At 51.3% G+C, this 144,179-nt stretch overlaps 3 protein-coding genes and 1 long non-coding RNA gene across 10 annotated transcripts; 1 reads left to right on the top strand and 3 right to left on the bottom strand.

The window, feature by feature from the left end:
* Positions 1-1,229: 1,229 nt before the first annotated feature.
* Positions 1,230-12,483, bottom strand: LOC122372896. The gene is made up of 3 exons (XR_006254942.1): positions 12,369-12,483; positions 9,364-9,429; positions 1,230-1,335 (listed from the first exon to the last, which is right to left on the bottom strand). It is a non-coding gene; the product is annotated as an uncharacterized LOC122372896 (long non-coding RNA).
* A 1,210-nt stretch (positions 12,484-13,693) lies between these two features.
* Positions 13,694-22,094, bottom strand: LOC122372895 (tetratricopeptide repeat protein 29-like). 7 transcript variants are annotated; one of them, XM_043350567.1, is made up of 10 exons: positions 22,059-22,094; positions 19,037-19,356; positions 18,396-18,649; positions 17,671-17,832; positions 17,146-17,354; positions 16,312-16,500; positions 15,810-16,019; positions 15,300-15,477; positions 14,812-14,935; positions 13,694-14,427 (listed from the first exon to the last, which is right to left on the bottom strand). In XM_043350567.1, exons 1-10 carry the CDS (start codon positions 22,063-22,065, stop codon positions 14,170-14,172), a joined length of 1,911 nt encoding a protein of 636 aa, XP_043206502.1. In that variant the 5' UTR covers positions 22,066-22,094; the 3' UTR covers positions 13,694-14,169. The 7 variants fall into 7 exon arrangements, with proteins under 7 accessions (XP_043206502.1, XP_043206500.1, XP_043206503.1 ...); XM_043350565.1 differs by having other exon boundaries at positions 21,816-22,087; XM_043350568.1 differs by having other exon boundaries at positions 19,037-19,353; positions 22,059-22,083.
* Positions 22,095-22,492: 398 nt separating this feature from the next.
* On the top strand, positions 22,493-50,881 carry LOC122372892 (bromodomain-containing protein 4-like). The gene is made up of 11 exons (XM_043350558.1): positions 22,493-22,681; positions 30,200-30,288; positions 37,645-37,797; positions 38,117-38,251; positions 38,430-38,525; positions 41,325-41,513; positions 41,772-42,631; positions 42,938-43,606; positions 44,207-44,469; positions 45,304-46,490; positions 47,036-50,881. Exons 1-11 carry the CDS (start codon positions 22,675-22,677, stop codon positions 49,922-49,924), a joined length of 6,537 nt encoding a protein of 2,178 aa, XP_043206493.1. The 5' UTR covers positions 22,493-22,674; the 3' UTR covers positions 49,925-50,881.
* On the bottom strand, positions 50,796-110,934 carry LOC122372893 (protein O-mannosyl-transferase TMTC2-like). The gene is made up of 11 exons (XM_043350559.1): positions 110,675-110,934; positions 79,603-80,248; positions 75,427-76,195; positions 72,564-72,678; positions 71,500-71,585; positions 71,005-71,249; positions 70,196-70,336; positions 69,259-69,340; positions 52,106-52,284; positions 51,575-51,682; positions 50,796-51,299 (listed from the first exon to the last, which is right to left on the bottom strand). Exons 1-11 carry the CDS (start codon positions 110,860-110,862, stop codon positions 51,228-51,230), a joined length of 2,631 nt encoding a protein of 876 aa, XP_043206494.1. The 5' UTR covers positions 110,863-110,934; the 3' UTR covers positions 50,796-51,227.
* Between the last annotated feature and the right edge of the window lie 33,245 nt (positions 110,935-144,179).

Genomic DNA, 144,179 nt, shown 5'->3' on the forward strand with positions numbered 1-144,179 from the left:
CGGTGACAGCAAACAACGCTGCCTGGTACGGCGTTCTGTCACACACATCGCTATCTGAAATGCATGCTCAGTTAAAAAACATTCAATATTCTGCCCTGCTCACAATCACGAGATTTACCTAACCCAGAATACATTGTCCACAAGGGCAACAGTTCACCAGTTACCAATCAGGCCTCGCACAGCTTGAAAACTTCATCCATCCGCCAAACAGCACTCAACTATGTACACACAGAAGAGCAGCATATCGCAACTACAGCCGGCTACTCACCCTTCCGAGTGTGAAATAGTAGCGGAACGAGCCGGCGCGCACTATAGGGATCTCGACGAAGATGCTCTGTCGTCGATGATCTTGCTGTCCGACTTCCAGGGCATCGGCTACTTGTCGCGGCAAAACTCCTCGTCGGCTGACGCCGGGTGGTTGCTGTACACGGATACGATGCGCCCAAACAGCGACGGCCCAGGCGAAAGTGGAGTACAAAACCTGCGGCGAGCCAACAAAGACACAATTACAGTGATATGAGTGTGGCACAGCGACGTGGTGGCTGCTCTTGGTGGCCGCCTTCAGGCCCTCCAGAGCCGATAGGCTACACTACGATTGCAGCCGGAGAGACATCAAAACGACAAGCACAGTAAAATGACGGCATGGAGCGAGATCGAAGGGGAACAAAGGTCAAAGAACGAGGACGAAACGAATGACGGTAATGTGAAGGTTAAGAATCGCGATATTTTCCCTGAAGGATTAAGTTAGGGTAACATCGTGTTACTAAAAGACTTTCGAAAGGCGCTACGGCGCTTTGGCCCATGAGAGTAAGTGTTGCGGACCGACAAATACTCGACACACCATCAGATAATGCACTGAACCGGGTATCGAGTGGCAACATTACACCAGAACAACAAACTCAATCGGGCGCGACTGTAACGCAGCGCTGATGGCGGACGTGCCAATATGCCCGCCCGGTGTACGGTTACGACTCATTTCAAGAGCTGCACAATACAAAGGTCTTGTTTAACACGACCACGGCTCAACACGACAAGAAATGAGCGCACCGCCGCTAAAAACATACATGAAATGGTGCTAATGCAAACTATCATTACCCTACCATCCTGGTATTTTTAAGTCCTTAGCCAAGCTACCCATAGCTTCCACTGTGCGACGGATTTCGGTCCGACCGCCGGCGACCACCCACCTTTGGTCAGCCGGTAGAGGGTGGTGTCCTGGTGGTCGTTGTCGTGAAGTTTGAGCACGCGGACCTCGGATCATCGCCGGAGCCATGGCACGCCATTCCCGGTAAAAACTGCGGGTAGCTGCACGAGAATTTGTAGCGGTCCAAAGCCCTGCGAAGTGCCGGAAGGGAGGGTCAGAGCGGGCTCAGGGAGGGAGGGTCGAAGACGGCCGCTCGCCCTGGAAGATAGGAGTCTCTCTTGACGGTATGAATGTCGACAGGTCCCCAAGGCCGGCACGTGTCAAATGCCATGACTTGCCCCTATTCGTCACGTCAAGTAAAGCATCACGTACCACGCAAAATGAGCGGATTTATCCAGTAGAATGAGAGGTGGGAACACCCAACCCCTGGATGGAATGAGAAGTGAAAAGGTTGTTAGCATCAGCGTCAGAGTGTGCTGTTGGTCGTCTTTGCTTATCGACACAGGAGTTGCGCACAAAGTTAGGTAGCTTAGTCATGTGAGAAACGCAAACAAACCTAGGCTGCGCGATATAGACAGAATGTGAAGTGTTGAGTCATTGAGAGTTGAGACAGGTTGTTATTGAGACATGTTCAACAACATTGCAATTCGGTTTAAGGAAGTAGAGAAGACTTAAATGCAAGAGATGGTCAGTGGGGTTCTCACCGAGACAAGTGTGACGTGACATCCAATCAAAACCCGCCCTTACATGCAGAAGCGATCATGCAGGCCAGCCATACGTTCCGACAAGACAGCGTGCAAAGGAAGGACAAGCGAGGTCGAAGCCCAAAGGCCTAACGGTCGCGTTCGGCGTCGCCGGCCGATTTTTTAACGTCTCCTTGACCTAACTTGGATGCTGCATCGTTAACACTAATAACATTAATAGATAACCATCAGTCTATATTATGGTTATAAAAACACGTGTTGGAACTACGCGACTTGCGAAACCTGTCTATGGCAGGCAATACGCTCAACTTAACAAACTTAAGCAGGCAGTCTACCTTCCGCGTACCAGTCCAGTGCCAGGCCACCGAAGTGGTGCAGGCGATAAACAAATTACTGGACGGACATCAGCTCTGCAGCGCGTCGGCGAAACCGCGGTACCGCAATGGTGGCGAACCGAAATTATAATCGTAATGTAGCGAGACACAAAAAAGAGGTTTGTTAGTTACACAAGGTAGACAACGCGGTATATCACACCATATTAAAAAAAAATCTAAAGAAAAAGCCACTGGAGCCAGCTAGGTCTCGCTGTGGCCATGCTATGGTCCACGCTACGTCGTTACTACAACCTCGAATGAAAGGGACACCTGTTACCAGAGAACCTCCCGCCGCATGCACATACAGCACCTCGGCATTGCGCAATGTTATTGGTTGCTGGGTGGCCGATCACAGTAAGTCATCACAGAAGGCCTGACGATGAACTGTTGGCCATTGTATGACCAATGACCATGGCACCCGTTACTGCGCGCGCAACGATAACTGCCTCCGTGTTCGCACCACATCCGGATTACCGGCTAACGAGCAATTAGCTGAAAGTAAGCCATTCTGGTAATGGTGACCGCCTTTGCACGAAACAAGGCCTTTATGTTGGTTGCAAAGGGGCTAAGAATACGATTATAAATGAGAGACGCGACACCAACGATACACGCGAGGCCTGTAGTGTAATCCAAGCTATTGTTGCTATTGATCAATCAATAACGATTGTCTGTTTCCTTCCTGTCGATTAAATATACCACCGTGAGCGAAACAGCGTGGCATTGTGCAGCGGGTTAAGGGTAAGTGAAGCATTGTTGACGCTAGTGTCTATCGGTAACGCATGGAGATGTGAAGCACAGTCCTTCAGCTAAACAGAATGAGTGACAGCCTGCTGACTGCCCCGTGAACCACCCAGTCACCGCGAGATGTCAGGGGAACAATGTCGCCGTTTTGCATCTCTCCGGCGGCATATCGGCCGTTTATTTGATCAGTCCCGACTCAGCGCGGCGCCTGTCGACCCGCGTGGGAGACCTATAACATACACACGCCCCCGACGACAGACGGCAGACGCTCGTTCAGCCCCCGACTTCCACCCCCCATCGTAACACCGGCGCTACCTGGCGATCCCAGACATCAAAGACGAGCACGTGTATCGGATGTAACACGAGAGTCAGCGGGCCACAGACATGGTTCCGGCACCAGTCCAGCGCCGGGTGACGGGCAGAACACAGGTGTTGGGACATGTCCACATCGGCAGTTGCTATCCACAACATCCGGCGCGATCCGGTCCGTGGCGAGTGACCATGAGTTCGTCGGTGGGGAGGCTGCAGGCTAACCCGTGCACTGAGCCGACGATTCAGTCAATGAGCTCACAACTGCCGCCACAATGGCGAGAGCTGATCGGGAGATGGTTCGGCCGATTGACCAGACGTGACCGTGACCGTGACCGAGAGCCGAGAGCCGGTCGGTCGAACACCGGACCAACAGTGCGCAGTGTGAATAGCAATGGCACGGGGAAGATCAGGGGTCACGGCTGCACCTGGGAGCTCAGGACAAACACGCAGGATTGACGCACCCCTCACAGTGAAGGACTCGACGTGGGCTGAATGGGGAGATAATGCTGACACGCAGTAACCGAAACTGAGCTGCGGTCGTTTGTTTATGGGACTCTTGGCGTTATCTTGTTCGCAACATACCTAATACGCTCCGAGCGAAGAAGCCACAAAATTGCGTCTGCAGAGGTGAGTACGAGCTAATCGGTAGTGGCACAATCGACTACGACTCAATGATCGGTTGATCGGTAGTGACACGAAATTGGTGTATTTCCGACCAGTTTTACTATCGGCTACGGCAAAACGGGAAGACGACATCGCTGGCCGCACATAAACAAACACCAGCGTCTGCAGGGACTATGGACACCAGCTTATCGGTCGGCGTGGGCGAACCATACATTCCAGACATACAGTCAGCGCCATCCTGTAAGAAATAAACGGTACAGCAATACCGACTAGCATGTGCTCAGTGCGTGCTGTATGAAACATGTCGGAGTTAAACTGCTGATTCTTGATTTTTGTATACGCTCAACTTGATTATGAACAGCACGCATGCACTGCATGAAAGCTAACAGCCCATTTTAACGCGAAAATTTTAGCTCACTTTGGGAATGATTTTTATGTTAGGTTCAGCAATATGAGCTCTTGTCGTCGACGATCTTTCTGCCATAACGCAATGTCTTTCCCACATGTCTATGTTAATTCAGATAGCATTGACTCGGAGAGGCGGCCGGTTAGCGTAGGAATTTGTTAACCCGCGCCCTGCTGGGGGTCCTGGATTTCCACGCCCTGCTGGGGGGGGGGTGTTTGAACACCCCCCTTGTAACTCGGCTCCTGGGCCACGTAGCGATACGCGGAAGGCGGCGTTCGAAAGAGCGTAAAAAATAATGACGAAATCACTTCGGTCAATTTTTTGGTCAGGTTAAAGGTCAGGTCACCAGAGGTCATTGAAGGCAAAATTTCGCCGATTTCCAGGTCGAATGTCGAAAATTTCCAAGAAGCCAACGCATAACTCGGGAACCAATAGAGCTACAGCGCCGCGGAAAAGCGCATTCGATAGCCCTATTAACGCCCTTTCTGAGTAATTCTCTCAGATTTGACCTAACGTCAACGGTTTTGCCTGCAGGGGGCAAAAACTGCAAAAAGCCGATTTTTTCGAAAACAGTTTTTCTGCAATAACTTTTGACCCAAGCCTTGTACGAGCTTACTTTTACCGGCATCGTGTTCCTCTCGTCAAGACGCATCGAATGAACTATAACTTGACCTTGAAAGGTCAACTTGAAAATTTGACCTCAGGTCAAGGTCATGACCTGACCGGAAAGGGTCATGTTGCATATCAGTCGATCCGTATCGTCGAGCTGAACACATCTAAGGCGTTTTCATCGCTCTAGCATGCCTCTATCAAAAGTTATTTGCGAAAAACTGATAGATACCATTCGTGACCTAAGATGACCTCAGGGCATAAACAAGGGTCACGGACACCATTTTCAAGTTCAGTGTGTCTAAACCACTTGTAATTCGGTGTTTGGGAGTGTTTATAATGTCTTTCATCCAAAAGAGGCGCATTTCAATTTTCTCCCATTGAATGGGGAGGTCGCAAAATTGACCTGACCTTAGGTCATCGATATCAAAATTCTGAGATATACATTTTGTACATGCTATTGCTCTTAGCAATCGCTGAAAGTTTCAAAGCGATCGGTCACTCGGTGTAGCTATGACAGACATTGAAACTTTTTATGAGGTGAGGTCACTTCAAGTGACCTGGTGACCTGACCTTGAATGACCTTGGTCTGAAATTTTCACAACATGTGTAGAATTGATGTATGATAAGGTATACTAAAAACGGCGGCGCTCCGCGCCGCCGTTTTTGAGATATTCGCGAAAAACCACAAGGGGGGGTGTTCAAACACCCCCCAGCAGGGCGCGGGTTAATTTAAGGACACCACGAAAGTGTAGGGAAACGACCTTCTTCCTACGAAAATGTGATTCAAGCGTGATGGTGTGATGGTGCACTTCGGTCATGTTTGTCAGAATCGACATCATCAAAACATGACAAAATGGCAATCCAAAACACAAAAACAGGATCGATGCCTAAACATAAAACATGAACTGCAACAGGTGCCAACCACCACACCAGCAGCGGGGCCGGACGTGACGAGACAGACGGACACCCGACCCCCTCCTACTCACGGGAACACATCCTTGGGCTCCTGTATGTCGGGCGGCGGGCACAGAATCACCTCAATCACCTCGTCGACGCGTTCGACCACCGTGTTGCGGCCCATGGCTGCAGCTCGGCCGTAGTCGCCGCGGCACTGGCCGGCGCTCACCGCCAACTGCAGACTGCCGAGCGGGCCGGGCCGGGCCCGTCGGGACCTTGAGGCGGTCATTTCGCCACCGTCGGGCCGCGCCTCCGCCGCCGAGCGGTTGTACACACCGGCGACCAGTCAGCCGGCGGCCGCGCGCGATCGGCCGATATGCAGCGGGCGCGCTCCTTACCACCGACGCAGCGAGGACGCCCCCCCCCCCCCCCCATCGGTGTGTGTATGGAAATGGGCACACAGCGCCGGTCTGCGCTGGGTCAACAGACGTCCGCAGCTTCTCACGGGGACAGGCTGACACAGCCGCGAGGCACAGCACACAGACAGGCCACCGGGCAGACAGACGTCAGGTCGGGTCGGGGTCGCCGCGGCGGTGGGCCGCCCTCGACCCAGATTGCGATAGTCCGCCGGCGGCAGTCGGCAGACCTGCCCCCCTCCCCCGGTGTGCTGACCACTGCAGCGCGCACCAACAGACGCCGTCACCAATGTCAGGCACAGACGCAGCCTTACGCAGGTGCGTGGTTAAAGCGGCCACATCGAGACAGGTTGGTATGCGAGCCGCGCGTGGTGACGTATGGGTTGGGCCTTCAGTGAGCGAGACGAAGCGACGTTAGAACAAACTACGAAACGGGGGATGGTCCCGTCGGTATGAACCTCACATACTACGGCGCCCCACGCATCGAGTTCAAGGTTTCCGATACGACGAGAATGGATAACAATGGGTGTTTTGCTTCTTGATAAACGGCATTTCCGAGAGTTACGAAAGACTGCTGTGCGTAATACAGGAACCAAAATAAGATTCAAAGAACAGCAATAAAACTTACTTCAAATATTTCTTCCACATCTATGTTGAATAATTGAAAAAGGATTGTTAAATATGTGTCTTGTTGTGAATCTTACGTCATCCTTAAACATCCACTAACAAAGTCCAAAAAACGTTTCTTAATTGCTATTTTTCCTAGCTAATTGATCGCCATAGCATATTGCGACAATAGTTTACCTTTTAGATCGGGACAATAAGTTACGCAATGCACGACTTTACTCAATCAATAATTAGATGGAATTGAGTTGCAGTTCATAATCTTCATCACCTGATCAATGGCCATGACTATTGACTACGATTATGCACGCATAAATCCACGCTAAAAATGTGCTGCATAAATGCCTAACGCAGATTTGCAAGACAAACATGAAATGGCACCCACAGTCGTCACGATTACGTCCGAAGATAAATTCAAAAAATTAAACGAAAAGTTAAATTGACGTCCGATGACCCAGGAACACCAGTCAACATGCGGCTAAAAGCCTCGAAATTCTATGTCTCGAGATGAGTTAAAAGATCTTTTTCGTGAAATTTTCACTCAGGTATAGACAATTGGAAAGGCCGAGAGGCATATGTAGACATTTTTTACGATAGGCGAAAAACCGGTAGGTCTGCCGAGTCTAACGGACCCGGTAACACCGCCAACAAAAGATGTTTACGTCGTCAGCGTCAAATGTTAGGGCAGAGGGCTTGTGCCACCGAATATAAACAATTACTGGCTCCTATCAGAAACTCAATATTAACAGCTCCGCAGAGATCGACTTATCAAATCGGGGCTTATCGTACTGCTATAATACAAACCGATATATTGCCGAAAGCCGCCAATCATTGCAAACTTGCAGACGTTAGCTACCGTGTACATAAGCAATGACCTAGCACACAGAAAACTAGTCTTAAAATTAAAACTTCATTATAAAGCTCCTTCATTATCAGAAGAGCTGGTAAGTAGCAACGTCCAAATATTCACAAGTTCATGGACAAAATCACCAGAGGACAAAACCCAAAGCGTTACCAAGAGAAACAAACGCCATACCTTGGAAGAAGCGATTATCACGCAAAGGTTAGTAAAGCCACCATCATTCATGTGCCACTGCTGAAAGCATGAACTCTCTCAAGGTTAGTATCGTAAGTAATCCAAAGATGTAGACCGTCACCAGTCCCTGAAAAAGCACCAGTAGGCACCACCCAGCTCCACTGTCATGCAAGGGTTAGTAGATCCAGCGAGTGCCACCACCACCATCCTGGAAGCACATGTCAAAGCGGCTGTCATGCACGGGTCAGTGGAAGCCCAGCACCCGGCAATCGCCGAAGCCAAGCCACCGGCGTCGGCAACATCGTCGTCACTCACGTCATGCCTTCCTCTTCAGGCAGGTCCTCCCCCATGGCGGCGGCTGGCGCACGGCGGGCGCTCGCTCCTGGCTGAAACACGACCGTCACGTCACCTCTGCCGCTTCGGTCACCTCTGGTCCTCCACTCCGCCGCCGGAGGAGGAACGGACACGGTTATCTGCGACCACTGCCGGGACGGACGTGCGGTGTGCGCCCGGCGCCGATAGCGCGCCCACTGCGACAGCTCTCTGTACCGTCCAGACCCGTTCACTGGCCGTCACTGCTGACACAGGCCCGGCGAGCCGACACAGAAAAACAGCGGCCGTCACGGCGCGTGGCAACAGGCCGCCGGCGGTGGCGAGCTCGGCCCGTGTTTGGTTTCCATGGCGTGAGAGCGGGGCGTGCTCGGGCCGTGCCGGAGTCGTGCAAAGGAACGGCGGCGGACGCGCCCGAGCGCCCCGCCCGAGATACGACACCGGACGGAGGGAAACGCCGCACGGTCAGTCGGGAAACCGGACACCAATCGCGTGAACGACAGACTCGCGGTGCGGCGGAGGCGGAAGAGGAGGAGGATACACGACGACTTGGTAGCGCTGTGAACAATATCGGTCACCGACCTCTCATAGGTATCTTTGTTTCATCGAATAATACCGATACATACCAAAAGGCATGAAATAGGGCTTAACATTTGAGGGTGACATAACTCAGTTGATAGATGTTTCAGCGGGCACCTCGGTCCATTAGGCACCGGCTGCAGTGCGTCTTCATAAACAGAACTGTTCACGCTGTTCAGCGGTATGCACGCTGCACGCTGTTACTACAAACAGAAACAGCCAGTCGCACCGCCAGTGTCCATCTCAGCCGCCCAGTTATCGGCCGGCCAGAGCACCAGCGAAGCGCGCTCAGATAGATCACTAACTGTCGCTCGCTGGTAAATTCCTTCACGTGCTCTCAGTCCGTCGGGAATGGGCTACGTCGAATTCATGGAAACATCGATAACAGCATGCAGCTAGCGGTACTCGTATTTCACACCGATAACGTGCGAGTCGCAAGTCATACACTAGATGCCAAAACTCATCGATGTTTAGCAATTATGAGCAAGTCAACAGAAAAAGTAACAAGATAATAGCGTGCAGATGATTGACCGAAATGATACGTTCAAAAACGTCGGTACTTACTGGTAAGTAGTTGATGCGTATAATTTGCTCCTGCGAGAATTTGGAGACCCGGAAGTTTATTGGGTCCTGTCAACAGTAAGGAACGAGTGTTAAAGGTAGGCCGAAGAATCACTTCACAGCAGTGATAAGATACGAGGGCACAAAGACCTCCCAGTCGATGCATCCCACCTCAAAACACCTCAGCTAACAGACAACAAAGCGATTCCAGGTTGACATAGGACATAAGAAAACGATCCGGCCGTCGGAGGTAGATCGCGTCTTCGGTGTCCGAATTCGGGGTGGATAGCACACAGGTCTCGTAACTCACGCATCCACCAGCATTCACCCCGCTTCTGTACACAAGGTCAATCATTAGTCGCATGTCTACTGTCCCGCGACGAACTGAGCTGGCCATCGTGTCATTAAAGGGCACGATGCATGTCGTTTCGGGAGTCCATTTGGCTTCTGAATTTGAAACCGTCGGCGCCTCACATCCCTCTTTGACGGTCACTGCTGGCCCACGGACTGCGACCAGACGCATCACCCCACCGGAGGTCGAGTCACCCGTCATACTGCGGTCACGCATCACGGATAGTCCCGCAGAGTCCAGGGTCCCTCCAGCCCTCCCCTTCAACACGCAGTAAGATGGGCTCCAGATGGCCACGTGGCATAAAAGAGAAGACAGCCATGCAGTGAAAATATGGATAGGTATAATGCCCCTATCATGAACTTCTTGAGGCATACAAAACCTTCATTCATACCATTCAAAGTATTTTAACTTTTTCTTCTCAAAGGTAAAAAAGACAATGACCTTAGTCTTACACATTTTCCCTTTCATGGAACTGGATGGATATGAGCACATAGTGACAATAGCTTTTAGATTGACAAAACGTCTTGGGCTGGGCTTGAATTTAGCATGAACTTCTAGTTCAATACATGCATCTGCAGGCAGAATCCAGCCTGTCAAGATAACCCTAAAGCAGCAGTGTATCATGCATTAGGTAATCAATAGGTATTCATGGGTTGATGGTTCCACCCCTCCTTGGGAACAGAAAAGTGATTTATGATTGCAGGAGCACACTTGTGGAACTATGTGATGTAACTATGGAAGTAAAGTCTAAAAAATTATGGATGTTATTCATACATTCTTGAGTACATTAAATTTAGGAACTGTGCAGCAAAAATATATTTCATTTCCACAAATGACAGAATTCAAATTTCCACTTAACCCCGCCGGGGGGGGGTGTTTGAACACCCCCCCTTGCGGTTTTTCGCAGATATCTCAAAACGGCGGCGCGGAGCGCCGCCGTTTTTGGCACACCTGTTCGTGCATCTTTTCCGCACATGTTGTGAAAATTTCAGACCCAGGTCACCTTAGGTCAGGTCACCAGGTCACGCCAAGTGACCTCACCTCAGAAAAATAAGAATGCTCGTCATAGCTACACCGACTGAACGATTGCCTTGAAACTTTCAGCGATTGATTAGAGCAACACTATCTATAAAATGTATATCTCGGAATTTTGATATCGGTGACCTAAGGTCAGGTCAATTTTGCGGCCTCTCCATTATAAGTCAATGGGAGAAAATTGAAAAGCGTCTGTTTTGCACGAACGCTATTCTAGACACGCTCAAACATCGAGATGTGGGTAAAATAGACACACTGAACCATAAAATGGCAACTGTGACCCCTCGTTATGTCCCCGAGTCATCTCAGGTCACGAACAGAATCTAACAGTTTTTCGATGATAACTTCTGATAGAGGCGTGCTAGAGCGCTGAAAACGCCTTAGATGTGTTCGGCTCGACGTTGCGGATCGACTGATATGCAACATGACCTTTTCCGGTCAGGTCATGACCTTGACCTGAGGTCAAATTTTCAAGTTGACCTTTCAAGGTCAAATTATAGTTCATTCGACGCGTCTCGACGAGAGGAACACGATGCTGGCAAAAGTAATGTCATAGCTCTTTTGAGTCAAAAGTTATTGCCTAAAAAACGTTTTTCGTAAAAACGGCTATTTTTGGAGTTTTTGCCCTCTGGAGGCTAAACCGTTGACCTGAGGTCAAATCTGAGAACATTACTCAGAAAGGTCTGTAAAAGGGCTATCGAATGCGCTTTTTTGCGGCGCTGTAGCTCTATCGGTTCCCGAGATAGCCGTTGGCAGTTTCCAAAATGTTGAAATAGTCAACATTTTACCTTTGGTGACCTCAAGTGACCTGACCTTTGACCTGACCCAAAAAATGACCGAAGTGTTTTCGTCCTTATTTTTGACGTTCTTTCGATTGCCGCTTACCGCGTGTCGCTACGTGGCCCAGGAGCCGAGTTAGAAGGGGGTGTTCAAACCCCCCCAGCGGCCCGGCGCGGAATCTCAGAGCACCGGCCCGGCGCGGGTTAAGGATGATTGGATTCATCTTTCAGCAGGAGTAACCATATCTAAATATTAATCTAAATGATGGAAAAGTAGCTAAATAAGATATGATAATTTCCTATCATGTATTTATGTGTGTCCTTTAGCAAATTCATGAAACTGGGCCGCTTTAGAGTTACGACGGACAGCCAACACATCCACTTTTCATTTTCCTACAGCATGATGGATAAACAAGTTAACTTATTCTAATTACAATTTAACACAACAGCATAGATTTGGGGGTAAGATCTTAATTAAACCTGAACTTCTGAGGTCCTATAACAGGTCATAAGTAAAAGCCAAGACCTAATGTCATTGGGTATTGGCTTAACACCTGTTTGCCTCATTTAGCTATTTAAACATTATGCACATACACAAAGATGATGCCAAGAGCAATCGCAAGGGTAGCTGCATGAAAAATTAAATCATCTGTACTCACTATCCATAAAAGCGAAGAAAATGGCCATAATGATAAGCCAGGCAGATTATCCAATGCTCTGTGGCGTGAAGGGAAATCAAAACAAACCAATTACGACCTCGCCCACGGGCATTCGACGGCTCTCACCCACACAGCTGCTTCGCGTTGATGCTAAAAATAGAGTAGAAAGTAAAAACAACCCACCTTTTCGGTCCTAAATGGTTAAAAAGAATGTAGTCTTCAACTCAAACTTGGGATTTATATGCAAAGTGAATAGCAGACGACAGGACAAATCGGGCGAATGCAGCGCGTTTTCAGGCCTTCGCAAGGTCACGAGAAGTCAAGACAGAGGCACCTCTCGGCAGAAAAAGTTACTAACTGGTGAAAAGATGACGCCCCAGTAGCTCCATGCTCCAGCCGGGTTCCAGTTCAGATGATTCAGCGATGACCGAGGGAAGGTCACTACGGTCATGCAAACGACCGTCCTGCACGAAGGTCGCTCTGTCTTTCCTGGCCTAAGCTTTTGCCAAATTGTCAGGGAACTCAGATTTGTTTTTCAATAGAAAACACAATTCTAAAGAATAGTGTTTTAACTATTGACAACAAACCTTCGGTTACTCACGAACTAGTGGTTTCTGATTGAATACAGACGACTGTGTTGTTTCGAAATTAAAATAAAATTGACAGCAAGGCGCATGGTGTGGAGAACGACGATGTAATTTCGCTTTTGTTTTGTTTTGTTGGGTTAGGCCCTTTCGGTCCAATAAGACCATTTCAGAGCCGGAGGATGATAGGATATAGGGGGAGACATTGGTCTGGGCAGGCACCCTAGTGAGTCGCCGGGGCTGAGCCCGTCCAGAGGACAGGCCACCCAGCCCCAAGGCACTCACTGCACCCGGCTACGGGGTGCGCTCCCTCGGGAGCAGCGGTGCCGCTCCAAGGGAGCAGCCCACATGAGATAAAGTTGCCTGTCCAGCCCAGAGGGAGGTTGCGGCGTGGAGGAGAAGGATTTCAGTATCCTGAGGATAGAAGCACGGAACGGTGATGCAATTTCGCGCAAGTTTGGTAGGCACTTTGATTTATCATTGGATCTTTGTTTCTAGTGTTACCTATCTTGCATATTGGACAACTGCAAGACAGATCGAGAATCGTCAATTAATCGGTAAATCAAATAATCGTCTTCCCATATTCATTGTATTCTACCTGGCACCTGCCTGTGAATGTTTTCACTCTCCACTTCCTCAACAGGATGTCATCGCCGCAAGGTACCTAGAAATTCGGTTTTACCAGGCCTTGGTAAGTATCAGCGATGCTTCCTATGCCGTTTATTGCCTACATGTGGCCATGTCTTGTACACAGCCGTCGCCTTTTTGACGACAGCGACCACCCCCGTCCGTCATCGCTCCGCCCCGTGACAAGCAATAAACGGGAGCAGCAACAGTGAGCGACCTGCACTACGTGTCAGAAATTGGCAGTAAATCGAGGAATTCGGTAAAATGAAAAGGGGTAGTCATTCAGAAAAGGACGAGTTAACAATTGTTTACCTATATTGCAATGGCACTTTACAATAGAATGACCGGTGGATGTCTACCAAATCAAGGCCATCAAAAAGAAGACATGGAAAACAAGTGACGGCAGACAATTGAGCCGAACAGAGATTTATGTACGCGATTACCGATGATGCCAAGAATGTTCAGACAAAAGTTGCTGGAAAAAAAAAAACATTGGCCACCCGAGCAGCCATAATTTGAGCTAGCAATAACAAATATGTGACGTCTCCTTCAAAGTCGCTGACAACACACCGCAGCCTCGTGACCAATCCGGCTAATAAACCTTATCGATAGCATCCTTTCCACACTTGATTCAAATCTGCAACAAACTAGCCATTAATTCAACAATCTCACTGTAACAGCCAACACACAGTCCAACAACGAACACCGTCGCGCGTCGTTCGTCTCCCAGTCTCTCCCTCCCCTCCCCGCTCTCCCCCACGCCCCACGTTCCACTACATCCACTTGTTCTGGGCGGCGGGCGCCTCCTCTGCCTGCACGCCCTGTCTGGCGGCCCTCCACAGCAGCAGGCTCTGCAGCTGCTCCGGCTCGGCGCGGTACACCAGGTCGCTGAAGTCCACCACCAGACGGCTGGCGCTGCTGATACCGACCATCGCGCTCGCCACGTAACTGTGGTCGTTGATGACGCTCTCGGCCAGTTCCACGTAGTTCCACGCCTGAGAGAACTGCCGGAACGCCTGGTCGTTCTTACCCTGGCGTGGACAGAGACGAGGGATGGTTAGATAACTGAGGGAGGACCAACGACATAGGCTCATAAGTCCGGAACACTTCAAACGAGAATGGCTGCGAATTTAAGCCGTACAATATTATCAATGCATCACTACAAACTACTGATGTTTCCGCAACTGAACAATCACGAACGAATAGCGACCATAACTCATGGAATTCTGACTCGAGTTTCCCTTCCCGTCAGACCCCACAGCACTCATTTCTCCCAAACAAAGCTCTTGCTATCATGACAGCACAATCTATTGATTTCTCATTTCGTCAGCGAGAGGCACCGTGGGCGCGGGATGCCTGCGGTTAATAGCCATGATTACGGGTTAGAGGACTGACTGGTTAATAGGTGCCCTCACCATGGAGAGGTAGATGTGTCCCAGCTCCGAGCTGGCCCGTATAATCTCCTCGTCCAGGTGCTGTCCGCGCGCTATGTGCTCACTGCGCTTCAGATTGTCCACCGCCAAAGGGAGCTTACCCATCCTGGGGTCAGACAGAGTATAAACGAACAGTAAGTGAGAGCGATAGCTTGCTGTGCTTCGGGAGAGCAAAACAATCAAGAGTTCTTCCACTAGAACGGCTAATGCTGTACTAAACCGGAAACGTCGCTGATAATGTATACAAAAAAAAAATCCAGAAATACTAAGTAAATCATTTTTCAGCCAGCAACACGGAAACGCGGATGGTCTTCTGTTCAGACAAGCAGGGTTGCAATCCCAAAACCTAGTAACTAACTGCCTCAAAAGTCCGTAGAATTCCTGCGTTTCGGCAAGTCACATTTCATGATATCACAATGCGGTCTTAACATCTTATCTCAGCCACCATCCCCTGCCGGCCCCTTACTCACGCGGCGTGACACTTTGCGATCTTGAAGCAGCCCGTGCAGACTCCCTTGAAGTTGAGCAGTTTGTCCGAGAGCCGCAGGTAGGCCTCGTAGCGGCGCAGCGCGTTCTGCCAGTTGCCCATCTTCTCCTGGATCTCTCCCAGGTTGTACTGAGCCATCGCCTCGGCCTGCATGTTCTGGGCTGTCGGACGGGAATAAGAAATAAAATGACGAGGCGACGGGATTTGAGTATTACGACAAGGATAAGATGTCGGTGCTAGTTGATGACTCAAACGGGTCTGATATAGCAGCTGCAGCTGAGTGGTTTAGTATATCGATTCATTTATCGACAACTAAGAACAATATCACGAAATTAGCCTGAATACATCTGATTAAAGGTATATAAAGTAATGAGTGCGAAAACGCATTTTATGGGGTTTCAAATCAACGAATATTCAGCGATATAGTGTCATCCGAACCACTTCTAACCAGCCATACCACCCTATCTCGGTCCCGTCTCCCGCCGGCACTGACCCTGGTTGGCCATGACGGACGCTCTGAGGTAGAGTTTGAAGGCCTTCTCGAGGTCCTCCTTCTCGGCGGCCACCGCCTGGCTGAGGTAGACGTCCTGCAGCAGCAGGCACGAGTAGCGGTAGTAGCTGTAGTTGTCCATTGTCTCCCACACCTGTTTGTAGGAGAGCCGGCGGAACTTCTCCAGGTGCGTCAGCGCAGCGCTGATGTTGTCTGCAGGAGCGCAGATGCGGGATGTTAGGAAGACGATACGTGTCGGGTCTAAGGCGATTGACGGAAAAGATACACCGCCTACTGAATTCCGATCATCAGCTATATCGGGGATACAACGGAAAGTAGTTGAAGCTGGACGTCGTTCACAAAAAACACACAATGGAAAACACGACAGCTTACAAAACAACACCCCGACACGTGTGTGGTTGAAGAAAAACTATCCAGCAACAAAACTGTCAACCCTTACTGTCCATTAATTTCCAGGGAAGATGAGTCATAGAGACGCACTTACCTTCGAAGAACCACATGATTCCCACGTTGCAGTGAGCCTCGCTCTCCCGCATTTTGCCATCGTCCTCGATTTTCTTGCCGAACTCGAGGCACTTGTCGAAGAAGTGGTTAGCCAGCCACAGGTCAGGAGGGTCCTTCAGAAAGAAGAAAGCGAGATCGTTGGCCGATCCGTAGGCGGACATGTAGTCGTCTGAAAGCGTACAATGTTCACTTCACGTACAATTATCAACAAAAACGGGAGGAAACTAACAGTCTTACGACATCGTGGGGCATCCGGCATGAGATACAAAACAATGTTTCAAGTTGGTTGCAAGATAAAAAGCGCAAAATTTAGGACAAAAATGGCACACAAGCACACCAAGTCACACCTGAGTACAGTTGAGGGAATGATTGAACGCAGGAAATAATGCATGAATGAATGATTGAACCCAGGAAATGATGCATGAATGAATGAATGAATGAATGGATGAATGAATGAATGAATGAATGAATGAATGAATGAATGAATGAATGAATGAATGCTGATGAATGTGTGAATGAATAAATTAATGTCGATGAGAGTGGGAATGAATGAATGAATCAATAAACGAATGAATCAATGAATGAATGAATCAATGAATGAAAGAATCAATGAAAGAGCGAGTAAATAAATGAATGAATGAATGAATGAATAAATGAATGAAGAGACAAAGGAATGAATTTCCGCCTTAAAAAAAAAAACAATATTCATGATGGGCATTGGGCAATTTCAACGCTGGTCAAAGGCCACGCAACTCTCTAAAACCCTAGAAACCACGCCTAAGCGAAACATCCCCATCCCGTCCTGCGGTCGCACGTCGTCGGACAGACTCCTCCACGTCGACCAGGCACTGTTTGAGTTTCTGCAGCTTGTGCGGCGTCTCCTCGATCAGCGGTGCCGGCGCCTTGGCGGCCGCCTTCTGCGCCGAGTCGCGCCGCAAAATGTGGTACATCTCCGTGTGCGCGTGGTGGCAGCCGCGCTCCAGCACGTCGATACAAAAGTTGTGCTTCAGCTGACTACGGTGGCTGGAGGTCGGCAGCGGGCAGAGGCGGCGGTGGTGGTGGCAGGGGAGAGGAAGAGATGGGTTAGGAGAGGGGCATGATGAGGCGGTCAAGGAAGAGGTAGAATTGAATGAGGTGGAAAAGAGTGAACAAAAGGATTTTTGTGCGATATGGTTAGTGAGTGACATCACAGGTCCTGGGAATCGTTTCATTTTGCGAATATCACATCAGAAAATCACAAGCTGGCCGTACCTTACATCATCATTCCCAAACCTGTGACTAACCATCTCCCCCACACAGTCCGAGACGTCCCTCCCCCCTCCTCCCTCTATCCTCTTACCAGTGGGCGCTGGCGCGGGCCAGCATCGGCAGCTGGCACCGCTCGCGCAGGATGCGGTCCTCCAGCTCCTGTTCTGCCGGCATGCGGTGCTTCTTGGTGGAGAACATGCGCTCCATCTCGCGCTGGTTCTCCGCCAGCTTCTCCGGCTCCCGACGCTGAGAGCTGGTGGGACAGGGGAAAAGTGAGGTAGATCAGCCGCAGGATTATCATCGGACGGGTGATGAGCATTATTGGCGCTGTAGAACAGAGCGAGTAGAGAAACCGGGCCAAGCCGCTTTGGCGTTCGCAATCACAAATGGACACGTCCAGCGTTCGATTTAACTTATGCCGAGTACCAACAAGATTCCGATCACGAGGCAGAGGTTAGGTCAGGATCTAAGCAATAAGCTACGCTTGACACACCGGATCGGAGCATTGGCGATCTGTCCGATTCAAACACACCGGAATCTCACAGAAAGGGGTCCTGGACGCTGATCGTTGACCCAATCACGCGGATACTGAGCGAGAGCCCGATCCGAATATAATCCCATCTCAAATCTCCGTTCTAATCGTGACGTAGTGGTTATCTTTCACTCATCACCACACACTACTTCAACTGGCTTCCCTTTCCCGGGAACAGGCCCACCTAATGACGCTCTCGTCTTCGCCCTCACCTACTACACTCTCCCCAGGTGCACTAGGGCCCAGTATCCCTCTCCCCTCTCGTCCCGCCGCGCTCCGCCGACCTGGTGATGCGCTGCGGCCGGTCGTCGGCCGCCGAGTGGCGACTGCGGAACACGGGCGGCAGGAAGGAGCGCACCACGCGCCGTTGGCTGCTGATGAAGAGCCGCGGGTCGCGCTGCCGCAGGTACTGGCTGATGACGCTGCGCTGCTCACAGGCGCCCGGACGCGCGTCCGAGCGCTCGCTCAGGATCGAGGCGCGCGGCTGGGTGAGGTAGAGCAGCCGCTCACGCAGCTCTTGGCGGCGCTTGTCAGCCAACTACCGATGGACAGGAGTGTCAGTGACGAGTAACAAGCATTGATACTGACACATGCTGAGGCATGAGTGGACCAGAACAGGACCAGAGGCCAGTTTTACCAACAGAAATATCGACAGCTGTGGTTATTTCTCGCATAAATAGTTTAACTTGTGGGAGATGTAAGACCTAAAAGTGGCCACGGCAGATGATTTTCGAAGGCAAGCTTGGCCTCTGGTATAGCCACTGCCAAGTATTTCCTAGAAGCCCTGGTCAGATCTATTGACACATACTGGTTGGATAGGGAATGTCACAGCTCAAACATCCTTGATTCTGATGAATGAAAAACATGAAGAAACATGGATCAACAAAGTAACAATGAAAACAACACACAAAAATAGGCAACTCACCCCATATGGGTCATCAGCTGTGTCCTCCCCCTCCTGTTTTTCCTCAACTGCAGTGCTCTCTTTCTTCCCAATGGCAGCAGACTGCATGGAAGGTGTCTGAATGCTGACACGGTGGGTGCCGGGCTCCTTCTCAGTAGAAGGGTCTTTCATGCTAGAGCTGGTGGGCTCCTTTGTGGCTGACGGTGCTGGTGCCGGGGCACCAGGTTGGGCTGCAGAGGTGGCAGGCTCAGGGCCCACCTTGCCAGTGGCATTTGTTGAGGGTGTGACTGTGACCGCTGGTACCATGGCTGCAGACCGGGAACTCATTGCTTCTGTGACTGCTGCACACACAAAAGTAGCAGGTGAGTGGGACCCCTCCAAATTAATAACCCAGCCAGCAATTTTGCTCCGGGCCCAAGCAGGCGCAAGTGCGGATTGCCCGAGATTTTTAGTCAGGCTAAAGTCGGCTAGGGCTTGGGCTAAAGTTGGCGTATGACACAGAAACGCCGACTAAAGCCCATGCTCTGCCGGAGGTATGCCCGCTCTGCGAGCTCCGGGCAGCCGTAATTTAGCCCTAGTTGAGCGACGATTGGCGTTAGCCCGATTTAAGCCCGAGCAGTGAATCCATTTATATAATGGAAATTACTCTGGGCCCGAGCGGGCTGAACTCCGGCAAGCCCACTCTGTGTGCCCTGTCTATCCCGACTTAAGCCATAGAAGTGAATGGGGTTTATACATTGCAAACTGCTGTGGCTTTGCTCGGGTTCGGCTCGAGTGACGGCTCCTGTTTTCTCAAGTCTCGACTTGACTTCATCTTGCTTTTGCTTCACACTGGATCAAGTAGCAAGGAGCAGCCAATGCACTTTCAGAAGGTTGTGTGGTTTTAATGCATATTTAAAATTGCTACGCCCTACGGTCACTCATATGCTCTGTTAACCGGTCATCGAGCATTGCGAAAGGAAAGTAGTGGTTGAGTTTGATTGAATGTTTATTTCAAACGACTACAGACACGTCAAATGGAACACAAATACATGAAACAGTGGACTGCAAACTGCAGCAATTATATGGCATGAGTCATGAAAAAGCGCCATCAAAACTAAAAATCAATCACAAGACCCGCTAGCCTTCCTCCCCGTTCGGCGTTCATAATTCTTGGTTGAACACTTAACTGAAAGCATAAAGTAAGGACAGCAAGTAATCGCTCATAAGACATAAAGCAATTAGCAAACAATCGTTTATAAAGAACTTCACTCTGGCGAATGGGAGCTTTGGAGGCGTCTGGCTCCTCCACACACACACACATCTGCAGTAGGTGGTCGGCCAGCTTTCGGCGCAGTTTCCGTATATGTAGGCATACCTACTTAATTATAAGCAGGCAGTTTCCGCTAAACCACTTGGCGAGGGCGACAGCGGCGTCCACCCGGTCCTGGTTTGTATAACTATTCCATTTTTTGGAACAATTTGCTCGAATGGTACGTACCTGAAAAAGAGATCAATTGATTTAATTTACATTGCATGTTTGCTTGAAAAATAACTTATTGTTGCATTAATACTGTAACAGCACTTCTCATTGATCCGTATAAAATGTTCATTCGAATTTTTCAACGCGGACAGAGAATGAGCGTACTCGGTGATAAATAGATAAATATTTGTGTTTTGTATTTCATTTTCCTGGTTCAGAAGTGCTGTTATTTCACAAAGATATGCATAAAGGCAGTAGGCACGGAATGCGGCTTTTCTGAGCGAGGGTATAAGTCGCCAGGCTGAACAGCTATTCAGCTTCATGTTTGATGGCGTGAAACTCAGTCAAAATAATGACGTTTACATGCGATCAAGCGCACCATTCAATACAATTACCTACCGTAAAACTCCATGCCAGTCCACTTGATAAGAGCAATGAGCACTATCCCTTCTTCGCGCTGTCACACGCGCCCAAACATCAACCACCAAATGCCCAAACACCGGTGTGTCGTTTCGTCACACAGCGCGCAGACTGTCACAAACGCTGCACATGATTGGCGCAGAACTGCGCATGCGCGAACAGCCAAACAAGTATGGCTTAACTCCGGCTTTACTCCAGTTAGCCGAAGGACACAGCCAGCTTGATCAGCCCGCGCTCCGCCCAAGTTAAGCCTGTTTTGGATGCATGGGCAGATGTCGGGCTGAGCTACTGCTATCCGCACGTGGGCATAGCTGCGGCATGCCCAAGCTCAGCCCTAGTAAAAAATACATTGGTTTTGATCAAAGTGGGCAAACCCAAGCTAAGCCCAAGCTGCCCGACGTTTGCCACAGTTCAGCCCAAGTGAATTGCTGGCTGGGAAAGGGAATGCAGCAGATGATAAAGAGAGGCAGAGCAAGATCAAGATAGGGAGATAGCAGGAGAAAGAAAGGGTGATAGAACTACCACTGTACCTACTAAGCCTTAGCTGTACTCAAAGTATAGTGAAATATGATATTGTAACATTAAATTTGAAACTGATTCAACACTACTTTTACATTGACATTGCTTTCAAGCAACTTGAATTGCTGATGATGGCAAGACCCGGTGTCTATAGTACGGCAGATGTGGCATGAGCGGGAATAGGCTGTGAGAGCCGGTATCGGTAACCCAACCTGGACTAGATGTCTCACATTTCACAATATAATATGAACTTTTTACCTATAGCAATTAAAGGTGAGGTAACTGAATGCTGTTGGGGCGGACGTCTCACATTTCAAATATAATCTCAACTTTTAATTACAATTACCATCACACGCAAGAAAACTGAGTGCTGTACGAAAATTGCCGAAATCTTGTTACCTTAAATTCGAAACTGATTCAGCATTACCAGACCTTCACTTTGCTCGCACGCAACATCGACATCCGAAAACGAGAGTGAGAGCCCTGGGAGAAACGTCTCTGACTCTCTCAAGTCTCAATATACAGTATTTTCATAAAATTATATGCAAGATAATTGAAGCTGTGCCGGAATAGTATGTCTTGGCATCCACAGCACCTATATAAAAACTTAATGCTATGCATATATGCCACATATGACCCGACCCGTCATAATTCACTGCGATCACTGCTTTGTTGACAGTTTTTGCGTACGGCCTTGGTTTTTGCCTGATGCACTTTAATGCACTTTAGTGATTGAAATTTTCACTTTTGTTTGCGAACAATTCAGTAGGCATGTGAATGGATTTTTTAAGCTTTTCAAAACAAAATTCTCACATTTCTTACAAAAATATGCACATTTTTAGAAATATTAAAAGCAAGTCTTTATGTTACGTTTTTGAAGCCTGTTTCTAAAAAGAAGGCGGAATTTCAGTTTTATATCGATGCTGCGTCATAGTCACGCAAGATTATAATGATTTGAAAATATTTCATTTTCAAAATAAGTTAAATCGCCAATTCCGGGAAAGTAAACATTTGTTGGACTCATTCAACCTGTTTCAAATGTTGAGAGGTGGATAATGTTAGTAAAATCGATAGAAAAATTGATGGCGCTGAAGTTCCCGGATGCAACCGAATTCGGCAGTGTTGGTTCGTGTCCGTGTTTATGGTGGCCTGCGCCGCAATTTTTCGTGATAAATGTAATAAGCGGGATTTATTCGGCTTCCTTTTTTAGCAAGTTATACATCATGAACATCAAAGAACTAGACCTCTACTGAATCTCATGGAAGGTCAGTTCTTTCTGGCCGCACCAGCATATGCGAATGGCGCGCCCGTGTTGTGGTCGATGGCGTGTCGTGTCTTCCCGCTTATTTTCAGACAGTTACGCATGTTAGCAGTTAACCTGCAGTTTTATCACCACATGTCTATATGGTTAGTTGAATTGTAAACAGCCAATATCATACTTATTTCAGCATGCGCCACCTGTCTGTACCTACTCTTACCATTATAATTAGGCACAGCACTCACAATTTTGGTGACCTAATTAACATTGGCCATTTTATTTATATACTTCTTTTACAAGCTTTACTTGAATGGTTTAGTGAGTGACTCCACATCTGAGTAACTGATGAAGTATGACTACGTTGATACAGAGCGATCACTTCGGCTGCTTAGCAGCTTAGGTAGGTACCTACCCGCACTTTTCACCCTCAAGAATTACTGGCTTTGGCCCCTCACACTGGCGGATCCTGGGGGGGGTCCACGGGGTCATGACCCCCCCCAAAAGGTCTGAGAGGGTCATTTGACCCCCCCCAAAAGCCGAAGACCTAAATGCGCTATAGACGCCGTCTTGCATGCTCAAAATCACCTGTCAAACACTTCTGAGCTAATACCTTTGTTTTTCTGGATCGTGTTGCGTGAAAAGGCGTATTGAAGACCAGAATCTTACTCGTTTTTGTCTCAACCGTGCGAGCACCAGGGGATGATCCAGGAAAACTCCAAGGGGATGGTCATGAATTTAATTCGTGGTGCCCCTACCTATACGCAAAATTAAAAACTCAACGGATTTCGGTCACTTAATTTTGGTGATGTCCTATTTTCATTTTTTATTTTGTTTGTTTTATTTTTAGTGCCCCTGGGCCCTGGCAGGTCAAAATCACGTCTGAGGCGAAAGAAATTCACGGGAATCCCAAAAATCACGTCAGGACATTCAGGGCCCTCTGACCAGCCTGACAGCTAGGGCCCTTCTTACTTCCTGGGGCCTCCAGTGAATAACCGCTAGTGTCTGTGTCTGACCGCTAGGGCCCCTCTGACTCCTCAGTAGGTAGGAGGCCCTCTGTAGAGGAGGTCCTCTGTAGAAAGGAGGCCCTCAGTAGAGAGGAGGCCCCCTGTAGAGAGGAGACCCCTTTAAAGAGGAGGCCCTCTGTAGAGAGGAGACCTGCTGTAGAGAGAAGGCTCTATGTAGAGAGGAGGCCCTGTGTAGAGAGGAGGCCCTCTGTGGAAAGGAGACCGCCTGAATGCAGAAGGCCCTCTGAAGAGTGGAGACCCGCTGTAGAGAAGAGGCCCTCTGAAGAAAGGAGGCCCTCTGTAGAGAAGAGGCCCTCTGAAGAGAGGAGGCCCTTTGCAGAGATGAGGTCCTCTGGCTCTTTGAAGAGAGGAGGCCCTCTGTAAAGGAGGCCCTCTTAAAGGGAGAGACCCTCAGTAGAGAGGAAGCCCTCTGTAGAGAGGAGGCCCTGTAGCTTCTGTAGTTAAGAGGCCCTGTGAAAAGAGGAGGCCCGCAGTAGAGATCGGTGGTCCTCTGTAGAGAGGAGGCCCCCTCTGTGTTTTGACAAATGTTTTTGCAAATTTTTCGCGGCGCTTCGCGCCGCCGATTTATGTACATACGTACAGGTCAATACGAAATCTTGACTGTAATTACATAAACCAACCGTGTCAAATTGAATCAGAATTCATATGTGTGCTGTAAAGGAACTCCGGCTTGTACTGCAATGCTAAAAGGGTGGTAAAATTTGTGTTTTGGAGCTGTGTTTCGACACATTCTTTTGCAAATTTTCTCGGCGCTTCGCGCCGCCGATTTATACACCAATCAATAAGAGAGAAATAACAGTGACTGTAATAACACCAACCGTGTCAAATTGAATCGGAATTCATATGTGTACTGTGAAGGAACTCCGGCTTGTACTAGCATGCTAAAAAGGTTGTAATATTTGTGTTTTAGAGCTGTGTTTTGACAACTTTTTTTTGCAAATTTTTGCGGCGCTTCGCGCCGCCGATTCATACACAGGTCAATAAGAGAGATCGTGACTGTCTGCTACTATTTACTAATGCATTAGGCTAAAAGTGAGGTAACTATATCTACTTCTGGTTTTTTAAGTCGGTCGACCCGCCTCCCCCCCCCCCCCAGTAAAAAATCCGTGGCGACGCTCCTATATAGGTGGGTTTCACTAACTAAAACTACTGAGCCGAGTGACTTACGATAAAACTTCATCTTATAAACGACGAAGATCAAATGTCATTTTTTGATCTCGACATACTCGCTCCCTACCCCCCCCCCCCCCCCGGTCGTCAGAATTCATTCACCAGACCTGGTATGTCGGCCGACTGGTGACCCCCCCCAAAACGACCCCCTAGATCCGCCCTTGGCCCCTCACTTGCCAGTTATTAGCTGGTTTGTTCAATCATCCAAACAGAAATATCAATACATAGGTGAACATAAGTATGGATAGTTGCCTTTTCAATGACTGACCCAGTGGCATGTATCTTTGTGACACTGTAAATGGGCATAATGTATGTGATAGGTGTTTGTGTGGCCATTCTGCTAGCATTCTTGTGTTCTGAATCTTGATTAGCAGGTCCATGTGTCATTTATAATTATTCTCACTTGCCCTTAAAGGCCAATTACAGTAATTTGAGCTCTATAGATGACAGGTGAAACTAAGTTATTACTTATTGATAAATCTGACACTCGTCACTCAGTGTTAGTCCTCATCCATTCGATAAGCTATCTTTCAGCCAAAAGGCAAGGATAGGTTTTCCCAGGCAGTCTAGTATCTCAGCAACTTTTCTGTTCAACTAAAGGCGATGAGTTAGTGGCTGTGTGCTCATAGAGTCTCAGTCTACAACTAGATCTAGCAGGATTTCATTGTTTTTTAAGGCAATTAATGTATGAGCCAGATTAGTCTGGCTGTACTGGTACCTAGTTCTTTGACTTGATGCTTGTGCTGTATTACCTACTTTATATGGCCTTATGCACTTCAGGATTGACTTGATCATTGTGGGAAAGCTTCCTGCTCAGGATTTTCTTATGATATTTGATAGGAAGTGTTAATACATAAGGCTACTGTATAATTAAAACATAAATTTGTATGTATTTTCTCCATGATCTACACTCCACCTTTTGTCCTTCCTATTTATCATGAAGGCATTATCTTAAGAAAAGCCTCAGAAATATTTTAAGGAGGATTATTTAATTACTATCAGGGAGCCATGTGATCAATGCTGCTATGATAACACTCAAGATCACCAAAATGCATATCCCACAGATCATGCCACAAACAATAATTATCAGTTGATGTTGGCACCAATTTCTAGCTAAGTTGCATTGTGCTAGCAACAGCGTTACAGAATTACCTTTACTTTTGGGGAAATCCAGAGGAATATATTTATCTACATCACTGGAAGGAAGGAATAGTTATTATTGCAAGGCATAGTTGGTAGCAAAGTTTTGTCACTTATATCAATTTTAGAAGGTGTGATAATGGTATTTTGACCTCATGATGCAGATAAACATGATAAATGTAGCTTTATCACCAGGAGCTGTTGATACATACCTAATGTCAAATAGGCACCTTCATTTCTTTTATATTCATGCATACATTCTAACTGCGACACTTTTGCTTGTCAGTTGTCAGGGTACAATGGTTCATTAGAACATGTCTAGAACATGTTAAGTTCATGACATTTGATATTGCAGTTAATCATCATTCACCAGAAATGACCAAAATAATTCCATCCGCGGTGCCCTTAGCTCATGTGGATGTCGCCGCTGACGGAACTGTGCTTCCGATGCGGCGCCCGAAAACTGGCCGGCGCGTCTTCAGCCCAATCCTTCTGCGGTCGTCAGTGTCGATCTGTCGTATATGGCCATTCCATTATGAACGGGAGCGCTCCGATGGCGGTCCGTTTTTGCCCGTGGCGCCCCGCTGTGAGGCGATGGCCAGGCCGTGTCACAGGAGGTTGGACTTGGGATGGTCAGCCGGCGGAGGATCGACTGTCTGTTTGATTACTGACCTACGAAGGTCGTTCTTGGCTATCGACCGTGCTCGAGTCGAAACGGAGGATTCCGAGGTGATAACGTGCCGACGGCCGATTCATTCGGCAGCTGTGTGCAAAAGAAGCACTCGGGTAACTTGCAGCATGACAGGTCGATTTAGCGATTGTGTTTTGTAACCAATGTTTATTTTAAGGGCTCTGCAGCGAGCAATTTTGATGGTTCAGCTGAAACCATTGGTGTGGCTAAAATAAGTATTCTTAACAAGTGGTGCGGAAACTCGGGGAGCTCACTATGGCAGAGCTGGCCCGCATGAAGAGAGTGAGATCGGCGGCTAAAGGATGGCTATCCAGAACCGCTGAGAAAGTTGAGAGTGCACTTTCACCCAAGAGAGAGGAGCCACTGCCTCAAAGTGACCCCTCTCTCCCGGGTTTCGGCACCACTTGTTAAGAATACAAACTCCAAACGAATTATTCTGTCCCTCTCAAACTTGGACTAAGCGGAGAAAAACAACACACGTCCGCACGAGTCGCCATGTCCAGGCCATATATTGCCAATATTCCCAATGTAAACAAAACAAACGTCGCACAAAACCGGCGCAGCGCTTTAGCCGCAAGAAAAAAGGAAGAAACCGGGCGAAGGTCCCGGATGTCGACTAAACTGCTGACAGTTAAATCCACAACAATAAGTATCTGTAGGCACCCGATACTCTTCGCTCATGGAAACTAATTGCTAGTAATTAACGTTCTGCTGACTGATCAACCTTGTTTTATTTTGTTTGATAATTACCCAATGCCATCGTTCGTATTTGCGCAGCTTGTGGATGCCACTACGCCGCTACTGTCAGAGGATGAAGCCTGGAAGTCGCCCTTCAGACACACTCAGTTCATTCATATTTACTGCTTTTCACACATTGAGCAACGTTATCCAGCATATTGTCTTCATTCCACGCCAGTGCAGTGGTTGATTGTCGAAAATCTAAGCTGTTGTTTGAACATTTCACCTCCCTATCTATTTGTCTTGATAGTATCGGGTTGCGTTCATGTTGCGTGCATCGCAGGACCGTAGCAACTTGCAGCCTACATAACTGGTGCACAAACCCATATCCGGCGACTACATCCGGTGGGATGCTGCCCCGGGCCAGCTTTGAGGTCTGTTTCAACTCTGAGACGCACGCTCCGGCTGCGTCGCTCACATGATAGTGATGCAAACCTCACTCGTGCCTCCGAAGGTGCGCAGAAGGTCGGGCCTGGGAGGGCGGGCGCTGTGTCCATGAGCTGAGCCCGAGGTTCATGTTTGCATTGTCGTTCATGAGTTGATTCGTTGGTTCATGAACTGAGCCAAAGCTCCATGAGCCGAGTCCCTAGCTCTTGAGATGAGTCCCTCGCTCATGAGCTGAGTTTCTGGCTCGTGAGCCGAGTCCCTGGCTCATGATCTGGGCATGGTCAATGAGCCATGGTCAATGGGCATTGCGTTATGAGTAGCTACTAGCTTCGTCGATTGGTCTGGTGTGGTTGGAGTCCGACGAAGCCTTGCGGCGAAAAGTTTGGCTTCACAAGGATCATTTATCCACTGCCACCAAAGCAAGGTTACGCACAGGAAGGGAGATTATGAGTTGCTACGCAAACTATCAACATGTCTTGACAGTTCGATAGCGTGGAAATTAGCACACTATGCTGAAATTGCTGATAGACGGGATTTGCTGAATAGATAGCTATCATCGAACGGCGCTAATTTTAAACTATCATGCCTGGTTGATGCCTACTCGTGGGATCTCACCATTCATTTACAGTTGATTAGGGCGCTGAAAGCAAGCGATAGCTGAAGTAGGAAATCGATAGTACAAAAGACGTAACAAAGCGCAATGACTGCACCCCCAATAAGCCCCGGACGGGCTCTCGTTCCGGCACTGTTCCGGGCTGTCCGGCCCCGGTAGGGTCCCGTGGCGCCGGTGGCCGCGCGCCGTGCACCGTTATCTCAGTGTGCGGCGCTGTGAGAGGTGCCTCAGCTGGGCTCGTGCCGGCGCACCGGCCCCGCCCCTCTCCTCCCTCCCCTCCCCTCCCTCCGGCCACACGCGGCGGAGGCGGGCACCTGCGGCCGACGGCAGCCCAGGTGTGCCCGCCGAGCAGTCGAGCGGCAGCGACTGCCTCCGTGGGAGTAAGGACAGTAGAGTAGCGCCGATGACGCGCGATTCACGCTCGTAGTTCGGCCCCGCGGGCGACTTTGGCTGCCGTGCCAGTACCGGACGCCGCCGGAACGACGGAACTGCGAGCGCTTCCGGTCAGGGCCCCGGGCGGCCGAGTGTGGGGAGGGGAAGGGGCGGGGGAACTGTTTGCTAGCGTGTGTAGCGTGAGGGGATTGTGGTGTCTGGGTTTTAGGGTAAATGAGTAAATTAAACCGGCGACGAAGCGCTACAAGTGACACGCCAGCTTCCGGCTGCATTATTTTCACCTGAAGTCCAAAGCCGACTTGAAACAATCGATCGATAGCTTCATGCAGCCTTCATGCTTTTACAGCTAAGGGTAAACTGCGTTGACATGTCACGTCCTGCCCGCTTCCTGGCTGTGACCTTTTTTGACCCCGACTACGCCCGAGACACTTCGGGGCCCTGTTTCACCGGTGATAGCAGCAAGCTACTATCAAATTGCGCGAGCTGACGTAATGTGATGACGTCATACTGCTGACGTAAGGGGCAATTCTGGCGCACGATTGCCGCAATATTGTTTTACGTCATCAGCTAAATGTTCGAAGTTAATGTCCAAATTTTTCCTAAACCCAACTTCTTTTAAATACATCATATTGAAAAAATATATATCAAAAATATATATACTATCATGACTGCGTAAACTCTTACTTTTAGGCTCATACGTCACTTAATGCCGCCGCCAAGGTCGCGGCAATCGTGCGCCGGAACTACCCATTACGACAACAGTATGGCGTCACGACATGACGTCAGCTCGCGAAACGTGATAGCAGCTTGCTGCTATCACCGGTGAAACAGGGCCCGGATATCGCCCGGGCCTCCGCCGCGCTCCGTCCTGATTGGCTGTTACGGGACGGTGGGCGGGGCGTCGTACGCTCATGGGCTCAGCTGTGCGTGGCAACAGGAAGCACCTGCGGGCTACTGGGACTGGGTGGGCGCTGACATGCGTGTTTTCGCGGCGCGGGGTGGATGGTTGTCTGCATTGGCGGTGAAAGATCCATCGGATGGAAATAATTAAGTAGCGGAGTTAAAGTGAGCTTTGGGACATTTTCAGTAAGGTAATGAAAATTGATGAAAAAGTGTTAAATTGCGTTAGTGCGTCTTACTGACTTCAGCCCCTAATTTACTGACGAAATCTTTTTCCTTTGCCATGACGCATCAGTTCGCAAGTGTTGAACGTTCCATTTTTCCCTCTGTCGACTGTTTTGCTATAGACGAAAGATTGTTTGCTGTAAGCAAACGTTTATTAAATACCTGTTGTCGCCCTGTGTGTGTGCTCTAGGAAGTATGTTTATGGGAATTGTTGTCTTGACGCATTTTCTCTGTTCTTTTCAGATCTCCAAACGTGGTGGGAGATTCCGAGTATTGCCCATTTTTGTTCCTTGTTTCGGGCAGCTTTCAACCTCCTTGATTTTGATATAGAGGTAAGTTTATGATCACTAATCGCTATTGGTTCATCATGTTGGCGCGAGTCAGCTTGTCAGGATGGCTAGTTTCCATACCGTAAAGTGGGGCTATTTGAGACAGTGGGGCTATTTGAGACAGTATTTAAAATCGCTATAAAATGAAGATCGTTTGATTTTTGTGTGATATTTTTGCTCAGGGAGGTGTGGAATCGAGCAGTAAATCGCCTGAGCAAAAAATTAAGCATAAATTTTAAGTGGTTTTTATTTTATAGCAATTTTAAATACTGTCTCAAATAGCCCCACTGTCTCAAATAGCCCCACCTTACGGTACTTATGTTGTTACGGAGCGAGCGAAGCGAGCGGAGTCTTTCCTTAGATTAACGGAAATTTCTGAGTATTAGCGACCGGCCGGCCGTGCGGACGCTTTTGCGAGGCTTATATCTCAGCAACCACTTGACCGATTTACATGCGGTAATTTTTGTAGGGTAGCTTCATTCCTTCTGCCAAGTATTGGACTATTCCCGATGCATGTGGGTGACCCCTTATGCGCGTGCCACGTGCAAAACGAAGAGGTGTCAGTTTTGTAATTGTTGCAATATCTCTGTAACTACTGGGCCGATTGCGCTGAAAGTTGGTATGTAGGTAGGCACCCACTAGGCAATGCCTATCCATGTGCCAGAGTTTGGGTGCTGCTGCACGTGCGCACGTGCAGGGATCGTTTCCAGATCTCGAGAACGGCTCGATCGATTGCGCTCAAATTTGGTACACAGTTAGGGACCGGTTAGTAAGGTGCGGTGCAAAAGTCAGTCGGAACCCATTTTGCACGTGCGCACGTGCAGGGTGTCGCTTCCAGATCTCGAGAACGGCTGGGCCGATTGCGCTCAAATTTGGCACATCGCTAGAGAGTAGACCGGTTAGTAGGGTGCCGTGCACAAGTCAGTTTGAGGTACCCCCTCGCAATTTTGCACGTGCAAGGCCCACCCTCTCGTTCGCTCCGTTAGTCGCCCCAAAAGGCGTTATACTGGTATTTACTTATTTTGTGTACTTATTTTGTGTGCTTATTTTGTGTACTTGTTTTGTATGTACTTATTGTGTGTACTTATTTTGTGCGATTAGACTCGTAAGGCACCTGAGGGTATGTGATGGTAGGGATTTGCACAGGTGATCTGACTAACTGGTTGGTGGGGTCTGTCGTTCCTTCGCCATTTATAAGAGGTCCGTTGGACCCCCCCCTTGCCGTTTGGCCCCTGATCGAGCTAGAGCTGTGCGGAAAAAACGAGCGTGTTGCCCATGACGAGAGGAAGCTGATGCTACCCAATTTTAAGGTCCTAGGTCATTCGTTGACCTTCCAGATCAGGTCAATGACCCAAAAATCGGGGAAAATCGGGCCCTGTCAGAGCTTCGTGAAGTGTGGCTGGTATGGGGTTATTCGGGGTACCTGACCACGAATATCATATTAGTTTTGATTACAGATGCTGTATTTAGGCCCGGTTGGATCAGGTCAGGTCAGGTCAACCAGTAGGGGTCCTGCCGGGTATTCGTAGTAGGAGCCAACCGCCTCTGACAGCTTCGTAACCTGTTACTAAGGCACCAAAAGTACTTCGTCAATGTTCAAATGGTTGATTAATTCGAATTCAGCTCCAAAAGCTAGCTTAGAAACATGTAAAACTTGTCAAAGTAAACCGAAAAGGCCAGTGACTTGACCTGACCTTCAGGAGACCTTGACACCCACCCCAATGCATGGAACCACCATCATATCACATGTTTGAACGCTTGAAACCACGAAGACTGCAAACGCGCGCGAGCCGACATACGCCGCATCGCGATTCCGGCCAAACATGGTCTCGAGAAATAGAGTCATAGGTCAAAGGTCATTTGGGTCAGGGTCATGAAATTTTCAGGGTATGTGTAAAATTGATTAAGTCGAGGGTACTGTAAATATCTTCGTGATCGGCCGTTTTTATGCGAGTTATTCGCGAAAAACCGAGGGGGTCAGTTAACCCCCCCCCCCTATACGGGCGAGGGTAACCCCCCTCTATACCCCCTCACGCCGTCCCATTAGAAGCACTCCTTGTGCTTCTAATGGGACGGCGTCGTAAAACAATTAGGTAGCACGATATGTCGTGATCTCTTTTCTTATGCGTATGCATAGTGGCGTTGATGCACTTGTATCATTCTTGGTAGACATTCTTGGCATTTTCGTGACCGTGAATTTCTAGGACCGTTGTTTGGTCTAACTTTGGGCCGTGTGGGTAACTTTGTTCCACGAGGAAAAAAATGGCTAAATTTTAATCAGCTTAATACCTATGCGCGAGAAATGGCATTTTTGGGCCGGAACCAATGAAGTAGTCAATGATAAACCCAGGGACACAAAAAATACGTCATCATGTCGATTTTGGATTTTCTAGATTTTTTTGGGTGAAGCTCCTTTTTTTCACCCAATATTAAGGTTTAGGTAGGTCCCTGTACGGGGCTCAGATGCTACCAGCCGAATCGACTTTTGCAATTTGCCTGAATAGGACATCATGTGAACTTTGCATTCGACTATTGGTAATTTATTTTCCTCAAACATTTTTTTTTTTAAATTTGGGGGTGGTCAATGTTTATACATATTTTTTGCCGTTAATTCAATAACTTTGGGCCACCCGCAGGAAGGGTACACCATATGATGAAGACACCATATGACACCATATGATGAAGAGGGTCGTCGTGTCGTTCGTTGTGTTCCGTGCCTTTTATTGTGTGTGGTTCGTCGCGTCGTTGGTTGTGCGTAAATGTCCCAGCGGGATACGTAAGCGACCTACAGTCATGATGGTGTGCATCATCCCGTGACTATGTTTGTACAGTGTGTCTAAAAAGAATGTACCGTCGCCACCACGTGGCGCTGGTGTCGCGAGCCGGTAGTTGGCTGAATCCGCACCAGACCACACATTCCCAGGCGCTAGGTGACAGCTGCGCAGCGGCCGGTAGTAGCGTAAGCCCGAACCTTCGTGACACGACCCCGGGGGGGGGGGGAGTGAGGGGAGCGGGCGGGGCAGCGCGTGTAGGGAGGGGTGCTCCAGCAAGCTGGCAGTTGTCGCGGCCAAAGGTCAAGGGGTCACACACCAAGCGAACGGACGCTGATGTGGGTTCGTGGGGATCATGAACTTGTGTGTGGTAGGTGCGTCTTGCGATGCACGGGTGATACGCCAGGTTTAAGCCAAAGGATTCAGGGGAGAGCTGAAGAAAACACCTGGTCAACTACGGCGAATAATAGTGCTGAAAAATGGAAAGTATGGGTCAATGCAAGCCTTCATGACTATAAACAACTTTCTGATGACGCAAAGGCCAGCATTGAATAACGATATCCGGATCGAAATTAGCAATGATTTATAATTAAATGCCGAACTAATAGCGCTGCAAAGTAAATTGTCAAGTCGATTTATACCCACTTGGATTAAACTATCCTAAATAAAATTGTTAATTAACTTTCTAACACTGACGTTCTTTATCATACGATAAGTATGGGGTTAACCAAGATTCAGCATCTTCCGCGTTCAAACAATCACCTGTAAGGCTAGAACATTAATGGCCAGGTAAAAACATGGTCGGGATTTGATTAACCGGATTATAAGTCGATTTTTTTAGTCGGGATTTGATAAGTCAGATTTTTTTACGCCAACCGCATTTTTAAGACAAGTCAGGTCACTGATATATGACGTCATAAATGAGCAGTCCTAAAATGAACTGTGTGAAACTGTCCTAAACTGTCCTCAACATTTTAGGACTGTGTGCACGCTCCTAAAATGTTCAACTTCGCTACACCCTCAGTGCAGAGCTTTCATAGGGAGATGAAACTTACAGGATCTTATAGTATGATCGAGAGTCTCACAACTTGTATAAATGTATATCTCGGATTTTCTGAAGGGTCGCCTGAGATCAGGTCAGTCTCTCACCATTAAAAGTCAGGGGAATATGGAAATTGCTAGTTTGGTCCGGAAATGATATACAACTATCTCAAATTTTCAAGCACACGGAATCGTGATTTCATGCGCTCCTTGCAAGGTCTGATGCTTTAATTTTGCTTTGTTGATCTTGCGTGACGTCATTTATCACGTAACCAAGGGTATCAGTTTTTCGTCAATAACTCCCGATCAACTAAAGCTAGCGAGTCGATAAAGCCACTAATGGACATGAAAAGACCTGCCGAATCGATTGATATGCAATATGACCTTCTTTGACCAGCTTCGTGACCTGACGGGCTGTGACCTGACCTTGACCCGAGGTTAACACCTTAACTCTCGCCCATATTGGTGTTTTTCCAGCCGCAAACGTATAAGGGGGGGGGGGGGTCCGTTGGACCCTCCCTTGCCGTTTCGCCCCTGATCGAGCTAGAGCTTCGCGGAAAAAACGAGCGTGTTGGCCGTGACGAGAGGAAGTCGATGATACCCAATTTTAAGGTCCTAGGTCATCGGTTGACTTTCCAGGTCAGGTCAATGACCCAAAAGTCGGGAAAATCGGGTCTGTTAGAAAGTCGTAAAGCGTGGCTGCTATGGGGTTTTCGGGGTGCTGATCACGAATATCATGTTAGTTTTGATCACAGATGATGTCTTCATGCATTTAGGCCAGGTCGGGTCAGGTCAGGTCAGGTCAACCAGTAAGGGTATTCGTAGTAGGTGGCAACCGCCTCTGACAGCTTCGCAACATGTTACGAGGGCACCAAAACTACTTCGTAAATGTTCATATGGCTGCTAAATTCGAATTCAGCTCCTAAAACTGGCCTAGAAACATGTAAAACTCGAAAAAGTGAACCGAGGTCATCAAAGGTCAATGACCTGACCTGACTTTCCGGTGACCTTGACACCCACCCTAATGCATGGAAGCAACATCATATCCCATGTTTGAACGCTTAAAACCACGAAAAAGACTGCAAACGCGCCGCTAATGCGAGCCGACATACGCCGAATCGCGATTCCGGCCAAACATGGTCTCGAAAAGTAGGTCGCAGGTCAAAGGTCATTAAGGTCAGGGTCATGACAGTTTCAGGGTGGATGTAAAATTGATTAACGCGAGGGTAACGAAAGTTTAATCGCGATCGGCCGCTTTTTACGCGAGTTATTCGCGAAAAACCGAGGGAGGGGGGTCCGTTCGACCCCCCCCCCCTATACGGGCGAGGGTTAAGTTGATCTCACCCGAAGAAAAAGTGTACCATTCGACACGCCTGAGCTAGACAAACACGATGCTGCTAAAATCGCGGATCTGCGATCATTTTTAGCGAAGTTATTTACCAAAAACCGAACCTGTGCCTTGGGCCACTTGACCTGACATCCGAAGTCATCGGCTGACCCTGGTCCTTAAATCGGAGACCAATCGCTGCATTTCGTAACGACGCACACGATCGTTTCTTTCGTGAGGCTCTAGCTCAATTAGGGGCGAATCGGCGAAGGGGGTTGTTTCCTCACTTCCAACCCCCCAACGTCCCTCGGTATTCAGAAAACCTGAAGGTCCGGTGAGGGTTAAAACGTTTCTCCTGAACGAGGAAGAAATGTAGAAGTCAAAGCTCTATAGACGTCCTGTAAAAGTGGCCATAATAATAAATTCGTTAGAAATAAGATGCTTTTTAAACGACTTCCTCATATAAAATCGGGTGCTGGGACCAATCTTATAAACGCTTTAGAATGGACAGGGCGTCACTGGCTAAAGTTTGGGTGCAGAAAACGGCTATTACCTAAATGCAAAATGGTTTTCATGCATTTCAGTCAATTGTATATTGTCGGTCCCAGTGGCCGAGCTAAAAAAAAAAAAAATCGGTAGTGTTTTGCATCTTTTACGCCCTAAGAAACTACACCATCTATCGAAGTGGGCGGGCTTATTTGAATGGGAGGGCGCATTATGCACGAATCGAACTGCTTTCGTTTATTTTGGACTGTATTTTACCACATCCACTGCTGGTATCACTATTAATATTATCTAATGCCGTGAATACGACAGCATTCCATTTATAAGATTGGGCCAATGGAGTCGCGCCCCGCGAGCTCGGTTTTCCGCTGGGCCGCTACAGGCCAGGAAGTCGGTCTTCGCCTGAGGGCAGGACAAAGGTCAGCGAGGGAGCGCGGGGTCAGCCAGGTATCGCCAAGTGCCGAGCGGATGCCGCTCCCTCCCCTCTCTTCCCCTCTTCTCCCCTCCCCACCTCGGTATAGATGGGGAGGGACCGAACTGCCAATGACATGCGAGCGGTCAAGGCCGCTCGCGCGGCAGCGACCCTGGCGGCCGGATGCCGCAACTGGGATTCAGCCAAGTTGCCGATTCGCCTCCTGTGGGAGAGCCAAACCAGGGGACATACTTTTTAGATATACTGTACAATGTACAAGTTTGCTGTTCCTTTTTTAAAAGCCCCTAAGTGGACCAATGTATCCATAACGACCGCTAACATTGATACTTTTGGCTTTTCCATTGTTTTATTGATGCATTTATTCATATGGTACAAAGTTATTTTTGTGCGGGTAACATTGTGCCACTCTAATTTCAAAAAATAAATTATATGTCATTATCCAAAAAAATTAAGAGTGACTATAGGTGACCAGCAGGGATGTCACTGCCTTACTGCACAATTTCCTGAACAATTAACAAAATAATTTGGAAGTAATACGAAGAAAAGTCAAAAACTGGTACAAAGTTAGGCCAAACAACGGGATCGTCTTTGTTATGTAATGGGACCTGGCGAAGTCACTATGTAGTAAAACTTTACTTCATTATTCAGCAAAGTTGACGAGCGCACGAATGCCCTTTCCAAAATCCGTTTTAATTTGGCGCGGCGCTCAGCCATGTGTCCCGACTTTCCAAGACGGAGTCGCTCTTAATTGTCTGATGCAGGTCTTAAAATGGTACGGCTCTCGCGAGATTAAGCGGTAGGTTTTGCACTTTTACATTTCCGGTTATATCTCAGAAACTAATCGATCTACGATTAAGCCATTTTACACGTTCATGGCCGGCTTGTTACCCAACAAGTCGATCGCGTCTTCAACACTTAAAAGCTTAAGACGACGAAGATATGGCCTGAAGTACACTACATTTTCTAGGTGCAAAACCTACCGCTAAAACCCGCGAGACCTGTCGTCCATTACCGGTAGCGTTGTTCGGTCGGCGTGGCATAGAAAACAGCGGTGCTGTTCAAGCTAATGTAACGTCACAGTGCTGAGACCAGTGACAAGACAACATCCGATTTCATATAGTAAATGTTATGTTGTAACCACTATCGAAATTTTACGTTCATTGAATATCTTCCGTACTTAAGTCCCGTTTTCTCTGGTGTAACTGACAGTGCATTCTGGCCGCGATTTGCCGTCGACATTTCCCATGCACGTCATCCCACTGAACGGGTCCGTGCGCCGCCAGGACTTGGAGCAGGGCCTGTTGGCGGAGCGAGACGAGTCGCCGCTGCTGCAGCAGCTGCTGGTGCGCCTGCTGCAGGGATGCCTCCCAGAGTATGACGTCTCCGTGCACAACTGGCAGCACTACCTGAGGCGACTGCTCAAGTTCAAGTGCTTGGTGAGTTACCCTTACCAACCGCGGTGACCAATTCGTGTCGGCGGCGCTCGAGTAATCGATAGGCGTTTATCCACGAGTTTGTTTATTTGTTTTACACGAAAATAGTATCAGTGACTGCCAATTTATGTATTTAATCAAAAGTAGCGTCCCGTTTGTTGTTATTTTCGGGCATTTCATGCGGATTGAACGGCAATAATGCATCCCACGGACAGTCAGTTGTGGAACTATAATTGCTTCTGAGAGCTGTTGATGCCACAGAACACCGATGGCGCCCCGTGAGGTCGTCCCCTGACGAGTTTTTGTGTGGCGTGTGTTCCAGGAGGACCCCACCATCGCCAACCCGCTGGGTGAGACGGGCGACTTTTATGACCTGTCGCTGCGCACACGCGTCACCGTCCTCCAACTGCTCTGCGACCTGCGTTTGGAGGCAGAGGACGTGATCGACCTTCTCAAGGTGGGTGGAAAGTCCTGGTAGAGCTGGGGGATTATCCTGACTGGTAGGGTTCAGTGGGCTGTGGGTGGAAGCTTGGGTTTTATGTCAAACTGTTGATGTGTGGAAAGCCTGGACGTGGTCTATACGACCTGTTGGTTTTTCATTCACTATAACAGCGCAATTTTCTTTTTGTTCTCAGAACCTTGAGGCGGACAGCCTGCGAGTCGAGCCTTTGGGTCACGACGACTGCGGTGCCACCTATTGGTATTTTTATGGAACTCGCCTCTATAAAGAGGTAAGTCTGATGCTGCGGGTTACGGACAAAAGTACGTATCGCTAAAGTACGTAGGACAAAAGTACGTAAGCAAAAGTACGTAGGATTTAAGTACGTATCGCAGAAGTACGTACAGTATAAAGTACGTATGGACAAAAGTACGTCAGGGACAAAAGTACGTATCGCAGAAGTACGTACAGTATAAAGTACGCATGGACAAAAGTACGTCAGGGACAAAAGTACGTATCGCAGAAGTACGTATAGTATAAAGTACGTATGGACAAAAGTACGTCAGGGACAAAAGTACGTATAGCTAATGTACGTAGGGTAAAAAGTACGTATGGACAAAAGTACGTCAGGGACAAAAGTACGTATCGCAGAAGTACGTAGGGTATAAAGTACGTACGGACAAAAGTACGTCACGGACAAAAGTACGTATAGCTAATGTACGTAGGGTAAAAAGTACGTATGGACAAAAGTACGTCACGGACAAAAGTACGTATGGCAGAAGTACGTAAGGGTATAAAGTACGTAAACGTATGGACAAAAGTACGTCACGTACAAAAGTACATATAACAAATGTACGTAGGGTATAATGAAGGATAAAGACGCAAGGTAAAGACCTTGGGCAAGACGCCCCAGATAATCTATTTTGCTACATAGGCCTACCAGGCCTACCTAAATTTTGTGCTACATCACCTGGAAGGCCAAATTTGTACTCAATGTGTTCTTTGGACATTTTACTTTAAATTCCACCCCTCAAATTCATTCACTTATGATCGGACTCCCAGCTAGGAAGTGATTTGTGAAGCAACTGCAAATGGGACATTTTGCCCCAACCCCAGGGCAAAACGCCCCACGGCCTGAGGCAAGAAGCCCCATACTCTAGAGTCTAGCTTAAAGATTAAACATGGTAGTTGGCTAAATCTTATATGAGAGATCCGTTAGACCGCTGGAGGCACGGCACTGAAGTTAGCACCTTCCATCCTATCAGGTGTTCAGCTATGACACTATTGTATGAGCAGGTTTTTCACGTGCCTCATAAGGCCAAATAATAAATTATTGCAATGCAAATCAGTTAACAATACACTTCCTTTGCCATACAGTTGCTGAGAAAAATACATATAAATGCATAGAAACTTGCTGTTCGCCAGCTACCGAACATTAGGAAGTGGGTAGTCCGAACAACACATGAGGTAAAACGCCCCATGGGGCTTTTTGCCCCGCGACCTACTGGGGCGTTTTACCCCATCATGTAGTTCGGTCAGCGAACAACGCCTTGTGCTCCAGCAAGACATAATTTAACACGAACCAACCCGGCATTATAAGCGTTAGACAATAGTTGTTCAAAATACATAAAAGTCGTTAACCTGATGTGGACTACAAAAGAACGCGAGGATGCATAATCAGATGACCAAACATAAAAATCACTAAAAAAACAACACATTTTTGGCTATATCTCCCAGAGAGTTATCACAATTTCTTTCCAGAATGATCATATAGTGCACGTTTAACAGAAGAGAGGACCTTTCCCCAGAACCCTATCAGTTCCGAGAGATATCGGTGAGGCCGCCAGGCGTTTTACCTCGGCGGGGCGACTTGCCCCGGTCTACCCTACGTGTGGACCAAGTACGTCACGGACAAAAGTACGTATAGCAAATGTACGTAGGGTATAAAGTACGTACCCCACCCATGGGGTAAGTTGATCAATGTGTAATACCTTTCTTATTCTTTATTTAATGAGCATTTGTTACAAGGCATAGCAAAATTTCTCGATGAGTAAATGGGCGAAAGGAACAAAGCTATATTATTTGGTACCTATATGAATTTATCATGAGTTCCCTATAGTATGGCAAGAGGGCAGCAATAAAGAAAAAGTGGCTCAACTTACACTACTATACCCTACTTCTAGCATACGTACTTATACACTACGTGCTTTGGCATACGAACCGTACGTACTTTTGGCATACGTACTTTTTACACTACGTACTTTTTCATACGAACTTTTGCGTACGAACATTTGCGTACGTACTTTTGGCATACGTACTTTATACACTACGTACTTTTGCAAACGTACTTTTGCGTACGAACATTTGCGTACGTACTTTTGGCATACGTACTTTATACACTACGTACTTTTGCATACGAACATTTGCGTACGTACTTTTGGCATACGTACTTTTTACACTACGTACTTTTGCATACGTACTTTTGCGTACGAGCATTTGCGTACGTACTTTTGGCATACGTACTTTATGCACTACGTACTTTTTCATACGTACTTTTGCGTACGAACATTTGCGTACGTACTTTTGACATACGTACTTTATGCACTACGTACTTTTGCATACGTACTTTTACGTACGAACATTTGCGTACGTACTTTTGGCATACGAACTTTAGCGCCTACGTATATTTGCGTACGAACATTAGCATACGTACTTTTGTCCTACGTACTTTAGCGATACGTACTTTAGTCCTAAAATCCTGATGCTGCAGTGGTCTCCCCTTACTCATGTATAATTTTTGTCATTAGGAGCAATCAATCATATTCAGCGAAGTTAACCTGATCTTTTTCTAGAGCATGATGCTGTCGCAGTTTTGTGAGGATTCAGCACACCACAATAATTTCTTTGTATTTTCATTTTTACACAGTTTCGAAGGGATTGAGTCATAGTTTCATGCACCTCATTCAGGTTTCCATCTTTGACATGATTGTGTTCGAAGAATGACATCTCATTTCTGGTTACTCCTATTTCCCCGCTATTCGTACGAGAATCAGCGCTTCATCACTGACACCGCTCTCTCCACCGTCTGCAGAGCGGCGGGGACGAGAGCGCCGGCCGGCCGGGCTGGCAGTGCGTCTGTGTGTCGGCCGATGACTGGCGGGCGCTGGCCGACTCGTACAGCGGCTCCCGGTCGCCGCTCGAGCTCGAACTCTACCACACTCTGAAGGAGGACTTCCTGCCGGAGATACCGCGGCTCTTCGCGCAGAAACAGAAACTGCAGGCGAGTTTGAGAGACGGGCGGAGGTTGTTGTAGTGGACGGAAGAGGTGGGCGGGACCGCAATAACCTATACAGTATGTGGTATGTGGTATGCTGAGAGTTCGTCTACTAATTTAAATGATACAAAGTCAATTTATGTGGTGCAGACTAGGGTCGCGGTAGGTCTTACATCTCAATTAATATTTTACTTTACATTCGGATGTTTACACGTTCTTGATGTTGTACTGCAGTCATCTAACGCGGTTATGTTCCGCCAACAGAAGAAGCGCCAGCTGGAGATGGGCCCGCGACGGCAGTCGTCTCGAGGAAGGACGGCCGACCCCGCCTCGCCCGAGTCTGCGCCGTCGCCCACGCCGCCGCCGGCCGCCCCCGCCCCCGCCCCGCCGGTCACGCTGGCCCAGAAGGCTGGCAAGGGCATCCGTAAGGGCAAGGACTCACCGGCCGAGTCGCCCCGCAGGGAGAAATCCGACGTCAAAAAGCCGCCCGCGTCGCCATCCGTCTCCAAACGAGACAGGAATGAGATTAAAGAATCTTCGGGGTCGGCGAAGAAGGATAAAGATTCAAAGAAAGCTGCAGCTAAACTCAAAGAAGATGTTAAAAAGTCACCCGTCTCAGCATCGCCCAAGCGAGATAAGTCCTCCGCAAAGAAGGCAAAGAAAGAGGATATTGACGATAGTAATGTTGCGGTGGATGTTAAATCCTCGGCTGCTTCTAAGAAGCAAGATAAATCTGAGGCAAAGAAGCCAGTTGCACCGGAGAAGTCTGTGCCTAGCAAGAAGCATGATAAGTCTGCGAAACGAGACAAGAGCGACTCCAAGAAGCCTGTGGTACCATCTCCGAAGCAGTCGAAGGGCGACTCCCGACGGCCGTCTCTGGTCAGCCAGGCGTCTCTGGACTCCTCCCTGTCAGACGCGGTGACTCCCACCGCCCCCGCTGCCGCCGCGGCGCGGCCGACATCCGGGAGCAAACGGTCGCGGCCCGACCAGCCGGAGAAGCCCAAGAAGCGGCCCAAGGAGGAGATGGTGGAGGTGGACTCCGAGGAGGAGAGGGAGGCAGAGCGGGTGCGGCGTGACAAGGAGAGAGCCGAGCTGGAGATGGCAGAGCGGGAGAAGGAAGAGGCGTGAGTACACGGGGCGATGGGAGAGCGAGGGGGTAGATGGCAGGAACATCTTCAGGGGTAATGGGAAATATCAATCTGTCTTAGTCGGCGGCCCTTGAAATCCGCAAGCCAGCAGTATTGTTGCATTAGTTTTTGTCTTTTACAATTAGTAAATGTTTATCAGAATAAATATGATACTGCCCTAGTTGCATGCGACTTGGTTAGCTTTCTACTGAAAACTGACCCAGTCTTTCCTCATTTGGCATTGCGTTGAAAAGTCTTTCGTCTTCTGATTAGTCCAGTCCCTGACCTCTGGTCCCGTTTCAGCTTCATTCGTCGCGCGATCGCCATGATCGAGGCCCGCGAGGTGGGCGCTGCCGGCGGGGACCGGCGCCGCGGCCGGGACTCGCGTCGACGCTCCACCAGCAGCGGCGGAGGGGGCAGCGCCGGCGGCGGACAGAAGACCACCTCGGACCGGCGCCGTCCGCGGCGGAAAGAGCCGCGGGCGCCGCCGCCCGCGCCCGCCCCGGCCCCGGAGCCGCCGCCGGCGCCCGCCAGACCGCCAGTGCCCACCAAAGCGTCGCGAAAGTACATCAGTGACAGTCTGTCTGAGAGTGAGAGTGCGAAGGAGAACAAACTGGTGCGTCCGCCGCCGCCGCCGATATCCGACTCTGACGACTCGGACGCGCCGGCGCCGGTGAAATCGGCGGCGCGGAAGGCGAGCCGGCCGCGCAAACAGCCGCAGAAGAAGAAGCCGGCCGGGTCCGACTCAGACGGGGAGGACGACCGGCGGCCGCCGCGCGACCCGCTGCGGGACGACTCGAACGCTGCGGCTGCGGGCGGCGAGCGGCGCTTCGTGGGCCGGCGCACCAACAACTCGCTGGGCTCGCTGACGGAGCCGCTGTCGGCGCTGCCGGAGCCGGAGTCGGAGGAGGCGCCGGCCAGCAGTGCTCCGCCGCCCACCCCCGCCACCGGGAAGATACGGAGCTCGGCCAGGTGAGACAAGGGGAGATCGGAGGGAGCAGCCTAGGTCCTGGGGGAGATATGGACAAGCTGAGAGGGAGATCGTGGAGACAGGACAGGTGTGGCCTGTATAGGTGGGGTGAGCTATCGAGTTGTTAGGGAGTTCGGGGAGACAACTAGGTGCGAGTTGTGAGCTGGGTAGGCGGTAGCTGGGGTAAGATAATGAGATGTGGACGAACTGGTAGGGATGCTGGGGAGATAGTGTAAAATGGGTAGCCTGAGGGTGGGATATCGACGAGTCGTGAACGAGATCGGGGACTAAGGTATGGGAGTTATGGCACGATGGGTGAAATTGAGTCGAGGCATGTTTAGTGATGTAGGTATGTGAACCTCCAGCCCACTGAGTCGATACGCTTTCGTTGATATTGAATATTTGTGGTTACTTGCGGACAATCTCGGATGCGACGCATTTCGCCCATGGCTGCCCGACTTGTTCCGTTGCGTTTCCTTTTCCATCCCGCTTTGCTTATTAACATCTCGTTCTACAGTCTTATGGCACATGTTTTGTTAGTCGTCTCTGCCACCACACGCCACCGGTGGCTGACCGCCCTTCCACCCTTCCCGTCCCGTCAGCGTGCTCCACACGGACGAGGAGCTGCGCGTGGGCATGTACAAGGCGCTGGAGGCGGTCAAGGCGCACGAGGAGGCCTGGCCGTTCCTGGACCCGGTCGAGGAGGAGTACGCGCCCAATTACTACGCCGTCATCCGCCGGCCGATGGACCTCAACAAGCTGGAGAGCAGGCTCGACGCCGGCGTCTACCAGACGCGCGAGGCGTTCGAGGCCGACTTCAAGCTGATTGTCGACAACTGCAAACTCTACAACGGCCTGGAGAACGGTGAGGCGATGGTGCGGGGCGTAGTTTTACTGAGATGAGGGAATTGGGTCTTCTTTGCTCATGCATTTGTGTAGGTTTAGTTTTGCGTGTTTGGTGGGACTAAGTAGCTTCATTCCCACCTGCCATGCTTTTTCGACAGGATCGGTAACTGCTTTGGGAATAGGTTTGTGGGATTGTTAGTCTTATCGTGTCAGACATTGTGATATTTTTTCACATTCGATGACGACACAAAAGCAAATATTCTAAATAGCCACGCTTTATTCATCGAATGTGCATAAATATCACATTATTAGTCTTGTTCTGTGTGAGTGTTTTACAATTTACATGACTCCTTATACTTTTTATATTTTGCTTTGACGCAGAAGTTGAATGAAGCCAATGCGAGTGCGTGTATCTCTAGCCCATCAGTCCATTATTTTGCCTGGTGAATTCCTGTCTCCTTGTTGAAGGCTGAGAAGTTTTCCTCTCAAGGTCCTGCCTAAAAGCCTTCATCTTGCGAATGTCCTCCATTCTCCTACGTTCAAGTAAGTCCACTGTCTCCAGATATATGACAAGATTTGTAGCATGTATTGTCATATGAAAATGTGTTACCTGGTGTGTTGGTGCATTTTACTTTTCGTAAGAGCTGCTCAGCTTTCCATGCCTGCATCTAGGCGCATTTAGCGAATAACTGGCAGATTATTGCTGTTTAGAAATTCAAGAAGGTAAACTATGGATGAAAATGTCACGATATATTTGTTGTAAATGCGTTGAGATTGACTATCCCAATGTCAGTAGCCGCCCCTGTCTTGTCCCAGCCGTCCCGCTGACGGCGCCGCCTCTCTCCCGTTGCAGAGTACACGGAGATGGTGGTGAACATTGAGCGCGAGTTCCGTAAGGCCGTCCACAAGTACCTGGATATTGAGGAGGAGGATGGCGAGGAGATACTTATCGACGTCTCCCAGGTGCAGTCCAAGCAGAGGCGCAACTCGCGCTCGCCACGACCGGCCACCTTAGCCGTCGGCAAGAAACGGGGCCGGAAACCCAAGGCGGCGGCCGGAGACGGCGTCGGTAAGGGCCGCGGAAGGAAGAAGAAGCAGCAGATGTTTATTGATTACAGTGATGACGAGCTGCTGAGCTCTCCGCGGTCCAAGCCGCCGACAGCAGAGGATACGGAGAGATTGTTTGATGATCTGTTAAAGACCACCTCGTCGCCGCCGCGCGTCTCTACACCGCCGAGAGCGGCTGAGGATCTGTCAAAGAAGAAGAAAAAGAGCAAGAGCCGCCCGCCGCCGCCGGCGCCCGAGCCTGAGCCGGAGCCGGCTGAACCGCCGCCAGAGAAGGTCAAAAAGCCGTCCAAGGCTACCAAACGCGGCAGCAGCGGCGGTGCGGCGGCCGCCAAGCGGGCGGCCGAGCGGCAGCAGTCCAAGCCGATAGACAGCGACGTCTCTGACATGGACGACGACTCGTTCCACGACGGCCTGGCCGAGATGAGCTCTCGGCGGCGCGGCCGCACCGCCGCGCCCCCGTCCCCGGCAGCACCGGCGCCGCCCCCGTCACCCCCGCCGCCGCCGCCACCGCCGGCCGCCGCTGAGTCGGACGACGACGATGATGATGATGATAGCGAGAGCGGTTCGCCCAAGAAAATCATCGCCCAGGGTCGCATTTTCGCATCCAAGATGAGACGGAAGAAGGCTGCCGAGCGGCAAACTGCCCCCGTTAAACCGACGCCGCCCAAACCTCCCACGCCCAAGGCGGCGCCGCCGAAACCGTCGTCCCCGAAAGTGGCGCCGCCCCCGCCCAAGCCGGCCCGCCAGCCGTCGCCGGAGAAACAGCAGGCAAAGCGGGAGCGTAGTCGGCATCGGTCCGATTCCGAGGAGCCCGACCGGCCGGGGACCAAGAACAAGGACAAGGGTAGCAAGCGGTCGAGGTCGCAGAGCAAGGACAAGAAGGACAGTAAGCGGAAGAAGAGGAAAACGCACGGGAAGGAGAAGAGGAGTCACTCGCAGGCCAGCCCGGAGAAGGATGAAGATGAATTAGTGGTGAGTACACGATCGATGCGGCTTAGTAGTAATTGGCTCGCAGATCTAATTGACAGCTCAGTGGTAATTAAAATCAATTAGGGACGATGTGCATATTGTCGCGTCGGCGTGCGGCCGCTGGGGGTCAGGGGAGGATTGGGTCACCAGTGGCCCTTGAACGGGTACCTAGGAACTTTGGCGTGTCGTTTCATAATCTTGTAGCTAACATAGTATAATGTTTATTGTAGATTATTGGGTCTGGCTCTACAATGGGTTTAGAGTGAGACGACACTTTTGCTGTTGCTTCAAGTCTCAATTTAATGCTTATAGCGCTAACCACAACTAATGAGAGGGCATGACAGCTAGTCTGTCCACTGAATGTCGTGATTTATCGATGTTTCACCTTTCTGGCGCATCTTGTCGAGCCTGAGAGGGACCCAGCGCCCTCTGTTTTGATTGCCGACTGCGCCAAACACAGCATGTTCCACTCCCTGTCCCACATGCTGAGTTCTCCTATCTCCCTGCTGTGGAGTCCCGTCGTTGAATCCCTCTTTCTCTATTTTCAGGCTCCAGCCAGCCCCCGCCCGGCCACGCCTCCGTCACCGGCCCGCTCGCCGCCGCCGCGGAGCGCCGAGCCAGAGCTGGACGATGACGAGTACGCCACGCTGCCCGAGCCACTGCCCGAGAGGCGCCGCTCCGAGTCTGGCTCCGACGCCGAGGACGAGCTGAAACCCAAGGAGAAACGCCGAGACCGCATTCGACCGCAGGACATCATGCGACAGAAGAACGCATCGATGAAGGAGAGTTCTGACAGCAAACAGGCCAGCAAGCCGAAACCGCTCTTCAACAGTAGATCCATCTCTAAAGAGGAGAACGCGAAGCTAGGCGAGTTAATATCGCGGGTGCGTGAGTCGCGCGGTGGCGGTGCCACGCTGCTGTCCAACGGGCCGGGACTGACGATGGGGAAAGTGCTGGGAGGGCTCTCGGACAGGGACAAGTCGGGAGAGGAGGTCTGGGAGGAGCTGGTCGGTAAGCGGCTGAAGGCGGAGCCGACTCTGCCGTCCCGGCGGCGCAGTGCCGAGGATGACGAGCCGCTCCGGCTCATCGCCGAGCCGGAGGAGGGCCAGGAGCTGCCCGTGCTGAAGAAAACGGCCACTCCCAACCTGCGCGCGTGGTTCACCGCGTTCCGCTCCAAGAAGGACGCCGAGCCCACACCGCCGCCGACTCCGGCCCCCAAGGTGAAGAAGCCGCCTCCGACACCGCAGCGGGAGGAGACCAAGACGGTGAAGCCGCCGGCGACTCCCTCGGCGGCGTCCTCTTCGCCGAAGGAGGCAACAAAGAAGACGGAGGCGACGAAGGACTCCGTCAAGGAGAAATCCCCTCCGGCCTCGCTGGCGTCGCCGGGGGCGTCTGCCTCGGCGTCCGCCGCCCGCGAGGAGCCTCCAAAGTCAGACTCGCCGTCGACGAGCAGTTGGAAGGCGCGCGCGGGCTCCCCACAGCCGCCCGGCCCGCCGCCCGATTTCCAGTATGATGACGATGAGTTGGAGAAGGCTCGTCTCCAGGTGAAGGCCCGCGAGGCGCAGCGACTGGAGAGCGAGAAGCGCCGGCTGGAGTCTGCCAACTCGCAGTCCCCGGCGCACCCGGACGCCAAGTCGCCGTTCTATCAGACCAGCTCAGAGAGTGAGAAGTCGCCCATGACGCCCGGTTACGGCGGCATCGTCTCGCCGGCGATGGACTATCAAAAATCGCCGGCGTTCTCGCCCAAACAGCCGCCGACGGCTCCGTTCTCGGACGCGACCAAGTACAACGGCGGCGTGAAGCCCGGCTTCTACCAGGATATGACACAGAAGACGGCCAGTCCGGACAAGTCGCCGTATCGCCGTCCGGGCTCCGTGGCCAGCACCCACTCCCCGGCGTCGGTGGCGGGCAGTCCCGCCTACCAGCCCAACAGCCCGCAGGTGGGTCCGGCCGCCGCCGCCGCCGCCTTCTCCGGGTACTACGGCGGGGCGCACAAGGAGCTGGGGGCCAGCGCGGCGGCCAAGTCGGCCGGCCAGCTCATGTCGCCGCCGAGCCGGCCGGCGGGCCCGGGCCGCGTGGCGCCCACCCTGCCCAGTCCGGACCCGGCGGCGCTGCTGCACGGCCGAACGACCGCCGACGATAAGCCCGGCTTCCCGTTCAAGAAGCGGGTGCAGGCCGACCTGGCGCTGGGCGGCGGTCAGGTGTACCAGCCGCAGTCTGCCGCCGCGCAGACACCCTACCAGCAAAACCAGCAGCCCACCCAGCAGCAGGCGCACAGCAAGTCGCAGCTGCCGACCGCCGCCGCCTACCAGCAGCTGCCCGGGAACCTGGGCAATATCTCCCAGCTGGTGACACGGTTACCGCAGCAGCAGCAGCAGCAGCACCAACAGCAGCAGCAGGAGGCTCGGGAGAAGCAGGAGGCGGTAGCGGCAGCTGCCGCCGCGGCGCAGAAAGAAGCAGCTGCGGCGGCTGAGGCGGCGGCCGCCCGGCAGCTACTGCAGCGGCAAAAGGGCCAGCAGCTGGAGGCGCAGGTGCGGCTGATCCAGGAGCAGAAGCAGAAGCAGCAGAAGCAGATGGCCGGCGAGCGGCAGCAGGCCGAGAAGCAGCAGCAGCAGGCCAGCAAGGCTGTCGAGCAGCTGCAGCAGCAGCAGCAGCAGGCCGTCTCTACCGCCGGCATGTCGCCCAACAGCTGGAGCGCCAACTCCGTCTCCTACTTCAAACAGATGGCCAGTCCGCACATGCAGCTTTACCACCAGCAGCAGACGATGAAGGCGTTCCAGCAGCACCAGCAGCAGCAGCAACAACAGCAGGAACAGCAGCAGCAGCAGCAGCAGCAGCCGCAGGCGCACCAGCACCAGACGCAGCCGCAGCAGCAGCAGCAGAGCGGCGCCGACGGCGGCGGGAAGGCCTCGGGCGGCGGGAAGACGCCGGCCGTCACCACCAGCTCGTCGTCGGGTCTGAACCTGGGCGGGCTGGGCGGCCTGGTACCCGGCGCCGGCTACAACCCGCTGCTGCCGTCCAGCTTCCAGGCGTCGCTGGGCGGCGGCACGTACCCGTACCTGGGCCTGGGCCAGTCGCGCTCGCCGCAGCCGGCGCACCAGAACTTCAACCAGGCGCACGCGTCGCTGTCGCAGATGGGCGGCCAGGCGCGCGCGGCGGCCGGCTCTCCACACAGCTCGCAGGCCTCCTCGTTGCTGACGCCGTCACCGTTCGGCGCGGCGGCGCGCGGCCACCCGCTGAGCTCGGAGACCATGTACCAGCAGTACTACCGGCAGCAGGAGGAGCTGCTGCTGCACCACCAGGCCGGCGCCGCCATGGCCATGGCCATGGGCGCGGCGGCCGGCGGCTATCCGCCCGGCTACCCGCACCTCTCGTCGCTGCGCCAGGCGCCCGGCTTCCAGCCGCCGGGGGGCGTGTCGCGCTCGCCGTTCTTCTAGCGCCGCTGCCCGGCCCGGCCGGCGCCGTACAACTACCTGTGATACACCGCGGCGTCGTCGTCGCCGCCGTCGTCGTCGTTTTCGTCGTTTTTATTTGTGTCCACTGTTGGTTCGCGGAGTGCCGCGAGCGTGTCATAATCAGGTTCGGCCACTCGTCGGGGGCGAGGCGAGATGATTTATCCAGGGAGGCTCTATGGGCGCAGTGAGCGGGTCTTCCCTGTCCCAAGTGCGTTGTGCATACATATAGTGTTTAGCAGAAGACGTGTGGAGCTTGTATATTGGTGGAAGCGTTTATGTGTGTGTCTGTGTGCGCGTGTGCGCAGAAGAACCAGTAGTTTGGTATGTGGTCCGTGTTGTCCGCCCGGTTGTTTTAGATCAGTATTGAGCTGTTTTACCGGCGCACGATTCTGTTCGGTTGGGTAGTGTGGACCGGCGCGCCTCTGCCGGTCGCCGGAGGCACTCACTCGCGGTCCGCGCGCGTGCACCGACCATGTTTAAAACCGACTCGACTCATGAGTGCGTGCGATCATCCCCATTGAGCGGTGTGAGTGGGGCGGCGGCCGGGCGCGCGCTGCCGGCCGGCCGGCCGCCGGTCGGTCTGTCCGCACGGGTAGATCTCATTGTCCCTGCCGGCGGCGACTCCGCGCAGAGCCTCCACCGCCACCGTGTACATATGCGGCCGATATATGCAACTGACAAAACTGTGCCGTCGTCAAGAGGTTTTTTACGATGTTATGTACGCATATAAAGCCAATATGTGTAGAGGCCATTTGTTTTTGTCGTGGCGGAGCCCGAGCGCGGTGCACTCGTCTCGCGTTGTTTTAGTGTTTTGTTCGGCGCGACGCGCGTTCAAGCCTGTGGCTCCTCTCTGTTCTCAGTCAGACGTTTATTACATCTAGCATCACAGTTGGTTGCACATTCGCTATATGTTTTCGCAATAAAATCTCGCTACATGCCGTCAGTGCACTCCACGACTCTAGCCTACCACACGCCGGGTATTGCCCAACAATTGCGTCCGCCGCGTAACACATCTTTGGTCGAATATCGAGGGCGGTCCGTCCACCGTGCGGTCCGGCGCCGCCCTCTGCACCGGCGGCCGCCCAGTCGCGAATAAATAACGCCCCACACGAGCGGCCCAGTGGTCCTATGACGTCACAGGTCCAAAGGCAGCATCACAGTACCGTCCGCCGGCGCGGCGGGCAATCACAGGTCGGGGCGTCGCTCCGCCCCGCTCCCCACTCTCCCCCGTGGCGGTCGAGGCGTTCTCCGCCCCTCTCGCCACTCCACTGACGGAGACTGCCTCTCATCGGCGCGTCCTGCCCTTCTTTCCGCCGGGCAGCAGGTGTCTTAGTTTCTGCAGATTCGTCTTGGTTATCTGTGGAAGACAGAGAAACGGTCAGCTCAGACAGATCGATGACGTGAGACGAAAACACTAAAAAAAAAGAGCGTATTGACTATATGGTCAAACTGGCCTCTGGTATGTTCCCGATACCTACAATCGCGCATTTCCGTGATGATGGCTAGCAAGAACGGTTGAAAAAGCTGCATAAAACTTTCAAGTCTGGATGCTGAGAGGCGTAATTAATCCATTCAATCCCCAGTTTGTGATCTGGGTACGTCAACTGAGGCCCTGTTGCCTTCGTCAGTTACCTGGTCATCTGGTTTGATGCGCAGCGCCTCAAGGTACGACTGTTCGGCCTCGGCCAGCTTTCCGTTGACGTGCAGCATCGCTCCCAGGTTCATATGACTGGTGGCCTCCTGAGGGAGTGGGGGAACGCTGTCAGAACGGGGCATCGAGGGGCACCTCTACGGGATCACCCTGGCGGTCATACGGGATCTACGGGTCATACGGGATCACCCAAGGGGGCTCCATGAGTCAGCCCAGCAGACGCCGGGTGATGGGAACAGTGGGTATGTCACATGAGTAGGCGGAAATACGTGACGTACTGGGGAGCTGCTGATTCAGCGTACAGCGCGCCATACTTACTACGATTACTTTTTTTGTAAATAAGGAGGGCAGGGCAGTTGAACAAGTACGACTCAGACCTCAGGTTATTCCCCAGCCCAGTGACTACTGCCGGGTGACCTGCCCCATGTGGATGGACAAGCCTTGAGCCTTCCACCCGAATCCATCCCCTGTCCCTCCATCGTCGCCTCCATCGCCTCGCCTCCTTCACTCACATTGGGCCGGAGCCGGACGGCGATCCGGTAGTAGTGTTCGGCCTCCTCGTTGCGCGCCGCCTGGCGGAGAATGTTGGCAGCGTTGAACACCATCTCGTACTCGTGCGGCGCTAGTTCGGCCGCCCGCCGGTAGATGGCAGCAGCCTGCGTCAGCCGCTCCCCGTCCGCCAGGTGCTGGCCTGTGAATGAAAAAAGGAGACATTTAGCTTACATGTTCGGGATTAAACCGAGTCGGGGATTCACTCCACATCATGAATAAAGCATTAGGCGGGGACCTGGGGAAACTACACAGTCGAGCTGGCCGGAAGGCTACCTCACGTCGAGCCGGAAGGCTACCTCAGCAGCAATGAGCAAGCGAGCGCCCTTGCTAGGACCGGTGTAACCGTAAGCCTGGCCTCAGGCGTCCCATCAGCCCAGCCAAGCCTCAAATTAATCTTTTTCCATTATCACGACATCACCAACCCTTCCTTGTTCACCTACTGGTGTGAGCCCACAGGGGTGCTCGGCCAGACCAATGTCTCCCCGAATTCCTATCATCCTTCCGGTCCTGGAATGGTCTCGTCAGACCGAAAGGGCCTAATCCGACAAAACAAACAAAAAAGTTATCCATCCCGGGGCCAGGGATGACTGTAAACATGACAGTCACCAGCTCATTGAAAAGGGCGAACAAAACTAAATAACAAACATGAAACATTTACATCCGGCCTTCAGTAAACCTGTTCGGAGCTCGTGTATTCTGACATTCAAATACGTTTTAGGCAAACACATTTTAAAACTGAGTCAAAAGTTTGGCCGTTTGGATATCGGGCAGTATCGTCCGGCGTTTTTCGCCCGGAGGGAGTGACATCAGTGGTGCCTACCGCAACAGGCAGTTGCATGACTGACAGCCCGACACGATAGCTGAATTCGGTGACGGTGCCGGACAGACGCCCTTTCGGTCGATTGAGAGGGAGGGCAAAGTGGTCGGTCGCTCGTTCGGAGCATTTAGAGTGATCGGCCGGTCAATCATTCGGTCGTTTTGGTCGATTGGAGCGGCCAACCATGCTGGAGCAGTCGATCTGAAGATCATCTGGTTGGTAGGTCTGTCGATCGTTATGGTAGGTCGGTTGGGCGGTCGTTCTATAGGCAGCATGGTATCTGCCGGTTGATTCAGTATATGAAGTGGTCTGAGTGGTCATTGAGACGGTCGTTCTATCGTTCGTTGGTCAGTTGGTCCGTCCTGGGCGGTTCAGTGGTCGGATATGTTACCCGGTCGGCCAGTTACGCTCACCGGGTGGTCAATTGGTCGGCTATGTCGATTTGGTTGGTCCGTCGGTTGGTTGGTCAGTACCCGTATGTTACCCGTTCCGTTCCGTTGGTCGGTTATGTTACCCGGTAGGTCGGTTGATGGGTTATGTTACCCGGTCTGTCGGTCGGTTGGTCTGCTTGGTACCCGGTCCACGGGTCCGTCGGCCGGTCGGTGACTGGGTTTATTCGGTCGGTCGGGTTCGGTCGGTTATGTTACCCAGACTCTCGGTCGGTCGGCCTGTTGGTCGGTTGGTCGGTTATGTTACCCTGTCCGTGGTTGGGTCGGCTATGTTAGCCGGTCCGTCGGTCGGTCGGTTATGTTACCCGATCAGTCGGTCGGGCGGTCGGCGGCGCGAACAACGGGACGGCCGGCTGGTCGGTCGGTTACTTTACCCGATCGGACGGTTGGTCGGTCGGTTACTTTACCCGGTCGGACGGCTGGTCGGTCGGTTACTTTACCCGGTCGGACGGTTGGTCGGTCGGTCGGTTACGGTTACTTTACCCGGTCGGCCGGCTGGTCGGTCGGTTACTTTACCCGGTCGGACGGTTGGTCGGTCGGTTACTTAACCCGGTCGGACGGTTGGTCGGTCGGTTACTTTGCCCGGTCGGACGGTTGGTCGGTCGGTCGGTTACTTTGCCCGGTCGGACGGTTGGTCGGTCGGTTACGTTGCCCGGTCGGACGGTTGGTCGGTCGGTTATGTTACCCGGTCGGACGGTTGGTCGGTCGGTTACTTTACCCGGTCGGACGGCTGGTCGGTCGGTTACGTTGCCCGGTCGGACGGTTGGTCGGTCGGTTATGTTACCCGGTCGGACGGTTGGTCGGTCGGTCGGTTACTTTACCCGGTCGGACGGCTGGTCGGTCGGTTACTTTGCCCGGTCGGACGGTTGGTCGGTCGGTTACTTTGCCCGGTCGGACGGTTGGTCGGTCGGTCGGTTACTTTGCCCGGTCGGACGGTTGGTCGGTCGGTTACGTTGCCCGGTCGGACGGTTGGTCGGCCGGTTATGTTACCCGGTCGGACGGTTGGTCGGTCGGTTACTTTGCCCGGTCGGACGGCTGGTCGGTCGGTTACGTTGCCCGGTCGGACGGTTGGTCGGTCGGTCGGTTACTTTGCCCGGTCGGACGGTTGGTCGGTCGGTTACTTTGCCCGGTCGGACGGCTGGTCGGTCGGTTACGTTGCCCGGTCGGACGGTTGGTCGGTCGGTCGGTTACTTTGCCCGGTCGGACGGTTGGTCGGTCGGTCGGCTATGTTACCCGGTCGGCCGGCTGGTCGGTCGGTTACTTTACCCGGTCGGACGGCTGGTCGGTCGGTTATGTTACCCGGTCGGACGGTTGGTCGGTCGGTCGGTTGTTACCCGGTTCGTCGGCGACGCTAGCCACGGGGTGGCTGGTCGGTTGGTCGGTTTTGTTGGTCCGTCTGCGGGCCGGTTATGTTACCCGGTCGGTTGCTCTGCTATGCGCCCGTTCGGTCTGTGGGTCGGACGGCGGTGCTAACCACGGGGCGGCCGGCTGGTCGGTCGGTTATGTTACTCGGCCGGTCGGTTGATCGGTTATGTTACCTGCCCGTCGGTCGGTTGGCTAGTCGGTCGGCTATGTTACCCGGTCGGTCGGCGGCGCTAACTGCACCGGCCGGCCGGCCGGCCGACATGCCTCTCTGGCCGCCACAAAGGGCGCACCGTTTGATGGTAAGCGACACGGCAGTTTTTAATGTAGGTGACAATGCAGCCGAGATTAAAGCCCGCTGCGACCGACAAAAGGTCTGCATAGTCATTTAGTGCACAGCCTTGTCTGCAGCTGGAGCCGAGCTGATGTACGAATTACATGTAGGTATTTGAGCCGGCGTGCGGTGATAATAAATATATAACGCACCGAATCCTATCCGGTTAGCTTTTGCGATCCATGGGTTCACTATGCCATTCACTGTCTAATTGACCTGTTGCTATACAGACGTTCGTAACACACGAGCAGTCCAGTAGGTACTGGGGCTGGCTCGTTAGATACAAATCAATTAACCAATCTGGGCGAATCGCTTATGTATGACTATGAAGTTCTGCGAATGTCGCATACCTCGGGCATGCACCCATTTGCTGTGCATGCCTGTCAAGTTGTTTGTGACCGCTCCACAAAAACCGGCGGTTGTCCGCGCTCGCGTGCAGGTCGGCTGGTTCACGGAATCGTCCCGCCGCCCTCCCCACGTGCCCGGTAAGGCAGTGCGGAGGTGACACAGCGCACTGGCCATCCGTATAGCATGCAGCGGGCTCCTGAACAGACACCACACGCCAACCAGCCGTCCGATCGTCCCTCAGACATAAGGAGACATCCTCGTCCGCTTCGTTCGAGGTCCTGTACTTGGGTCTGTAACTCTACATCACCGGCCCAAACCCGGACCGACCCACACACGATCCGAACGGCCACATGTCACCCACTCGTGAGCGGTGCATCGGTGCATCTAGCCAAACAGGAAACTGGCCGCCGCCGAATCCGCAGCCCGGAAAAAATGGACCATTTTTCCTGTCGGTGTGATAATGCCGACATTGGTCCGGTCGACCGACTAGCACGTGATCTGATACGCACCTATGGAATGCAAGTATCGGCCGTATTAATTGTCGCTTGTCTAGATTTGGCTGAATGACGTGGAGTGGACTGAACATTGGCGTTTCGAGGCCGCAATGGATGGAACTATTGGTGATGGGTCTGCACGTGAGTAGCAAGTATACTGCGTCGTACTGTGTCGTGAAATAAGGTGGTTGCTAACAAAAATAGTAGCCAAGTGCGCACAAGTTTGGTATGGGCAGCACCGCAATGTACCTGAATCATGGGCTGGTTGACAGAACGAGACATTAATTGCCGTGGTATTGCTGTGCATTGTTTGCAATAGAATGCCATTGAAACGTGCCGCGTATGTCATTTGTTGTTGTCAGGCAATTAGATGTTATTTGAGTACAGTCGGCCATTTACGTGTCAGAAGCCGGTAAAATATATGACCGTTATTTAGACATGTGGCACGGAGTTCGGACGTCACCAGTGATGATACATGTGATGGTTTTCGTTGTTTGCCAACAAAACATGCACGAAGGCAAAAAATTGGTCTGACATGTCATTATCGATCAGGGTACATTCGCCGTGTGTTTAATCTCAGCCGATGGCTCATTTAGAAGACGCGTTTAATCAAGCTGCGCTCGTCAAAGTGCACACGTGCCACCCAGAACGTACCAGGCGAGCAGCCAGCCGCTTCATATACCTATCGCTTGGCTGGGCGCGAGCCCGTGCTGGAACAGTATCAGGCCGCACGACACGAGTCCCGTTTTCCACTGTCCAAGGTCTCCAAAAGCACGGTGGCGACTGCAAGCGATAACAGCTTAGTTCACAAGTTGCCTTATGTAAAAGGGCTTGCCGATCGCAAGACAACAGCCATGGGCGTCTACCGTAAATAGAACCCATCATCAGGATGGAAAACGCTGCCATGGCCGGCATGAAAATGGACGCAAGATTCTGTTTTCCACATGCAATGACGAAACGATAGCGGCTCATGAAATCGCTTGCATGGATTCATAGAACAAGATGAGTGCACCGAGCTTCGGAGTAACGCTATGCAAATTAGCGGACATTTTTAGACGAGCTATCACGGGTTCGCTTTGTCTACACCTCTCACGAAACCATTCCGGGTGGAATTTTGAGCCAGGTGCACTGCCCCGGAGACGGCCAGTCCGAGCCCAAACGGCCCCGCCGATCGCCCCCGTATCATGATTGCAGCGAATAACAGCTGCCCTCGCCACTCCCCAACCCAAAGGCAGCAGCACAATAACCATGCCGATGCTGCGATTGCCGCTCTGAAACCGCCTTCCTGCATGTCGGCCACCAATCTAATCGTCGAAATCACCACCGAACAGCCGTCTCTACAGCCTCTCCGAGCCGTCCGCGCTCCCAGCTTCTCTTCATTTCTTTGATCAAGCTCATCTCCGAGCTCAGCTTCGGCGAACCTATCCAGTTACCCAGCCAACCCTCGGCTAACCCGGGGCCGGTCTCTGACCTGGCCTGCGGCCGCGCCAAACGGACCACTCGCACGAGCCGGTGTCGGCCGGCGGCGCCCGAGGTCGGGCCGCGGGCGGCACAGTCGCAGAAACCGCCGGCGACGCCCGGACGCCGCCGGCCGGGCCGTGAGATGATGTGCTGACACGAACCCCGGCCGACCCAGATGATGGTCAGTCACGATACGGGCCCCGGGCCAGACGCGGCCAGTTGGATGGACTGGCTGGCTGGTTTTGGGATCGTCTAAGGGCCGGGAGGGAGACTATAAGGGGGTTGGTGATGGAGAGCCGCTCGATATGATTGTTGGATCGCTGGATTGAAGAACAGGTGCAATCTGGACTGAACAACTGTCCAACTGCATTGGAAAGGCGTCAAAAGGACTTCAAATGGTGTCCACGTGGATTGGATGAGTGTTAGAGTGAGCCCCGATGGTTAACGGCTTCGTCGTTGTTTCAATTGTCGACGAACTTGAGCCAACTTAATTCACGTTCAAACCGAGTTAACAATAGGTGATGGCCACGATTCCACGAATAAATCCACGGGCCTTACCTGTCACTGAAGTTGTCTCAGTACTTTGGCTGCCGAACTACAACTGACTCCAGCATTTAACCGTCTCTCGACAGACAAAGGTGGCCATCTATCCCGTTGAACTTATTCCGTGTTTTAAACCACACATGCATGGAGGTCTCGTTTGGGGCTCGTCTTACAATATGTACTGGCTGTAGCCATCATTAGCCAGAAACGTCGCCTCATCGCGACGTTTCTGTGCCTCTGGGGACATTCGAACATCGCTCAGTCTCTGACAGCACCCTCCTATGTATTGCTCGGCAATCCTGAGCAATTTTGCGTCTCAACGGCCCTATACGTCTAATGGAGCAATTCAATGGCATAAGCTGACTGTATGCATGATATTCAGGCCGTCATCAGACCGCATAGCCCTCTGTTACTACGTCAACCGTCCTTCGCGAGGGTATCATCAACGAGCGTCATCAACGGACATCGTCAAAGGGCGTCATCAGCGACCGTCATCAGCGCTCGTCATCAGCGTGCGTCACGTCATCAGCAGCCAGCGGCACTGATGACGCTCCGTGAGAATCGGCGTCACGGGTCATGGCTTTCCGTCACGGTTACGGCGTCACGGGCGGTAGGTTACGCCTCACGGCCGCGTCACGGGCTGCGTCACGGGCGGCGCCGGTTGACGTGACGGCGGCACGTCACTGGCGTCACGGAGCTCCGTCACGGCGCCGCCCGACACGGCGTGACAGACGACTGTGACGGACAGACGGCGAGTGTCTTGGAGGACAGGGCAAATCCACACGATGAAGGAAAGAGACCGGTGCAGTGAGAGACGAATTAAGGATGTCACAGTGAGAGACGATGTCACATCCCGCTTCCCTGAGGCTGCTCCCGGGGTGAAGTGCTCCGCCTCAGCTGCGCAGCATTGTCACTTAACAGCGACGTCATAGCTTGGTCGAGCAGTGACCGAGCTTTTATAATATGACGTGCTATTGACGAGCTTTTGTCTACTGAGCCAGTAGCATGACCCGATCGAGTATCGTCTGTTGCTCAAAGGAAGTGTCATATAGCCTGGCTTGATTAACTACTGGCGGTAGACAAAGCTGAACGAACGAGAGTGCGATGACGGCTGTTTGTGACGGTTAATGACGGTAGACCATGCTCAGGTGAGCAGAGCGACCTCCAGGTCATCGTCCCGTCCGCTCACCTTTCCTCATCAAACAGACCGAGGCGGGATGCGGTCGTGCAGAGGACAGGCGTCACATCACACCTCTCTGTGGCGGCTCCCGGCCGATTGTCGCCCATCGGGGCGGGGTCAGTCAGCGGCGGGAGGGGAAGGGGGGGGCACTGTCGATACTAGTCGGGACAGCTCGCGGTCTCCTGGCCGCCGCGTTAGATCCGTCGGCGGCCGGCCGGCCTCGGTGCCGCTCTGCCGACTCTGATTGGATAGGGAGGAGGGGCATGGGCTGCACTGAGCTCGGGGCCTCTGCCGGCTGGCGCCGCGCCGCGCGATGCAACATGGGAGAGCTGGCGGCCGGCCGGTCCGCCATTTTGTCCGCCGCCGACCCGGCCCCGGTGACGTCACGGGGCGGGCGGTGCCAGCCGGCGTCACGGTGTCACGGCGGGTGACATCGGACGGCGGCATAGGCGGCGGAACGATTTGAGACAAGGGGGGGCACCAGCCCAAGGAGCCAAACCTAGGGTACCCCCAAATCCTGTTTTCTCATCGGATTTAGGCCACTTATTTTTCGTCACAGCCCTGACACGATGATTTTTTATTTTTATTTATTTATTTTTTTTACTTAACGAAAATGGCAGTTCGCCCCCATATGTGTGGTTAACTTTAAGCTGATCCTCAAGTACCTATGTGTTTGTCTCTTCCTTATTGTCGTTGATAAATTCCATTTATCCTACATGTATCAAATTCCCAAGAAGCCATCGCAGTACTTATCAGTGGCGAATCCCAGGGGGGAGGTCACATGGGTCATGACTTAGGGCCTGGGGTCACCACATGCCTGCCAGGAGCACCACAGACCTGACAGCCGACAGAGGCACCACAGGCCCGCCAGGGGTACCACAGGCCTAGCAGGGGCACCACGGGCCTGTCAATGGCACTACAGGCCTGTCAGGAGCACCATTGGCCTAGCAAAAGCACTACAGGTCTTCCAGGGGCATCACAGACCTGCCAGGGGCACCAGAGGCCTACCAGGGGCACTATCGGCTTCGCAGGGGAACCACCGGCCTCGCAAGGGCACCATGGGCCTGTCAAGGGCACCACAAGCCTGTCGGCACTTTAGGATTGTCAGGGGCACCACAAACCTGTCAAGGGCGCCTGCGTTCTAACAGAGGCACCACAGGCTCGCCAGGGGCACCACAGACCTGCCAAGGCCCAGGGACACCACAGGCTTAGCAAGGACACCACAGGCCTGTCAGGGGCACCACGGGCCTGTCAGGGCCCATGGGCACCTAAGTCATGTCAGGGCCCACGGTAGGCCTGTCAGGGGGCAGGGTAGGTAGGTACCACAGTCTTTCCAGGGGCACCAGCGGCCTAGCAGGGGCACCAGTCATCACATGCCTAACCAAAAATAAAGAAAAAAACTGAAAATAGGGCACCACCAAAATTAAGTGGCCGAAATCCGTTGAGGTTTTAATTTTGGGTAAAGGTAGGGGCACCACTTCGATTCATGACCCTCCCCTTGGAGTTTTCCCGAATCCGCCCCTGGTACTAATTCATCAAATTTAAGGGGGGCACCTTGCTATTGGTGCCCCCCTTGCAGAATTCAAGGGGGGGCACGGTGCCCCGGTGCCCCCCCCCCCGTTCCGCCGCCTATGGACGGCGGTGACACCTCGGGGTGACACGGACCGGCGGAGGTGACACCAGACACCGCCACCGTCACCACGGCGACACCAACATCACAGGAACGGTGTTTGTATTTATGGCTTCATCGCGGAGCCGCGCAGAAGGCTCATGCAGATGCGGATGTAAATCAGAATTCATAGCCGTCGTCACTGGGCAGTAAAAGTGTATCCGCAGATGGGGAGTCGATAGCCGCGTTCCCGACGAGTGGCACGACACAGGGGTGCTGTCTTGGGCGCCATGGCCGCGCGGTGGTGATGTGATGGCGTCAGCGGCTCGTGACGGCGACCCGGCCGAGACGAAGACATTTCGGAGCCGGAGACATGTCAGTAGAGCTGGGACGGTCGGCTCACGGCTCTACATTAGCAGAGGTGTGCAAAATAGGATGCCAGATAATAACAAATAGGAGCAGACTGACGGGAATGAGCGCGAACGTTTGGGCGAATGATCAGCAAAGGGACACTGCACCTACAAGATCTGCCAGCGCTGCCCGATGAAGATGTGAGCTCGTCATGAGCAGCTGAGCTAGGAGAATTGCCATGAACATTGAGCAATGAGCATGCGGTTATGTCGCGGGAGGACGCTCTCACACGGAAACAGTCTGGCCAGCTGTGCCGCTATATGATGTATGCATAAAACACGGAACGTCACATGTCCCGACATTTTTAGCGGTTGATGACAGTTACCTCGTAGCATTTCGGCTGCACAGGGAAGAACGTCCACCCGGAAGACATCGGCCGCAGACCTTTCTGCACATTCTAGCAGATGCCAGATCTTAAATAAAAGTCCAGAAATGCACTGATTCGCGCCGGAGACAAGAAAGATACCTCTGCTACCTATAGGAACACGCATGCATGCACGAGTTAATTCAAAGGTCCTGCTTTGGCGTTTTCCGCTCGCCGGCGTTGGAGCACAGCCCGTTCTCTGTGCTCCAGCCGAGGTAACACCGGCACCCTGAATTGTCACCGGACTCAGTCACATACCAATCTGCACGCAAGGACCATCAGCAGCGAAACAGAAGAAGGAGAAAAACGCCGAGAGCGTCCGACACACAGCACACAGTCCCACAACATGCTGTAACTGTGTAGGAAAAACGGCCAGATTCCTGCACGTAATGACATTAAAATACATAGGTATACTTCGTGTTATCCAAGGCAGTTGACATTTTCAAGCGACAAGCATCCTGCTTGGTGAGCTACATTGAAGAAGCATTATAACTCAAACCGAACATACAGCTCCCATTGAAATCGTATCGCACGATTTAATATCTTAGCCAGAGAACTTTAATTGGCTCATTCATTCATGAGCCATGGTGTAAAGTCGAGACGAAAGGTGAATAGTGAAGAAGAGAAGAGCAATTTGCTTAGCGACTCGATCTCTTTCAAGGCTTCCGTCGGGTCCCCCAGCTCGCAGTCTCCAATCATATCATCAGAAATATCAGTCTTGAAAGTCTTCCTCGGAGCACAGTGAGTTCTGAAACCACGCAGGCTCAGAGCCATTTGCTTGTCGGACCAGACGCTCAGATGTCTGACCACAGCAGCCCCATCAAGGGACTGGTGTGCGCTGTACCAGGTCAACTACCAAGTGAGCGAGGTCTCAGCGGGTCGTGACTCGGCCCGGTCGCACGGTCCGCGCCTGCCAATCTGGCCGGTTACCCTTCAGTCACTGATGGGAGCCAGCACCCACCGCCGAGGGCTCACACCGCGTCTGCCCTCAATGGGTTCCCGGTGACTGGCAACTGGCTAATCCGTGGCCAGGGCTGTCTGGGAGAGGGCTTCTGTGTGGTAACTGACGAGCCTGGCGCGGCCCGTGACTCCTGAGCTGTCCCATGACGCCTGGTGGTAGAGCCAAGATGCCCGTGGACGGCTGTGGAGCTGGTGACGACAGTGGGTGCTGCATGAGGTTCTGCCGCGGCCGAACATCCCCGACGCTCCGTCTGAGCGTCTCACGGGCAATACGAATAGCCGACATACGCCCATACCGAATACGAGCATACGGATCACATGACATCCCCGGCCCTGGATGGATTGCCTGCAATAACGGCTGGGCCAACCGCTGAATGAGGTGCTCGACGGGCCAGCGGACGGGGTAGTGGTTCACCAGACTGGTCGCCGGACCGATTAAACGGTCCGACTAAACCGACTGACCAAACTGACAGACCGCACCACTGACTGCCACACGGTTCGCCAGACCGACTGCCAAACGGGCACAAACTTACTGAAACGGGCAGACCACCAGACGGACCACCAGACTGACCAACGGACTGACCAACGGGGTAACCAAAGGAAGGATCACGAGACTGGCCAACGAACCATATAAACGGGCTGATCACAGGACTGACCTACCGGGAAGACCACAGGACTGCTCGCTACACAGTCCGCCAGATTGACGACCGAAAAGCCATCCGAACTGACTGCCGAACGGCGCTCCGGACGGACCCCCGGACCGACAACCGAACGGCCCTCCGGACTGACTCCCGGACCGACAACCGAACGGCCCTCCGGACTGACTACCGCACGGCGCTCCGGACTGACTCCCGGACGGCGCTCCGGACTGACCCCCGGACTGACTACCGCACGGCGCTCCGGACTGACGGCCGTACCGCGGCTCCTCGCGCGTCGTCCGGGGCCGGGTGTCGCCAGATGTCAGCGATGCCATCAGTCTGCGGCTATCTGGCGTCGACAGCAGCACCGCATCGCGGCAGCTCGGCACCCGAGAGGCATTCTGATGGTCGACATTTGCATGTCATGCATTGGCGGAACCTCAGATGGCGACGATTTCCAGAAACTGGCGGCCGCGCGCGGTTCGGTGGCGATGATTTACGTCCTCGGCAAGGCTTGCAGCTCGGAGGAACATGTGCTAGTAGCTACTGTGGCGCGCCCCGGCAGGTTTTCCCTGCTAGTGTCACCTCCGGAAGTGTGACGACTCGGTTGCATGTGTTCTTTTATTCAGAGGGCATTGTTTCCAAACAAGAAGAGATTTTCGCCGTCCAGACCAAGGAAAGTGGACAATAGTTTACCGATCGACCATAACAGGTGGTGTCATGATTCATTAACTGCAGGCTCTAACCGAACGTTTGTTGTCCAACGTAAAATGAATAACTATTAGTTAGAATTGGCTTGAACCCTTCGATGTAGCGGCAGTGTCATTCTATTATGTGCATCTCCACATCTTGAGTGATGCAATAAGAAGATCAATGCCTTTTTTAAATCTGCTGATGGGTCAGGCGGGTGGTCAATGGAACGGACGCTTCTACCCTACATCCGCAAATACCAAGTGAAATAAAGCATTGGAGTTGTATCAAAAGAGAAGCATGGTAACTTTTTCTTATTGGCTGCACCTTCCTGTGACAGATTAAGTTCCATAATCGCATTCGGAAGAACTAAGAAAGAATGCCGAAAGTCCACCTTCCAGAGTGCCTCTCCGAGACTTGAGTTGTTAGGCACTACGAACAATGTCAGTAGAATGCAGGACATTGAAACGAACTGTTAGCATAGCCAGACTAGCATCTGCCACTGAGTTTTCTCGGTCTATAAGTGCGCACCGTAAATGCAAATACACGGGTAATGAGCAGTTCGTTTGGCTGGCTGGCTTTCCCTCCACGTGACATGTGGGCGGTCGGGTCGCTGAAAGTCGGGACATGTGGTGAAACCCGGGACCATATGTGAAAAGGAGACGACTGGACGAACACTAGCAGTAATTCAGGTAGGCTGAGGACTTCTACTTGTAAATATTTCAGATGACCAGTCGAAATCGTCCCTATTGCGGAAGAAGGCAAAGACAGATTTTTTATAACGTTATCCAACGATGAAAACTATAATTTCGTATCTGAAATTGTTGTATGATGGTTGGCACTAGTGAACTCGGCGGCTCATTGAGATATGCAGTCAGTCACAGCAGTTAACCCACCTTGCTGCCTGGTATAAGGCTCCCGGCCCTGCAGCTGCCATCTGTCAGATTTCAGAGTGTTCAGCTGACATCTGTCATACCTCCTAGCCCTAACTGCGAACCACCGGAGGGCCGAGCGCCTAACTACCTGATCGCCGAGACCCGTCTTCTGACAGATAACCTATGCCCAGCTGTCATCTTTTTATTCCCCAGTTGTTATTTATCAACTGTTAACCTTGCCCCGGTCTCAACTAAGTCAGATCCCCGGTCTCCAAGCTGTCACCGGGCTGTCAGGTCGCGCGGGTCTGTCTATCACCCGGCCGTCAGGTCGTGCGGTTCAGTCTGTCACCGCGCCGTCAGGTCGCGCGGGTCTATCTGTTATGTAGACGGTTCTGTTCGGATATGTATGTCACCCTACCGTCAAGTCGCACGTCCGGCGCCCCAGCTGTCACCCTATCGTCAGGTCACACGGCTCTGTCTGTCATCTGACCGTCAGGTCGTGCGCCCCAGCTGTCACCTGACCGTCAGGTCGCGCTGCTCTGTCAGCCGGCCGTCGGGCCATCTTCCCACCGTGCCGTGGGCCGCGGTGCGGTAATATGCAAATGGTGCGGCGCCGCGCGGCCCGGCGGCGGCCCGGCCCGGCTAATCGTACGCCCGATTACAGTCATCACGGCACCGCCTCTCCCACGGACTCGACCCTAAGTGCTTTTTAATTTCTTCGATTTTGTGTCACGAATGGCCGGCTGGCTGTGTCGCCGAGCGGTCGACCGTGTCACTGTGGCGACCTGCGCTGTGGAGCTGGTTGGTGGAACGTTGGGGTATGGAAACTGACGGGGCAAAGCCAATGGAAAATGAATAGCGTGTTACTGTAGCATGGAAAAGGATCGTCAGATGTCATCAGAGAGGGAAACTGATTGATGGCTGAACGGAGATGGACCGACAGCTGTCATCGGGTGAAGGGAATAGAGCAGCACGACAAATGTCAGTGGTTAAGATAGCTGTTCGAATATAGACCGAAATTTGGGATGATCTTTAGTCAAATTGTTGATGCTGAGCGCCATGATGTTGAGCGCCATTGCAATCGAATATAAAGGCCGAACAAATGCGACACGGACCTTAGTTTGTCCTTAGGAAATGATGGCTTAATGCAAGCATCGATTGACAGCTACCGTTGTGTTTGAGTGAAAGTAAAAAAAGATAACGAAAGGAATTAGGATAGAAAGACACGAGAGGCAACGGTTTCCTTACTTTGCTTTGATACAGGCGACATTGAAGAGGCTTTAGAGGGTTATCACGGGAAAATTAACATAAATCCGGGGAATGTCCACTGGACGAGGGCTAGATTAACACGTATAGCTGTTACTCGCCTTTCGCATGCTTAGTTTGACGTTGATGAAAAGAACAGAACAAGGACCTGTCGGATCCTACACTTCAGGGTCTCCATTTGGGTGAAGAAACCGACCACAAGAAATAATGTATGCACATATGCCGTTTTATTTCATCATGCTGGGCATTGGCCGTCTACAAGGAACAAGCGGGTAATACCTTCTTTGAGCAAATTCTTTGTTATGCTCACGCTAGGCTTATCAAAGAAGCACGAAAAGAAGTGGTTGGCACCTTTCTATGTACTTTGTTCGATGCCGGTCTAGATAGGCCCTTTGACCGGCCGACTAGAGCGCTGATGACGGTGGCACGTGTAGGTACCGGCTGACCGGTACCTACTGACGCCGCATGAGGTCATCCCTGAGACAATGATGCAAACCGTTTATCCTTGAGCTCTTGCGTCAAATGTTGGTGACTTACGGCAATATTATGTGAAACAAAAATCACGACTTTGAAAATATGTACACTTCTGCAAGGACTATGGATTGGCCGCTTGTAAGTGGGGCATTCCACGATAGATCGTACCAGGCCCGTCACCCTCATCTCTCAGATTTTAATGAAAATCGGTCCCAGAGATAATCATAGGCCCCAAAGACGCCTGGCAAAATATCAGACTTCTCAGATCAAAACTTTTTGAGTTATATTGCATTACATTTTTTAACTTCGGTATGTAACGGTGAGTTTGATGGCCTATAACTCAAGAACGGGTTAAGCAACCAACAAAAAGTAAACAACACTAAGCTTGCGATGAATCAAAAATTAATATTTCTATTTAAAAATTCCAAAGAAAAAGTTTCATTGTTGAACAAAAATCATAATCTTTTTTCATTTGCCTCTAATGACTTTTGGGACCAAAATTTTTCATATTTTTATTTTTTTCAAAATAACCTTCATGTCATTGAAAATCGACATGCAAAAAATTAGAAAGGTGTTCTTTCTATAAGTTCCTCATTTTCCCGCAAACAAAATGGGTTTCGGAGGTTGATACGACCCCAGCACGCCGTTTCGCTTCTAATAGAACTAGAGCCTCGCGGAAAAAACGAGCGTGTGTGCCGTTACAAGTCACAGCGATTGGTACCCGATTTTAAGGTCTCAGGTTAACCGGTAGCGTCTGAGGTCAGGTCACGTGACTGAAGTTCCGGGTTCGGTTGTTAGTAAATAACTTCGCAAAAAATGGCCGCAGAGCCGCGATTTTTGCATCATTGTGTACGCCTAGCTCAGGTGCATCGAATGGTATACTTTTTGCTAGGGTGAGGTCAACTTAAGTAGCTGACCTCGGGTCAAGGTCAGGTCAAAGCCCCTCAGGTCACGAAGCTGGGCAAAGGGTATCATATGGCATATCATTCGATTCGGAAGGTCTTCCCGAGTCCATTGGTGGCTTTCCCGACTCTCTAGCTCCATTTGATCGGGAGTTATTGACGAAAAACTCGTACGACCCTAGTGACGTCATAAATGACGTCACGCAAGGTTAACAATGCAAAAGTAAAGCATTGGACTTTGCAAGGAGTGCGTGAAATCACGATACCATGTACGTGGGATATTTTTAGATCATTCTCGGCGCCAAAATAACAGTTTTTATATTTCCCCATTGATTTATAACAGTGATGTCACGTGACCGACCTGACCTCATGTAACCTTGAAAAATTCCCAGATATACAAGTTGTGAGACCTCTGGAGGACGCCATGTATGCGTCCTGTAACTTTCATCTCGGACAGCTATGGTCATTGGCGTCCAAAACAATGTCAGAACCAAACAGCCTTTTTCACCCTCACGCTTATAGGAAAGAGGGTTGGATGAACCCTCTTTTCACTTTTTTCAGATGACTCAGACTTAAATTGAAATTTCAGTAACCCGTGATGTCACTAGGCAGCTTTACCACGCCATTTGTAAGCTCCCCTCCCGAAATCACTATTCGAAACCGTTATCGTGACGTAAAATAAATACATTTATAGAAAGAACACCTTCCTAATTTTTTGCATACTTCTTAACAATGACCCAAATATTTTTTGAAGAAATAAAAATTCAAAAAAATTTGGTCCCAAAGTCCAAAAAATACAAATGAATGAAAACTCGATATGTTATATATCAAAAATAGCGTATTTTTCGAAATTTCAAAAATACATATTAATCTCTGTTTCATTGCAAGTTCAATGTTGTATAACATTTGACATTTGAATAATCCGTCTTAGAGTTACAGCCCGCCAAACTTAGCGCTGCAAAGCAAGATCCAAAAAATGTTATACACCATAACTAAAAAAATACTTATCTGATAAGCCTGAAATTGTTACAGGTGGATTCAGAGCCCCTGATTACCCCTGAGACCAATTCTCGTCAAATTCCGAGAGATGAGGGTGTCAAATTGGAAAAAAGTGGTACGATCTATCGTGGAACGCCCCAAGTGCTTGAAGATCATAAAGCTGAAGTTCAAGCGGTTGAAATGTAAATGAAGTGGTTTAGGGATGCGATCCTTGAATCTAAAACATTCCTTAAGTGAGCCTTTGCTTGGTTTAGCTGAACTTGTTTCCTTTACGAATTTCCGCGCATTCGATCCGAATAGTTTGCTTCGTAGATAGCACGCATGCGATGTATTTTCAGTGTTGTTGGCGGTGCCCCAAACACACACTGTAACGGTGGTGACGGGCAGCATGAAAACTAACACATGCAGAGCGAAGCTGAAGTGTCCACTGATAAGGCCTTAATGTAATGGTCACGATTGGAGTTACCCGCCGCTGCGTTCCTCGACATTGGATACGCTTTTGGTGATAGTGTACCATGTGCCGTTGCAGTTTCCACTATGCTGGTGTTATTGTTCTATGCAGTACTGCAGTCGCCGGCGAGTCCAGTGTTAGTGTGTTAGTGAGCACTGCAGTCACCAGTTATTTCAACGCTACCGTGCGATTTACGTTACAATCCACGTCCGTGCGCTCCTCTTTTCCCTTCGTTGATGCTAAGGTTTGACACGGGACCACGATAAGCATCCCTTTGCAAATGTTTGGAGGGTGTTCAAGAGTCGTGATAACGCCTTTGTCGCTAAAAACGCCTATGTATGTTTCACTCAGTTTCGCTATATGTTACCAGCATTTAGCGAAACTGCACATAGCGTTATCGTATAACTGCATATGGCACATAGCACTGCGTGGTGCTCAGAGCGACTCTCTGGTGACGGTGAAGGTGCTGGAAAATGCTACACTCACCATAGTGCTGGTACACGACCGGATCGTTGGGCGACAGCTCCATCGCCTTGACGAACCACGTCTCGGCCTCCGCGGGGCGGCCCTGTGTGGCAGACAGATCCCGGTCAGTGGAGATCGCCGACACAAATATTGTCAGTGTTCGATTCACAGTAGACACAGAACTTATTGGTATCGGCTTAGCAAAAAACAAGTGTTGTCACTTTATGCCTAATTACTGTTTAGGTGATTCGCAAAAGACAGGTTTTGCGTTACAGTTTCAGTGCAACGCATATCAAGGAAGGCCCTGAGAACAAAAGCGTTCTAAATTGCGCAGAATCCGTCGGAAATAAGTCCGATAAGCAACAACGGCAGATAAACCGATAGCTAAATGTCGACTGTCAGCATTACAACCTTTGTTTCCGTTGGCGACCTTTTCAGTTGCAGACTTTCCCATGCTACTGCGCTGTGTTTGTTCAGAAGCTGCAAAGTGAAATCGCGATAACACCGTATGAACCCGGGTATCGGCAACATAACTACAAGATAATCTAGTAGCAGCCTTGACAGCAAAGCGGTGTATTTCGTCAGTTTTGACATAATATGGATGTCGAGTATTTTTACCGCCAGCAGCAGCATCAATCATTTTTTACCACGACAGCCTATATGTGACAATGTTCCGTCCCGGAGGCCGGCCGGAGCACGGCATTGTGTATTTTTGCGCGGCGGTTAGGCGCTGCCGACCAGTAGGCACAAAAATGCTAAGCAGCCTGCCGAGCAGCGGTGCGATCCGGCCGGCTGCGGTCGGCGGTGGCCAGAGCCAGCCACTTCCCGGAGATCCACTTATCCTGTTAACTGCGGACCGGGCGCCCCGAGCGCCGCCGCCGGCCGGCCGGCCGAGTCTAATCGCGGTACCACCGGCCCGAACAGGCGACACGGGGAGGCAGGGGGACGTCGTACTCACCATCTTGGCCAGCAGCTTGCCGTAGGTGAGGTGGGCAGGCACATGATCCGGCTTGACGCGCAGCGCCTCGCGGTACCAGTGCTCGGCCTCCGCCAGACTGTCCATCTTGAAGTACGCCTCACCGAGCATGTTGTAAAGGCTCTGCCGATCGGAGAAAGCGGAACGAATCCTCTGATTTCATGGAATATCGGTGCAGATGGAGAGATAAAAGATAAAATTGTCTGCAGCAGATCGAAGGACACTGACAGGGGATAGCCAGCAGATTTTGTGGGGTTTTCTGCGCTGCACCGGGGTTCCAGTAGCAGACCAAACATGTAACCGATCGGCAAATAATCCCGGAGATGGTCGATGAAAAATATAAAGCTGGCCAGATTACAACAGTACATATACTCTGCGCCGTGGCCGCTACCACAGAAGTTCGTTATCACGTTTGACAAGTGCATCAAGGCCCATCGCATCATAACATCTCTCTGTAATCCGCTTGGATGAGGTAAGCCACAGGCATCGGGAATGTTTACGAGTTCTCACCACGGATTTATCTGCCTACTGTTGATGTTCGGCGTACAGAGAGATTTACTAAAACACGGAGCTTTCGTGACGGATGCAGGAGACCGAATGGAACGGTTATTCCATCATGGTCACTGACCAGACAATGACGAACACACCTGTACAAACAAATGCCACTTGAATGTTGACATCTTCACCTGTAGTGCAACTAATCTACGTAACTGCTTATCATTGGCAAAATTCTATCCCCGTGAACACACCAGAGCTGGTAATTAAGTAACCCTCTCTCCCATTGAACCTACCTGCGGCTGATAGTGAGCCGGCATCCGTTCGATAGCCTCTTGGTAGACGGCGATCGCCTGGCGAAACTGGCCCTCGTCCGCGTGCAGCCGGCCCAGGTTGAACAGTGCCGATATTTTGGTGGCCTCGTGCGTGCGCGGGTCCTTGAGGCCGGCTCCGTCCAGCGTGGAACAGTGCCGGTAGACGGCGGCGGCAGCGTCCCGCTGACCCGACAGGCCCAATACTAGGCCCTTGTTCAGGTGCGCCACTGCAGGTCACGCGTGGTGAACGGTCAGGAATCTGAATGCTACGTGGTGATGAATGATGGGTACACTGGACAGCTGTGCAATTTTGAATCGGAAAAATAGCCGAATTATGCAATAAAAATTGAAGCTTAGATACATAATGTTACAAGTTTTCCTCGGGCGTTGTCAGCTGTGTTCGGTTACGCATGTGTCGTGTTGGCAATGACAAATGGTTGCGTGCATGACACTGACATTTCCCCTGCGCATACTCACTGGCCATCCTTGGTCGGTACTGGATCGCCTTGTCATAGGACTGCAGCGCCTCGTCGTAGCGCTTCTGTTCCTGGTAGAGAATGCCCCTAGAAACACAGACATCGCCGTCAATCTACCGATCTACCGCAGACGTCCACGAGTTGTTAATTCTGGGCTCGAGTTTTGAGAAACGAGTCACTCCGGTCCCCACCATGACACAGACCAGCCTTCCAGTCGTGAGGCCCCCGAACAAGCGACAAGCTATTAGTGAGATTTCATGTCTCGATGAAGCGGAATCAGGATTTATCGTCAATCACTGGCTGATCTGCTTTCTGGTAACCGAGTTTGCAGATACACGTCTGATTGCGGCCGGTAACAGCACAAATCGGGAAACTCGGATCAGCCGTCCGGTCACCAGAAGCCATTAACAGCTCGGGGAATGTCGGCCGCGTGGCGCGCGGCGCCGGCCGCTCAGGAAGTCGGGCGCCGCGCCCGCGTCGCCGGTAGCGCTGTCGCGCGCGTGTATCGCTCCCGTTTCCCGGTGTCACGCCGGCCAGATAAGGCGCACAGTCGGCCGCTGGCGGTCGCCGGTCGACGGCGGCGGCAGCGCGGACATGACGCGTCCCCCGCGGAGGCCAATTAGACGGCTAATTAGTGGCCAGAAGTCGGCCGAGAGACGGACAGAGCGCAGCAGCGACAGGTGGGCGCGGATAGACCACCTGACGGCAGCGCGCGGGACCGCGGCTGGTACACACACTGGCCCGCGGTCCTCTCAGCTCCCGGACACAGACTAACCGTCCAAAGGAGGCTGACGGTGGGGGACGGCATGCGAGAGCAGCTATGGTATGCGGACAAAGTGCGAGTCCTCCAGCCAGAGCTTAATTGAATTCACAACATGTACCGAAATAGCAAGCATTTAGAAGCTGCTGGAGAAGGTGTGCAGTAGAAAACACATACGGTAACCCAGTTCAACGTGAGTCGTGACCTTAGCACTTAGCAGTCGGTCGACTCTAAAGCCCTGATAAACAAACAAACAAATATGTAACCCAGTTACACATTCATCCCAGTGTACAATGGGTACTCACAGATTGTAGTGGACGTCGGCCATGTTGGAACGGTGCGAGAGGGCCATCTTGTAGGCCCGCTCGGCCTCCTCCTTCATCCCGTTGGAGCTCAGGATGTTGGCCAGGTTGCCGTAAGCTGTGGAGAGGAACACATTGGGGTCAAATAGCACCGGAAGTCTGAGTTCCGGGAGAGTAGAGCGAGAAAAAGCTTCTCCATCTATCTACTGCTCTCATTCCAGTTAGACGGATCCGAAGTCTAATGTCGATACAGTCAATAAATGTCGACATATGTATTTAGAAAAAATACAAGTACAGTGTACCTACTAGATCCAGCATTCGTACATAGTAGACTGTTGACTTATATTTGGCATTGCATGATATTCATGAGTAAAATCACACTTCGAACACAGCTTTTAAGCACGTTGACGCGGGTAACTGGATGATTGTATTACCTACGGTGACGATTTACCACCAAGTGAGGTCAGTTATTTCAGCGCGGGTTAAAACGGTGCGGCCGTCGATCCTTAATTTGAACACATTCATTCTGGATAATGTTTAATGATAACACAATTTCACCCCACCTTTGCATCGTCCTTTGCACCCTGGTGACCCGACCCCGTTCCCATTGCTGTCGGCGCTAATGTTTTCAATGACGCACAGACATTTCACTGTTAACATCCGAAGCCCTCCAAATAAGTTAAAGTAGAGTGTTCTAAACCCTTCGCGGCCGGCCGAAAGCTTCGTTTCGTGTGAATAGTGACTCACACAGCGTGTTCATTACCCTCTGCGCACCACTGCCAGCTCACGCTGCCAGCTGTGCCGTGGACAGTGCGCGCAGCTCATAGATAAACATGAGCGGCGGCTGTGCCGAGGGGCGCACGGGGCGTCGCCGTGCCGCGTGCACCGACCGGCCGCCATCCGCGGCCGGACGGACGCGGCGGTGGCAGGGGCGATCCATCGCGGCCCATATCCCCGTCCGAATTATCCCGCTAAGCCGGGCCGCTCCGCTAGTAATTGGCGTGATAAATAGAGGCGGGAATATCTCAATGGACGATCGACGTCGGCCGGGCCTGGTGGCTGGCGGGTGCAGCCGACGGTGCGCCAGATTGGCCGCAACGAGCCGCAACTGTGCACGGTGACTGGGAGTCGGTCGGCGTCCCGATATGAGTTATGGCCGACCGGGCTCTGAGCTATCTATAGCCGGACAGAAGGGATGCAAATGTCCGCTGAGTGGTACGCTTTGACTTATATGTCGACAGTTTATTGCAGTGAAAATATGTCTGTTCAGTCTGTTTCGAAAATGAACGGAATGATTGCTTCAAATTTTGAAATTTATGACGTGTGACAGTTTGGGGATACACGGCACTGAAAGTCTCAGGTAAGTTGGTAACTAATCGTGATTTAAAAACAACAGGTCTACGAACTCAAGAATTGGCGCAGTTGTCTTAAATTGGGCAAGCCCGGCACGAAAAGACTTTCAAATGGATCCGTTTAATGTGTCTCAACCTCATACAAACAAATCTGTAGATCTCCACATACCTAGTCAATTTTTCATGACGTTTAACATCTACAGGCTACAGTTGAACCGACATTGATTTCAGACGACTGATCGGTAAATGAGGAAAATGGTCGAAAAAAGGGCATGTTAATCAATGCACAACAGGTCGCTAGTCTTTCTGTGATTCCCCAGACATTAAAAATCAGGAAAAATTTCGCTTGCACGCCAAGCCTGTCGATGCCGAGCAGGACATACATTTCACTGGAAGTCATGCCACAAGGACACAAATACGCCCTAAATTTCCATCGCCCATTGGTCGGGTACCTGTCTTATGATGTCACTGCAGCGAGGAACGACTTTTTCATTGGATTATCCAGAAACTATTTGATGAGCGACCGATAATGGCAGCAAACCGATGAATCGGTAACATAAAATGCCTGGCGAGCCTCTGTGCAGAATCGCCAGTGGTGCAGCCTATTGATTGCGCTTGTCAACTTTGCACACGTTAACTTTCATGCATTGAAATTTTGTCATTCCGAGCTAAAAAGAAAATGTTCGGGTTTAGAAGCACACGTGGTGCACCTGTGTTTCCCTCAATCACAGGCTCAATCTCATAGTAGCTCTTTGTTATCAACTCTCTCACGTCCCAAATAAATATATCATGCACTTCACAACTGACTCCTTAAAAACTGTTTTACAATAAGGTCAAAACGAACATTTAGAAAAATTTAACGGTCACCACTAAATCTCTCTCCCTTCCTTGCAATGAACACATTAGGCCGCTAATCGATCGCAACTCTCATTAATGCACGATAGTTCGGCTCGCCCCGTGTGACCTGTCAGCGGGCCATTTTTACCCGGATCGAGGCGGGATGAGTGCCGCTTGTGTAATGAGCGGCCGTGCGCCTGCTGGCTGGCGGTTCCGCGTCACCATGCTAATGCCGCCCAGCCCGCCGGTCAGCGCCTGATGAGTGTCTCCTGATTGCATCGGGGCCACGGATTACACGACTGCAGTGTCCCGGCTCAGCCCGCCGCGGCACCGGCTGAGCTCGAACAACCCTCCTCAGAGTGTTCGAGCTTCTTCACTGCGCCCAAGATTATACCTCATATGCTGGCCTTAAACCTAAAACACTGTTGTGCTATCAGATGCTCGTATACAAATTAAAATAAACAGGCGTTGTCTGAATTGTCATCGACCTATTATACATAGAATTCGACTACTGTCCTTTTAGCCGCAATTTCGTGCAACTGCATGACCTCGAATAAACACGGTTTGTCTCTTTTCAGTTCAGGGTAACTTCGCTACTTATTTTTCTTTGGACCAGTCGGCCGTTCAGCTCGATTTTATCCATCCCCATGCACCACTAGCCGTCCGATGAGACTCACCTTTGGGCGGGTTGACGGCGATGCCCGATCTGTAGAGTCTCTCCTCGGTCCTCCAGTCGAGGTTTCTCACATATGTGCGCGCTGTGAGAGCCACCAACAGCGCCACAGCCAGCGCGGTAACCAGCGCACGGCCTCGCCGGCCCAGTCTGGCTCTCACCGCCCGAAACCCGGCGGCTACCAGCAGGCAGTAGCCCATCGAGGGCACGTACAGCACCCGCTCCGCCACCACGAAGCCGACGTAGAAGAACAGGTTGGAGGCGGGCAGGAAGGGGATGACTAGCAGCGCGGCCCCGAGTATCACAGCGTCCAGCTGGCCGCCGCCGCCGGCCGCCGACGCCGCCGACGACTCGGACTCGGCGTCGGAGCCGGCGGCGTCCTGGGTGCGCAGGTAGGAGCGCACGCGCTCTACGTAGTAACAGCGCCGGTCGGCCTGCAGTTGGGAGAGCACGGAGACCACCAGCGCGGCGGCGCCGGCGTACAGCGCCAGGGTGAGCAGGTTCCGCGGGTCGGAGAGGGACGTCACCAGCGGGATGGCGTCCATGGACCAGTCGAAGCTCAGCGTGCTGGGACAGAGCAGCAGGCCCAGGCTGACGGCTGGCAGGTGCAGGAAGGTGAGCGTGCGCACCAGCAGCGAGTCGCTGTCGGCGGCCGGGTTATCGGACGGAGAGAACTCGGGCGGCCGAGAGCCCATCACCAGCAGCCGGACCGAGAGCAGGACGGCCGACATGGCCACCAGCAGCGCGGGACCCTCCAGCACGCGCCGGTACCGCTGTAACGACACGGGGCGAGCACACGGAGTCAGTGGAGGAACGGGTGACGAGAGAGGGGAGTGCCGTACAGAACAGAGAGAGAGGCAGAGAGGCAGAGGCAGCCTGCGGTAGTTGGTGAGATCATGCATGGGCTCCGTGAGGGCATTGATTGTCCGCAGTTCAGTGGTCATCATTCTTTTTTTTTTGTAAGAAGACGGCTGAGCTGGAGCTAGTAAGGATCAGTAGCGAAGAACACAGCACTGTACTTAGTGAAAACAGCTGTTGGTGCAAGATTCGTGAGATTCATCGGTTCTTTTACGGGGTGTTAGGAGACTGGAGAAACATGAGCATTTTCTACATGTATGCATGAAGTCATCAGAGCCCAACAGATCTCTGATGGAAACTAACAGCTGGGCATTTCAATGATTTTCCCTTTATTTGCTCGTATAGGTAAGTCCACCATTCAATAGGCATTCCGATTGAATTCCGATTATACATATTGACGGTCAACCATTATTTTGATGTCATATGAAAAGCAGCCAGAATAAAAGCTTTGTTTTGTTTAGCAGCCCAAGAGACAGTTTTTTATTCAGTTGAGCGTCTGCCCTCCGAGCTGAACAGTGAGCAGTTTCCGGGGTGTTTAGAGTTCAGGTCGCAGTATCCCTGACAGCGTCAGGTGAACTGAGTGACCCCCGGAGGAGCTTTGTTCACGTGTGACTCGGTCATGAGTTGGCTGCACCAGCTATACACGCCCTATCGATGGCTGTATCATACGACAGGACACGTGCTTTAGAGTACCGTGCAAACACAAGAGCGCTTCTGTTTGACCGATTCATCAGGCCTGTGTGCATACATAAGCTGAGCAAGCGGTATCCGATCGAATGCAAACGCTTGAATGGGAAATAGGTGGTATGATTCTAAGCAACTGAAGAATGAAGAGCAATTCAGATAATCCTTATGCTCGCGCGGGGAATTTTTCAGCAATAAAGTACGCAACCATCGACCCGAAATGTTGAAATATAGACATTAGCATAAGTAAGGGTTCAAGAGCTGGCAGCAAAGATGTTATCAGCCCTTCACTAAACATAGACTTGTCAAATATCATCAAATATTATAAGGCGCTCAGGGTTATGAGAATGATGAGCGCAGCCGAAACATCCGGTGGACCGTTTAACAATGCGGCGTCTCCCGATTGTGATTGATACGAGCGGCAGTGAAAAAATGGCCGTAGATTATACTGCTCCGTCAGTTTTACGAGGGTGTCTGGCGGCCGGCGGCACCCCTTTCACCACCGCGTCACTCCCCATATGTATCAATACCAGCCTCGCAAAAGGCATCAAGTAGCACTATGCAGCTTTTACGAGCGCGCTGAAGGTGCAACAGTAGTTAAGCATCGATGATAGATGACCGGCATCCCAGTGATGTATTTTTCATACCTCGGCGCGACCGTATCTCGGCACGACACCTGCCCAAATCGCCGGCGACATCGCGCTCCCTCGGCACTCGGCCGGCCGCTGCAGCGCGCCGCGGCTCGCCGCAGTGCGCCGCCGATCGCCGCCGAGCCAGAAGCGGCGCGGAAGGCCGACGTCATCCATCACGGCTTTGCGGTAGAATATCATGAATAGCGCGGCCGAGCGGGGCCGGTCGGCCCGCCGCCGCCGCCGCCGCCGGCGGGGCGACACCATCGGTGTGAGATCGCCGCCGCCGCGCCGCGTCCGTCATCGCGCCATCGGCGTGACGGTGTGACGGTGTCGCCTGTCAGCCGTCTCCGTCGGGCCGGACAGCGGCGCCGTGTCCCGGCCGTGTCCCGGCGCCATTAGGTGGCTGCAGGGGCCTTCTGAGGGCAGCCTGCCGCCCCTCCCCGCGCCCCATACAGACGGATGTCAGTCGCCCACAGTCCCGGGTTTCCCAGATAAGGTGTCGGCTTCGAACGGCGCGCCAAATATGGCTCCGAGATCGTCAGATGCGGGAGAGGGGTAAATTTATCCACTGAATATCAGCTGTCTATAAATACTGAACCCGCACGAAAAAGTTATTTCGGGACCGGCTCATTCCCTATTTTTGCTGGGTCATTTTTCTAAGATTAAGTAAGCTCGGTAACGGTGTGTATTTCTTTTGCATATCACAAGCTGCTTTTCAGAAAAAACTCTTTGATCTGTGATCCTAAGCAGCTTGACACTTTGCACGGAAGTCGGTACTCGTCAGGTGCGAACAATCTTGCGATTAACATGCAGGTATGTTGCATTATACCCTTCACTGGGACCTGACCGACGTCACTATAAAAAGGAGGCTTTTGTGTCGACTAGTTAATCATAGGAAACCCAACGAATGGGACGTCAGCCCGTCCTTTTGATATGATCACAGCTACCTCCCGAGAAGGCTCAGCAGTTCAGTGACGCAATGGGACAATGTGCCCAGTCTGACCCTGAACACTCGGAACACAACATCGGTCCCAACTTCACCGGGCATCACGCACCCATAACCCGTCGTCATTCTCAGCCCAGAGGCCGCCATACGCCGCTAATTTGATAAATGGTGTTCAGTCTCCGCGAGGTGATGGATGAGCTCGGCGACCTGTCGGTTTTGGAGGCATTCCTGGCCGCGAGTTTAAGACATTAACCATCTCGGCGCGGCCGGTGCCGAGCCGCGCACCTCGGCGCGCCGGGCGCTGTCAACACGCGGTGTCGCTCGTTTATTTTGTGTGCATTCCAGCCGGCATCAGCGCGCCGTGGTGCCTAATTGGGTATTTGCCGAGTGGCGAGGCGGTGCAGCCGACCAGCCGTGTGATGCGAGCGGCGATATGACATTTGATCGATTACCAACAATGCAATTATACAGATAAGGCTGTCATTCAAACGAAACACAGAAGTAAAAACAGGTAACACTTCTCAATGAATGCATGTGATGTATGTGATGTTATGCTGCTTGGGACATTATCTATCTGATCAACACAAGTGAGCAAACGAATGACAAGGTGAAATGATTGCGATGCTTGGGCAAATTAGAATTAGCTTTGAAGCTTTCATGAAGAATCAATAGGTGTCTATCCATTTTTAGCAGAATGAATAAATAAAATGAGCAGACAGCGCAAATGCCCATGAAAAGGAAATATAGAGCTATTAGTTATTGCAGTAACTTTATGATGCATCTGTTACCGTTTAAAGTCGGGTTAACATCTGTTATCAGGCCCGGAAAGATTCCACCTGCCAGGCTCGTAACGAAATAATTAAATAGTCTCGGTAGCCCCATCTTAAAATGTGGATTAAATGAACTAACAGTTGAAGCAAAAACAGAACTGCTACAATAAGAGTTGTTTGCAATGCAGACACTCAATTAATATCTCGTAAACACACATTGCCACTAAGAGCTGGCTGTGAAATCATTAGGTATCAGAAAATGCAACCGGTCGTTTTGCGGGCAGACTTACCGCTGAGAAGAGTTGTGAAAGATCTCTCGTGGTGAGTTTGTTGTATACTAGCAGGTCGTACACCACACAGACGCCCATGACTGTGATGCCGTGCTCCTTCGTGAGCATGGCAGCCGCAGCGAGCACAAAGCACGCCAACAGATGTCGCCAGTGTCGGGGTGGCGGCGGCAGTGGCGCCGCGTGGTGGTGACCTGACGCACTTCCATTGCGCAGCGCGGGTCGCACGGCGTCGCGAGCGTCGCGCTGCCGCAGATATCGCCCGTACGCGGCGAAACTGAGAAGGAACAGGACTGCGGCGCCGACGTCGGCACGTCCCACCACGCCGGCCACCGCCTCCGTGTGCACGGGGTGCACGGCGAACAGCAGCGAGCCGAGCCAGGCGGCCGGCGAGCCGGCGCCCAGCAGCTGCGCGCACAGCTGGCCGAACAGGCCGCAGGCCAGGCAGTGCAGCAGCACGTTGACCAGGTGGTAGCCCCAGGGGTGGAGGCCGCCGGCCAGGTAGTTGAGCCGGAAACTGAGCACGGTGATGGGCCGGTAGGACTTGTGCGAGCCGCTGTGGCTGAGCGGCGTGCCCCAGAAGTCGTCCCGCAGCAGACTGGAGAGCGGCGTGCTCGGCAGGATGTCCGGGTTGGTCTTGATCGCTCGGCTGGGAACACAGATGGAGAGACGGGTCAGACATGGAGACTCATAGGGGGAGCGTCACTTCGAACGTTTGGCCTCAGGCTCCCATTGAGTTCTGAGAACAATTTAGCGACAAGACTTGTTCGAAGCATTGTATTTGGTGCCCTCGGGAGAAATCATTCTACATGGCTATAGGAACGTTACAATTACGGTTAAAATAGCATCAACACACCGTGAGAAAATGTCAGGGAAGGAACGTTCGGCAGAGCTGGATGGAGCCGTGCACTGTACTCAAAGCAGCTCCGAAAGGCACTTAGTGGTTGCGGCACCATCTGAACGGCTCGGCGAAACAATAAGCTGCCGTCTGCTGCAGCTCCTAATCAGCACCATGGGCCGACTAATGTCAGAGACGAGCCCGCTAAGTACGGCCGTCGTGTTTCGCCATTCGTCACACACCGATCTCAAATCGGCAACGGCTCCCGGAATTAACCGTTCCCAGAAGGAGTCCGCTCGTGGCGCCCCGGTGCCGTGTTGCGCCGGCCTAAACGGCCGTAAACCGCCCGTTACGGCGGCCAAATGTCCCCCGCCAAGCCCCGATCAAAGCTGGTCGGGGTTCGTAAAGTCGGCGGCCTTATTTGGTCCCATACGTCTCATTTCACACTAATTTCGCATAGCTGAGTGATGGCCGCGCGCAGAATGTGCAATTTGGCGAGTGGGGATGCTTGTTGAGCTGGAGGAATAATGCGTTTCGAAAGTATACGTCATTTATTGTGGTTTCCCGAAGGATAAATGAGTGGATAATTATTGAGCAGTCAATTGTCATTGCTTCTAGTCAGCTTCTCCTTAAATCGATGAGCACAGCACCTGATAATTTGCTTCATTGTCCTAACTTTCATGGACATGATGCAGACAGTGTTATCTATTTTAGAGTACCTGAATGAGTTCATCCGTCAAAAGGGCGACTCCGATAAATATGTATTTTAAAACCACGCACCGTCATCGACGATTTATGGGAAAGCTGACACTCGGCACAGTACGATAGTTAAGTAGTTAAGTACCTACCTACTACATAGTGTCATATTCGACGCATTGTTGACGTTGGCCGCACCGATCATGCCATATCAGCCAACCCGTCCGTTGGCATTCTAGCCTGGCGACTCTGTGCTGCGACTATACAGCTCCCCTTGTGACGGACCATGCGACATCGTGCGACCAGGCGCCCCCCTCCCCCGCGTGACAGTCCTTGTCACAGCCCCTCTGTGACGGTCGTGTCACACGCCCACGAGTAGCGATGATTAGTGGCCCTGTGTCGGTGGGCCAGCCGCCTCGGCGCTCACCGGTTCTCACGGGCGCGGCCATCTTGGCTGGCGAGGCAATGACAGCTCTGCGAGTCGGGTTCACACGCCCCCGAGTTGGTGGGGGCGGCCGCAGCCCGCCGGCGGCTCGTCATTTGCGGTGACACGGCGCCGACAAATTGGCCCCTTCGATGACACACCGTGTCACCACTGCCGGCGTGGACACTCCGGGGAGGATAGAGAGGGTGGAGGAGCTCTGGATGTGTGTGAAAGTCGGGCTTCTCGAACAAGCTTTGGCTTCAGCTCTTCGATACAATACAGATATACCTAGCAGTTGAATTTTTAGTTGATTATTGAGACACCCGCATGTTATGAAACAAAATGCATTTTAAATGTCTTATGATAAAGCCGCTTATTTTTTTACATTTACACGTAAACTCTTAAAGCTAAACGTCATACTTTTGATTAAAAGATACAACTGAATTTCGAAAATGAACAAAAAAAGTAAATCATGATGGGCGGGATGACTGATTTGAACAAAAATGGCCTCTTTAACATAGGATAAAAGGCGTTATTCCTCATACTTTCATCATAAATATGGGCCCCTAAATGGGTAGCCTATACATCTACTAGAGTCGGAAATGGCCATGCCGCATTCATCGCAGCCCTTAAAAAGATCGCCTCGGGCGCGTATTTCACAGAGCTCCCGCTGACGTGGTAAACAAAACTGTTAGGTCGGTCCACTGCGGCCGATATCTCGCAGCCGCGGGCACCGTTCTGCGTATCAGCGAACATAATTGTTATTTTACGATACGGTAATAGTGGATAAATATAGCCGGGCCGATAAAACGCGCCGTCTCGCCTCCATGCAGCGATTAGAGCGTTTCCTGCGCGCTGCTGGGTAACGGTCACCGCGCGGCGGAACGGAGGCGAGCATCACTGGAGCAGGCGTCTCCATCAGACGGGGCAGACTGAGAAGCGCTGTCCGAACGGATTGAGCACGAGCATTGCTGTGTGTGACATAGTCAAAGCATTGCCAGTTACAGACGAACTGAGCAGGACTGTCGGCCACAGGCAGACTAAGCAGTGCTTTCGGTCACAGACGATTTTAGCAGCGCTGTCGATCTCAGGCGAATTGAGCAGTGCTGTCCGTGACGGGCACTCGCAGCCCTGCTGCATTTCCTGTGGGTTGGTCGAGGCCGCTGCCGTCGCCGAGACAGCCACCGAGTTACCCACGAGGGCCCGGGGTCGCACCCGACCGCCGACCGTCGGATGCCGGGGTGCCGACACGTCGGTACACAGTCGCTGATTTGCGGCAGCCGGCAGACGTTATGAGTTTCGTGAATTAATTACAGACATCCGTGCAGTCCTCGGCAACAGCGGAGAGTGGCGGCCGCCGGCGGCGGGGCGGCCGGCACGGCGCGGCACCGCCAGGCCGACCCGCACTGAGAATCCATCATCTAACTGGCAGTCTTCACGCGACCGAACCCTAACGACCGGGGTTCACACAACGTCTGGCCTTGGTGAGCCGGTACCGGGGCGGGGTGTTCAGGGAACTCTGCCCCGGGCGCCAGCAGGGCCGGCCCCAGCGCCACACAGACGGCCAGCGTTTCGTGTCCCTGCACAATTATCATTTGGGACGGAAATTCGTCTGTCGGCAGTTCTGGAAGAGGCATGCAGTGCAACCACCGGGTGTTGTAAAAGTAATGATGCTGCACCCAGTCGTAAATTCGAGATCGAGTCGGTACGGGTGGCGAGGCAATGCGCGGATGTTGGCTCAGGAGAATGAACTGCACTGCCACTTATCCTAACCGCCGCCAACTCGAGAGAGGAGACCGCGTGCGGAAACTGCGCCAATTACAGCCGCATTTCATCACCGTCCGCGCCTCCGCTGCCACCAGCGCTGCCGCCGCCGCCGTCGTCTCCGAGAATCGGCGACGAGCAGCGGCGCGGAGCTGCAATTTGCGGCGCGGCGGTCGGCTTGCATGACGGCCTGCCATCGGCCATCGCCAGGCCGACCGCGCCGCGCCCATTACTCTCCATTATCAGAGGTTTCCCGACCTGGCGCTCAGCCGTCACGTGACCTGCCGTTCAGCGCGTCACGTGACCCGGCCGGCCGGCATCACGTGACCTTCGGCCGACATCACGTGACCACCACCCGATCGGCGTGAAAATCGAAAATGGACACATCGGTTACATCAAAGGGCCGGCTGTTGCGGCCGCCACCGCGGCGCGGCGGCTCAAAGCGCGGCGTGCAGCGGCGCGCTGGCGGCAGACATTGAGAGCGCGCCGGCTGATGGGGGTGTCGCCGGCGGAAGTCGACCTGCCGGCTCAGCAGCGGCCGGCAATGGCGCGTAATTGCAGTGTTTTCCGACGGGTAAGTGGGTGGCGTTTTTATTGCAGCCGCTCGGCATGTTTGTGTTTCCGACGGGGACAAAAACGAGACAAATTGGCGCGACACTGAGCCCGGGTGTCACCGCGCCGGCGAGAGGAAGGGGCTGAGAGGACGAGAGGCGCCGGGGAGAGGAGGCGGGAAAAGGGCAAGACGTCGAGGAGAAGAGAAAATCAAGATGGGCTATCGGAAAAGGAGCACCAGATACAGAGGACTTCAAAGAACTCCTGGAAGGCTCCAAGTACATTTCATTGAGACTTCGTGCAGCCTTGAGAGTAAGGGGCAGGAGACGCTGAGAAGGCGGGGTTGAGGTCGGTGGAAGAGCTGTGTATATCGACGCCTGGATAGTCAGACTGACTTCTGTGTGAAGTCAGTGGCTGCGACGTTGATGAGGAATCTTACATTTTTATGTACTCAAAATGGTAGTGTCTGTGGAGTGGGATATTACCTATAAGTTCTTATATATTTAGCCAGCAACAGCAACTATTTGAATTATGTAACACTTAGTTTGAGTGTGCGAGATGATTTGAAGTGATGAGCCCACCTTTTTCCGCCAGCACCCGCGCCTGCCCATGACCCACCCGGTCGGAGCCATTCCAGTGTCCTCTCCCCACCTGCCCAGTTCAGGAATCACCGGCATCCCTCCGGCATCACGTCCGCAATCGAGCGAGTGACACCACTCAAAACAGTTCATTCATGTCGGACCGGTCGGCTGTCACCATAACTCATCTGGGACGGGCGGGCGCCGCGGGCGGCGGGCATGACAGTTGACAGACCGCCACCCGCGCCGGCACGCCGCCGCCGCCGCCGCCGCCGTGGCCGCGGTGGCCGGGGCCACTTTATATGCGCTGCACCGGCGGCGGTGATCGACAGCAGCGGCGGATGGCGCGGCGCCGGCACCGCGCCGCGCCGCTCCATTGTCATCGGCGACCATCCATAGCGGTCAGCGATCGGCCGGCGGGCGCGCCTTTTTGTGCCGCTTTTTGCGCGCGCGCGCGGATCCCGCCGTAAGTGCAAACAAGCGTCCGCGGCGGCGACAGTGAACGCTGCGCTGAGCGACCGGTACGAACGGGAAGGCGCGACACAGACGACGGCCGAGGCGGCGCGGGTCCGCCGCCTCTCCAGCGTACATTCCGAGCTCGGGGACGAGCTAATCCACACCGCAAACGAACCGGTGGCACCGGAACCCGAGACGCTGATTGGCCAGCTCGCGACCTTGACCTCAGCAAGGCCGTTGGCTGAGTGCAAGGTCGGCACAAGGTCGGTGTCGCGTCGTTCCGGGTCCGGCCGGCCTCAGTGACAACTGCAGCGGCCACCGCCGACCGTTCGCCGCCGCATCTACAATGCTAATACCAACCAGTGAGCGCCATTATCACGACTCGGCCCGATCGAATCCAGTCGGGTCCGATCGGATCCAGCCGGGCCCGATCGGATCCAGCCGGATCGGATCCCGAACCGGACTCTGACCGAGTTTAACCCTGCCTGTGGGTACTGATCCCCTGCGTGCCATCTGGGGAGCGGGACGCTCACCCACCGCCCGGGCGTGGGTTCGGAGCCGCCGTGGGCCACGCCGCTGAGACCGCACCACCGGCGGCGGTCTGCACAGTTCGAGGAAACGCCGGTCCGCTCGGCTCTGCAGCAGCCGCGCCAGGCGTGACTGACAGCGGTAAGCAGCCGATCGGCCGGGCGGCGGCCGGAGACTGCAACGCCTGGCCGTCAGCGACCGGCGACTGCAGCCAAACATAGATGGATAACACCGCGCCCGAGAGGTGTGCGGCCGGGGGGGGGGGGGCTATCGCCCACTGCACAGGTGGGGAGGGGAGGGGAGGGGGAATGCAATGTCCGCTCTGCAGGGTGGTTTGAGGGTGAGATGGTCAGCTGGTAACGTGTCTTTATTGCAATTTCGATCATATCTAGATATATCTTTTATCCTTTATGAAATGGACAAAAAGAGGTTGTAGATAAACAGCTCAGCCTGTTGTCACATCAGTTGCAGTTCCAACCTTTTGCCACAGCAAAAGGTTATAGATGTATCATTTTCTAGAGCACAACAATTCAATGCAACACCAAGAAACAAAAGTGACGTAAGATTAAGCCCGTCACCCGATTCGGGTTATGCAGTGCCGCCCATATTGGCACGCCGCTATCGCGGTGATGACGTGCCACTGCTGCCCGTGCCGTCCGCGCCTATCACACACAAATGTATTCATTCATAGCCCATTCAGTCGTGTCCGGTACCGTCTAACGGCACAGTGGGGAGTGGGCGAGGGAAGGGGGCTAAGGTCGGCCTCACAGACCTCGACCCTGACCGTGACCGTGCGGCTCAGCAGCGCCGGTCGAATGACGCACCCGGGCGAAAAGAACCTAACTGCCGTCCGGCTAACCGGTCCCAGCCCCCCCCCCCCCCAGCCCCCGCAGTGGGATGCCAAGATGAGCGGCGATAAACGCCGTGCCGGCCTCCGGAAGGTGTTAGCGTGCAATAAAAACGTCATACGCGATATAAGCCAGCAGCGCGAGTGACAACAGATATTACGCCGCCGGATAGACAGACGACTCCATTAGGAAGCGGGATAATTTGCCACCCGAGCGGCCCCCAACAGGATTAGGCGGGGTTCAGGCGGCATTTGAAACGCTCCAGGAAACACGGAGGGGAGGCGTAAGGCGGTAGTCTGATTGTTTCACGCCGTGTCGACTGGGGCAATACCGGACAGGTAAATTGACAGCAGTCTACACTTTGTCTCTATTGTGCAAACATCATTACAGCAGCCAGTTATCAGGAGTCATACAGAGGTGCCGAAATGAGCACTTAATGACTGTGTTGCGGCTGACGGCGGCACTGGCGGATGATATTGGCACAGGAGTCTGACGTTGGACTAGGCGGCTGATATTAGTGCTAAGCGGCTGATATTGTAATGGTCGTTTGATATGGGTACCGCGGCGGCTGATATTGAACTGGTCGACTGACGTTAGCTCTGGGTGGGTGACGTTGGCACTCGGGCGGCTGACGTTAACACTGACTGACTGACGTTAGGTAGCACTGTGCGGCTGACGGTGGCACTGGGCCGGCACAGAGGCGGTCGCGGGCCGCGTATATCGCGCCCGGCGCGAGCCAGCGACGTTTACGATCGGCCACCGAGCGGCTGCACAAAAAGCGTCCGGCCTCATCATGGACAATAAACAGGGCCATCGCTCCATCCGGGCGCCGGGCGAGCTATTTTAATCGGCGCTCTGCGGACCGCCGGCCGGTCGACGGGCGTTCCCCGAAGAGCGCGCCGGTGCCGGCGGCGGCTCGCCAGCACCTCTCCGCACCGCTCCTCGGACACCGCACAAAAACCGGCTCCTCAGCCGCGCCGAGCGCCGCCCGGCAGGACCGCGTGCGCTCCGCGGATATATCGGGAAAAAATACACACCACCTGCCGCGCACCGGCGCACGTTTCGACACCTCTGCAACATACATCAAAACACGGCATATTTCCGAGATTGAATTCGCGCGGACGGGTATAAACACGTCATCCACAGAGGTGCACTGCCTCCATATACGCATAATTTGTGACGAAATCAGTGCTACCATTTGTCAGTGACTCAGTTCGCTCGCTTGGGCCTGTCGGGTTTTCTCCGTCTGTGAGGGAGCTCGGCTGAGTCTCCACAGCCGCCAGTCTCCGGCCGGCCGGCGGTCTCCGGTCTGAAGTGCAGCACCGCAGGTGTGGCCCAGCGCCGAGCACAGGTGTGGCTTGCAATCAGCACCGGCAGGGTTTTTGTTTAACTAATTGAGGGGTCACCGCCCATCTAGTCGAATTAGATATTAGTGTGGCACTTAAATTGCATTCCCGAGCTGAGAAAGGGGCGGAGCGCTTCGCAATGGTTGATAAAAGCATATCATGATATCAGAAAGGATTGCAGTCAGATAATGATTGCAGCACGATTTCCTGCTCAGTATCGTCGCTGTCGCAGCACCACACACGCACTCATCTCAGCAATCACCGCCGATCTCATCTGACACCTTCCCAGCTGCCGTCTCCCCCACTCTCCCCGCCCGCTTCTCCCCCGCTCTGGTGGGCATTCTCGTGCACCTCCTCTCGCTGCAGCCCGCTCTGCCCAGTACGTGAGGTGGCCCGGTAAAAAGCCCGGCGCGGCCGGCCGCGGTGGCCGCCGGCTAGACGACCGGCCGCCACTATCATTTCTCCAGCACCGTGTAATTTGGCCGACCGGAGCGGCGCGCCGCAGCGGCCGGCCCCGCTCCGCCGCACCGCGCCGGGTGGGATACCGCCGCAGATGCGCCGCAGCACGCCGCAGATGCGCCACGATCGGCCGCACATGTGCCGGGCTCGGTCAGCCGCGTCAGATGCAGAGTCCGGAGCCAACAGGCCGGGGCCGGGCGGTGGCGATGGTTTCAGTACGAAAATACTAAGGTATAAGCCTTATAATGTCTTCTTGAAGATCTCAATGTGCTGGCCTACATAATGTTTCCTCAGAGACTATCATCCATAAGACGCTATTGATAGTGCACTTAATATCGTGGGCGCGACATAAAGTTCAAATATCTTCACCGCCATGCATTGAACTCTGACGAAGTGAATCCGGTGGATTTGACCATATCTGGCTGGAGTTGATGTTTATCTTGGTAGATCTGCGTGACGGGATATCAGTCAGATCAGCACCTCCGCTCGATCTGAGCACGTGGCGGAGGTGCCACTCCACAGCGGAAAGCACAGCGCGCACCTGTACAGTACACACGCCGGACCGCCACGTGGCTCTCTGGCTCGGCCGAAGCTCGGCGAGCGCGGCCGGTGCCGCTCTGCACACGGCCCGCCGTCCGATGATTCATGTAATTGCAGCGTTAGTTAGTCCGGCCATCTGTGATAAGATCGCGGCGGGTGCGCGCAGCCGACCGGCCGCCGATGGTCGACCCCAGATAACCCGGTGACCGACCGGTGCGCACGGCCAGGACACGAGTCTCCGCTCGGTAAATACGGGATGGCAGAGTACCGTCACTGGTAGCTTCATCAAGTGATGACATGTGCCGTTAGCGGGCAGTAAACACAGCTGATTGCTCGTGAAAACCAACGGCCAGCCCAGAGTCAAGCTGTCAAGATATTATCGCCGAGGCGTTTAATATCCCGGGTGCTAACTATTGAAATTAACTGGCTCCACCCAGTGATATAAGGCGTCCGGTGCCCAGAGTGTCGGCTCCTTGGGCGAACGCTCGGCGTCGTGTCCCCACATCAGCGACACTGTGCCCACGATACATTCCCAGCCCTCCTGACATCCGCAGTTGTTCTGCCGACGCGAACGGCCGTTCGGCTGATGTGAACGGCCGTTCGGCTGATGTGCGAGCCGTTACAGTGACGTCCACGGCCATTGTTCTAACAATAACGAGCGCTTCTCTGACGGCTAAGGCCGTTGGCCGGCCGCGGTGCGCCGTTTCTCTGATGTGCACGCCCCAGCACCGCCCCGGTCTCGCCGCGGCCGCTCCAGCCGCCGCCGAGGCTCGGATAAATTGATCCACCGGGCGGGCGGCGGACGCCGGCCGGCGCACGGACCGAGGAGCGCGACGAGCGCCCTGCTTCCGGGACAGTTCACCACTCGAGCACGCAGTGAGGGGCGGGCCGACAGCCGGTCCCGCACGGAGCCCATTTTGTCGCGCATGTGACACCGGCGAGCGCGTGACACTGGCGGCGGGCGGCCGTCTCCGATTGGCACACGGCGCGGGCCGTTCCCAGCGCCGGCCGACCCCCATTGTCGGCGGCGGCGGCGGTACAAAGGACGTGCCGCCCCGGCCGCGGGCGGCGGCGGCGGCGACACGGCGCGCCCGCGGCCGCCGCCGCCCCAGCTACTCCCGTATGATTTTATATGGCGCCTTTTGTTGGCGGCGCGGCGGCGCGGCGCGGCGTGGTGTGGCGCGCTGGGCCAGTTGTGCCGCATCACGGCGAGGTGCACGCTGCAAGCCCCGAGCGGGCCGCCACCGGACGACCTTCCGCCCGCCGGCCGGCCGACTACGACAAAACACTGGTAACGACAGGGTGGCGAATGATATATGTTCTCAGATTATGGCATATGCCGGTCAGAAATGATCAGGTGGCGGCCAGCGGTGGGCGGCGGCAGCGGCCGCGCACCGCCAGCAAAAACAGGGCCGGACGGCTGGACGGCCGGCAGGGCGGCGGGCGGCGGAGAGCAGGCGGTGGGCTGGGCGGTGGCCGCCCGATCGACTTCTCCCGCCAGGGAGGTGACCGCGCGGCGGCGGGCAGTGACGGCAGACGACGCTGTCCCGACATGGCCCGCATAAATCACTCGCGAGAGCACTCTGTAATAATGCTGCATGATTAACGAGCGCCGGTAACCGCCCGCGGCAGCTAATGTCCGCTCGGTCATTACGGAGCGGTGAGGCGAGGAGCGGCGCGGCGCGGCGCGGCTCGGCGCAGCGCAGGGCAGCCGCCTCCGCCAACGGTGGCGTCTCCAGCAGTGGCGTCTCCATCGTAATCCTTAGCGCAATCGACACCACTACCGTCATCAATAAAACCATCTCCACCATCATCGCCGTCAAGCTCCCTCCCCTTCCCCCACTGCCACCGCTGTCGCACCATCTCCCGCGCCACCGGACCCTCCACAGCGCCCTGCCACTGTCACTGACAATCACACCGCTTTAACATCCAATCAGCGCTCTGGCAAGTGGCGAGCCGTCGCGGCGCAGTCGGCGGCCCCATAACTGTCAGGCCCCCGCCGCGCGGCACGAGCTGTGACGTCACGAAAGGAGCGCGCGCGCGCGAGCCGTCTCTCCGTCTGTTTACGGGCGGGCGGGGCTGGGACAGCGAGGGGAGGGGAGGGAGGGGAGGTGAACAGGTGGGACCGCGCGGGACTGTGCGGGCCGCGCGAGGACAGTGGGGCCGCTATATGTCATCATTTGTCCCGGTGGGTGGGCGGAAGCCGGGGACGGTCGACGACGGCCTCCCGTCGGGTGGGCGTGGGGAGGGAGGGACGACCTTGCCCGTGGGATGGGGACTGAGGGAAGGGACGGCCGCGCCAGTGGGGGTTGACGGACGACCATCTCATGGAAGGATAACTCATGTCTGTGACACGCCCCTTCCACGACACACGGAAGGTCTAATGTCTGCCCTCCGCTGTAGTTCAGTTCACTCCAACTGGAGAGCCCGTGCTCAAGGTCAACGTCCGGGGAGTTCCCTCCAACCACGACCACGACATTTTCCATATTGGGGTCTGTAAAAGTTTGAGGAAAAGGTTTCTGAAGCCAGCCGAATGCGTGCAGACCGGTTTTAAATAGGTCGGGCACCAGCCAGAAAGGAGCCAAGCTGACACGTATCACCCGTAGGATCATGGCAGGGTGGGGGTGCCTCCTGATGACCCTTACGTAAGTCCGAGCTGTCGAGTGTGACCCGCAGTGACCGTCCAAACGCTCTCGGATCTGCCGACCTGCCCGGGCGCCGGCTGGCAGGAAGCGAGATGGTCACGATAGGGCCGCATGCAGCGCAATCGAACAATACCACCCAGCCCACACATGCAGGCTTTTATTTGAGGTTCAATGTCAGCCAAATGTCACGTGCACTGCACTGACAACTGCCGTGCATGTCACCGCTACCGTGAAAGGCACGACATCATTCGGGTGGATTTTTAACAGACGGGCGAATAAAGAAAAACACCCTCCGTTCCAGTCGATTACTAATGCAGCGTGCTATGGGTCCCAGGCTATTGGGAATACATCCTGTCTGGATCATAAGAGTTCATCAAGTCTTCAGTGGTGTATTCCGTGATTCCCGAATCCAAACACAGCGTGATCTTTTTGTTTGTCCCAAGGTCCTGTACCTACGCCTATGCAAGTCCCGCGCCGATGTAAGACACTGGCTTGTGTCCCCTTGATGATCGCGAAATTTTCTAGCCAGCGTCACCTTATAAACAAAGGGTAGACGACAGTCCTACTGTTGCAGACGTTCTTCAGCTTGACTCAGTGGACTGTATAACTGTGTGTGTGTTGACGTCTCGCATCATTTGGTGTGGCGACCGGGGCCTGACAGGATATAGGTTGATATGGTAATGAGGCGAAATTGGGAATTTATAATATAAGAAGTGGATGCTATATGAATGGATATAATTTGGATCAAGGTTTAAGAGCACTCTTTTCAGAGCGACAAAGGAACCCTCTTTACAGAGAGCATGTTAGGACCTAAAAGGGTATGCAGAGCCCTCTTTTCAGAGAGACAAAGGGACCCTCTTTACAGAGAGCATGTTAAGACCTAAAAGGGTGTGCAGAGCCCTCTTTTCAGAGAGACAAAGGAACCCTCTTTACAGAGAGCATGTTAAGACCTAAATATAGAGCCCTCTTGACAGAGAGACAAAGGAACCCTCTTTTCAGAGAGCAAGAGGTATTAGGAAAATAAGGAATCAGATAGGAATGATAAGTAGACCCGGTCACCGTGAAATAGAAGACTGTGCGAACTGACTGTGTGCCACTCTCCCCGTGCTCTTATCCGCCGCTGCACTCCACTCTTCACCATTCACAAACACAAGATTCTTCCGAACTGGTGAGTATTGCAGATGGCGAATAGGCGATGACAACACAGTATCACTGACAAGAAGAGTTGGCCAGAGAGAGCGAGGCAGTGCTCTCTCGGCGCCGAAAGGTAAAGAAGTGAGAGCGAGGGCTGCTCCCGCTCCGTTTATGTACTGGGTCGGGAGGACACAGATGGCGACGGAAGTGATGAAATAACAAAGAAGCTACACACTACACAGCGTCCTGGTAACCCTACCACGCGGTCGGCACATGTCGGCATAACGGCTCCGACCCGCCGGGGACACAGTTCCACGTGCGACGCCACGCCAGCCCACCCCCTCCCCCCGGGTCAGTCCCTCCGGTAACAGCGCATCCTTTCATACAACTGCAGCTGTAGAACACGGTCGCAGGGAGAGAGGAGCGTCCCGTCACCCGATCACTGCCATAAACTCTCTCGAGGACGGCCCATCTGCCGGCGGCATGGCAGGGGGATGGGGGCGGCGGCGGCGTGGAGCGGCGCCGGCCGGGATCACGAGTCGGCCCGGCCCGGCAGCTACGATCAGAGCCGAAATGAGCCGCAACACCAACTACCTAGTGCAGTTTGTCGGCAACATCACTCCCCCCTGTGTTTAGATATGCATTCTAAACACACACACTAAGGAGACGACAAACGTTCCGGCACAACCACTGACTGCATCTCATCATATCGCCGTCGCTGCTGTACGGCGACAGCGGCAGAAGTCCGCTTCTTGAAGACGTTCCGGCTGGTCGCCGCCCTTCACTACGCTGGCCAGGATGTTTGACTTCACCTCCTCCAGGTCGTCTGTCAGCGGCGGCCGTGGCGCTTGCGCCGGCCAGTTCTCTTCGTCGTCGCTCAGCTCAGCTGGGCCGCTCTGCCACCGGCTCTCGGACGTGATTTCGGATGCAGCCAGTCCCCTCGAGCAGTCATCGGCCGGGTTCATCTTTTCTGGGACGTCCCGCCTGGTGCCGCTGAAGGTTCTCTTTCCAGACGACTCTTGAGGTTTTCTCAGCTGCAGCCGTCGGCGCACCCAGGCGGAGGCCAGATCGCTGATCGAAGTGCCTTCCAGGACTTCGTGCCGGCTGCTCCTCCATTTAGTCCGCTTGAATCCCCCATCAGAGAGGGCTCCGATGGCTCCTTGCTTCAGATGCTTGGCGGTATCCACATCCACGTCATACAGCGAGAAGTCATCCATGTCGAAGCTTCGCTGGGTCTGCTCGGGTTCTCTCGGAGGCGCTGTCCATCCTTCATTCCAGTGCTCTTGGGGCGTTTCTTTGAGGACATAGTTGGCGATGCCCGGTGACGATCGAGCACCCAACAAACCGGTTTTATATCGTCCTTGACTTCTGATGGTGCTCTCTTCCAACGGTTTGACCACTCTTTCTCCCTCCTTTAACCTGGGTTTAGTCTGGCAGCGCTCAGTCCCGAAAGGCTCGGTAGACCGCCCTTCATTGAGAGCAGCAGACCGCTCGTCCTCCTGTTCCGTCAGCAGCAGCTTCGTGGACATGACTTGGCGCAAGCTCCTGGGAACGGTGGCCGAGACCGATCCTGTCAGTGCCCATCCGAGGTCGGTCTTCAACGCTACTGGTTGATTCGGGCGTCCGACACGCGTCTCTCTTTGCAGGACTGCTTCTAGGACGTTCGCTCCGATAAGTAGTTCCACTTGCCCACCGTCGTACTGTGGGAACTCAAGTCCGTGAAGGTGTTCACATCCCTCGAGCTGGCTTCCTTTTACCACAGGGGCAGTCACGTTGAGAGCTGGAACGGACCACACTTCCGGGATTTGGATTTCGCTCTTCCTTCCATCAGGGTCCAGTGCGCTTATGGTCAGCGAGACGCGCTGCGAGGGCTTCTGGACGCCACTTCCTTCCACATTCTGAATTCGGAGTTGGCGACGGTGTCCGGTGATCCCAAGTTCGCGCAGAACATCTTCACGGCAGAGGGATGTTTGCGCCCCGGTATCGAGCAGCGCAAGAACCTCTTTCGAGCCTCTGGTGCCTTGGACTTGGACCCGAACTACCTGAAGCAGGGTGTCCGTCTCCTCGTTCAGTGAAGCCGCCACGAACGGCGCGCTGTTACTGCCTTCTTCCTTACGAGGTTTGTCGGGTATCGCTTGTCCTTTGTTGGCATGAAGCAGGGGATGATGCTTGAACTTGCAGCCTTCGATACCGCACCTTCTGGCCACCCTGCACCTTCGGCTCCAGTGCCCTTTGCCGAGACACGAGAAGCACAGTGTCTCAGCGCTAACGATATTCATTCTCGCCTCGGTAGTTTTGGCCTTGAACGTCGGGCAGTCTGGGAGCTTGTGCGTGTCCTCACACACCACACATGCCCGTCGGGATTCTGGATCTGCCGAAGAAGTGACGCCTGTCGCGAATGCCGACTTTCTTGCCGTCCCACCGCCCCTGGACTTGGCTGCTTCTGTCCTGTCGTTTGTCACAAACTGGCTGCCAGAGTGGCTAAGGACATCGACTTCTATCTTCAACCATGAGCTAAACGCCTCCAGGGTGGGTCGCACTGGTCGGAGCCTATGCACTTCTCGGCCCCACTCTCGACCAAGCTCGACTGGTAGCTTCTCCACCACTCTTCTCAAGTTTTCGCTGCTCGCTAGGTCGCTTGAGTAGCCCAGATTACGAAGAACTGTCACCGTGTTGTGGACGACTGAGTAGAATTGCTCCATGGCTGGGAGATCCATGAGAGATGGCGGGGTGCAGGTGAAGACCTTCCGCAGGTGGGCCTGTATGATGTCTTCGTCTCTGCCGAAGCGTTCCTGCAAGGTCTTGAGAGCCTCATGGTAGAGTTCCCCGTCGAAGAGCATGCCGTTGATTGCTTGTGCAGCTGGTCCCTCCACCGCGTTCTGAAGGTGTGCCATGCGCTCGGAGTCTGACAACGACGGCTGATTGTGCACCAAAGCTTTAAACAGCCCAATCCAGCGTGGCCACTCTTGAGCGCTTCCTCGGAACGTCGGCAGGGTCAGACGTGGGATGCTCTTCACAAACGCCGATTGTTGATGAAACAAAGGCTGTTGCTCAGAGCGCACCGCTATCACCCAGTTAGCGGGATGCTGTCCGTTCTTGCTGCTCGGCAGCTTGGCGCTGTTTGCGGCTGTCTGGTGCTCAGGTTGCAGTGTTCGGCGCTCTTCTTGTGGCGGTAGTCTACGCTGAGGCAGGTCGACCGTTACTGGACCCTCCGCCACATTGCACTCCCTGGGAACCAGAGCGACGTTCTCGCCATCGAAATCGTGCCGTCTCTCCCACTCAAGGTCGCTCTCAGCCGCCTTGCAGAGACGTGCCTTCACAAGCGCTCGTTCAACCTCTTCCTGCATAGCCTTCTCCTCCAGCATGTCCTCTTGCTCCCTACTCTGCCTTTCTCGTGCTTTTCTCAGCGTGTCTTCTTGCTCCTTCAGCATGTCCTCTTGCTCTCTCTTCTGTCTTTCTCGTTCCTTTCTTGCCCTGAAATGCTTCAGCTCGAGGGCCTTCATTTCTGCAGTTATTTCAGCCGCCCTTGCCACTGTTGAGGCCTTTGAGCACTTTGAAGCCCGGGACCCACAGACCTTACTTCCGTCTCGCCGTGAAGCGAGCGACATCTGCTTCCCCTCTGTCTCGGACGCTGAGCAGCCTGAGGACTTCAGCTTGATGGCCTCTTTGATAGCCTTGATTGCTGAGGCGTGCCGTGCCGTCAGCCGGGTGACATACTCTTCCGCCTCCTCTATCTCTTCAACTTCCTGCACCTTCTCCACATAATCATCATTTATCTTCAGGACGCCGTCCAGCGCCGTGTTCAGGGCCTCAAGCCGCTTCCTTAGTTCCTCTTTATTTGCACAGCGATCGATTTGTACCTCAGCCATGTTACAGGCACGGGTGAGTAGGGCGGCCTTGCGGCCACGCTGCAGCTTCAGGGTCTTCAGCTCACTGGTGGCTGTTCCTTCCTTCACTCCGTCATCGACCCTGTTCTGCGGCATCGCCTTCCCGTTGCTTTCCTCTGTTGAGTCTTGAGGCGTCAGGGCTCCCAACTCTCCAGCAGCACGTCCATTCTCTGCTCCAGCGCCGTCGCTGCTCCGTAGCATCATCTCTCTGTCTTCTCCCTCCTTTGAATCTTCCATTAGCCTTCACTTGAAGATCCCAGGGGGGCGAGTTGATACCACTTGACGAACACTGGCGAGGGTTGCTACTGCGGGCTGTGCCTCTGGGCCTCTTCCTCTGACTTCCCACCTCTGGCCGGGATCATCCGGCCCGGAGGACCAGAAAATGTTGCAGACGTTCTTCAACTTGACTCAGTGGACTGTATAACTGTGTGTGTGTTGACGTCTCGCATCATTTGGTGTGGCGACCGGGGCCTGACAGGATATAGGTTGATATGGTAATGAGGCGAAATTGGGAATTTATAATATAAGAAGTGGATGCTATATGAATGGATATAATTTTGGATCAAGGTTTAAGAGCACTCTTTTCAGAGCGACAAAGGAACCCTCTTTACAGAGAGCATGTTAAGACCTAAAAGTGTACGCAGAGCCCTCTTTTCAGAGAGACAAAGGAACCCTCTTTACAGAGAGCATGTTAAGACCTAAAAGGGTATGCAGAGCCCTCTTTTCAGAGAGACAAAGGAACCCTCTTTACAGAGAGCATGTTAAGACCTAAATATAGAGCCCTCTTTACAGAGAGACAAAGGAACCCTCTTTTCAGAGAGCAAGAGGTATTAGGAAAATAAGGAATCAGATAGGAATGATAAGTAGACCCGGTCACCGTGAAATAGAAGACTGTGCGAACTGACTGTGTGCCACTCTCCCCGTGCTCTTATCCGCCGCTGCACTCCACTCTTCACCATTCACAAACACAAGATTCTTCCGAACTGGTGAGTATTGCAGATGGCGAATAGGCGATGACAACACAGTATCACTGACAAGAAGAGTCGGCCAGAGAGAGCGAGGCAGTGCTCTCTCGGCGCCGAAAAGTAAAGAAGTGAGAGCGAGGGCTGCTCCCGCTCCGTTTATGTACTGGGTCGGGAGGACACAGATGGCGACGGAAGTGATGAAATAACAAAGAAGCTACACACTACACAGCGTCCTGGTAACCCTACCACGCGGTCGGCACATGTCGGCATAACGGCTCCGACCCGCCGGGGACACAGTTCCACGTGCGACGCCACGCCAGCCCACCCCCTCCCCCCGGGTCAGTCCCTCCGGTAACAGCGCATCCTTTCATACAACTGCAGCTGTAGAACACGGTCGCAGGGAGAGAGGAGCGTCCCGTCACCCGATCACTGCCATAAACTCTCTCGAGGACGGCCCATCTGCCGGCGGCATGGCAGGGGGATGGGGGCGGCGGCGGCGTGGAGCGGCGCCGGCCGGGATCACGAGTCGGCCCGGCCCGGCAGCTACGATCAGAGCCGAAATGAGCCGCAACACCAACTACCTAGTGCAGTTTGTCGGCAACACCTACAGTCTGCAGACAGAACGATTGGCAAAAAAATTAACAGGGGCACCGAGCTCGCTCCAGAACGGGAGCAACTGAGACTCTCACCCGTGACCCTGGCTCCGTTTGATCTCACATTGGAGCCGATCCGTGCACGGCAGACCTGGCTCCGAGTCGGCGATCGCGGCCGAATTATGTGTTATCAAGGAGCACACTCGGCCATCCCGGACGGACCGCTAATCTGTAATTTATCCTTCGGCCGGCCGATTTGGGCAATTTCTCCGTCCAGTGTAGGGGGACAAGTATCAATTTGGGGTTGGGTAAGTGTGGTGGTGCGGCGGCCGATGTGCCATCGCCGGTGGAACGTTGGCGGTCGACGTCAGACAGCGTGACGGCCCGCCAACCCGACACACTAGACACACCAGACACCGCCGAACAGAGACCACCAGACACCACCAGACACAGCCGGCCCGACAGACCAGACACAGACACAGTCGACCCGGGAATTCCGAAACACCAGACACCGCCGACCCGACTCACCCGACACTAGCGTCATCCACCCCAACCCCGATTCCGCGTGGCTCGCGCTCTGTCTGTCCCTGCAGGAAGGGACGCGGCACGGTGGGCGGGTCAGCCCTGCTGGCAGTGTGCCAAGGTGTCGACGGCGTCACCACCGTCACCGTCAGCTGAGACGCGATTGACGTGCTGACAGCGCCGGAATGTGCAGGACCCGTGCTCACGAGAACTTTTACTGGCGAGTCAGCGGCGTGTCACCGCTATACGGATGGCATACAGACGGAGCTTTTCCGCGCAGCACTGCCGTTGGTGTAGGCTGAAAGGAGTACCTACGGTGTTTCCTAATGTTCTGCCATGAACACTGGGCGGGGTGTCCTTCAGGCGGATGAACACTTTGGTAGATAAATGGCCCGGTAGATGGTGGGCATTCAGGAGAGTGGCAACGCAGCAGCGTTCGATATCACGGTACGTTGACAGAAGTGTCCCTGCGGGGATAGCCGACATGAGACCACCAACAGTTCAGTGTGCAAGCGGCTAATGAATTTTGTAGCAGAGGCGGAATTTTCCCATGAACAGACTCCTGTATACCGCAGAGGTCTATGGTTTACAACGATCTATGTCTCATGCTCCATCGCTCCCGTAATGCAAACGCACCTCCCTGTTTTCCGTCGTCTGGCTTGATCCGGATGCACAGCAAAATCACCAAGTGGTGCGGAACGTCAAAAATTCACCCCAATATAACCGTAAAAAACGTGTCCAAGTTTCAGCGGGTCGGCAAAAACTGAGCATCGTTTCCGGCAGGCAGCATGCGGCGAGCGGCAGCCGTCGGATAAAAACGGCCGGCTAAAGTGACTCTTATTATGCCGACGCATATTGTCGGTCGGGTCGGAGGAAAATTAGCATCCTCCTGTCGACGGACGGACTAACCGTCGGACGCAGCTACGGTGACTAGAGTGGGCCGGTGTCCAGCCGGCTTGTCAGGGAGTGGAAGCTAGGGCGAAGCAGAAAAAAGTATGTTCAATGACTTTAGTGACATTCATAATTCAGATACATACTTCATATAGTCTTCTGGCTTCTTCGCGGAAATATTTTAGATCATTTCTACATAAAACTATTTCATTGCAAACGAAAAAACGACAAATTACGTTTTTCGAGTTCGTTTCGAAGCTGCGGCTACAGCTTTGAGCAGGACCGGCTGGCCGCGCGCTCGGTGCCGTTCCCATGATGTGTGCCGACGTCGGCCGAGCAGTCACGATCTCGATCGACACTCGCTGTGATCGTCATACATATGAGGCCATTAGATGACGGCGCGACATGCCTCTCCGCCGCGGCGGCCGACACTAATGTAGCCAGAGCGGCCGCCGACCGACAGCTGCGCGCGCGCCGCGCCACGCCGCGGACGGTGGGGAGGAGGGGGAGGACCAGGAAGGACGTGGAAAGAAGAAAGGCTGAGGAAGCGCGATAGGAATGAAGGTGAGCACGACGCGAGGGAGGCGAGGGTCGCATGCATATGGCGACCGGTACGCCTTGCAAAGAAGGTAGCTAAAGGTAAATTAAAAATATCAGTTGTTCTATGTTTCTTTATCTTGCCATGAGGAGTGAGTGAAGACGACTCATACAAAGGTGGGTGGACTAGAAGAAATATAGAAACGATTGTCAGACGTCACAAATAAGGAGGCACATGCCATCCCAAGGGCCCTTGCCGACCCTAATGTCACTGATTTACATTCCGCACCACCAGCACCTCTGGGCTGGCCCGGCCCGCCCGGGGGCTGGTCATTGTTCAACGGGCGCAGTTTATTGGAGCAGTCCGTGTGTTGATATGGCATTGGATGGGTATACTTATTACATAATGGTGCCCTGTCATGTGGCCAGACCTCACACTGAGTGCCTCTAATTTCCATGATGGAAAGTCCTGGTGGAGCCTGATGCCCGGCCAACACCCTCTCGGTAGCCTGGGTGTCATACATATTCCAACACTTTGTCATCGTCCCTCCTAGAAACTATGGACATGTTGCCCCGAAGACTTCGCTTGGCTCACTATATGTCATGACTCAAGCCTCAAAGGTCGTCGAATTCAGAGTAAGATCAGCAGATGAGAACGGATATTCCCGGGTAACGTTTCTCCCAGCATTCGAGCTTGTCCTGGAACGTATACATACTGTCGGCGACTGTCGAGATGCCTATGACAGGATTCAAAGAACGTGCATGGATGCACGAGCAGCTCATGCATGAATAATATTGCATGCAAATGAGAATGAAAGGTTAAAGTTTTTTCTTTCTTTCTCTTCATTTGGAGGGAAATGAACTTACGAGCAAACCAATTTTTCCTGGACCTCTGCCGCATGGTGACAGCCCCTGAAGAAGCAGTATTTGGATTGTGTCAGGACATAATCGAGAGAGAGAGAGAGAGAGAGAGAGAGAGAGAGAGAGAGAGAGAGAGAGAGAGAGAGAGAGAGAGAGAGAGAGAGAGAGAGAGAGAGACCCGGCAATTGGCCAGCCCGGGGCCCCCTGACCGCCGCCGTAATTTTCATAATTTAGCCCATCCACGGGTCGGCCAGAGTAAACAGCGGAGACCGATCCGCACAGCGGCGGGTCTCAGCAGCTGTGGCCGCATCGCCCGGCTCGCTGCCCTCTGACGGGACCGACCTGCCGACCGCTGCGGACAGTGCCGAACCCATGTCACTTCGAGGCACTCTCAGGAGCGGCCCATTGCGGGTTCTGAGGCTGATCACTGAACGTGGGACAGTGCCGAACCAATGTCACTCCGAGGCACTCCCAGGAGCGACCCAGGGCAGGTTCTGAGCGGCCCAGGGCAGGTTCTGAGGCTGATCAATGAACGTGGGGGTTGAGAACGTGAAGTCGGGACGCAGAACGTCGCAATTTGTCGCTCGTTTCTCCGTTGGATTGGCTTGAAAGTGGTGTTAAGATTGGTTTCCGCTTGGATACTAAAAGCCCAAAAAATACAATGTGGATTTTGGTTCTATCTGTAAAAACCTCAAATGATCTCAACCACTCAAGCGATCAGTCATCGGCACCGGAACCCAGTCAGCGTGAAGAAATCACAATAAGATCAACGCTTGTCAAAAGTCACAGGTCTCAGCGTCTAACGCAACCACCCTTGCCTCCAGATTTCTGACAACTGTAAGTGCATTGCAGGTCCTTCACGATATTCAAACGTGACCATTCCAAGTGAGTTACCACGAGAATCCTTCACACCTACACCGCATCTGACGCCTCGCGCGGCGTGTTCGGATCTCGCCCTGGCAGCGGCCGACCGGTCGGGCCCGCCACAGAGGCCCGTTTTGGTCCGATCAGAGCCAACTGGCCGGCCGGCTTACCGCCGCCCTCACCACGGGATGGCCCACTCGCGATTGGCTGTCATTCTGTCGGGTCTTGCCCAGTTCGAGAAGCGAGACGACGGAGGCGACGCTATGGTGCCAGCGGCGGCGGCGGCGGCGGGGGCGCCGCCGGCTGCGGCAGCGGGGGCGGGGGCGGCAGGGAAGGCGGCGGGGGCGGGGGCCGGGCGGGGGCGGCAGGCCGCGTGTTGCTGTGCAGAGTCCGAGGACGTTGCGTGCAGCTCCGGATCGACAGGGTGTTGTGGAGCCGCCGATCTGGGCTGACTCAGACAGAGCCGTGCCCTGCCAGTACCCAGATCGACAGGCGATAGTCGGCTGTGCAGTGCTTCACAAACAGAACCAAACGCGGTCCGGGCCAAGGAGATCTATAGAGCTGGCAGCCTTTAATTTTACTGTATGCCTGGCCTATTCAAATACATTAGCCAGAGGGGTGTGGTAATAACTGGTGTAAGCAAATTGACCACGGTCAAAAATGCATTACCAGAATGCACTTAAGCCAACATTTTGGGATGGTCTCGTTCCTAAGTCGGCTAAGAGCTTCGGTCCAGAAAATAGATTTGTCGTTGGCATACAGTAAAATACATACCAAACTCGGCCGGTGATAAATTTTCAAGACCTCAGTCCTTACTGATTTTTGAACTCGGCCTTCGGCCTCGTTCAAAAATCCAGTAAGGACCTCGGTCTTGAAAATTTATTTACACCGGCCTCGTTCAGTATTATATAACACCGTGCGGGGGCATGCAATTTCAATTGAAATCAAACGCATGCTGTTTTGAAAAATCTTACTGGCGTACCGACTTTTGCGTGGAGTCTGAATGGCAGCCAGTGGGATAAGCCGAGGAAAATATCAGAGCTGCGTAGACGGGCTTAGCATAGCTGAACGCGGAGCGCGGACGTTGGTCTAAAAAAGCAGAGCATTCGTGTAGCCAGGTTCTAAAGAAGGAACGTCAGCGTCTAAGATCAATGGCGTCAGATGAATTAGATTCATACGACACGCATTTGCCACGAGGTAATTCAGAGGCATTTAAGTCTAAGCGGACTGTGCTGTGACCGGATAAAATATAAATTGCGACTGGAAACAAATGAATTGGTCTCATCACTCTCATCTTTCGTCACTAACATCATTGTTCTCGCACAAGGTCGTTCACTGAGGCGGACGCAGATCCTATCTCCCGGCACCGTCCATTGATTCCTGCAGCGAATCCGTGCCTCACGCTCTGCCCTGCCCCTCTCCCCTGCAGCTCACCCTCAATTAGTGTGGGTGCTGCACTCGAACAGGATCGCCTGTAACACGACCCTGCAGTGACACCGGTCCCTCCGAGCAGGACCCTCCGTGAGGGGTGTCGGGGGCACCGACCACGTGCAGTTCCAGCGCACAGAGTTCCGATCAACTGAGACCGGTTTGGAGTCGCGATCGGCCCCAATCTGGCACCGATCTGGCGGCACTGACAGCGGCGACTCGGCTGTCTGCGCAGAAATGATGGCCGATGCCACAGCCAGGGTGAGATCAAATGTGATCCCTGAGTAGTTCTGCGACTTCATGTGTAACCCGGACACTCCTCACCAACCAGTGCGAGATATATCATAATATATTATTAAAATGTATGTGTCGAACTTCACCGAAACCGCTGACATTGGCGGAGGTGATTGACTGACTCGGGGAGTGTCGTCATCCAGCGGTTAGACGACAACCGGCCGCTGCCGCGGGGCCGGTCGCTTGTAGCTCCGCGATTAAAATTGTCATTTTCACTGTCGGCCGGCGGCGAACAAGTCTGCTGTCATCGCTCGGCGACGAGCGCGGCTGCCGGACCGGCGCGGTGGGCGATTTTTGCGTCTGCGATCGCGTCGTCCGACAGCCGGAGATGACGAGCTACACGGCGACACGGCTACCTGGGACTGGGAGCGCCGGCCCGGCCCGGCCCGGCCCGGCCCGGTCCGATCCGGGGGACTGCAGCAGCCGCGGCGACCCGCAGCAGCAGACGGGAGGGGATGGGAGGGGACGGGACTTTAAGGGACGGAAAGGGATGGAAAGAGATGGAAGAATAAATTATATTTCAGGACTGCAGACGACTGATGAGAGGACCGGGGCGGTAAACGACGGATAACGGACGGTGAACGGAGGAAGGTGGAAGATAGATGTTGGACGTTAGACGTTAGACGTTGGACATTGGACGTTGGACGTTGTACGTTGGACGGTGGTCAGTGGACGGTAAACGATAGACGATGAAAGTAAACAGTGGACGGTAGACGGTAGACGGTGGACGGTGGACGGTGGACGGGGGACGGGGGACGGTAGACGGTGGACGGTAGACGTGGGACGGGGGACGGGGGACGGGGGACGGTAGATCGGAAGAGACGGAGACAGCTGAGCGGGTCATGCCATCGTATAACGCTGCAATGATAGGATGGTGTTCCTGGGTCCTTCGCGGACAATACGATCGAACGCCAACACCTACACACTACGGACTGTATTGTGCGGTGTGCGATGACCCGGTACCAGCAATGAAGTGTATTGATTATAATCAATGACAGCGCCAGGTTGCCAGCGAGACCAGTCTGTGAGACGCTAGTGTCAGAGTTAACACATCAGGTTGATGAACCATATTTTCAGATAGGAGAGGACAGATCTAAAGCGAGACCCGCAATTTGTTCACATGTTTGTACCCACTCGGCAACGGATCTGGTAAAAGTCTCATGATTTCAGCAATGAGCGTTATGACCAGGATCTGAGTGGTAATCTCATTGCCTTACTGGAGCCCGATAGGCTATCACATCCTGTAATTGACACTGATTGATATATGTGTGTTACTGATACTTTGTTGACCGATCATGAGAGTGATAGTAAAGCAAAAACCGACTGGATATTTGGGAATGAGGTTTATCCCAGCGTAGGTACAGGTCATATGGGTGATGCGATTTCCGATAAGGTACTTAACTAAAATATATATAGGCAAATAATGATAAGTTGATTAATAAAGCCACAGAAAAAAATCCACGAGTAACAAATTTTATGTCAATGAAAGCAGATAAATTTAGATAAAGCATTTATAGCGCAGCCACAGGCCACATCCGTATCAAAGAACTATGATCATTAGCGTAGGTATCTATAATAACTGATAGGCTTTGTTGTTGTTTGTTGTTATAACATAAGAAAAATGTTTTTATACATAGGTATGAACAATTAAGTGGCAAACTTTTGCCTTGATTGATGAGGGGAAGTGTGACGGTCTCAAAAACGTTTATATATAGACACGTCCTCAGTCCTCACATTATTCTACTTTATCAGACACATTATAAGACAACGCAAGGCTCATTTCCAAACATTCTGTGATCTTATTCACCTGATTGCAGTGTTGCACTTTAAACACTGTGGGTTACGAGTATATTTTCGAACAAACTAGCAAATGTTGAGTTTACTGGGGACGAATTGGACTTTATCCCGGCAATCATGTGGCGTATGTCAAACCTGTAGTTAAGCCATTTGGCCATCGGCAAACGGGCAGGTGAACCACCGGACACTCCCTGGATTAAGTGGTTTTATTTGTATGCGACGGATAATTAATACTTATACCGTCAAACACTTTTAGACACACCCGTGGCTATCTAAATCAGCTTATAATCAAGTCCGTCCAGCCCATGAGGTCGTCGATTCATCTCTCAATACAGGCTGCTGTGTGGTCACAAATACCCGTGGCCGTGTCCCTTTCCTCGGACCTCCTTACGGTCACGATAGACCGCAGTTGGGCAATTGGAAGTCATCAATATAGCTACCGATCTAGATTACATGTGGAGAGCGTGTACCAGCCTCCAATTAGCTCCCAAACAGACTGTCGAGGACTTGTCTCCGAGTGAGGGCTGACATGTCAGAGGCACTTATGTTTCTGATAGAAGTGGTGTGAATGAGACAGTAATTGGATGATACATTTTCCTCGGCACTCTTCCCCTGTCCAGATGGACGTCCCGAATTTCGACTTGTTTTAATGGAGTGTTAGAAGATATGAGACGCCAAAAACATAGGATTTTAACTAAAGCAATCATAAATAAATGTATCAAGAAAAGACCAAACTTGATAAACAATATTTATCCCACATAGCCTGAGAAACATTTAATTATCTTTATAACACCAGTATAACGCCTTTTGGGGCGACTAACGGAGCGAGCGAGAGGGTGGGCCTTGCACGTTCGAAATTGCGAGGGGGTACCTCCAACTGACTTGTGCACGGCACCCTACTAACTGGTCTCTAGCGATGTGCCAAATTTGAGCACAATCGGCCCAGCCGTTCTCGAGATCTGGAAGCGGCACCCTGCACGTGCGCACGTGCAAAATGGGTCCCAACTGACTTGTGCACGGCACCGTACTAACCGGTCCCTAACCGTGTACCAAATTTGAGCGCAATCGGTCCAGCCGTTCCCGAGATCTGGAAACGACCCCTGCACGTGCGCACGTGCAGCAGCACCCCAACTCTGGCACATGTATATGCAGTGCCTAGTGGGTGCCTACCTACATGCCAACTTTCAGCGCAATCGGCCAAGTAGTTACCGAGATATTGCAACAATTACAAAAGTGACACCTCTTCGTTTTGCACGTGGCACGTGCATAAGGGGTCACCCACATGCATCGGGAATAGTCCAATACTTGGTAGAAGGAATGAAGCTACCCTACAAAAATTACCGCGTGTAAATCGGTCAAGTGGTTGCTGAGATATAAACCTCGCAAAAGCGTGACCACGGCCGGCCGGCCGGCCGGCCGGCCGCTCATACTCAGAAATTTCCGTTAATCTAAGGAAAGACTACGCTCGCTTCGCTCGCTCCGTAACAACACATTTAATGGGACCCCACGAGCGTTAATATTATTAATGAAGACATTCATTGGTCTAAATTTTACAAAGGTACTCCTGAAAATAGAGCACCCTTGGCCTTCTACATATATGCGTATGCTCCAATATCAAACAAAGCACTTATCTTCTGGAGCCTACCTGTCTCTAGGCAACACTGGCGCGTCATACAGTCTGAAATAATTTCAGCTTTGAAAATGGACACGATCTACTGCAGACACGCGGCATGCTGACGGTTGTAAGCGAGTCACACACATTAAATTGACACTGAAATGTATCTTATAAATGGAGACGATGTTCTTTGGCTAGTATTTGAACTTGAATTTCATCATGACGATAGTATTTGGCAACGATTGATCATAGCATGAATGGTTGAACTACATTATCTGCTGCAGAAGAGATGAACGTTCGATGGTGAATGCCTAAGAAAGCCGCTACATTTCCGGTCGCTTTGAGGTCACCCGTACAACTTATCATTTCAGTGCAATCAGTTGACAGCCCTGACCGATGTACTGTCGTCTGAACCACAATAAATACAGCAAGGACGGCTATACATACTGTTGGAAAATATCTTTCACACAGGCGGATTCAGACCCGCTCTTTTGGATTGGCAAGTATATAGAAAGCAACCCCATCTGTCCGTCAATTACTATGCAAATAAAACGCCGATGAAACTGCAGGGGATCAAGATGAACAAATAAGCGTCTACTTCAGAGGAACCATACGGTAAAGCCGGGGACTGGCCGAATGAATAGTGAGAATATAAATCGTGGGATATTACACGTGTTGTAGCCATTGGGAGTTGGAGGATCGAAAATAAACGGTACATATATCCAACCGCGACGGTAGGCCGAGTCAGAAGATCAGATTCGAAACGCCTTCACCATTTAGGGTGAGCTGACAGAATACACATCCAAAGATGATTGCAGGGCAGGTCTTTCCGCCTTAAGAAGGGAAGGGATATCACAAACCCTTTAATATTTTTGCATTGCAAAGCATGACGCTTGCAGACGTCATGTAGAGATAATTAGCTTCTAGAGTTGTCTCCGCTTCCCATTTACCACTGAGCATGGTGTACATATCGCTATAGATACCGCCTCCAGGTCGAACTGAAAGACCGACCAAGGCCTCTTGGTAGATGGACTGGACTGGATGTGGACTGGAGCCCCAGATTGGGCTGGGAGGACCAATGTCACACCAAACCCAGTCGGCACACCTGCCCCTAAGCGCCCCCAATGGGAGGGAAGCGAATTAGCATCGCACCTATCGGGCACTGACTGATCTGGGTTGATCTGACCGACTGATCTGATCGATCCCTATTTGACCAGCCCGATCAATCGCAGCTACTTCATTGTGATCGATTGGAGGTCGATGCATGAAGCGGTTTATCCAGGTCGATTGTGGGCCATTTTCAGTTTGTGTTACCCATTCCCCAGAATAAAGCAGCGAAGCTCGTAACTCATTCGAAGCTCGCAACAAAAACATGCAAATTCAACAGGGACGTCCAGATTGAAATAGCCATTCCGATGTACAGTGGGTCTATTTAAGATCTCCAGAGCCACCACGTGGCGCTACGGTCGGGGTATGGCGAGTCCAAATCCCGAGGGAAGTGAGGTCACCGGTCATTGTGGGGGAAGGAGGGAGGGGGAGTGACGCGGTATCACGGCGCATGGGGCGTGCGTAGCGCCGGGAGTGGGCCGCCCAGGGCCGCCCGCCACTGCACCGAGGCTGAGGGGAGGGGATGATGGTTGCGGGTGCGTTCACCCCGGTATGGTGGTATCCTGTTCATGTGGAACCGGCAAGAATGCGACTGAAGGGAATCATCATCTCAAACAAACGGGCAAGCCAGAGGCAGCGTCAGTTCCAGCCAAAATGTTGAACAATGATAATTGAAATCTAGGACGTATTCATAGCATGCAACTATTCAGTCGATAGTTGCATGATGCTTTTCATGATGCATGATGAGGCTTTTCTAAACTGTTATTTGAGTTAGATATTTTTCATTTGGCACGTTCAGTTTTGGTGGGTTTTATCGGGTCGAAAAGAAGCAGAAAAGAAAAGAAAAAAGTTGAAATGGCTCCAGACAAATGACCAAAAAATTTTTCTTAAAAAATGAATCTTAGCATAACATTTATAGCGATAATTTTGACATTTGGAAAGGATATTGGGGAAAGATATTGGGGAAAGATGTCATCGTGCTTAGCTAGGTTGCAGTAGAAGCCGGAAAGGTTTTGGTTCGTGTCTAGATAAAACCAGACCCGGCTGTGGGGCTCGAACTCACGACATCGCATTCAGCTCACAGGTTACCCAGCCTCAACGCTACGAGCACCTATCGCCCTGCGCAGCTTGCTCAGTGTTTCGGCTAAAGTTCGGCCAAAGTGTCTGACGTCTGTCAATGTCACGAGGCGAAACCCCAAGGTAAATGTCCGTCCCGGTAGCTCGGTCGGTAGAGCGTTGGACTCCATGTGCCATGTGGTGAGAGCGCACGTCCCGGTTGCAAAAGTCCGGGTTCGAAACGTGACGTGTGCTTGACGTTTTTGAGCCTCCTGACGGGTATGGTTGTGGTTGGTTGCAGGCCGCTGCCAGGCGAAGTCAGTGAGGGGACCGGTCGTGCGCGGCTATGTGCGCACGTTAAAATTTGGACTCTAAATTCTGCCATAGACCAGGAATTGCTTGATCGGAGGGTAGAGAGTAGGGTCAACGCAACAAGCTCAGCTTAGCGGGGACTTTGTTCTTGTGATTCCTTTCTTTCAAAAGGTTCGGGCCAAATTTATGTTAAAAAAAGGCAAGCCGAACCTGGTTGGGCCGGGTTGAACCCGGTTGGACCGGTGTCTTACATCACGCAACCATGCAGTCAGACAAAACAGAGGCTAATATCGGGTTAAATATTTTTATTAACTTATCTTATTGTTTTTTAGCTTACACGTATGATAACTTTTAGCTTTTTTTAAACTCCAGACTTCATGCACAAAAATGTGGCATTCGTCCACTTTTCCTAATCTTCTCTTAGCGACTTGATTTGACCTTAAAAGCCCATCTTACCAGCAAAAAAAAAAATCACCTGCGTGATAATTATTTGCCGAAGGGCGCTCTACGCATGAAACGCCAGCCGGTCAAAAAACTGGCGAACGATACGATCTTTCTATTGCTTCAATTATATTCAATGAAAATTTCAGGAGACATAAATAATCTTAATCCTTATAGCTGCTGGGCGCCCAGAGCATTCGCTAGCATTCCATTGCCAGCTGCATTACCAACGTCACATTTGCTACTTTGGGTTCACCATAGTTGACAGTAGATGAGCCGGCCACAGCAAACCCATGCCTCATTATCCTTTCCTTCCAAGCAGCCAACTGCGAAGCTAACCGGCCGCTCGGCCCACCACCGCGATATGGAACAACACTGGAGTGCGCCATTTGCCTGCGGCAGTGCCCCACCGCGCCGGGGCTGTTTGACAGGTCACCCGCACCGTGACCTCGCCACCCCCCCCCCCGCCCCATCGGGCCCAGCTCGGTAGTGACCTCTCCTTGAATCTCACATGGACTCGACTCATGCTCAACGCCATCTACTTTCGTCTGGAGATCCTTACTAGATCCACTGTACCCGAGCATCACAGGCGCTCAGTTGTGATGCTCGTGAACCCTGCTCACGTAAATTCACCCCACGGGGGAACTCTTCTCGAGGCGCTCATTCCCCTGTGGAGGTGACAACTGCCCACGGGGGCGGCTCGCCCGGCGGCCGGCCGGTGACGGCCCAGGCCGGCTGGTCGGCCGCCGTGTGATCGATGCCGGCACTCGGCTGCCAGTGGCGACCACCGCGTGCAGACGGCCGCCGCGCCGGCCACCGCGGCCCCCGCCGGCACACGCGAGCCGGCAGGCCGGACCGAGCTGAGCGGCCGGCGGGGAGCCAGCGGCGACCCCCCGCTGACCGGCGCGTGGCTCCTCTCAGCTCGGCGCGCAGCTGGACACCCGGCCACTACAAAGGCGCGCCCTCCGACAGCGCCGCGACAGTGAAAAGGGCAATTACACGGCGTTTGGCCGGTGACTGAGCGCTCCTCGCGAGTGGAGTGGCCAATTTTGCCCGCGGTCGGCGCACGGCGAGCTGCCAGATTCAAGAGCACTCACCTGTCATCGTATGCAAACTCCGCGTCCAGTGTGTTGTAGTACAGGAGAAACGCTAGCACCGAACTAATCACTGCTAGGGATGCCATAGACGGCCATCCTCCCCCTCGCGCCGGCCGCACTGCACTACCGGCGCCGCCGCGCCGGCCCACTAGTTGTCGCCGTCGCCGCCAGGTGGCAGTCAGCGCCATGACGTCGGAGGAGCGCCATGCAGCAGGCGTCCCGATTGACAGCAGCTATGATACAGAAATATGGGCGGCTGGCCGGCCGCTCGCCGGCTCCGGCCGCGTCCGCGAGCGGCTCGTTTGCCGTACTGCCGGAAAATCATTGGTAAAATTAGAGTTGCGTGACGACGGCAGCGGCGGCCGGGGGCGGGGAGGCGGAGCCAAGCTCCACCGACCCCGCCGCAGCGGCAGCGCTGCCCAGCTGAGGAGGTGGCGACGGTGGCGGCGGCCAGGCCAAACACTGCACACCGGGACGACGGGCCCGGCACCGAGTCAGTCGCAGATCTGCGAGAACCAGGCATACGCGATTTTTCTCAAGCTCTGACGCTGCATATTGTGCCCGATAAATGTCTGACGTTGCATATTGTGTCCGACTAATAACGCTGCTATCTGAAACGCACGCGTCTGTCAGAAAGGAGGGACTAAGAAAGATAAAAAATGCTGATCGTTGAACATCCAGATGACACCTGAAGTTGAATATCTCGACAGCAGTAAAATAGCCGGAACAGGTTTTTTTCCTGTTCCGGAAACCATTACCAATCGTTGTGTGGGTATCTGTGATAGGTATCGTTGAAAGGGCGACTTTCAATCTCTTATGCAGAGACAACCTCACAATCATTGCGTCCACCGATCGACGACACCGCTTGTCTGAGAAACCGGCTCCTAAAACCGCCCTCCTTGCACTGAAACATTGTCATTGTGTGTGTGAAGCTGCGAGTGTGAGACAGTTAAGAACATGAGTGCAATTGTATGTTTTTTGCCGAAGCGTTTTTGTAACCGTATACCTAAAGGAGTTTGCAATGGTTTCAATATTCTTGACGGCTCGAGGGCTAGGCTTTAGGTAGGTAGGTAGGTAATGTATGCGTGCGTACGCGCGCGACGGTAGTAGGTACAATAAAAGCAATTTGTTTGCAGACCTTTATCTTGAGTACCCATTTTCGTCAGAATTTCCGATACCTATTTGAAGTGGAAATGGAAAAGAAGTGCGAAAAATATAAGGGGGTAAAAAATTACCATGGCTTCGAAATGCAAATAACACACAGTCGCCGATGTACGAGCGGTGAGCCTAACCGATCCGTGTCGGGCCGTCGAACCAGCTCTGAGCACGGTCGGTCCAACCGCCCCCGCGATATAGCGAGCATGCAGACGCCGGTCCTGCACGTGCGCACGTGCAAAGTGAAACCCTAGTTATTTGTTTGGGTCGCTTATTTAGTCAGTCCTGTAGTCGGGTATTTAGACCTGTCAAATCTATTTAAGTGCTTTGATGAAAAGCACACGCGAAGCCTCAATAGTCAATCCCATTACTATTTAGTTTTACTACCGGCCAAATATGTAGGCATCATCTTAATCTTGACTTCACTTTTTTACTTTCTACTCATTCCTGCTGCACGTCTTTTGTCGTACTTATTTCGTACCTTTATTCTCCTGAGCTGTGAGCACTCGGATGTTTCATTCACACAAATATGACGTCAATGCACAATGCACATAGAGCCATGGATCCTCTGAGATAACTTCATTGGTTCGAATTCACGGCGTCACATTTGGAGGACTTGGTATGCTGAACAACAGACAGTGAGACGCATTTTTGGACGACGAACATGTGAGACCTCCATCTGACTTGTGCGACGACGACGTAATTGGTCCAGCTGTTCTTGAGCCGCAACACATGGCGGCCCCTGCACACTCCAATCGTGACACATGGAAATACATCGCCTTGCGGGTGTCCATCGATATAGGCCAGGTTTCAGTGGAATCGGCCCAGTCACAGACTTTTCCATACAAAAGAGAAGAGAGAGAGAGAGAGAGAGAGAGAGAGAGAGAGAGAGAGAGAGAGAGAGAGAGAGAGAGAGAGAGAGAGAGAGAGAGAGAGATTGAGAGAGAGAGAGAAAGAGAGAGAGAAAGAGAGGGAATGAAAGAAAGAGAGAGAGAGAGAGAGAGAGAGAGAGAGAGAGAGAGAGAGAGAGAGAGAGAGAGAGAGAGAGAGAGAGAGAGAGAGAGAGAGAGAGAGAGAGAGAGTCTGTGGTCCACCGTCCAGTCCTTGTGAGGTTAGGTACTTTACCAAAGTCCGTGAACCCTGGTTTTGCACGTGGCACGTACTGTGACGGTCACTCAGCTGCATCGCAACTATACTTGGGTTATAACTCAACATAAAAATAATTCGAATTGGAACTTAACCATCGCCAGGCCAGGGTCTTTTTCATAACGCGGACGGCCAGGGGGGGGGGGTACGAACCCCCCCTCCCGGCGATTGGCTCATATGGCACTTAGAAACACCAAATTTACAGGGTAGATGGGTCCATAGGAGATCTCGCCCCTGTACGAATTTGGTTGCTCTAGGTTAATATTGGTTAACCCGCGTCGGGCCGGTGCTCCGAGATTCCGCGCCGGGCCGGGAGGTGGGGGTGCCTGAACACCCCATCCCCCTTCTAACTCAGCTCCTGGACCACATAGCGACACGCAGTAAGCGGCAATCGAAAGAACGTCCAAAATAAGGACGAAAACACTTCGGTCATTTTTTGGGTCAGGTCAAAGGTCAGGTCACCAGAGGTCACCAAAGGTAAAATGTTGACTATTTCAACATTTTGTAAACTGCCGACGGCTATCTCGGGAACCGATAGAGCTACAGCGCCGCGGAAAAACGCATTCGATAGCCCTTTTACAGGCCTTTTTTCTTAGTATTGTTCTCAGATTTGACATCAGGTCAACGGTTAAGCCTTCAGGGAGCAAAAACTAAAAAAAAAACCGTGTTTGCGAAAAACGTTTTTTCGGCAATAACTTTTGACTCAAAAGAGCCAGGACATTACTTTTGCCAGCATCGTGTTTCTCTCGTCGAGACGCGTCGAATGAACTATAATTTGACCTTGAAAGGTCAACTTGAAAATTTGACTTCAGGTCAAGGTCATGACCTGACCGGAAAAGGTCATGTTGCATATCAGTGATCCGCAACGTCGAGCCTAACACATCTAAGGCGTTTTCAGCGCTCTAGCACATCTCTATCAGAAGGTATTAGCGAAAAACTGTTAGATTCTGTTCGTGACCTGAGATGATCTCGGGGACATAACGAGGGGTCACAGTTGCCATTTTCCGGTTCAGCGCACCTACATCTTGATGTTTGAGAGTGTCTAGAATAGCGTTCGTGCAAAACAGACGCTTTTCAATTTTCTTCTAATGACTTATAATGGAGAGGCCGCAAAATTGACCTGACCTTAGGTCACCGATGTCAAAATTCCGAGATATACATTTTATAGATAATTTTGATCTAATCAATCGCTGAAAGTTTGAATACAATCGCTCAGTCGGTGTAGCTATGACGAGCATTCTTATTTTTTTCTGAGGTGAGGTCACTTGGCGTGACCTGGTGACCTGACCTAAGGCGACCTGGGTCTGAAATTAAAATAGGTCAAAAGTTTTTCGCTTTTAACTTTTGATCTAATTAAGATAGAGCAAAAAGAAAAGCACCAGTGAACTCAGCACGTCAGTGCACACTGCACATCGAATGGTATACTTTGTTACCAATTTGAGTGAACTTAAAATTTTCGTAATTTTTAAGTGATCTGAAATTAACTAATTGAGTTCAAGTTAACCAAATTGCATCATATCGCATATAATTCGATTTGGCTGATCAAAAGGAACACAATGATACCATTTTTGAAGCTCTATGCCTCATTGTGTGCCAAGTTACTGGCAAAAACGTAGTTTGACCTCATTTGACCTCAGATGACCCGACCTAAGTGTTTTTTTCAGCAAGAAAACACCGAATTCATCTGCAATTGAGCTAAAACAACACCAAAACGTTGAAATGAAGCATGTTTTTTACAATTTGAGCTATTCGGACAAATTTTCTTAGAAATTGTCGTGACCTCCAGATGACCTCAGGTCACCCGAACTTGGAAAACCTGGATGTAGGTTATACAACTCGGTGAGCTTAGCATATATATGTTACAGACCGTATGAAAACCCAGTCCGTTTGCAAACGGCCTGGCCCAGTCAGGCCGTTTGAAAACGGCCTGAAAAAGCCGGCCGTTTGCAAACCGCCTGAAATATCAGGCCGTATGAAAACGGCCTAGGCAGTTTGAAACGGCCTAGACAGTTTGAAAACGGCCTAGTCAGTTTTCAAACGGTCTAGCGAAGTACAACACCCTATGAAGATAACTTAATGGATCCAGGTTGGTCGATGATCAGGTTGTATCCATGAATGCTTGCGCATTCTGCCGAATGACTCGTCTGTCGAACATTTTCTTACTGTGCAGATGCTCGGCCCGGCCGTTTTCCCGACAATACTACTATATAATAATACAATTTCTCGGTCCACCTGTTTATCGGCCATCCAGTTGATGGAGCCTGGTGAAGCGACCACAGGCAGTACATAGGGCGACGTAAACAAAGTGTTGCTGATGCACTTCTGCTTTTTGTTTGGGGGTGCCGTTTCGTATTAATTGGTGTGTGGGGGAGGGGAGGGGGAGGGAAAACTTGAGGCCCCGCTTGGAGGGGAAAAGAGCCGAATCCTGAATATAACCTTCTCCCGTATAGGGGAGAAGGTTATATTCAGGATTCTGCTCGAACGGACCTTTCGCTTTTTCGCGAATAACTCGCGTAAAAAGCGGCAAATCGCGATGAAACTATCAGTACCCTCGAGTTGATCAATTCTACACCTACCCTGACAATTTCATGACCCTGACCCTAATGACCTTTAACCTGTGACCTACTTTTCGAGACCATGTTTGCCCGGAATCGCGATTCGGCATATGTCGGCTCGCATTAGCCGGCGTTTGCAGTCTTTTCGTGGTTTCAAGCGTTCAAACATGGGATATGATGTTGCTCCCATGCATTAGGGTGGGTGTCAAGGTCACCGGAAGGTCAGGTCAGGTCATTGACCTTTGATGACCTCGGTTCACTTTTTCGAGTTTTACATGTTTCTAGGCTAGTCTTTTTTTTAGCTGAATTCGAGTTTAGCAACCATTTGAACATTTACGAAGCAGTTTTAGTTCGTAACATGTTACGAAGCTGTCAGAGGCGGTTGCCACCTACTACGAATACCCGGCAAAACCCTTACTGATTGACCTGACTTGACCTGACCCGACCTGGCCTAAATGCATGAAACATCATCTATGATCATAACTAACATGATGTTCGTGATCAGCATCCCCGAAAAACCCCATAGCAGCCACCCTTTACGACGTTCTAACAGGTCACGATTTTCCAGACTTTTGGCTCCTTGACCTAGCCTGCAGAAGGTCAACCGATGACCTAGAACCTTAAAATTGGGTATCATCAGCTTCCTCTCGGGGCATTCCACGCCAAATCGAACAAAAATCGGCTGTTTTGCACCTTACCATCAGCGATTTCATTATAAATTTGTGAGCGAGTTCCTGTGTGGCCCCGGACATTACATTGATGTTTTTTGCACATTTTGACCACAGGTCTTCTAAATATAGGGCATCAAATTTTTACAAAATGTTGCATCTTTATATTTTTGAACGACCATAACTTTGGTTGTACTTGTTTGATTTGAATGAAATAAACCTTACTGTTTAGGTAATTTCTTAAGAATTTGTTTAGAATTGCACCTACTTAAATATATGACCTTGAAATTTGCTTAACTCTGTTCTTAAGCACAAATATTGAAATAGCAAAAAACACGTCACCTTCGATTTGGCTCATTTTCATATATTTTATTGCCTAACATATTCTTAACAACCTGTGAAAAAATTAGAGTGGGCCATTCATAAGTTTTGAAGAAAATTGCACATATGCAAACGTATGTTAGCACGCGCAGTGGAGGGGGAAGAGCGAATTTCGCCCACCCCTCCTGTTGTTCGCCAATATCTCATAAGATTAATGCGAAATTAATTATGGCTACCTGTCAAGAATTGAATTGGACATCTCATCGTGCAAGCAATAAGAAAATCGGTTCACAACTGTTCTAGTAATAGCGGTGTAAAGTGAACATCCTGTCGCCGCAGCGACGCGGCGACTCGGCAGCCGGCGCCGACCGCTACGCGCCGCCTGAATTGTAGACTGTGCCGGGACGGAACGGAACGGTTCCGTCTTTACATCGCGCTCCCTACCGCTGATTACGTTCGATTCGCGTCAAATTTTGTGAGAAGACTAAGAAAGGTACAGGCAATCTTATGGTGAAAAAATTTTGAAAATCGATAGGTAAACAATTGAAATATGAACGTGTAAACATAAAATTGTGATTGCTGCGTTTCCCGCATCGGCCGAGCCCGCCTCAGCCGGCGACATGTTACTCTTAGCAGGCCTCTAACTGCCATATTTATTATTGGATTAACTAGAAATTCACCATACATACTAAAAATGTATGTTCTTTCGTATAGTGAAGATCAATAGACGTGAAGATATCGTTGCGTGATAATGTTTTCGTTGAATTTACTTCATGATGCATTTCCACACGGCTCAAAATTCACCGCGAAATACCGTTTGCCTGAGACACTTTTACTATGGAACGTGAATGCTTGACTACGATGACTATGCATTTCCATTCTCGCAGGGTTTGGGATATCACTAATCAGCAGTCATTCATTTCAGAAAGTGTACACAAGCAAGCATGCCTTGACTCTGTCTTTCAAGGTCACGCGCGGTTGCGTGATGTTGATGCATGAAAACGGCGTTTGCCGCGAAAGTTATGAATGGCCCACTCCAATTTTTTCACAGATGGTTAGGAACATTGTGACGGACATAATATGTAAAAATTACCCGAATCGAAGGTGACGTGTTTTTTGCTATTTAAATTTTTCTGTTTTAATTCAAGGTCAAATGCATTTCAAGGTCACTTCAATTTAATTTTATAATTAAAAATCAAAGCCTTATCAATTGCCTATAAGACCCTGTTAATATCATTTTGATACCAGAAAAGGAACCAGAGTTATAGCCATTTAAAAAATTGATGTGTGGCATTTTTCGCTATATTCGATGACCTATATCTCAGCGATACGTTATCAAATTTCGAAAATATTATACGTAACTCAGTTTTGAACCATGCCCAGTCTGCCTACAAATTTTCAGAAAAATCGAAGGGGATGACGGATTTCGGTGTTTGATTTGACGTGGAATGCCCCTCTCGTCACGGGCAGCACGCTCGTTTTTTTCAGCGAAGCTCTAGCTCAATCAGGGGCGAAACGGCAAGGGGGCCCATATACGTTCGCGGCTGGAAAAACACCAGTACGGACGAGGGATAAACGATAGAGGGTTTAGTCGGAGTAGAACCAAGACAAATTAAGGTAGGGGTTATGGTAGTGTTATATGAAAACTTCATCATATCCCGGTCCTCACCGCGCCCGGTCGACCGCCGGCGGCTGGCCGGTGCAGTGACGTACGCCGGCAAATCTATACTACTATTTGAACAGGATCCATCTGTCTGTCTGTTTGTCCGCCACGCCGTGTAGTGGGTTCAATTTAGCCGGCCTACAGGGCAGACGGTATATCGTAGGGGGTTGAAATTTGCACACCTTCTAGGTGACAGAGCGGGTCAGCGCCTTTTCTAGGTTTCGGCTCGCTGGGGTGTATGGTTCGCGCGTGGGGCGCGCTGGAAGAACGCCAATGGAATTTTGATCGGTTCGTAGATCTTCATTGAGAGCCGGGGTCGACAAACTTTGTGAGCTAAATGCATGCCGATCGGCGGCGAGTGCCTCGCATTGGCGGATGGGCAAGTTTTAATTTGAATAAATAGTGGCGAGAGAATGTGTTGATTTTCGTTCAATGGGAAGGGTTTGTGATACAAGTATAAAAACGCACCGCGTTTGCCGCAATGCGTCACATTGGTCACAAGGCTCCATCTTCGTCGTAAATCGCACAGTTTTGTCAAATATGGTCCGATAAGGGTACAATTTGGTGCCAAGATGCATGCTTAATCGCCGGGTGAAAGTGCGCCGTATTTGCCGCAATGCGCAACATTTGTCACAATGCGCCATTTCCGACCAATAAGATTAAGCGTAATGGAATGGCACGAATAGGAGAAGGGATAGAATAACTATTAAAGCCCGATTAAAAAAAAAAAAATTTGATCAAATTTTTATGTGACCTGACATGACCCAGTGGTAGGTAGTGGTAGTGGTAGTGGTAGGGGTAGTGGTAGGGGTAGGGTAGAGGTAGGGGTAGGAGTAGGGGTAGGGTAGTGGTAGTGGTAGGAGTAGTGGTAGGAGTAGTGGTAGGGGTAGGTGTAGTGGTAGGGGTAGTAGTAGGGGTAGTGGTAGTGGTAGTGGTAGGGGTAGTAGTAGGGGTAGGGGTAGTGGTAGGGGTAGGAGTATGGGTAGTAGTAGTGGTAGGGGTAGGGGTAGTGGTAGTGGTAGTGGTAGTGGTAGGGGTAGGGGTAGGGGTAGTGGTAGGGGTAGTGGTAGGGGGTAGTGGTAGGAGTAGTGGTAGGGGTAGGGGTAGTGGTAGGGGTAGTGGTAGTGGTAGGGGTAGGGGTAGTGGTGGAGGCAAAAGTAGAACAGTGGCCCGGGCTGATCCCATCGGACGAGAGGTGACCTAGGTGACCTGGCCTGACCCAAAGTGACCGGGGCTGACCCCTTTGACCCGACTTGACCCCGTACCACCCCACTTTCATCCAACGAAGCCCTCAGAACAGTTCTTTTTTAATTATCTTCACATTTCCGTCCATATCTATGCTTCTAGCCAACACATCGATTTGAATCGAACACCATTCGAAAGCAAATTGGCTGGTGCCGCAATTGTTTCCTACCACGCAGCAAAGCAAGTGGCGCAGCCGCTTGTCTATACTACTATTTGAACAGGATCCATCTGTCTGTCTGTTTGTCCGCCACGCCGTGTAGTGGGTTCAATTTAGCCGGCCTACAGGGCAGACGGTATACCGTAGGGGGTTGAAATTTGCACACCTTCTAGGTGACAGAGCGGGTCAGCGCCTTTTCTAGGTTCCGACTAGCTGGGGTGCACGGCTCGCGCGTGGGGCGCGCTGGAAGAACGCCAATGAAATTTTGATCGGTTCGTAGATCTTCATTGAGAGCCGGGGTCGACAAACTTTGGGGACTAAATGCATGCCGATCGGCGGCGAGTACCTCGCATTGGCGGATGGGCAAGTTTTAATTTGAATAAAAAGTGGCGAAAAAATGTGTTGACTGTCGCTAAATGGGTACAGTTTGTGATGGAATTTACAAATGCACCGCGTTTGCCGCGAGGCGTCACATTGGTCACAAGGCGTCATTTTTGCCGCAAATCGCACAGTTTTGTCAAATATGGTCCGATATGGGTGCAATTTGATGCAAAGATGCATGATCAATCACCAGGTGAAAATGCGCCACGTTTGCCGCAATGCGCCACATTTGTCACAAAGCGCCATTTCCGACAAATACGATTAAGGGCAATGGAATGGCACGAATTATTCTGTGATCTGACATGACCCAGCGGTGTTGGTAGGGGTAGGGGTAGGGGTAGGGGTAGTGGTAGGGGTAGTGTAGTGGTAGGGGTAGGGGTAGGGGTAGTGGTAGGAGTAGTAGTAGGGGTAGGGGTAGTGGTAGGGGTAGTAGTAGGGGTAGTGGTAGGGGTAGGAGTATGGGTAGTAGTAGTGGTAGGGGTAGATGTAGTGGTAGGGGTAGGGGTAGGGGTAGTGGTAGTGGTAGTGGTAGTGGTAGTGGAAGGGGTAGGGGTAGGGGTAGGGGTAGGGGTAGGGGTAGGGGTAGTGGTAGGGGTAGTGGTGGAGGCAAAAGCAGAACAGTGGCCCGGGCTGATCCCAGCGGACGAGAGGTGACCATGTGACCTGGCCTGACCCAAAGTGACCGGGGCTGACCCCTTTGACCCGTCTTGACCCCGTATCACCCAAATTTCATCCAACAACGCCCTCAGAACAGTTCTTTTTTTAAATTCTCTTCACATTTCCGTCCATATCTATGCTTCTAGACGACACATCGACATGAATCAAACACCAATCGAAAGCAAATTGGCTGGTGCCGCAATTTTCTCCTACCACGCAGCAAAGCAAGTGGCGCAGCCGCTTGTCTATCTTACTATTTGAACACGATCCATCTGTCTGTTTGTTTGTTTGTTTGTCCGCCACGCCGTGTAGTGGGTTCAATTTAGCCGGCCTACAGGGCAGACGGTATATCGTAGGGGGTTGAAATTTGCACACCTTATAGGTGACAGAGCGGGTCAGTGCCTTTTATAGGTTCCGACTCGCTGGGGTGCACGGTTCGCGCGTGGGGCGCGCCGGAAGAACGCCAATGAAATTTTGATCGGTTCTTATATCTTCATTGAGAGCCGGGGTCGACAAACTTTGTGAGCTAAATGCATGCCGATCGGTGGCGGGTGCCTCGCATTGGCGGATGGGCAAGTTTTAATTTGAATAAAAAGTGGCGAGAGAATGTGTTGATTTTCGTTCAATGGGAAGAGTTTGTGATAGAAGTATAAAAACGCACCGCGTTTGCCGCAATGCGTCACATTGGTCACAAGGCGCCATTTTTGCCGCAGCTCGCACAGTTTTGTCAAATATGGCCCGATAAAGGTACAATTTGGTGCCAAGATGCATGCTCAATCGCCGGGTGAAAATGCGCCGCGTTTGTCGCAATGCGCCACATATGCCGCAAGGCGTCATTTCCGACAAATACGATTAAACGTAATGGAATGGCACGAATAGGGGCAGGGCTGGGAACACTTTAAGTCTGATATTTTAGTACTGATTGGATCCAATTATTCTGTGACTTGACATGACCCAACGGTGTTGGTAGGGGTAGGGGTAGCGGTAGGGGTAGGGTAGGGGTAGGGGTAGTGGTAGGAGTAGTAGTAGGGGTAGTGGTAGGGGTAGTGGTAGGGGTAGTGGTAGGGGTAGTAGTAGGGGTAGTGGTAGGGGTAGTGGTAGGGGTAGTGGTAGAGGTAGTGGTAGTGGTAGGGGTAGTAGTAGTGGTAGGGGTGGTGGTAGGGGTAGTGGTAGGGGTAGGAGTATGTGTAGTAGTAGTGGTAGGGGTAGGGGTAGATGTAGTGGTAGGGGTAGGGGTAGTGGTAGGTAGGGGTAGTGGTAGTGGTAGGGGTAGTGGTAGTGGTAGGGGTAGGGGTAGTGGTAGGGGTAGTGGTAGGGGTAGTGGTAGGGGTAGGGGTAGTGGTGGAGGCAAAAGCAGAACAGTGGCCCGGGCTGATCCCAGCGGACGAGAGGTGACCTATGTGACCTGGCCTGACCCAAAGTGACCAGGGCTGACCCCTTTGACCCGTCTTGACCCCGTATCACCCAAATTTCATCAAACAACGCCCTCAGAACAGTTCTTTTTTAATTCTCTTCACATTTCCGTCCATATCTATGCTTCTAGACGACACATCGATTTGAAACGAACACCATTCGAAAGCAAATTGGCTGGTGCCGCAATTTTTTCCTACCACGCAGCAAAGCAAGTGGCGCAGCCGCTTGTCTATATTACTATTTGAGGAGGGTGCGTCTGTCCGTTACCGAGGTCCCGACTCGGTGGTGCTTTGCGTGGACTACAGGCCAGACCGTTGCACCTAGCCCAATGAAATTTGCACAACTTATAGATCAAGGATGCGCGACGTGCCTTTGAGGGGTCTCAGCTCGATCGGATTGGTAGCGAGCGCGTGGCACGTGCTCAAAAAGTGCAAATTCGCGTCATAGACTTTACATGTATAAATCGGCGTGCGAAATCGGGCGAAAACGGTTAATTTTGGCCGACACGGGTCCAGTTCCCGTGCAATATCTTGGTGACCAGGGGTCCGACCGGCACGGGGAAAACAGCATCGTGTACAGAATTGAACGGGCTATTGAATGGTGTGCAATGCAGAGGATAGCACGCGCCACGTGCACCGGAGAGGGCACTTTTATTTGAAAAATTGCGGTTTTTGAGGGATTTTGGAATTAATTTTATTTTTAGGTGACCGTTAAATGGAGCGAGTTGAATCAACGCCTATTTGCAAGAGAAAGGTACCGCCTCTCATATAAAAATTGTGAAAAGCTGATTGATCCAAATCAAGCTGCTGCAAATCACAGGAGAAAATGGCGTTTGTCAATTTTGTGCCACTTTATTAATCACACGGGGTTTGCTGCATAACCTGATACCTTTGGCAATTGAATATGGTACCATTGGATAGAGCATTCAATTCTGTCCAATATTCACTCTTCATTTTTGCATGATTAGCAACAGTATCCTTAAAAATGTAAATGTTCCAAACCATTACATTATCATTTTTAGCGAAATTCATCGATGGCCCTCAAAAGACTTCACGCCAGTTTTCGAATCATTCTAAAGTAGAACGCATGATAATACGACACGGGCACCTCGATGCGATGTATCTTTTTGTTTTCTTACAAAATGCTTGGCCGTCAAAAAGCAATCGAACGAAATGGATATCTACCAACCAAATCGACACAGACCAACCCAATACCCACGGGTTAAAAAATCCCCCCTTCGCGTTGCGGAGCACGCGGGTAACCCTAGTACTTGACCATTGCGGTGGAAGGCGAAACTTTGAAGTCAGGGGGAAGCCCTGGGCGACCGGGCGCTATACGGGCCGGGCCTCGGTTCTGCTAATCTCTTCCTGACCAGGATTTCATGTTGCCATGTAATGTCATGAAACGGTCGTGCTTCAACAAACTCAACATTGTCCAGCTATAACTTCATGCAGATCAGATTGTTTCCAAAGTGCCTAGACCGTTTGCAAACGGCCTGGTGTCTCGAAAGCTGTCATACGGCCTAGACGGTTTCGAAACGGCCTGAAATTTCAGGCGGTTTGCATACAGCCTGAAATTTCAGCCCGTATTCAAACGGCCTGACTTTTCAGTCCGTTTGCATACTGACTGGGCTGTCCAGGCCGTTTTCAAACGGCCTGAATCGGACCAGGCCGTTTGCAAACGGACTGAGTTTTCATACGGCCTGTAACATATACACTGCCAGTTTGAATAAAATTGATGAATAACTCTATATTTCATTGACAATTTAGCGTACTTTCAGTGCCATTTAACATTTTGACCATATACCGGCTTTTGCGACCTTGTGACCTGACCTGAGGTCACTGGACCACAAAACTTTAAGGTTATATGTCAAAAGCCTGCCCCAAGTTGTGGTTAAAATTTAGTGTCGCTAAGTCTTACGGTTCTTACGCTATATACGATATACTCAGCGATTCCATTGCCGCTAATATATGTATGTAGTCCAATTTTACCCTGACATTGTAACGTTTTTTTGTGACCTGGTGACCTGACCTGAAGGTTGAAAAGGCAAAGACCTGAAGGTTTCAGGGAAGGTGCCAAAAGGCTGCCCCAGAGAGTGTGCCAAATTTGGCTGCGCTACGCATCGCCGTTTTTACGTTATTCCCGAAAAAAACCTTAAGGGGGAGGGTTGCATCAACCCCTCCCTGCCCGGGCCCGGCGAGGGTTTAAGGGAATGCATAGTTCACTTTCCTGAAATTAGTTTTTTTGCAATGGTTTTATGATTTTTGTGCTCTGATCGTCAGAAAAGAAAATGATTTTTATTTTTATAAAAATCATTTTCTATTATAGGAAGAACTATTTTCTATCTTTAGGTAGTAGAGGCTATGTAGTGTACGTACCTACTATTTAATTGTATAGCGGAAGATAGCGCTGCATTGACCAATCAAATTAGCTACATAGAATCGTATACGAAGCTGTAGGCAAAAACAGCGTATTTGATACAACCTATACCTGCAAGCTGAGTGGCTGAAAGCAGAGTTGGCCTGCGCTACGCTACGTTACGCACTACGTTACGCTACGTTTGCTTTTTTGGCCAAAACTACGATACCGAATTACGATACGTTATATATTGCTACGCTACTGAATTACGGTATTTGTTAATTAACGCAGCAAATTATTTTATCGTACTACGTTATGCAATATGTCATCATCCACGACCCAGTGGAAACGGTTAGTCTCTAGTAGGCCAAATACTGCGCACAATGATCGCTGGCTTTGCAGCATCTTCGGTGCGGCGGTGCCTACGCGCTACTCGCTAGATGCGCTGGACTTCCGACAGGGAATTCCGTGGGACTCCACAGTGGGAAATCCCCGGTGTCGGTCCGGCCGGAAGAAAGACTCAGTGGTATTTATATAGCAGGCGTCTCACATCCGTGTAAACGGCCGGAGGTCTGGTGACGATACGACGAAACTGAAAAAAATATGTACTTTATACAAATACAGCTGACCTGTAATTGCTACGGAATCCATTTCGTAGTTCCTACGTTATTCTATTATTTTCCCTACTACGCTACCGAAACATCCCAATTACGCTACGAAACGGTACTGACAGCTACGGGTTACCGAAAACTTCAAAATAACGTAATGTAGGTCAACTCTGGCTGAAAGTTTAGCCTCTGTGACAGGTGGCTGCATTCCTGGCATTCTTCTACAAGTGACACATTCCTCTACGAGGCATTCATTTTCAGAACGAGAAATGGAATAGGTATCTTTCCTATAAGGGTGGGTGATCACTGATCGCTGGGGCTAAAAGCTCCTGATTTGTGCTATAGTCTCAGCTCGAGCTACAAAACCGCTACCCCAGTTCAAAGCATCATGATAAATGTGATATATTCCCCTTAATAGAGGCATTGTTTTCATCATGGTAGCATGGCAGTATCATAAGTGTGGAGAAAGAGAGAAGTGTTCGCAAAGTGAAAGCATACGAGTGCCTGGCTATACCAACCACTTCCTCAGAACCCCGATTACAATTAGGCTAGCGATGTGATGCACTACATTTGGAATGATTGACTTGAAACGTTGCTGTGAATTAATATCCCAAATAAAAGTGGACGTTTCTAGTTCGTACCGCATCAACCACTTGTTACGAAAGACTTAACCCGCGCCCCGTAGGGGGGGGGGCGAAACGGCCCCCCCCCCCTGTCCTTTTCGGTCGATATCTCCTAAACGGCTGGAGATATCGCCACTAACCTTTCAGAACCCCTCCGGGCATCGATTTTACACATTGTGACAAAAAAATTTTCCAGAGGCTATGATAGGTTGGCCACAAATGGCGTCAGAATGACGTCATGTTCTGTCATTTTCGACCGAAAAAAGACCTTCGCGAGAAGACCTGTCAGGCCTACAGCTTTGAAGATACAGAAAAATGATCAAGACACAAAAGGTGTAGAATTGACAGGGCTACAAAACTGCTATTTCGGATTTTTGAAATTTTTGAGTTTTGACCCCCAAAAATCAAAAATGCATTTTTTTTTTGATATATAAGCCGAAAAATCCAAAAAGTTTTTTGATTTTCGAAAAAACCGGAATATATGTGATAGTATCTACCGTCTTCTATCTACATACCAACTTTCAGATCGATACCTCGTTTTTTGGCCAAGTTATAGCGAAAAAACTGTTCAAAAATGATGACGTCAAATTTTCAAACTCAATTTTTGGCAATTCTAGACCTCGTAGAGCAAAACAAAGACCACCATTGGACTCCCCGTGACGAGCTGCATCGAATCGATACCCATTTTATGCAAAAATATCAACTTTGAAATTTGACCTAATTTGACCTGACCTTGACCTGACCTTCACCAAAACGTGACCTAGGCTGGCCCCAAAGGCTACCTAACCCACATAATCGCATTTGTCATGTAAAATAGACCATAAAACATGTATCACACAACACTTTCATAATGTGACCCCCGGTGACCTGACCTCGCTGTGACCTGACCTGGTATCAGTGACCTCAGATAGCAAAGTATGTGTTTGACGAACAATATACCATCGATGGTTTTCAATAAATTACCAATTTACTCGATTTCACAACACATTTCTTGAAATGCCTGTGAACGGTGAAAATCTGACCTTTGACCTGACCTGTGACGTCATCGGTTTGACCTAGGTCAATGAAATTTGGTCACAAGGTAGTTCCCGGGTGGGGCTATCGAACGCCGTTTGAATTTTGAAAATCGGCCGGTAACTTTCCGAGATCTTAGGGGGGGGCCGAAACGCCCCCCCCCCCCCCCCCCCCTACGGGTGGTAGGGTCCGCCGGTAGCCCTACGGGGCGCGGGTTAACCGTTCACCGACAGATAGCGAACGATAGCCGATAGCATAATAACATTTTACATATACCTACCCATAAGACCGACAGTTGGTAGCCAATAATTTTACGGAGAACCGTTAAGGTACTGGTTCTGGTCATAACTGTGTTTTCAGCTCAGTACATACTCAGCTCAGCACATTGGACCTGAATGCGAGCCAGGGTGCCATCGATGAAAACGCAATGCTGTTTGCAGTCGAATGGAGGCAAGCAAACATTGACCAATGGACTGAAAACGCAGGAGGGCCGGCATAATGCATCAATTGATAAACGCTCGTCCATAGCATACGACCTTTGTCCAGAGGCAGACTGGACTTCAGTGTCAAGGTAACGATGTTGACTGTACGAGTAGCGCCCATTAGCATGCAAAGAGCGTGTTCTTGCGGGGCTGTTTCCCGTCACCAAAGTAAGCCGTTCAATATTTCCATCTAGTAAGTGTTTGGCGTAGCAGTGTCAGATGTTAATGCGAGAATACGACGCTACCTTTCATGCCAATATTTACTAATGCCATCGGCGTTTCGGTTGGCAATAGCTGAGCGATGCCATGACCGTCCCGTGGGCTGTTGTGCATACAGGCGGCCTTCAAAACGACTGACCGAGTCTTGTGACAGATGAGCATCGACTTTTTGTGCCGATGCTTTGGTGAACGGGGAGCATGGTAGCTCAGTGTCAGTCCTCGACACAAGTTTGAGGAGAGGACATCGCGTCACGTCGCCGGAAAATGGGAACCACAGACGTCTAACGAGTAAGATCATCACACTGCTCTCACAATTGGTGTTCGGTTAGCTCCCAAATTTTCTCCATATATGTAACTCAATGGTCGGGTGTTGCCTACGTCTGCTTCTCTAGTAAGAGAACGCTACTACTGTCTTGGTAGGTAATGACTAGGCAGTCATCTGCTGACGTCTTTTCCTCAGAGGCCATTTCCGGAAAACTTCGCGCCGCGCCTGAGCGATGTCGGCCAAGACGTTGGTGACGGTCAGCTCTCGCGTGGTGCCGGCCGGCCGCGAGGTCAGGTCTCCGGCCGACCTCGACCCCGAGGGCCAGGACGTGCGGCCGGCACTGCGGCGCCTGCCGCGCTCCGGGTGGGCCATCCTCTGGGTGCTGCGGCTCACCGGCCAGGCGGGCGGCTCCGGCTGCATCTCCTGGATCTACCCGACCGTGCTGTACGTCGTCCTGTCGGTGTCGGCGCTCTTCATGGCATTCATCAGCGGCACCATCGGAGCACGACAAGTGAGACGGTCGGGGGCCTTCTTTACCGTGGCGATCCAAACGTCACTTTTTGGTGCCACTCAGGTGCTGACCTGGCTGAACATGACCTGCACGTTCTTGGTAGGAAGGCGTCGCTATCAGAAGCTGCTGTCCGGCTTACAGCGGTCGATGAGAGGGTGCAAGTGTTTTGCCACCTTTGCCGAGTCCCATCGCGCCCTGAACCGACGATTCCGCAACATTCTGATTGCAATTGCCGCATCCATAATTGTAGTGATGTTTAACAATTACATCAAGACTGACAATTACAAGAAATGCAAGAGCTCCCTCTGCCAATATTGGACGATTCGAGTCTTCATTCTGGCAACCATAGAAATGATAATGTTTCTGGTACCGCTGAAACTAAAGTTCGCTGGTGGGGTTGCGCTATGCGGCATTGAGACTGTCCGCACTGAAATCGAGGCTATGGCGAAGCAGAATTTCATCGATCCAGCTAAGCTCAGACGCCTGAAGCAATGTCAGGCAAGCATATGCGCCAGCTTCACTCAGATGACGGACGGGATGACGCCGGAGCTGATCGCCTGCATGTTCTACGGCCTTATCGCCCAGGTGAGCAGCTTCCTGCTGATTGTCGGCATCGTGCAGGAGGGCGGTGGGTGGGAGCAGACGCCCATGATCCTGCTGCGTCTCTGGGGCGCCGTGGTGACGGTGGTGGTGCCGTGTGAGGTCGGCCAGAAGATGCTGAACCAGGTGTCGGCCATCCGCGATTGGCTGCTGGAGCTGCCGCCGGCCGACCTGGCCACCAACCAGGAGGTGTTGCTGCACCTGGAGGCGACGCGCCGCGACCTGGACCGGCTGGGCGACCTCAGCCTGTACCGGCTGCGGCGCTCCACCGTGCTGGCCATCACCTCGGCCGTCATCACCTATATCATCGTGTTCCTCCAGTTCCAGGTCTCCGAGGACACGGACCCGCGGGGCTGAGCGGTGGGCTGAGCCGCCACGGCGGCCGACGGAGGGCGGCATACCACCATCTGAACGAGCCAGCAGCCAACGCCCAGGTCCAGACCCGTCAGAAGCACTGACGGTTGTATCGTAAACTAATATCGTAATCGTAAAATCTTGACAGCACCGTGGGCACCTCTATATAATAATTGCTTCTGTATGTAGAGATTGCCGTCACGAAAGGTGATGTTCAAAGTTACCACGACTTTCGTGCCCTCTGCATCCGCTTGCTTGATTATGTACGGTGATCGTATGCATTGATTCGCTGTAAACTTCTCAGCGTATCTCTGACCGTTTTTTGAATGGTTCTGAGGATAAGATGTTCAGTTTTTTTCCTCTCTAAAATCGTAGGACATCAAAGGGTGTTGAGAAGTTTCACAGTGGATCAATGCGAAAGTTCTTCGCGCACGAAAGCATAGCAAATAATAATCAAACAAGCAGGGCTAAGGTGCAAGAGCAAATATCATCGCACCTATACCCGAGCATCGTCTGCTAAAGTAAATGAAACTGAAAGCCAATACAGCGAAGAATGTGCACACATGTAATGATCTATTCCAGAAGCGTTGAGTACGATTGTTTGTGATTTAGTGGCCTTATTTATCGTTTATCCTGTCAATGCCACATATTCACTCGCGCGTTGGCAGACTTCGATCATAGCACATCGAATGCGGAAGCATGCGGCCAGCCTCAGCGCCTTGCCGTTACAGCTCAAACGGGCATGGTCGAAAATCAAGTCGTCTGTGCCGCACAATACTAATAGTCTGGAAGTCATGGAATAGTCTGAACGGTAATGTTCATGTTGAAGATCAGTCGATCCGCATTCTTGATTTCAACTCAACGCTCGCTTTTGATTGTTGTAAGTAGCATGCCTTTAGCAAAAGAAATAGCGCCAAAAAGACGGTGTTAGAAGGGGCTAAGAACATGGTCACAGCCTTATAATTTATTTCTCACGCCAATTCAGGCATAATGATGGCATTACAAAACTGACCTAATCCAAAGTCACCAATCTATGAAATAAGAAATTTGCGTTCAACTTTTTAGGCACATCCTCTCACCCTTATCAGTCGCCGAAAGATTCGAAGCAGCCATTCAGTCGGTTTCTAGAGCAAGCGGCGACCATTCTTGAGCTGAAGCATGTGACCTGGGCCTCGTTTCATAAAGCTCTGCCGTAACTTACACCTTTCCGTAATTCACACCCTTTCAAACTACGGAGCGCAAATGAAGCCGTTTCACAAAGCCACAACTGGAATTGTTTACACCGCCGTAGCTAGGCACATTTGCGTAGTTGCCGTAATTTATCAAGCGTCCTACAAATTACAATTTCATGTCAACACTTATTTTTTTACGAGAAATTATATAAAACAATTATGTTAAATTTAAATCCTAAAAATTATCTATGAAAAAACAAAATTGATAGGGGAGAGTGGGGCAATGGCGACACCATAAGCATTTTGCTCAATAGCTTAGCTATTTGAAGCTATTTTATGGTGATTTTGACTGTGGTTATAGCCAAAGGAATAGGCTTTCAGATAGCACCCAGTTTTAGTATCTCAGATCACTGATGACAGATTCAGAGCCTACGCGAAAATGTGGTGAAAAATGGAGGTGCAAAAAAGCGAGGGGTAATTCCGGCCACTAAGTGAAATAGCACAAAAGTCGAAATATCGTCACTGGTATTCATCCTTAAACAGTTCTTTCGATGGAAATTTAAGTGAGAATTAAGAAACGACAACTGTATTCAGCAGTTAACAGTACACTGCACTGCAACACAACACTGCACTCGCTGCAACACAACAGCGCGGCGCGAACAGAGCAGCAAACTAACACAACCGTAAACACAGCAAGCAAACTAACACAGCCGTAAACACAGCAACCCGAAACGTTGAGCTTTAACGACAGAAGTCGCAGACAAAACCGCGTGGAGTCATTCCGGACACGTGTCCGATATTACCCCGAGGTCAGCTTTATTTTAAGAAAGCAGGCAGCAGTCAAAGACATTGCGCCGCAAACGCCTCACATCCAGCAGTCGCCTAAGAAAGGCTTAATTGAAGGTCATTGCAAAGCAGCACTTCTGAAAATGCGTTAACACATTTCACAGTCAGCAAATAGATACAACAAAAATTAAAAATCAGATACGAAAAACACATTTAACGCTATAAAAATGAAAATAATGGAGCTACCGTGAGAAACTTGCACCACGTGCTAGAATGGCGCTCAACTGAAATGTTAACAACATCAGCTGATTAGTGATGGACAAAGTACTCACTAGAGATGGGTGGCCGGCATTACCCACCGTCCGCCATTGCCCCACTCTCCCCTATTGATGACCATCCTTTATTAAAGGGACCCTCCCACCTTCAAAAAAGTTAATGAATTGGCATGAAAGTGATGTCCCTTGGTTCAGAAAGAGCGAAAACGAATATCTACCAAATTTCACCGAAAAATATTCACTGGTTTTCAAGATATTAGGCTTTTACTTTTGTTTACTTTTTGGGATCTCCCCTGTTACTAGCGACTTTATTTGGAAGCAATAATTTGGCAGCCTTAAAGTGCGGCAGACGTTGCGCGCAAAGCAGCGTATACCACCACGTGTTAACGACGGTTTTAGTCTAAGATTTAAAAATCGTTAGATCTCCGCTGACGTCACAAATTCTAAGGGGGCATTCCAATGCATTAGCCCCTTAGAATCCGAAAACTGCAAGTTTGAAATTCCATATCTTCGAATTAAAGCATTTTTCGATGTTGTGAGTGCCCAAACCGGTATTTGCAGGCCATGGCCACCAATTTGGCTATCTCAACTCAAAACTAATGTTAACCCTATTCCTGGCGGGCTCCGCCGGGACAAGAAACTGGCGGGGGGGGGGGCCGATTCGGCCCCCCCTGAGATCTCGAGAACGAAGCAAGATAGCGACAAGCGGTAAACGGCATCGGATACGCACGGCCAAGATCTACAATTTTTACTAAGGTCATTTTCAGGTCAGGTCAAAGATGACGTCACAGGGGTCGAAAAAGTCAAAATGGCGGCACTAGATATTAGGGTGTATCGTCGAATTTTGATTTTTTTAAATCGTCTTCACTACTAAATTTTATTGGTCCCTGGCATGTTTGAAGCCGTAGGATACCAATCAAAAAAATATGGGACGAAAACCTAGCCTGCTGCGAGCGGTTGAACGGAAGCCTGTCGGGGCGGCGCCAGGCGTTGAAGTCTCCCCGTTAGTTACGCGCACACTAGCACCACGCGGCGGCTGGAGCCGTGCCGCCGCGTTCCCGGTCAGCCGTGTTTTAGCGTTCACTGACGGGTCGAGGTGATTATTCTAAGCTTTCCTAAGAAGCTTTCTGCCCCGCAGCTCATTATTGAGCAAGAATATCGCACAAACTGCATAGAACATTGACATGCAGGTTGTCGGCACATAGGAGAAGGGGGATGTTTTGGTTAATGCCTCCTTTAATAGGAAGAGATTGTGGAAGAACAACACATTTCTTTTGGAAATTACTCATCCTCCTTCCTACGTGCCTGCTTTAGTAATCGAAGTACCCCTATTGACTCTACGTTCTTGATTCGGCTGTCGATTTTATGCATGGAATTCCGCTATATTATATTTTCTCGCTCAATGTCCCCTGAGCTATATTGAGGCGTCACGGGACAGCAATGCTCAGCTCACAACTGCAGAGAAAAAGTCAATGTGGTCATGCGTTTTGTATGCCAAAATGTGTGAGCCTTGGCGTGTACCAGCAGCCGTTGTCACCATTGTAATTTTCACGACTTTATTTTTATAAGGATGCAATTGCCCACTTCCCAGTTCCCAGACTGGGTTTGGAGATATAGTTTTACAGAAACATTTAGGAATGTCTGTAATGTAAGTTAAAAGCTAATACCGAAAGGAATCCACATATTTTCGAATTTCCTGTTTGCTGTATTGCTTAGTAAATGCCAGACGTCATGATGGCATGGTTGCGATTGATGGTATGCCGGATGGCCAGGGTACGAACTCACGGTAAGTCAGCTTGGCCGGCAGGCATCAACAGGCACAATAGTCTTACACTGATATCGTCACCCTCAGTTATTCGTCACCATTCAGCAGCAGGCCCAGAGCTTCGGGCTTTGAACCGTAAGGCACAGGTGTAGGAGCAAGACATTGTGCCGATTCGAAGGGCTGGAAGGGCAGCATCGCGGGGGCTGGAATGCGCCTGAGCGGCTGAGACCATCCCATTGGGACGGGGGTGTTCTGGGTGCACTCAGCCGCTCATGCTGGGAAATGCATCCAATGGAGCTCTACCCCATCCCCACCCGTTTCGAATGATTAGGCTGACCTTTAGTCTAGAACAAAGAAGGATGGTGGTTGGCTGGTCCCGAGGATAGAAAGGACAGGTAATGACATCATATAATGAATCGAAGACGGCCCCGGCCCGATCCTCTGATAGAGGCTCATCAACACGTATCTCGTTGTGGACCATTTCGTTTTCCTCCACCGTGGTGTTTGCACCGACCTCAACGGGTTGGAAGATTACGATGTTCAGAAACCATTAAGGTCGTAATTGTATATTCGTTGAGTTAGGTTAGCCTTTCCCTTCCATGAAGACTACTTTATAATTATTGGATGATAGGATGAGGTTTTGACTGTGTTGAACCTGTCCTACCTGTTCAGTGAACGAATATACAACGAATATACAATTACGATCTTAATGGTTTCTGAACATCGTTACCTTCCAACCCGTTCAGGTCGGTGCAAAAACTACGGTGGAGGAAAACGAAATGGTCCACAACGGGATACGTGTTGAACCTCTATCAGAGGATCGGACCGGGGCCGTCTTCGATTCATTATATGATGTCATTACCTGTCCTTTGTATCTATCCTCGGGATCAGCCAACAGTCATCCTGCCTTGTTCTAGACTAAAGGTCACCCTAATCATTCGAAACGGGGGGATGGGGGGAGAGCTCAATTGGATGCATTTCCCAGCATGAGCGGCTGAGTGCACTCAGAACACCCCCGTCCCAATGGGATGGTCTCAGCCGCTCAGGCGCATTCCAGCCCCCGCGATGCTGCCCTTCCAGCCCTTCGAATCGGCGCAATGTCTTGCTCCTACACCTGTACCTTACGTTTCAAAGCCCGAAGCTCTGGGCCTGCTGCTGAATGGTGACGAATAACTGAGGGTGACGATATCAGTGTAAGACTATTGTGCCTGTTGATGCCTGCCAGCCAAGCTGACTTACCGTGAGTTCGTACCCTGACCATCCGACATACCATCAATCGCAACCATGCCATCATGACGTCTGGCATGACGTAAGCAATACAGCATACAGGAAATCGAAAATATGTGGATTCCTTTCGGTATTCGCTTTAACTTACATTACAGACATTCCCAAATGTTTCTGTAAAACTATAATATCTCCAAACCCAGTCTGGGAACTAGGAAGTGGAAAATTGCATCCTTATAAAGATAAAGTCGTGAAAATTACAATGGTGACAACGGCTGCTGGTACACACCAAGGCTCACACATTTTGGCATACAAAACGCATGGCCACATTGACTTTTTCTCTGCGGTTGTGTGCTGAGCATTGCTGTCCCGTGACGCCTCAATATAGCTCAGGAGACATTTAGCGAGAAAATATAATATAGCGGAATTCCATGCATAAAATCCACAGCCGAATCAAGAACGTAGAGTCAATAGGGGTACTTCGATTACTAAAGCAGGCACGTAGGAAGAAGGAGGATGAGTAATTTCCAAAAGAAATGTGTTGTTCTTCCACAATCTCTTCCTATTAAAGGAGGCATTAACCAAAGCATCCCCTTCTCCGATGTGCCGACAACCTGCATGTCAATGTTCTATGCAGTTTGTGCGATATTCTTGCTCAATAATGAGCTACGGGGCAGAAAGCTTCTTAGGAAAGCTTAGAATAATCACCTCGACCCGTCAGTGAACGCTAAAACACGGCTGACCGGGAACGCGGCGGCACGGCGCCAGCCGCCGCGTGGTGCTAGTGTGCGCGTAACTAACGGGGAGACTTCAACGCCTGGCGCCGCCCCGACAGGCTTCCGTTCAACCGCTCGCAGCAGGCTAGGTTTTCGTCCCAGATTTTTTTGACTGGTATCCTACGGCTTCAAACATGCCAGGGACCAATAAAATTTAGTAGTGAACACGATTAAAAAAAAATCAAAATTCGACGATACACCCTACTAGATATGGAGAGAGTTTTTCTCAAATAACTTTCGAATTAGTCAAGATAGGAACAAACTAAGGGCATCATCGTGATCCTCTCGTCAATCCGCATCGAATGATATATATGTTGACCTCGAAAGGTCAAGGTCAAAGGTTGACCTCAGGTCACGTGACCTCGAGGTCATCATGTATATCATTCGATGCGTCTTGACGAGCTGAACACAATGAGACCATCCACGCGTCTGTATCTTGTTCCTGTACGGAGTTATTGGCCAAAAACCTTTGGTGACCTTTGATGACGTCACATGACCTCACAGCTGCCCAACAGCAAAACAGACCTCAAGGTAGTGAAGGTTGATCGTATATGAAGTCATGTATGGTATATGGGGCCATTCCGACCCGTTTTAGTGGTAAAAACAGGGAGTTGATTTTTCCCCCATTGACTTATAATGGGGAGGTCGCGAAATTGACCTGACCTTAGGTCACCGATATCAAAATTCCGAGATATACAAATTGCACATACTGGTACCCTAACTAAACCCTGAAGAGAAGAAATTGATCGGTCAAAAACTCTAGCTCTGGCGTGATTGCAAACTTTTCTGAGGTAGCGTCACCAAACCGCCTCTGGTGACCTGACCTGAGGTCAGATCAACTCAAAATTTTCAGACATGTTGCGTAGAAGCCTTTTAGGAAAAGTCAGAAAATTTGAGCTTCCTAGCTCAACGCGTTTGGGAAATATAACCAAAAAACCTCAGGGGGGGCTCCTGAGGCCCCCCCCCCCCCGCCAGGAATAGGGTTAAGGTGGGAGTGTCCCTTTAAAGGTAGTGTGCCAGCTTTGACCGTATGGAGTTAATGACCCAGATAAGGAGAACCGGATTTTTAGAACTTATCCATACCTTCAAAACTCATGGAAACGTCTTAAATTCTTCAAATTTTGAGTACCCCAGTGCGAAATTCGCCCCGACGGGTTGTCGGTCGTACCCCAACCACATTTCACACCAGGCACTATGAACAATAAATGCACACACTGAAATCGCTATTACCGATAGGCTCATCCAATCAAGTTTCGATAAACCCGTTCATCATCATCTCCTGCGGTTTCGAACACGCCTGTTAGGTGGTGCGGTAGACCGCGCCCAAAGCCAGGGCCCCGGTAACGTGAGGTAGCCGAGTCGGGGCAGCGTGCGCTGACCCAAGCCAGGGCCGCGCGTCCTCCCGGTGTCATGTGATAGCCCGGGGCTGCCCGGGGATGCGGTAGACCGCGCCCAAAGCCGCGGCCCCGGCTTGGGTCAGCGCACGCTGCCCCGACTCGGCTATCTCACGTTACCGGGGCCCTGGCTTTGGGCGCGGTCTACCGCAGGTGCGGTGCTGGTGCGTCGGGCCGCGCGCTCTGACTTCGGCCAAGAAAAATGCGTCAGCTGATCATTGTCATTGATCATGATCATTGTCATTTCTGCCACTTCAATGTGGTGAGATGGGGTCATAACTTTAGAGACGGCTGTTTCATATTAATTATTTTACATAAAATAATATTTCAAATAATAAATTAATGTTCGACAGCCAACTTAAAGAAACAATACCAATACAGGCTTACAGTTTAAATTCGACATTGTGTTGTCTACGATTAGACAGCTGATAACTCATTCCCGTACGTCCTAACTCTATAATGACCTTTGCTTATTGTCACATGTGCGCCGCATTCGCGATTGTTGCCGACGCCTGTTTGCAGGTCAGCCCACTACAGTTGTTATACATATCGAAAAACCGATAAACTTTTAGGCGAAAAAAAACACTATTTTAGGCCAATTTTTGATTTTTTTTTTTGCGATATTAGGTAAAAACAGAAGCTTCTTATCCTAGGAAAAATAAAATGGGAAATCATTGGAAGGTGGCATACTACCTTTAAATCAATATATTGAAAACAGCAGAAAGCCAGCTAAGCAGAAGTGCCTAACTACGAAAGTGTCGCGGCGCGGCGAATAAACAAAATTCCGATAGTGGCCACAAAAAGCGATTGGTACAGAAGAATTGCAGTTTCTTTTTCTCATTTTTGGCTGTTCTTTCTTCCTCACCGGGCTCAACATTATAAAATATATTAAAAATTAGCTTCGAATCTTCACATTAATTCAAATTCACGCAACATCTTTGTGCGTAGTTTACACCACTGATATCAAGAACTTGATAAAATATTTGGCGTTAATTACGTCGTTTTATGAAACCCAAATGGCATCAATTGGTCCGGAATCGAGCATTTGCCGTAAATGAAGCTCCGTAATTTCGATGGCGTGAATTCCTCCGGTCTCCGGCTTTATGAAACCGAATTGGCATCAAATACGCCAAATCTGGCATAATTGACGGAACGCCGTAAGTAATTCCTTTTATGAAACGAGGCCCTGGTGGCCTGACCTTAGTTTTCCTCAGGGCCAGAAACTTCAAAAGACCTAGTCGGAACAGGCTTAAGAGTAGTGAAGTCATTTTGGGTTTAAAGCACATGTGCGGAAAAATAGTACATAATTATGTAGTATGCAATCAAATGCAACATAGCAATCGCTTTACATTTTCCAAGAAAAAAAAAACTGATGCAAAGATGTGTCGCAACGGTCGGAGACACCAGCAGGTGCTCCTCCGGAGTCACGGAACATGGCCACTTGCTTGTCAGCAGCCCGTCTTCTGTTCAGATGATGGAACATTCTCTGGTTTTACAGGAGACAGATCAGTCGCCATCTCTCAGCTACAAATGTCGCTCTCATGCTTCTGCCCGGCTTAATATCAGAAACGCCGGTGAAAACGTCCCGAACCGAACAGATCCCGTGGATAAGCGGTTTCCTGGCATACTGGAACACAAAAATATGCCCCGATTTAAGTTCATGAGAAGCGCCATGCAGTTGTTGCATATCATTTGTTGCATTTGAATTTCGACGTGTTCATTTCTATTCTGTTTCTGTGTTGTTCTATTTGCATATCACTGGTCTGCTTGCACAGAGGCCATGTGCTCGCGGTGCCGCTGGAAGGCGTTGTGGCTGATACTGGCCGCCATTTTGTCGTGGTTTGAATTGATAAATATACCATATACCAGTCACATGTGTGTGTCAATGCTGTTCACTGTGATGACTGCGTCCTCACTATTCAGCTCTGTTAAACGGAAAAATGCGCAGGTGCACAGTGCACACACAATGAGCTTCGACAGCAGGTAGTCAGGATTGGGCACTTGTTACTTCTTGAGTCTAGGGCATGAGCAAACTCGTCCGTTTTATGCCTAACATAGCATATGACCCGTAACATATGTTACGGGTACGGGTTGTTACGGGTTGGAGAGAAGAAACTCTTAACCTATTTAGACGTGCTATTGTTTAAGTCCGAGGGGAAGTCAGAGAAAAAACATAAGGCAATCATATGAGCCTAATTCCCATTTCTCATAGGTAGGTATATACTTAAAGCATAGGATCCCGTTTTCGGCTCTATACTGAGCCAAATCAGTTTTATTCTTCCATTGCAGTCTCACTATGGACCCGGCATTGCGATGACTATGCATCGACGGCTCATTTGTAGGTTTGGTTTTACCTTCCAGGCGGTGGGGGGGGGGGGGCATTTTTGCCCCCTTAAGTTTTTCGATATATCTCCAGAACCGCTGCGCCGATCGTCACCAACTTTCAGTACCGCTCCCGTGAATAGCTTTTACACATTTTTCCAAAGGCTTTGATAGGTTGACCGCCAATGACGTCGGAGTGACGTCATTTCTGCCATTTTCGACCAAAAAAAGGTTTCGCGGGAAGAGCTGTCAGGCCTACATCTTTAGAGAAACAAAAAAAAAAATGTTTCAAAATAAAAGATGTAGAATTAACAGGGTTACAAAATAATTATCTCGGATTTTTAAAATGTTGGGATTTTGAACCCCCAAAATCAAAATATATATTTTTAAATAATGCCGAAAATTCCAAAAAGTTTTTTGAATTTCGAAAAAACCCGGACTATATATGTGATAGTCCCTACCGCCTTCTATCCACATACCAAATTTGAGATCGATACCTCTTTTTTGCCAAGTTATAGCGAAAAAAACTGTTCAACTTTGATGACGTCAAACTTTCAAACTCAATTTTTAGCAATTCTAGACCACGTAGCGCAAAACAAAGACCACCATTAGACTCCCCGTGACGAGTTGCATCGAATCAATGCCCATTTTATGCAAAACTATCAACTTTGAAATTTGACCTTTTTTATGTACCTATTTACGATCATGGGCGATCCACACATGGCGTGACCTGACCTTGACCTGACCTCCACCTGAAAGTGACCTTAACCGTACCTGATGGCCTTATAACCAACACCATTGAGTTGGAAATGAAAAAAATGGGCATAAAACATGCATCGCACAACCTTAGTAAAGTTGGGTTCATGTGCTAACCCTTGGTGATCTGACCTGTGACCTGACCTGGCATTATCAGTGACCTCTAATAGCAACATATGTATGTACTAGGTTACTGACGCCCTGTCGCTGATTTTCGACAAAATGCGTTTTACTCGATGCTATAGCGCATTCCCTAAAAGACCCGTGAACGGTGAAACATTTTATCTTTGACCTGACCTGTGACGTCATCAGTTACCCCGAGGTCAATGTAATTTGGTTTCCCTTGACAAATTTGACTGCACAAAACAGTGAATAGAAATGTTCGTCAGTTGTCATTTATATGTCAAACTTTATGCACAATATTGAGCGAAAATACGTAGAAAAAAAAATAAAGGAAGAAGGTAACGCCAAGCATTACCTTTCGGTTAAAAGAAGGGTTATGAAAAATGAATGCATAAAACAATGAAAATTATTTAACAGGTAGGTAAAACAACCGTTTTTTCACTTGTTTGTAACGTAACGGCAAGTATTTTAGATCAGTCTTAAATCTGGGATATGAAATAACATGCAATACCTAGTTACGTTAACGTTGCTATAATAGACGATATCGTTTTTTGGCATTGGAAATGCTTACAAAGCAGGTAACCACACCACTTCGCACACAGCTCGAGCAGTCGTTTACCCCACCCCGGCCGTTCCCCATTTCTCACAACAAAGGCGAACGACACGTAGGGGAAAGTGGGGTAAGACGGTCAGGGTAGGTAAGACGGGCAGCCCTTCTGCAGACCAAACAAATAGCGCTACGAGCGAGAAAAACTAGGACCAGAATTGCCTTTCCCACTACACACCACCATTGAAGTCTGGTCAATTTGTGTTCAGTCGATAATCTTTTATTTTGATTTCTTTAAAACACTCATTTCATTGAAAACATTCATGATGTATTGTGCAAGCTTTTGTGTGCAGCACTATAGAGTTAAAAACTCGCAATCACTTGTGGTACACTCATATGCCAGCAGTGTTCATTTACCGCGGATTCGCTTTGTCTGCATCAAATTGTCCACAGAGAAAAATCGTGCTGAACTTCTGACATTGAGTTTGGGGTAAGACGGGCAACTATGAATCCAATGGGTCTGTAATGGTGAAACTATTTTTGTTGCTGTAGGAAAAAAAGAAGCATTTCTAATAAGAATATGTTCGATTCCGATACTCACATACATGTTAGCAATATTCCTTCGGCACAGTTTATTCTCGAATAATGAATGTGAAAAACAGTTCTACATGGCTTCTGAACTAGGGCCTATATACGAGCATACGCCTTCTGCACGAATTTCGTATGCTGCCATTTCCGAAGCACTTGAGACCAACGAGCGACTGTATCAATGCGGCTAATCTCGGGCATTTGTTGCGAGCTGTGCTGGTAGGTGAAAGAAGCTGGCCGTCTTGCCCTACCCATGTGACCGTCTTACCCCATGGGGTGGGGTAAGACGGGTTTTTGCAAGGTTTTGCAAAAATAGCTTCAGTTTATTTGTTGAATCAGGTCTAAGTCTCATCTTCTGGCAAATGGAAGTAAAATGTCTAAAAAAGGTTTCACTCAGTTTCCCGTTTCTATGATTTTTCTAACCGGCCGAAAAATGACTTTAAAGTTAAAGTGCCCGTCACCCCACTTTCCCCTACCTACAAAATGGCGACTTGTCATCCACGGCGGCACTATTTACCATGCTAGACGGACAACACACCACACGAAACTTCCCGTGATGTTGCCCATGGCGCCGGGGTATACCGAATACATCCGCCTAACCACAAAGGCAGACCGCCGAACCGCCCCACGATCCGCCCCAGCCTGTCAAGATGCCGTCGATAGGTGCTTCAGAAGCGCGTGACGAAATGAGCGTGCACTGAAAGCTCCCGGGGACTGGACTCGCGCTAAACCGGGCTAAACTGTGTTAGAACGGGGAGAAACATGGCTTCTAGGAGGTAGAGGTTCATGCGGCAGATAGCATCATGCACGATGTGCGGACATGATGTGGCCCTAGTTATGAATGCAAATCTGGTTGGTGGCATACATAAAATGTAGGCAATTTAACACGCACCTCGGCAAATTAATGTGTAACATGTAAACATGTAGGCAACTTTGATATTAAAAAATGCTGCAATACGAACGAGCCTCGCTGGACCTGGGCGACTCTGCTAACTAAAAGTAGGTAATCATCGAACTGCTCATAATGGTACACAATCGTCTTTGAAACTATCACATAGGTACAGCATGGGACGGAGAGTGCAGCCCCCATATTCCATAGAGGATTCAGGATTGGTATTGGCTACCTAACTATACCACCTACATTTCCGGTAAAGCTCCCGGCTCACCCCATCAGCTCGTGGCTCCCAATAATGGTTATTGAACGGAAACTTGAGACCAAGGTCATGCCATCCATTTTCCGAGTTATGTGTCCTTTTTAGTTTAATTAGCTTGTGTTTAATGCTATGATTTTGGTACGAAGTGGAGCCTGTCATTCGAAACATTTTAAAGGTGAAAATACCCTATAGAGTCCCTAGAGAACAGACAACGCAGCTAACAGATGTGACGTTTCTTTGCGTTTAGTTTGAGGGTGATTGTGCCGTATCATCACATGTACGATGCGTAGGTACCTACTATCATTCGAGCTTGTAGCTCATTTAGAATTAATCGTCTAGCATTATACTGATGCAATGTTTTTGGAAGACTGTAGGTATCTTTTTAATAAAACCGTTTAAAAGTCGTGTTTAAAACGAATATAGGTATGTACCTCACTATTTATCAAAATGAAGTAACTCAGTATATTGGATCGCATCAAAATAGAGACTATCAGATGTCAATAGATTAACTCAACCGTTTTCATATTATCCACTGCCTTTTCTTAATTTGCCTTCCCTTTCGGTGTCGTCTTATTTCGGCGGCCATTTTGGATTTGCAGTCCAGCATGGCGTCCGTCCGTGTTTGAGGGCCGTTCCGTGCTCCTCTGTGGGTGATTTACAGCTCGGCTGAACGTCTGGCAGCCTGGCGTGCAGCTCAGAGAGAGCGTCCTATGAGCTCGCTCTCGGAGGTGCGGCCCTCTGCAGGCTGCACAGCGTGTCATCGCCAGTGTACGGACGATCGTCGTAACAGCTCAGCAAATGAGCCATTCCACCGACACGGCAAATGACACGCTCAGAGCGCTGCCGTGCCCGGCGGCTGGTGGTTTTCTCGGCGCTGGAATGCCGGGGTGATGGTCGGAGGACGTGTTAGGGAGCGGGAGAAGCGAGCTGGAGGGCATGTGCATTGCAGCAGTCGCTTATGAGAGGGTGGCACCTGTATCCGTAGCGAAACATTAGCTAGGTAGCTTTATAGCCATACCATCATGATGCTTCCATGGAAGCAATTATTAGGTACGACTCACGAGGAACATCATAATCATTAATTTGCTTGGATTATTTTATCAATGAAACAACACTGTCTTCAATAAATTGTACCAAAACAAAAATAGATAAAATAAAATAAAATAAAATAAATAAAATAAAATAAAATAAAATAAAATAAAATAAAATAAAATAAAATGAATAAGGATAATAAAAGAAGGCTCAAACAACCTTTGACTTAAGAAGATTCAAGAGCAATTTAATCAGAAACTTTAATGGGTGCTAACGTCACTCTGACTCCGGCCGGGAGCAGGCAAATATTCATCATGAACGGTTCTGACGCCCACTCCCTTGAGCGTTGTGCACATAAAACTCGGTAAAGGTAAGTTCTTGACAGTTGCTCAAAATTCAAGTATAAAGCTCACCTACATTTGAAACTGAAGGGCACACTTTTCCTTTCACGGAACACTTCAAACTTATACAACCCTCCAACGTCCCTGAAACTATGCAGATAACCACTGACCAATCGGCTCACGATTGCCAGACGAGACAAAATGATGGGTCTTTGTGCACTTCCCACTGCCGAACATTCCTCCCTGCTGCTGATGAGGCCAATAGATGCGTGACGGCTGACAGTCGGCAGCGGCTCCACTCCCAGAAAACAGTCCGGTGAATGTTCCCCGAAAGCCAGCATCCCCGCTTGTTTCCTTGGTTAATGACTGCTGCACACTGCCGGCGTATGCAGACCATTACTGCACGGTTTGGGGCGAACCATGACGAACCTCCTGCACGCATGGGATAATACCGCGAACCGTTCCAGCGGAGCAGTTTGAAGGGGGTGCAGGTAGAAGCGTAGGGGGAGGGGGAGAATGGGGCTGAGCTGAGAGGAGATGGGCAGTGGCGTACGCACATACAGGACATTCCGTGCATGCCCTGTCCCTTTGGCTCATCGTCCCCGGCGCCCTCAGTGACTGGCGCCCCTCTGGCCTCTGTCCAGTGTTGGCGGCTTGGCGCTCCTCCAGTCGATAGCGGCGCGCTTCTAGTTGATGGCGAAGCCCCTCTGTCCAGTATTGGCGCTCCTCTGGTGATAGTGGCGCCCTCCTAGACGATATGGTGGGCCGGTGGCGCCCCTTTGTCCAGTATTGGCGCCCCTCCAATCGATAGCGTCGCGCTCCTAGATGATGGTGGGTGGCGCCCCTCTGTCCAGT

Source organism: Amphibalanus amphitrite, unplaced genomic scaffold, assembly GCF_019059575.1.
Source record: "Amphibalanus amphitrite isolate SeventyFive unplaced genomic scaffold, NRLGWU_Aamphi_draft 001415F_arrow, whole genome shotgun sequence".
NCBI lineage: Eukaryota > Metazoa > Arthropoda > Thecostraca > Balanomorpha > Balanidae > Amphibalanus > Amphibalanus amphitrite.

Coding starts and splice junctions, on each gene's coding strand:
- LOC122372892 (XM_043350558.1), top strand. Junction 41,514..41,771: donor CGCAGAAACAGAAACTGCAG/GCGAGTTTGAGA, acceptor TTCCGCCAACAG/AAGAAGCGCCAGCTGGAGAT. Junction 43,607..44,206: donor AAGATACGGAGCTCGGCCAG/GTGAGACAAGGG, acceptor CCGTCCCGTCAG/CGTGCTCCACACGGACGAGG.
- LOC122372895 (XM_043350567.1), bottom strand. Junction 17,833..18,395: donor CGGCCGCAGCGCATCACCAG/GTCGGCGGAGCG, acceptor CTGTCCCACCAG/CTCTCAGCGTCGGGAGCCGG. Junction 14,428..14,811: donor GACACATCTACCTCTCCATG/GTGAGGGCACCT, acceptor TGTCCACGCCAG/GGTAAGAACGACCAGGCGTT.
- LOC122372893 (XM_043350559.1), bottom strand. CDS start 110,862: ATGGCGCTGACTGCCACCTGGCGGCGACGGCGACAACTAGTGGGCCGG. Junction 71,250..71,499: donor GTACCGACCAAGGATGGCCA/GTGAGTATGCGC, acceptor CGTGACCTGCAG/TGGCGCACCTGAACAAGGGC. Junction 70,337..71,004: donor CGGCTCACTATCAGCCGCAG/GTAGGTTCAATG, acceptor TCCGATCGGCAG/AGCCTTTACAACATGCTCGG.